Below are 144179 nucleotides of genomic sequence, written 5' to 3'. Positions count from 1 at the left end.
TCTCAAGGACTGCTCGGACGTGCTTCACATGGTCAGATTCTGAAGAGGAGTATACTAGAATATCATCGATATATACGACAACACAAACGTCAATGAGTTCACGAAAGACATTGTTCATGAAGTATTGGAAGGCTGCAGGTGCATTGCACAACCAGAAAGGCATCACCTGGTATTCGAATAACCCATACTTAGTGCGGAAAGCAGTCTTCCATTCGTCGCCCTCTTTTACACGTACCAGATGGTATGCCCTCCAGAGATCTAATTTAGTGTATATGCAAGCGTCCTTCACTTGGTCTAGTAGTTCAGGGATCAGAGGCAATGGGTATCGGTTCTTAACAGTTATCTGGTTCAATGCGCGGTAGTCTGTGCATGTTCTGAGGTCACCTTCCTTTTTGGGCACGAAGAACAAAGCTGAAGATGCAGGGGACTTAGATGGGCGAATAAAGCCATTGGCAAGGTACTGGTCTAAGTATTGTCGTAGGTGAAGGTTCTCAGGTTCCGTAAGGGCATAGATCCTGCTACAAGGGGGTTGTGCACCGGGTATGAGATCGATTTGGCAATCGTACGATCTGTGAGGAGGTAAGGTGTTTGCCTGGTCTTTTTGGAAGACATCCTGGAATTCTTGGTATTCAGGAGGTAGTTGCATGACTGCTGTGGTTACTGTGACCAGGCCTGCGCTCAGATTTTTCTTTGGGTAACATGTTTGCACACAATCCGGGAAGGTTATTCTCTTCTCTCGCCAATCAATACAAGGATTATGCGTTTCCAATCAAGGTATCCCCAGTATTATTTGGAACTGTGGGGCCTTGATTAGATCAAACACAATAGCCTCTCGATGCCCATCCAGACCCAATAAAGTCATCTCTGCGATGGAATGAGTTACAGGCCCAGAGGCAATTTCAGTTCCATCAACTGTGGTGATGACATCTGAGGTGGTTTTTCGGCAGAGAGGCAGATTCATCCTGGAAGCCAATTTGTAGTCCACATAGTTTCCTATGGCCCCGCTATCAATGTATGCCCTTACTGCGTGCATACACGATGGCTGCCCTGGATCTACGAGGACCATTGGTATGATGAAATGCGAGGTCTGAGTATCCTTCTTCAAGCTGGGCAACCGGACCTCTACGCTTGTCGGGCGTGGTCGTTTCCCGAGTCTGACTCCATATGGCTTTTATCAGCAGATCCTACCACCTTCTTGGGTGGTTTTACAGGGCAATCCCGTAGAAAATGCCCAGAAGTTCCACAATATAGACACAATTGCATTTGCCGTCTCCTTTCTCTTTCCTTCTGGGTTAAGGGTCCTTTAACCCCTCCGATTTGCATGGGTTCTGAAGCCTCTGCTCCTTTGGGGTTAGTGTGGGTTTTGACCAACACCCTGCTCTCAAACTTGGCTCGATCAGCCTTTCTGTTCTGAAGTCTGTGATCTAACTGGACCACTAAGTCTATATATTCAGCACAGTCTTGAGATGGGTTCACGACTTGAGCCAAGACATCCTTGAGTTCTCCTCGAAGCCCTCGACGAAATAACGTGATTCGTTTTACCTCAGGCCATCCAGTTTCCACTATCAACCCATTAAAGGTTGCGATGTAAGATAGAAGGTCCTGGTTACCCTGTCGTAGGGAAAAAAGTTCGTTATCGAGGGCCTGTCCTTGGGAGTGCCGGGCAAATAGTCTTTCCATGCTCGTTTGAAAGCCCTGAAAATCCCGAAGAATTGGGTCATCCTGAGTAACTAGTGGAATTGACCAATCAGCTGCACTGCGGATGAGATATGACAATACAAAGGCTACCTTGGCTTGATCGTTTGGGAAGGCTCCAGGTCTGCATAAAAAGTGCAAGCGGCATTGGTTTATAAACACGCCGAACCTTTTGGGATCTCCAGCAAAGCGTTCGGGTGGAGCTAATGGAATATTTCCAGGTAGGTTTATTTGTACAGGGTTACTCAATAACACAGGAGCTGGATTTCCCCCGGAACCAGGTAGGGGTGCTTGTCCAGCCTGGCTTTGCAATAGTTGCCTAGCAAGGTCATCAGTTCGCTCCTTTGACAAAATCAGTTCCCTCCTAAGGGCATTGGTTTCTTGACGGGCGGAATGCACTTCGACCCTCAGTTCCCCTAGTAATTGGGCCAATTGGTCAGTCTCTGAGGTATCCATAACGCCCGGGTGGGAATTTGTAGGTAGGCTTCGCGTTCTTTTACGCTCACCTGGCTCTCACAGAGGCGTCAATCTGGACTGGACTGCTGCGGCCTCCACCAATGTGACGCGTAGGGCCGAGATGACGGATTGGTCTGGCCCACCTAGCTTTGTTTGCTTGGCCCATAGGCATATTCTTCTGCAAATGGAGAAAGGGAATTAACCACCCGTGGAGTTGAGCGTAAATCCCCCCACCCCGCTGTTCTCCCCACTGATCACATTGGATGTCCCCTCTTATAGTCTCACCTGATGATTTGAAAAGATGAGCTCTCCATCCTGCATTGAGCGCAGGGGCGCGTGGATAACCAGTTGCTTCTCTGGCTCGAAGGAATTGGTGAGTTCCAGGACAATATTGACTCTGATATTCCCGGTAAGACACCGTAAGTATGTAGTTCGTAAGAGTTCAAATGCCTGACTTTCACACTTGTCCGATGCAGGTTGCAGCTTGACCCTACTGAAGAGTTCCTCGTGGCAACCGGTAATGTACTGGTAAGGATTTGTATTATCCAACACAGTTCAAAGAAATAATATCCACATGTAACCTGTTGCTTTCTCCCTTATTCAGGCGCTGAGAGAAAGTATGAAGTGTCGGGGAATAATGCCTCCGGCGGTAAAATCAGGTAAGTCTTTTGTGGTGAAGAGGGTTCCCCTTGTTAGTCCCTTGTTTCACCTTGCTGTCCTTTTGTTTCCTCTTAGGGGCCGGGGTTCGGCTAGGATGCAGTGGAAGCTGCGCCGACCCGTGAAGAAGAATCGTACCCCCGGTGGTAAAATCAGGTAAGTCTATGGGGGGTATTCCTCTGTGTATTCCCTTGGCTCACCTTGCTGTTCTTGTCTTCTCCTTAGGTGCCAGAGTGCGGCGGGAACACGCAGGAGAATGCGGTGAAATGTGAAGATGCGGCGAAGGCCGGGGAGTTCAGCGCGGTGCTGCAGCAGGCGAGGCGACGCGCATAAAATAACTTCTTTCTTCCAGCTCGAAGGCGCGATGGATCGGGAATTCACGTAAGGATCAAAGGTATTGCTCTTGTTCTAACCTTTTCTCCTTCTTTCTCCCTTTTTCTAGGAGCTGCAAACTCGAGGTGGGCGTGGCAGAAGACTGGATGCAGACTTGCAGGCACGGTGAGCGTTACGCTGCTGGATGCAGAATAACGTGAAGCGTGTGCTGCTCTTCGGGCGTGGTTTAAATAGCCTCCAAAGTAGTCCCAGGTAAGTATTCCTCCCCAGCCCCACCCGAGTAAAAATAGTCCCTAGGTAAAATAGTCTCTTCCAAGCCTCGTTTGGCTTGCATCTCTTGCAGCATGGTCTGCATCAGGTAAGTGTGCAGCATGGTCTGCATCAGGTAAGTTTTAATCTATGAGCCTGGCGCCTATGGTGCCAGGACTGACTCTCCATATGATCCTGGCGCCATAGGCGCCAGGACTGCCCCCAAATAGCCCCTAGCAGGGGTTGTTGGGCTTTCTTGGGCAAACTTGATGCCTGCTTCCGGGGTTGCTGGACTTGGTCTGGGTCCCCGGGGTAGGCATCATGACAGCCAACTGGGACTACGGTGTTGTGAGAAAAGCATGCCAACCTCGGCTATGATGATGGTGACAATGGGCCGACCGACAACGGTAGCTACCATGATGGATGCACAAATGCAAACAGGAGAGTACACCACAGTACAGAATGACAGCAATTTACAGGCAATATGGGGACATAGTGGATAATTTGCATTACACGACAATATAGGAGCCAAGAGAGTTGCAATGGTACCAAGAAGTATGGGTAGATCTAGATGGGGATGGAGGTATTTACTTACTGTGTACCCCAGATGAATATGCCAGAAGAGGGAACAGCCTAAGAAGAGTCTGCAGAGTTTGGATGACAATAAATGTATTTATTTATTTATTGTGATATAGTTTAGTTTATAAACTTTACACAAGACGGAAATAATAAAATAAATAACACATAAGTACATCATAATACAAATATATATACAAAGAAAGTCATATCAAAAAATAAATAAAACATATAATTTAAAAAATCATCTTCGTAGATCAGATATATCACACACATATCTATACAATATTAGGATGCAGTTACTTAGTCAATTCAAATGCTTCGAATGCTTAAAGTGTTATGCCCAAGTTAACTTCCACCTTCAGCCAGATGGTATATAAGGCTGTCAGCAGACGCATGCTACTATAATTGATACAGTGGTGCCAGAAAAGGTTGTCCTTGATATACTCTTTATCATGGGCATAACTATCAAGCAGGGGTTTGGTTCTGCTAGCCATTTTAAGACATTCAGTCAAAAGATGCTTTGCAGTTTCCAACTGATCTTGAACTTTGCACAAGGGGCATATTCGCAATGTGACATCAACCTTGGCTTTTCTTCCTGTGACCATCAACGTGGGGAGTTGTTCCAATCTAAGTAACAAGATAAACCATCTAAGTCTGGCTGATGGACAGATGCTCAAATATCTCTGTGGTTTCTTAAACTCATACAGTCTTAGTTGCATGAGTTTGTAGCTGTTTAGGCTCCTCAAATGTTCAGTACTCAATCCAATCCCAGAGCTCAATATGTCTGCACAGAGCCCTTTGAGCTTTTTCTGAATATCCCCCCTCCCTAGATTGCCATCCTATTTCATGGTACAATTTTGATATCTGGTCAGTAATTGTACAGACCGAATTGTCCCTGGCCATTTCCTGATGCACTGCTGTTAATAGTCCATTGCTAGTACCACGAGTCATTTTTAAATATAGAGAAGCTTGCTTCTTCAATACTAGTGCCTTTAGCGAGATCAGGCCCAATTTTAGTCTGATTATAGCCATAGGAATGCAGGGAGGTAGGCCAAGGATACTGCGCCAGAATCTACCTTCAATCAGCTGCAACCACCCTAAATCGATCTCCAGTAGGGCCTCCAGCCCATATATTATAGCCGGAGAAAAAGCTTGGATATACAGCTGCCGAATACCCCACAATGTAAATCCGCACTGATTGACAGTGAACTTGTAAAACAAGGCAGTCAGTTGCGTCTCTCTAATAGCGTGCACTTGCTTACAGGCCACATAGTCCCCAGTGACCTCGAAATCTATGTCCAGATAACGATAATTGGGGACATAGGAAATATTCACCAGGCCTACCATGAGTAGTACACGAGATGCTCTCTTGTTAGTGTATCTCATCACCTTGGTTTTCCCTAGATTGATGCTGAGGCCATTCACCTCAGCATATTCCCAGAGTACAGCCGCTGATCTACGTATCCCACTAATGGTATAGTCAAAAATCAACAGATCGTCGGCATACGCTAATACAGGGCAGGGGGCTTCACCAATTTTATGGGGGCAGTTGCATACAGCAGATATTGCTTCAGGGATGTCATGCACGTAAAGGTTATAAATTAAAGGTGCTGTGACACAGCCTTGCTTTACTGCCCTATTTTGTATGACATTGGCAGTAGTATGGCCTTCTTGATCTAATTTCAGTTTCACTGAATTATTTTGATGTAGGAGTCTTAAATAATATATTAGACCTTTCGGACAGCCCATTCGCTCAATTTCCACCACAAGGGGTTTCTGGGAATAGAATCAAAGGCCGCCGAAAAGTCTACATATATAGCATATAGTGGCGCAGCCCCTCCTCTGAGTGCTCTACCTCATAGGATATCAATAATCATAATGTTGTGGGAGGTGGAATATCCCTTTCTAAACCCACTTTGAAATTTGGACAGTACTCCCGAGCCCTCTGCCCATAATTGTAGCTCTTTTAACAAGAGTGAGGCAAATATCTTCCCCGTGCATCTAGCATTGAGAGCAACCTGTAGTTGCTAGGGTCAAGTCTGTTTCCCTTTTTAAACACAGGGATTAATATTACCGTTTGCCATGAGCGAGGTATTTTGCCAGATTCAAAGATTTTCTCAAATAGTATTCTAAGTAGGCTGGCCCAAAACTCGGGATACGATTTGATAACAATATTGGACAGTCCATTAGGTCCAGGCGCTCGTGACGATTTTATCTCTTTAATTTTATTCAGGATGACTTTGTAAGATATATCGAACGGAGCTACTAAAGGAGGACTGTCCAATTATGTAGGTTTATCGTCTTCCTCATTCCGAGTTTCCAGAAACTTTGTCCAGACTCTGGTTTCGATGAGGTTAATTAATGCCCCATTTTGCGGACCCCTCGCCTCGCCCAGGAGGGACCAGATGTGTTGTGTTTCCCCTTCACATATGGTCTTCACCATTCTTTGCCAGGCCAGTAATTTGTCAGCTCTTCTTATTGCTTTAATGGCCGCTGTATATCTGTTTTTGATCCCTCTCACTTTTGCATAATATCTCTCCCCAAGGGCCTTATCTTTCTTAGCCTTACGGAGCTCAGCTCTGAGGGTCCTTTTCATATCTCTGATCCTTTTATCATAGGGCAATTTTTTCCCCTCCGAGCTTAACATTGACCCCACTGGTAACGCGGCGTGCTTATCTGCAAACGCCTGGACCCAGTCCTCTATGCAGTCAATTGACAGCTCGTTAAAGTTAGGTCGCTTGCTATACTCTGCCACCCCCAAGACCGCAGTTGCAAGGGATATATTTTTATCCGACCAAGAAATCCTATTACCCATTTTATTGGTTTTTACCATACCTATGTTGTTGGGGACGTGCTGCTCTCTGGGAATATTGATCTCACATTTCAAGGCGGCATGATCGCTCCATTCATTGGAGATCACTGTCATATCCATCACCTGTAGCTGGATCCTGGGGCATACACATACATAGTCCAATGTACTATATGATTTCCCATTAGACCAAGTATGGCGCCCAGGGTAATCACTAATTGTTCTGCCATTAAGCATTTCCATGTCCCATGTCTCAAACAAATACACCCATGCTCCACCCTCAGGATTTTTTTTATTATGCGCCATAACTCCCATGTCTTTTAATCTAGGGTTCTGTGTTTTGCTCTCATACCCTGACATTCTCATACCCTGACATAGGGCAATTAAAGTCACCAACAATGATTATTCCTGTGTCGCTAGATATGAACAGCCACCTGGCCAATAGCTCCTGGAGAGAGTGCTGCAATTTTTCGCTTAACTTCGCCCCAGGTGGGTTATATAAGCTCACCAGCAAAAAAGAGCCCTTAGGGTTCTTACAGCCAGGGATAACTTCAACTGCTATCATATTACTTTCAAAGTTGCAGTCGATCTGTCTCGAGCCCAATGCGTTGGCCACTCCTATGGTAAGTCAACCATAGGGCCTGCCTTTTCCTCCCCTTTTCGCTGCCGAGTGATATAGCACATAGCCATCCAGTATTAAGGGATCAATGGCCCAAGTCTCTTGTAAGCATAAACAGCTATATTTATCCAGTAACTTTGTTGAGCCCTCCTGAGATAAGAGATGGGCAAAGCCTCGGCAGTTCCAAGATAGTATGGTTAGCTCTCATTGGTTAGATAAAATCTTGGGAAGTGCATCTACTAACCATTTTAGCACTTGTTGGACTTCTGATGCAACAGCCTTCTTTCCCTTAGGCAGACTTGGGTAATCTGCTGTTACTGAAGCACTCACTGCTTCTTCCATTGGACAGATCAGATCAATTTCATTAAAATCGGCGTCCACTTCAACGTCTACTGCTTTTAATTCCTCTTTGTAGTTCCTTAACAGTTCAGCTGTAGCTAGGAACTTACAGTGTAGTGCAGATACTTTGGAGTTTGGACCTGTCAGGGGCTCAAAGAATACAAAGACATCAGATTTGAGAACCCGCAGTTGCGGCACACAATCCAGCCTTATCAGGAATTCTGAACGCGATAGCCATTTACTGTCCTTGCTATGATAAAGGTTCTTGATCAGACATACGTTGTTTCTTCTTGTCTCCCCTTTATTTTCCATGATGGCAACAACTGTGGTTCCTGAGTTTTCTGACTCCATTGGAGGTTTTGATGTTTCATCCATATTGGTGGCTTCGCTATTGTGCACCTCTTCCAACTCCACACTCTGTATCTCCTCTTCCGGGTCGTTTTCTGCCACTTTTTCCGGAAGCAGCCAACTAGTAAGGTAGCCCTCTCTGGCAGCCTTCCTTTTCTTAGCTCTTGCCACTCTTTTCCTGCTCTTTTTAGTGGGCAAACCTATCTCGCCCTGCTCTGGCATCGGGCGTTTCGAAATGCTAGCTCTTTTGCCCTTTCTGCCCTTTCTTGCTAGTCTCTGTTGCTTTCTTGAGAAGAAAGGGTCAGGGCTACCCACATCCTGTTCGATCTCCAAGTTTTCTTGCTCTTCGATTACATTAGCAATATGGATAGCTTCTCGCAGATTTGCTTCTGCATCTTCTGCTAATCTCAATTTTTCTTGATTTCCCGTGGAAAGTGCCTCAGTATTAGCCAATATTTGCACAGACAATTTGAGCAGTATCTTGAGCGCAAATTGTAATGAAGCTATTGATGCCTGGATTTCCGCTATTTCTGATGCCCCTGTGTAGGGCTTATCCAGGGACTCTGTTTCAGCTTCAGGCAGATCTTCTGTTGAGACCATTGCTAGGTTTGGTGAAATTGACAGCCTGTCTAAACCCGCTCACACCGTTGTTGGTGCAGGGGGTGTGGTCATCAGTCTGTCTACCTGTATACTGCTAGTATTACTTTGCCTTATGTCCGATGTGGTGTCATACTTCTTTGGATACTTAGACATAAGTCTAGTAACGAGTTGTTATCAATATCTTCAAAGTTTAGCGAAGTTATAGCCTCATTATCATAATGGATTGGTATATCTTCTTCAATAGCGGTAGAATTTATTTCACAGGCTGCATTCAGAGGGAAGAATTCAGTGATCACACCTTGGTTTGCGGGAGACGTTTTCTTTGCTTTCTTTTTAGTCCTAGTTTTGTCCATTTCGCCCTCCTTGTTAGTAAGCGTCCGGTTAGTAGTTATCACCTTGGTATTTCTTAAATTATATTTAGTTTGGTTCCGTGCTTTTCCTACTTGCATTAGCCCAACAAATTGTTGATCCCTTTACGTTGGACCAGTTCGATTTCACAGGTACTTCTCCTTCAGCACGCTGTCCGTCTCAATAGGCAGGATACTGGCAGAATACTGTTCACAATGCTTATTTTACCAGTGATCGTTTTCAGCGCCCGTTTCCAATCTACGTCAGGATCAAAGGCACAAGGCCCGCAGTCTCCTAGTTAGGATGCGGCAACTGTTGATTCCGTACCTATATGGGTTTAGTAGATTTAGTCCTTCCGTGTATTGCGAACCCTCTGCCTGCGATCTTGGATAGCACAAAAAACCTTCTCAAAGAAGACTCAAGTTCTCCCCAGCTATCATCAAGGTCTCAGAGAGTTTCAGTTAGTAGTATCCCCGTGGCCAACAATGAAATGAGGTGAGGCAGATATGTGTGAGCCCGTCCTAGAAGTTTGTTTAAAGTACTCACTTACACCTCCCACCGCATATGCGTTCCACTACCGTACCCACCTCCTGTCACTAAGTGTCCAACGAGAGGAGGGAAGGTAGGGGCTGGCACCCAGAGGGGTGCGGGGGGAATAGGGCAGAATTATAGTTATCAGATAAGAGGGAAGGGCAGAAGGGCAGCAGGGGAGGAGGGGAAGAGAACAGAGTGGGAGGTAATTAGTACTCAGGATCTAGCTCCTCTCAGCTTCAATGTCTCTCCCTTGTTCCCAGGTTATAACTCAATTGCCGCGGCTCTGCTCTTAAGCCCCAGTAGCAGACCTCGGGAGAGTGGGAATATACCCTTACCTCCCCCTTTCACATCAGCAGCTAGCTGCTTCCTGCAGAACCCCTTCCCTCGTAGGTCTACAGCTTCACAGCGCTCTCGGGACCTTCACCCCCCGTGGTTTCCGACGCGGCCCTAAGTACCCTAATAGCTGCCTGCTAAGACGGCAGGCAGCAGGCAAGCGACAGGCAAAAACAAGCAGGGGAACACTTACTGCTCCGCTACCATACCGCAGCTTCGGCAACCCTCTTCTTCCGCAGCACTCCCTGCTGCAGCTGTGGGGCTTCTTTCACGCAGATGGTGAATAGCCGTATTGCACTCGGTTTGGTCCGTAGGCACAAGCACAAGACACAAGAACACACAACCCCACGGTTGGTCCTCGCACTCAGACACGGTCACAATCACAATCACAATCGCGGTCTCAGCTTCCTATCGTCTCTCTCGTCTCTCTGCGGGTTAGAGGAAAGAACCCTCACTCAGTCTTGGAGTCAAGCCGCACCTCCGAACGTACGTAACAGAAACAAACGAGGCCGCTTCCGACTCACAATCCTGCGCTTAGCCCATAAAAGGTACCCCCGCGTGAGACGAGGCGGTGGCAGAGGTTGAATACTACCGAAGGGAAAATGAAAAGAATAAAAAATAGAGGAATTTGTTACTTTAGATGTAACAAAAGGGGGGCATGTGTGGGAGCGAGGGGCCAATGGGCCCCTCTCTACCATCACTTCTCAGTACAAAACTTGGACCACGTGCCTCTAGTGGTGGGTACGCCCCTTGCCCTTATGCAATACTAACTTTTGGTTATATTCGTGTAGATGGGACCACCGAGCAGGACACAGGGCATACATTTTCTGTACCCCCTTTCAACTCCATCTTGGTAACTAGGCCTCACTGCGATAGTACAAAATGCATCACTCCCCTTTGCCCGCCGCCGCAGCTCGGAACACATGGCCCCCACCCTCGTCCCTACACCAACTGGAAAACGCTGCGGCTCCATTCTCACGCTGAGGCCTGAGCTGCTTGCAACACATAATGAATGTAACACATCCCTTTTCCTGTGAGATCACTGTCCTGCATGTGAACCGACATGAGCCAATCACAGAGCTCGTCCATCTCCACAAAAGTGTCCTTGCCCTCTTACCCTCGCCAGTCGAAACGTATTGCCATTCTAACCATGTGTCCTTGCAAGGCATCCCTTTCATGTGCCAGACTGCCAACCTCGCTATGAAGCCCACCCAACAGACCCCCAGCTTACATTAGACCCCTGTGCAGTATATCGTGCCCAATACTAACAAGTGCCACATACCTGAGATTCTTGTGAGACTAACCCTATAGTTCAATGACAGTATTATAGTGGTCAAGGCCCTTAAACCTGTGACCTGTGTAACCAAAATGTGTAGATGGTGTAAACCCTTGAGTGATTTGTATAACGACATGATACACTACTGAGAGTCTGTTTATCAACTGTTATTTAGTGCATGCATTATTCAGAATGTATTTTCTTAGCTTAGATAGTGACCACCGTGTTTCACAGCGACCTGACCTTCACCCATCTAGAGCATAAATGTCTGACGTCAATCCTCCCGCCAACCAAGCAACCAACCCGGAGGAAGAGATGATGCCCACACCTAAGTCACCACCACGGCTGACCAATCCTGGTCCAACGTAGCATCATATGTTAAAAATGTAGATGTACTATATAAATGTGTTGTAACCTTGATGAGATCAGAGTGCTCTCAGAGATCTAGATAAAGCTTCCTTGAAACTCTCGCAGCCTGCGCTTTTGTGCCTTATTCCCTGCCCAGGGAGTGTCTGTTTTATTCATTTTCTACACGTGTTAGTCAGGGTGGGCACAAACAATGGCAGGCGTTTCCAAAAATTTGACGCACTTCACGCTCTTCACCATCCAATCGGCGAACACATTGCATGTCCGCGGACATGACGCAAGCCGATTAACCAATCGGTGTCCTGTCCACGGAGCAAACAGGGAAGTGTGTCCGCGGAGCGGAGATAGATATCACACATTTGTTGTGACCTACTTTTTGGTTGTTTTAAAAAAAACTACTGGATGGATTTTCACCAAATTTACAAAGGCACGCTTTCGGGACCAAGCCACTGCTCCTGCCGCAAATTTGGTGAAAATCCGTCCAGCAGTTTGGGCTGCAGGCGTGAGCAAATTTTTTCCCCATTCAGTCTATGGGAAAAAAATACATTTTGGGACGCCCCTATAAGTTTGCCCCCTCCCGGACCAAACCTCACCAAATTTTGCAAAAAAATTCAGAGTGGGCTATATACTGGTGTGGATTCGTCCAGGAGGAGCGAAGTTATAAGCCATCCAAAAAGTGCTCTTCCTATGGGTTTAGCAACTTAACCATAACTACACGGCCACTACTGTGGGCCGTGTAATAGATTTCCTTTTAATATCTCAAGAAAGCATTGCCTTATGTAAATATTATTTTGTTCCATTTCATCAACAAAATCTCACCAACGCGTTTTTCAACCTCTCATTAGCTGGTCTTCATTAAGGCCTAAACCATCACAAGTCAATTGCACATATTGTATATAGAAACAAATCAAAACGAATCATATACAGAGCAGTAAACAGTGCAACGATGTGTCACAACGTAGGGGAGCAATGTATGAATATTACATGGAAAAAATAAAAGAAAATTCTAATATTAGTTTCTACATAAACAGCCAGTTATACTGTAAATGCAATTTATAATTATTGAAACTTGCCAGTGCTAAGGAACATTGTCACCCATTAACTCGTTTGAGATATTATCAAACCAATCCACCACCAACACTCAATAGGTTATTTTGAGAAAATATGTTGTTGAGATTATATAATCCCCTAAGTGGTAAAACCTTATTCATTCGAAACACCCTCACCTAACCCAGATGCTGCCACAATCGGTGCTTGAGGTGTTAGAAATTGAACAGTATTTACCGTTGAAATTTTTTCACGTTAACACCTTCCAAATGGTCCCTAGTTCACACCAATTCATAAGTACAGCTCAGATCTAGGTCATAAATGAAAAAAGATCCTCTATCGTTTACATCATTAACCCCAGAGCTTCTATTGAATTTAGTAATTCTTATCTTTTATTTCCTAGTGTGAATCACGATTTATACCAATTAGTTGACTTCCACATTGGATCCCAATTCTTAAGACCTAATCACAAAAACAATTAGTTTTGACTCAAAGTCACTTTTCACATGATTGTTTTCAAATTGCCTAAATGCAATTCTTTTTTTATTGTTTATCGGTTCAACAAGTCAACCGTTAACAAAAATGAAGACGCTCTATTAGTAGAACATCTTTAAAACATCAAACAGCAATAACATGTCAATTCATCATCACTCAACAGAGAAGAATGGCAACTTAAAAATAAAATAATGGCAAGGCAAGGGGATATTTTAGGAGGATCCTACTAAATTCTCAATGCTTTTAAAAATGTAAAAAATGCATTTACTGTTGAGGTAGAGAGGCCAGATAAACAGGTAGCCCATGAGGCCTCCGTATTACCGGTGTTCCCGTCACGCAAACATTTTCATAGATATTTTGACCTCAATTCTTAGACCGCTGGGCATGCCTCAAATATGTGTTTCAAAGTTTCACAAATAGACACATTCTCACAGTAACAAAAACCCATCAGGTCCCCGCCTACCAGACCCCTTTGGGACATAATTTGCTTAGTGGTGATCAAGTTCCAGTGGAATTCACGCCCATTTTGCAGGATATAGAGCTAGAAATGGAGCCAAACATCCCGGTTCATTGTGATCATTCCTCAGATGATCAAGAGAGGGGAAGGGGTGCATTTTCTCCATACTTGAGATCCATTACAAGCATGTTTTTAAATGCCATTCACCCACATGCTCTTTTTTCCCTGAAGTAGGGTCTTCAGATCTAAGAACAGAGAGCCCCACACTGGGCAGAAACTTTTTCTTACCCAGGTCGTACCTAATTGTGCCCATTGGGATCGCATAAGGCACCCCTAACACCTGCCGCCAAACCAAGGCTACTAGACAGGGCAGAACGTCCATGAGTGTTAACAAATACATCTCCATGCCATATAGGATTTTTTGCACCAGCTTTCCTTCATAATATTAAAGTGCTGATTTCAGGGTGTATTCCCCTTACTCCCATCAACTTTGACAAGTTGGTTCATAAGTAGCATGGTCCGATCTTCTACCCAGTCCATCAGCCCAGTTCGACTCAATGTTGCTTGGATATAGAACCCCAGTTATACCCATGACTTAACATTCATGATAGATTCCTTCCCAATGTGCCGTTTGGGATAGATCTTTCTTTCGCTCTTAGAGCAGCACAGCATCTTCATTTTGGATGCGTTAATCTGAAGTGAGTGCTTTCCCAAATAGGCTTCAAATTCTGTCAATAGACACTGCATTCCCACTGGTGTACAATCTAACAGGAAGAAGTCATCCACATAGGGTAGCCAATATGGTCTCAACTGATCTATCGCAGGACTGACCAGTACCACAGGAGTTAAGTATTCGGCCACATCCGACAGGTAGAGGGTTAAAAAAGCAGGGTGCCAAAGCGCAACTCTGCCTACACCGCCTAACCGGCGGAATGCTGCAGGAAAGTCCTCCTGTACTATTCAGCCATACCTGGATCTCTGAGTTCTCATGGAGGCCCACAAGGAGTTTTAGGAGACCCCCTGGGATCCTCCAGCTCTTGAGCCTGATCCACAGAAGTCAGCGATCCACAGCATGAAATGCCGAGCTCAGGTCCATTGATGCCATATAAACTGGCCTATATTTGCCATTACAGGCAAGATGCTGAATGATTCTGACAATAGAGCTATTCAAGGATGTGCCAAGAAATCTCCAAAAGCCAGTCTGCCACTTTGTCAATCTCCCAGCAGACACGGCCCACTCCTCCAGATGGGACAGCAAGATGGATGCAAATGCCTTGCAGTCCACATCTGGAAGAGATAGGTCAGTAATTCAGTGGGTTTGTTCTCACACCCCTCTTACATATTGGGACAATAAGGGACTTAGACCAAGACAGTTGAAATTGCTTAAGCGTCACCACCCTTTTAAACAGGTTGTTCAGCACCTTCACCCAAAGAGTAGGTTCTGCTTTAAAGAGGTAGTTGATAGCCTATTGGGACCAGGGGCCCTTGATGGGCTTAGCTTCTGTATAACCTCCATGAGGAGGTCTGAATCTAAGGCTGCAAGACCCATCTTTTCACCAATGATAGGAAGGAGGCAAGGAGTAGCTCCATTAGGTGGTGCATGCAGGGCGGAGAAGTGGAGGAACCAGTCATTTTCAGACACTGCATTTATCTGTTTTTCCACCTGACAAGAATTTAAAGAATTCATAAATTGCCAAAACACCCTAGAGTTCTTATTCCGCCAAGACCACAGAAGCACCTTTGTGTCTTCCTGGTATCTCCTAACCCTATTGCTCTGCAGCTAAGTTATGATAAGTTTGGCGTAAACACCAGCTCAACTCACTGGCTATCTTTGGAGCCAAATCATGTCTATGGGCCTCATTACACGTTAGGCGGCCGGACCAGGATGCTAACAACGGGCCCATCATTAACGGGCCCATTGTTAGCATCCTCCCCATTCCCATTGAGCCCTATGGGGGCTCAAATGGGAATGGGGATGTACCGGGTCAAGGATCCCGAGAATTTCAAATACCGGGCCCACCAAAGTTGGCATGGCCCAGTAATTCCCTATTCCTGGAACCCAGACCCGGTACCTAAAAGCGGCATGGCTATCTCCATACTCTTAATGAGGCCCAATGTCTTTGTGAACTTAGCTCTTTTCTGAGTTGCTTTTCTTACTTGAAACTACTTTATCATAGACATGTATGTGATTACTCTGTTTCTAAGGGACCCTGCCTCTTTCCTGGGTCAACTGAGAGTGAATCAAGTTTAAACTCCTTCAAGTTTGCCAGGCATAGTCACTATAACGTCCATTCCGGTGTTGAGCTCTCAAACACCTCCTCCAAGGAACAATTAACCCTCTTTGCAAGTAATTCATTCCAAGATAAACTGATTCCAGAGAGGTTGGCAGTCAGATTGGTCAAGCTCAGATTGGCCACACGAGGATGGAAATGGCTAAAAAAAAATCCAGCCACCAACCTAGAGTGAAGTTTGTGAGATCAAGAATATGTTACACTTATCAAAGAGCCAGTCGGTCACATACACATAGTCAATGATTGAATATGATGAACCATTAGAATATGTAGGATGATACGGAATGTCTTCATGCACCTCACCATTAAGGCGTTGCAAGCCCATCCCCCCAAGCATTTCAACCATTGGGCCCCATTAAATGTTTCAGGGTCAGCTCTATATTGCCCCATAGTGCTCATGACATCCCCTGGTATCATGCAATTGGAGTTCAGGTCCCCTGCCAATATTACTTGGCTGCCCATATTCAAAGTACACCAATCATGGACTAGGCCTCATAAGTACTGTATAAAGATGGGTAGGTCCACCACTTTCTCATGCCAATAAACATTGAGAATTAATAGGTGAAAAGAAATCTCTTCAACCAACTCGACATGGGTCTGCAGGATGCCACAGAAGTCCTTGTGCATGCCGACCACCCTGATCCTATCATCTGATCGAACTATAGTTAAAAGGACTCCATACGGTCTACCACGGTCCCCTCTCTTGGTAGACTAGACACTGATAACACATCCATCCATAATAGGGGGGGTCATTAACCAGGTTTCTTATAAATATGCAAACCATTGTGCCCTAAATTCCCGCCCAACCTCTTGGTTATGTAATATTCCTGAGTGACCCTGGGTATTCCATGATAGAGCAGAGAATGAATCTGGAATTCCTAAGCAGGATGGAGAGCATGATGGTTGTTAATGCTGTATATTTCTTAACAGCCATGACCAATCATTCAACGCTTCAGAGGCCTTCATTTTTGTTACCAGAACATTGATGGTCATTGTTAGTTGCTCATCTGGCCCAGCATATTTATGGGTTCTCTCAACTAAACAATCATCCACAAGCTCATTCACATCAAAGCCAAATATTCTAATGGCTTCTCTATCACACCAGATCCGAGATCAACTTCCAATTGAAGTAGACCACAGATCGGTCAATGCACTGTCTCACTGGGAAATTGACTCTTTTGATGTCAGATCTAGAAATTCCTTTCAAATTGGCGACCTCTGAAAGCAAATTTAAAACATTAGAACAATTTAGACTTATGGCCATATTTTCCGGGCTGACACTTTCAAACAAAATACCAGTGCCCGTATTCACTTCAATGGTTGAGTACTTTTCAGTCCAATATCTCTGTGATTGCTAGTTGTTAGGCAGAAACCTGTGCAGTTCCCTCTGGGACCACTGCAAAAGATTTAAGAATACAGGTGTTTGGCAGTAAACCCACTTGGTAGCAGTCTGTACCACACAGATTCACTTGGTAGCTGTGGCTGAGCAGTCAGACTTCCCTCAAGAAGAGTTAGGCAGTATACAGAGTATTCACAATAGGTCAAAAGAACACAGTAGAACAAGCAAACACTGACCAGAGCTTGGTGTAAAAGAGATATAATTATTTATTTAAAACCACATCTAATAAAACACACAGGCACTAATATTAAGCAGCCAAAAACACGGTCACTAAAAGATAGACACTTCCTTAAAAGAATATTAGACAAGTCTTAAGTAAAGCCCCACTTATTTTCAGACAGCGGTGAGCGCTTAACGCAGATGGCACTCTAATAATTCGGTTTAAAAGGTAGAGAAAGGCAGAGTATAAATTGAAACAGATCCCAACACTTTTACAAGAACACAGCAAGAGAGGAAGGTAGAATAAAACCGTGAAGTTAGAGTTCAGAAAGCCGGATCCACTTTAACAGGATCAGAACGAAATGTGTCCAAGGTCACACGGTTGAAAAGTGCACAAAAATCTTGAAAAGGTTCAGAAAGAGTTGGACCAAAAGAGAGGGACCAGTTACATGGTCAAGGCGGCTAAGCCCAGTCCAGAAGGTTAAGGGATTATTATTACCTTGTAGCAATCTTTAGAAAGGGAGGCCTGGCGGACACGGTACCTTAAAGTGGTGAGAATACTCCAGCGGGGGCAGTTGTTCCTGGCAGCGGATGCAAGTCGGTGCTTCGTCCGGGGGAAGAGAGGATCTCGTTGGGCAGGAAGACAGGAGTCCGCTGCACTGCCAGGGAAGAAACCAGCCGCGGAGTTCTCAGTTAAAAGGAGCGGTCCTTTTGTTCGCGGTCCAGTGGTAAGTGGCTATCCGGTTGCCGGGGTGCTTGGCACGGGCAATTCGACCACAAGACGTCCTGGGATGTGAGGAAAGGAAGGTAAACTGGTTGTGCCCACCAGTCAGGGGAAGAAGACTCTCCAGCCGGGAGATCTTCTCTGTCGTCGGGAAGTGGTGAGTCGGTTCCGCAGGGCTCCACCGGTGGTGTCGTCGTAGCAGGTTGGCTCAGCTTCTCCCTCGTCGGATTCTCAGGTCCTGTGGTGACTTCTGAAGTTCCAGTCCCCAAAGCCCTGCTTTTATGCAGCACACTCCCATTCACTCAGCCTAGCTGTCAATCAAACATGCTAAGTGGTGAGCCAGCCGGCTCACCACTTGGGCCAATCATACAAGAGTGCGACTTGAGTTACCAAGGTAACTCAGTCCAGGGTGCCTAAACCCCCTCCCACACCCCCTGTGGTACCCAGACAGAGTGGCACCACTTTTGGAGGCTTCTGTGGAGAAGCCCGCCAAAAGTGGAACAAAGGGCTCGACTTGGGTTGGAGTCACAGAAGAGAACACAAACGCCATTTTAAAATCGAATCCTGACAAAAAATACCAACCGGCGAATTAATATTAAATAAATAACCCAGTGGTATGTTCGAGGCTATGAGAATTAAATAATTAAAGTCGGTAGCCTCGAACAATGGGAAAATCCCATAGGGATATATTTGCGGTCGAATATAAAAAGTAGTATCCACTGCCACCAGCCAAAACTCGATCAGGGGGGATGGAGACGTGCCCCCTCGTCTAACAGACCCCGGGGCAATCGAATTGCCCCGACCAGTACGTCCACAATATGATGGTTTGTACTGGTTTCTGTTCATAATTTGGGACTAGTAAAGCCAATGGTGACTTTACATGCCCTGGGAGACAGTAGTCAGTCCCAGGGTATGGAGTCTATGGTGGGGTGTCACTATGACACCTCTGTGTCACTGCACACAGGGTGCTGTGTGACACACATAGTAAAAACACATGAGACCCTATGGAGTAAAGGACCCCATAGCCCATAAAACACATTAACAGTCAAAGGAACACCATAAATCATGCCCAAGAGTGGGAGAAAATGAGTCTCACTCTTGGCAGAAATCCAGCAAAGCTGCTGGGGGACTCACTAGGTTAGGAAATTCAGCCTAAACAGAGAATTCTCCCTAACACTAGTTAAACTCACACCAGTCGGAGCGCACTCAGCCACCCTCCACCCATTACACCTCCCACTTGCACATTTCCAAGCTGTTGAATACTTCCATACCAGAGCCACCACCAAATCTCCAACCTGGGGAGGACTAGTGACCTGGGGAGTTCCGAGATTTGCAGGACAAGCCTGCTGCTTAATAGGAACTTCGACTGATTCCCCCACTCTACATAAAAGTTCACTGGAAACCAGAGGAGGAGAGGCATTTGCATCATCAGGCGGTGGAACTGGTGCTGATTCGGCACCCACTTTACGCAGCTCGAGTGCCCACATTCAATTGGGGGAACAGGGACCTCAAGAAGAATCGCGAAGCCTGAGAATTCAAGTTGACTGCTGATCGCTTTTTAGATTTCATCTTTGTGCCTCCTCTCCTTTTCCATGCTTTCCTTCCAAAGGGTTTAGGCACATCCTTATTTTTAGTTGTAAGGTATGTGGTGGAGTCTGAAGGCACAATAATAACATGGGAGTCACTTATTTTTTAAGTGAAGTATGTTTCCTTCTGAGAGTCGATAGGCAATTGTGTCTCCATGGACAACAGCTTCCCTTTGTCTTCTCAGGATTATGTGATCTTGTTAATAACAATGTTTACAGGATCACATAATATGATGCTGTCCATTATTCTTACCTCAATGGGCGACTGGATCTGCTTCTGATTTATCGGCCCCATCCCTCTGGTGATCAATTCAGTTCCTCTAACGTTTGATCTGTTTGCCCCATTCAAATTCTGTTTCTCGACCATGCCCTCAGGACCTTTAAGATGTTGGTTTAAGTCAGTCAAGCCATGAGTGAACAAAATCTCCTTAGAAGTGGCATGCAGTTTTATGTTATTGAATTTGAAGAGAAGTGATTCCCAAAGCACCCCATTAGATTTTGTTTCCAGTTTCAAGCTCTCATATACAGAGACCAGTACACAAAGAACCTGATTAATTTCCACTAGGGAGTTCGCCCAGAGGGGCGCCTGATTATTTTGCATCAAAAAAGGCACATCAGACTCGTCATTGACCACAAACGGTGGAGGGAGCTGATTGAGGAGAGGGTGGAGCCAACGTCTGGTGCATACCTCCCCCCCAAATCCAGCAGTGATCCCAAATAACTGCAACTACTGTTCCTTCAGAATAAAATGGATTGCAATGGAAATGTAGCTCTTGGTACGGGTGGGCGTTTTGGTATTAGAGCAAGAGTGCTAGGCTTGGGATATACAGCGGTTATTGTGACTTCCTTTGGCTTAAAAAATGCAGTAATCAAACCTTGGGAATTTGCATATGCATCCTTCAATTCTCGCACGTCTTCGGCCACCAAGACGTAACTTGAGTCTGTGCGTGCTGAGAAATCCCTGTAGGCATTGTGCATGCAACCTCCAAGGGGAGGGCGGCAACAGTATGTTTGTCACAGACAAGATCTCCTCATCTGACAGGTGCATGTACTTCTTGTTTGGAGGCATCATCAGTTTTTGACTCCTCAATCCGTACATAAGGGGGGAGGTACACTCTTTCTACTTTAACCGCAAGCTCGTTAGAAGCTGATAATCGTATTTAATGTAAAATATTCCAATATCAGGTATTCTAAAGTGGCGACTTGTACACGAAATGAAGAGAGACTGGTCACACAAAAAGTTGAAAAGCCCGGACCCGGACTGACTGCACAGGCTGCCACCGCTCGTCAGTCCGCGCCACTCTGCGGTATCTGTTTTTTTTTAAAAAACTCAGCTCCACTCTGCGGTAGCTGTGGGTTTTTAAATCTCAGCTCCTCCTCCACAATGAAAGACACAGTCAAACATACTTCCAGGCAGACCCACAGGAAGTACTCTGAAGGGACTGCCATTCACTCACCACTCCCACATTAACTTTAACTACCACATTATCTTTTTTAAAATCAGTAGCTAAAAACCTTCCACCACAAGTTATACCAATTTTATGATTATCCAATTATAATAATATCTGGGTTTCTTACCTAATAGCTGTGCGCCTTTCCCCAAGTTCCACAAAATTCCAAGTTATTCACCAAGTTTACTCATGTGGGTCCAATCCCAACACCTCTCATTCCTAAGAAATCCATAACATAGACCTCACTTAAGTCACACTAACCAACAAGATTCTTCAAACAAATGCTCAAATCACTAGCCATTCAATCTACACCAAAACATATCCCAATTATATCTAAGCACTTGCAAAGAAAATTTCTGCTTCCCAAAAAGCAACACAGTCTCTCATTCCTTCCTTTCAGGCTCCCAATAGGCCCTGCTCCGCTCCACTTCTAAAAAATACGGCAATCCGGAAGGTACGAGGGCACCATTTTGTTTTTCCTGTTATTTATAGTCTGACAAGCGCTGCATTGGGACGTAAGACGTCCCTTATTACCATGTGTCAACAAAGACCAATTTTGCCGCCATTGTAGATTCTGTACCAAGAAGGTACAATACTTTGACAAAACTAGAAAGACAAGCGTTAGATGGATTAAAAGAAGACACATAGATTGTAATCAAGCAAGCAGACAAAGGTGGCAAGATTGTGATAATGAATAGGGAGGATTATATAACAAAGGCTAATGTGCATTTAAATCTACCAGGTTGTTATGAAACATTGGGTACCACTTCAATCAAAGGAATTACTAAAGAAGTTAAAGATCTTGTTTCCAAATGGGTGAGGACAGGCTTACTTACAGATGAGGATACAAGTTATCTATTAATTGTGAATCCCAAAAATCCAACAATATACTTTTTACCAAAAGCACATAAAGATTTTAAACTTATTCCGGAAGGAAGACCAATCGTAAGTGGGATAGGGTAGGTAACTGAGATGTTTTCAAAATACATTGATGCTATAATTGCTAAAGAGGTTCCCAAACTACCCGCTTACCTGAGGGGTACTATGCATCTATTACAAATTTTGGAAAACTTTGAATGGATCTATGACTACTATCTTGTGTATAAGCTGGAATTTTGAGGAACTTGGTGCAAGGCGCAGAACCATTAGGTAAGAAACCCAGACATTATTATAATTGGATAACCATAAAATTGGTATAACTTGTGGGGAGAAGGTTTTTTGGCTACTGATTTCTAAAAAGTTAATGTGCGTTTGGGTTGACTTGTTGAACCGATACACAATAAAAAAAAAAGATAAAAATCTGCATTTGTGCAATTTGAAAACAATCACGTGAATAGTGACTATGAGTCCAAACAAATTGTTTTGGTATTTTGGTCTTTAGAGTTGGGATCCAATGTGGAAGTCAACTAATTGGTATAAACAGTGATTCACACTAGGTAATTGAAGGTAAGAATTAGTAAACTCAATTGAAGCTTTGGGGTTAATGGTGTAAACGATTGAGGATCTTTTTCATTTTTGCCTTAGGTTGGAGCTGTACTTATGAATTGATGAGAACTAGGAACCATTTGGAAGGTGTTATCGTGAAGACATTTCAATGGAAATTACTCTTTAGTTTCTAACGCCTCACGTACCGACTGTGGAGACATCTGGGTTAGGTGAGGATGTTTGTAATGGGTAAGATTATAAGAAAATAACCAATCATAAGGCTAGACCGTTTAGGGGATTATATAATCTCAACAACATATTTTTCAAAAATAACCTCTTGAGTGTTGGTAGTGGACACTGGATTGGTGTGATATTATCTCAAGAAGAGTTAATGGGTGACAATGTTCCGTAGCACTGGCATGTTTTGGTGATTATGAATTGCATTTGCAGTATAACTGGCTGTTTATGTAGAGGCTAATAGTAGAATTTATATTATTTTTTCATGTAATATTCATTGATTGCTCCCTTACGTGGTGACACATCGCTGGCCTGTTAACTGGTCTGTGTATGATTCTTCTTGACTCTTTTCTATACAAAATGGCCCTCATTACGAGTTCGGCCGGTAGCCATGGCGCTATTGGCGGCATGGCTGCCGCCGAAATCGCATCCGTGTCCGGGTCCTCGGAATGAGGATTTACCGGGCCATTCCGAGTTCGGATGGCCCGGTAATTCCTCCCTCAAGGACCCGGACACAGTCCTTCCCCATTCCCATTTCAGCCCCCATAGGGCTGAATGGGAATGGGAGAGGGAGCAAACAACGGGCCATAACGAGATGGCCCGTTGTTTGCTCCCTCTTCCCCTCGTGGGACCCGGTAAGCACGCCTGGTTTTCCCAGGCGTGCTTAACGTGTCCCGCGAGGGGACCTCATAATGTGGCGGAACGGGTTGAACGGCGACATCACCTTTTACGGCGCCGTTTAACCCATTCCGCCAGGGTCGTAATGAGGCACAATATGTGTAATTGACTTGTAATGTTTTAAGCCCTGAGGAAGACCAGCCAATTAGAGGATGAAGCATGTGTTGGCGAGAGTTTGTTGAAGAGAGAATAAAAGAATATTTACATATGGAAATACTTTCTTGATGAACATCTATTAAAAGGACATCTATATATATATATATATATATATATATATATATATATATATATATATATATATATATATATTGAATGGACTAATAGACGTGTGGTGCATAGGGCAGATAAAGTTTATTTCAATACTTGAGTACTGGTACTCCTTTTCAGCTCTGAGAAGTCCTGGTACTCAATATTGGCAAAAATGAGAAATGCAGCTACTGATGAGGGACAGTTTCGATTTGGCCACTGCTCAGAAGAGTGAGTGTTAGGGAGAATTTTAATTTCTGTGCTACAATCCTTCCACCTTAGAGACCCCAAGCTATTTTGATGGACTTAGGACTTTTTAATTTTAACTCCTGAGTGAGTGGGTCAAAATTGCCCTTGTCTTCTTCTTTCTCCATTTTCTGTATGTGAGGTCTTTCTTGGCGTTGAGACATGTTTGAGCCCTTTGTGTGTTTTGCCTTTGGCAGGCTTCAGCTCTGAAGCCTGCCCCTGGGGCCAGTGTGTCTGTAAGGATGTAAGGACGGGATGTGAGGGAGGGCCCCGAAAATCCCCTGTCCTTTGTCTCTAGGTGTGCCTGAATGAAACCAGTCCTGATTGGCTGGTTGGCTGGCTGTCCGGGAAGGACAGCCAATCTGCTATGTGATTGACAGCCTAGGCTGTGCATGAATTAGAAAACTTGCTTAAAAGTCGAGGGTTTTGGGACTAACGTCAGAGTCAACCACTGGAAGAAACTTCCAAAGCAGAAATCATGAAGAGAAGCCTGCTGCAACCTCTTGGACCTGCTTCTGTGCTGACATCCTTTTTCGTATTGACAAACAAGCTCCAGAAAGGACAGCCTCTTCCCTTGGGTTAGTGGGACCAACTAATCCCAAGACAAACTCCACTTTGGAACAACCCCCAACTTGCTGTGCCTCTCCATTGCTGCAGAAGCCAAATGCCAGGGGTAGAGTGTTCATAACTGAGTGCATATCTGCCACAGAACAAATACTGCTAAGACCTCCAGGAGCCTCCACAGGATACTCCAGAAGCAGGAAATCCCAATCCAAAGTCCCCTTACCAGAGTGAAAGAGCGAGGGAGCAAGGTAAGTCCAACCAGAGTTATCCTTTCTACATCAGTGCTGTTTGCAAAGCGCTGAAACCGCAAAGTGCTGCTGAATCGAAGAGAGCCTGTAGCTGCCGACGACTCTTCTGAGTACCACCACAGGAGCCCTCCAGACATCCTCCCTTTTTTCCCCACGAATTAGGCTCAGGAACCAGGGTCTGCTTGGCTGTAGCAAGTCGTAATCTAGCTGGACCACTTTTCTTCTAGCCAGAGGTATTGTTTGGGCTTTGGGGTACTTACCTTCTTGCCTTAAATTGTGCTGCCTCACTTGAGATTTGCACTTGCCTAACTTCCTGAGTTGATTTCAACTCCCCTTTGCACAGGCCTAACACCTTCTGTGTCTTCAGTGATTTCCTTTGAACTATCTGACTTTGTGTAAGATTTTATCCAAGTAGTACATCAGAACTATAGACTTTCTCCAAATTACTTTGACTGTCCTGGCACCTTTCTGAATCCATTGACTTTGGCATTGCTTGTCCCTCCATAGGTTGTAGCTTGTTGAATACTGGTATTGCTGGGAAATGTTTACCTAGATTTCATTGGAGGATTCAGTTGTCCTCACATTATAAGAAACTGTTCTAACATTTCTATTTTTCATTAACCCTTCCTTCCTGAAGCTCAGAATCTAAAAAGTATATTGGTGTGATATATTAGTGCAATGTTATCCTTGTTATTGAAGTCACTTCAGGGTGTAGGAGAAATGTATTAGCATCTCCAAAGTGTATTCACCAGTTTCATTGATTTTGAAAAGTAATTCCAAAGTTAGCTTGAACCCTTACAAACAATTGCCCTTTTAAAGAATGCTTTATTAAAAAGGATGTTAAATAAATAAATAATTATTTATAACTGAAACTTTGAGTGTAAGTGTTACTTGGTTACTTGTTTTGAATGATTACATCTGTACAGTTCTACCGCTCACATTAGATAGGTCTGCTGCTCAATCACACTACCAAGTTACCTATACCAAAAGGTGGGTTACCTAATACTGAGAAAATACGTCTTGTGTATTTTCACACAGTGTGACTGCACCATTTCTTACCTAAAAGTGACAACCCCAAAACCATGTTGCCCCTGCTGATCACACCCGCCCCCATGGCAAATTCACCCACAATAGAGATTATGGAACACACCCGAACCTTGTGTAGAGCGGAGCACAATGAGCTTGAGCGTTTTTTTCTTTTTAGAAAGCTTGAGAAGTAACTAATGATGCTCAGAAATGTTGAGGAAGGACTGTGGAGGCCCACTGAAAGTATGCCTATCTCGAACAGCAAAACGACCCCTCCACCAGCCTTAAAGTAATCAACCCTGTCTGTCATGCCCACGAACACCAAGAGAAATGTGAAAAATGCCTCCATGAGAAACAAACTTTAATTCCTCATGTTTGACCACTTCTTTAAATTGTAGCATGTGGGTTATCAGACCTGCTGCTGAAAACCCTGATAAATAAGGTGTGGCCGGGACCTAAGCATAGGTGTAATATAAGGGGGACAAAACGTGTCTCCCTCAACTTTGGCAGCAATGCACATTGTCCCGTCCCTCCAATTATTCAGAGCTTAGCATGTGTAAAATATGTATACAAGTTGCAAATGAGATCATCACACTTCATTCACTTACACTGTTACAGCTGATAACAGCACAGGCTGTATGCACTTCGCTTCATGAGGAAAAGGCCTAGAGGGATTAAATATACAAAGCCACGGCCACTTCTCAAAGTGTTGAGATCGTGAGGTTAAGGTTGCCATCCTCACTTCCTGGTTTACTCAGTGCCATCAATAAAAAGGGGCAAGAGGAAGCTATACAATACAAATTATTCATTTGTTACAACAGAGGGCAATGTGCTGATGTGGAGACTTCTGGAAGCTGCACATGTAAACAGGCCCGAAACCGGAAAGAGGGCTACAACCAGGGGCAGCAGGGAAGAGAATGACTGCCCCAGATGAAGTGAAGCCTGGTGTGAGACAGTCAAAGCCGAGCCGGGGAGCGTGGTGCACAGCTGCTCATGGACCCCTTTCCTCATGCTAGTTAGGTGTGCTATTCTCAGCATTGCTGCAATATTGGTGCAAAAGGGCCCAAGAACTTAAGGGGGGCTATGACCAGGGGCAGCAGGGAAGAGAATGACTGCCCCAGGTTGACTGATCATGGAAAAATCATGCCTCCATCTTTGCCTCGGTTCTTATATTTGGATGAAACGAGAGGGCCTGGAAACACAGGTGTTAGACATATCTGGAGGTCGTGTGTAATCACTTCCTGTCATGTCACTTGGGGGCAGATGACATAACTTCATGTGACTTCATCAGAGGTCAAGGGTCGTGTGGTGTCACTTCCGCTACCCCTGGAATCTTGGTGAAAAGACGTCCCTGATGTGAGATCACAGATGGGAAGATGGTGAGGAATACAGCAGTCAATGTTTGTAACTTGGGAACAATACAAGGATTACAAACCCTTTCAAGAAGGAGCCTAATTTTATTATAGTTCCTATATTTTTATTATGCTTGTTAATTAAAAATATTTGTAATATGACACTGTGGCTTTGAAAGCTAAGTGGTAGTACTGTCTAGGTGTGCAGGAAGTTGTCCTGCAATTGGTCACAATGAGGGCCGAAGTTTGATCCCTACTATATGACAAATTCTCACATTTCCTTTTGAAATTTTCCTCTTTTCTTTTTGTTGTTTTCAAATGTGACTTTTTGTTGTTTTAAAAATCATTTATACTGAAAAGTCAAACTCCTTCCTCAACATGTTGGCATTTCCGTGGGGGCGAGGCAAAGGAGCAGTATGTGAATTAGTAAAAACTTTTAGAGTGAGGGCCATTGAAAAAACAACAGATTGATCCCAGTATTGTTAATTGGTGGTCTTGCGTAATTATTACCACATGGTAGGTTGTCAGTTTGCATTAAAAAATATATATAAGAAGGGCAACAAGTGAAGTACTGCTGGAGCGGTTCAAACGGAGGTGCCATGGCTGCTCCCCTTCAGTCCTCCCTTATATATCTTTTGGGGATTTTCGTACCTCGTGAATCTGTTTAAAACAATATCACACATTTCAACCAAACAGTGCGGTTCAGTTATAGTCCATTTTAGGTAATAAAAGTATGCGCCTGTTTTTCTCAGGATGTGCGCCAAATACACGGGTGGTGTGTACGGGTGCACACGTCAATGTGACATACCGAACGCCGTGCGCAGCGTGCACAGCAAAAGCGCTCAACGTGTAGCGCACACCTCAAAAAGGGGGCGGAACACGTGGAATAGGGAACAACGCGTGAAAATGCGGGCGTAACTGGGGAAGTACTGCTGGGAATTACACGGAACGCCCACACACGCGCGAACAACACGTATTCCTGGAATCGAATAGGGGAAACCCACGCACGCCAAAAGACACGCACAGGCGTAAACACGTCCGCCTCACGAAGGCAGACGGAAGCGTCCCCGCGCAGTATAAGAGTGCGCGCAAACAACAAACACGTATATACAGCTACGATGAATGTCCCATTTCTCGCAGGAGGAGGAGAATAGCCAGGCCCCGCATTTTTCTGCCCAGGACCAGACTTTTTGGGATGCCTGATGATGAGGTCTATGGCAGGTATGGGTTCCCACCTTATATCATCCTAGACCTAGACCTGTTCACTGAGTAGGAGGATGACCTCACATCACCCACCTTGTGCTTCCAATTACTGAGCCCCTTGGAAAAGGTGCTCAATGTCCTGCATTTGTTGGCCACTGGGTCATTTCAGCGGAAACCTGCCATAGTCGGGGGCGTCTCACAGCCCACGTAGTCACGCTGCCTACACCAGGTGTTGGCAATCATGACTGCGCCTCCCTCAGTCCGCAGGCACATATACATGCCCAGAACACCCGCAGAAAGGCAGGCGGTGGTCCAGGACTTTTACAGGGTGGCACACTTCCCCAAAGTACTTGGTGCCATAGATTGCACCCATGTGGCCCTACGTCCACCTTGGGCCGCTGAGAACATCTACCGCAACCGCAGGCACTGGCATTCCATCAACATACAGGTTGTATGCGATGCCCATGGAATCATCACCTCTGTCTATGCAAACTATCCTGGGTCTACCCATGACCGTTTCATAGACAGAATGTCCGCCCTGAGCCGGGACCTGGAAGCTGGGATGCATGGTGACACATGGCTCATTGGTGAGTACAAATGTCTGTGCACATGCATGCATGTCACACACAGACAAATACACAAACCCAATTAATGACAACCATCCTCACCTCCCCAGGGGACAGTGCCTACCCTCTGAGCAACCACATAATGACACCACTACGGAACCCCACCACACCACCCCAGGTAAGTTACAAGGCAGCCCATATTGCAACCAGGGGCATACTGGAGAGTAGATTTGGAGTGTTCAAGTCACGCTTCTGCTCCCTTGACCGCTCTGGCGGGCAGCTACTATATGCACTCCCAGCCGTGTGCAGGATCATTGTGGCAGCATGAGTCCTGCACAATGTTGCAACACCGCAGTGCGTACCGGTGGACATGGTGGTACCCCCACATCCCCAACGACAGGCAAAGGCGCTGCTCATGGGAGGGGAAAGGGCACGTGGTGAGGCAGCCCAGACCGAGCTTGTGGCCACATTTTTCACCTAAACTCCCACCCTTGCGGAGTGCACACAGGCCTGACACATACCAGGTTACAATCGATGATGACAAAGAGACAGTCACCTGTAACAACCTTACCACCCCGAGAATGTTTCCACGGAAGTGCTACATTGTGTGCATCCCTAGCTACTTAAACATAACCAATCCGGTGTGACCAGGAGGAACACATGAAAGGTGCATATCACAGCACCCCCCTGAAAAACAGGCCATGAAAATCACTGGTATTTCACCCAAACCCTCCAAACCCTCATCACCCTCGTCGGCCACACTATGAAATGGCATGCAACAGCAAAAGAGCAAACCAAATGCACAAGACATGACAAATTAGTTATGAACTGCCAAGTGATAAATGGAAACAGGCCTGAGACAATCACATCTGACATGGAATCAGATGAAATGACTGACAACCTCCCACACATACAAGGTCATACACAAATGCATGCCACCAGCGGTACCATCAACAAAAGACAGAATGCCTGTTGCCATGCACATTGGCCAATCGAAATCGGTAAATCCCAAAACCTTGTGCTGTGTGTGTCCCCTGCAACACACCGCTCAGCACACAGCACAGTGAGCAGCCATTGTGTTGGGTATACATCTTCAGCATCATATAAAAAAGGACAAGAAACTAAAATTACCCAGTGACGCATGTACACAATCCGTAAATGGTAAGTGATCAAGCACTGCAGGGACACAGCATGGCAGAGAAGGCAATCTGTGTGCGTGTGTGGGCATGGATGGGTGGTTGTATGTGTTGTGGTACATTGTGTAAGTGTGTGTGTGTCAGTAGGGACATGCACTCAATACATGCATGTGAAATGAAGTGACCCTCAGTGTCCTTTGAACATCACATTTGAACATTGCCCATGTGGACACTCCAGTGTGTCAAACCACACCAATCCCCTGACACCTGAAAAGTAAACCCAACACAGGAACATCCATTGACCAGCAGAACACATCATGTACATAGTACCCTACATTGTCAATGTCAGACAGTGACCAATCACTGTAGCCCAAGCGTACTGTCCGACAACAAAAGCACCTCCCTCATTTTCACCTTGATCTTCAGAAGAACTGTCTCTGGGGTCCGTCGGCTTCTTCCTTCTAGTCTACCTGGCTTCAGGATCCCCCTTCCCCTTGGTTTCCTTGTTCTTCCTTTAGTGTAAATAGGATCAAGCCCCCTCAGAGGCCACCTTGACCGTTGAAAATACCAAATTGCAGAGAACTCCAAGGAGCCAAACCCCCAAACCAGGGAAAAAGCCTCTAGGAACCAAAAAAACCTGGAAGAGTCTCCAGTAGATGACTTGAAGTTGTAGAATATGTCCAAGTACATGTCCAAGCTGAATGTTAGAATAACTTCCAAGGTTGCACAGTTGCACAATGGTTCAACAGGATGGGTAGGAATTTGAGTAGACAATAATCAATGAGAATGCGACAACTGATGGGTAGAGCTGAAACTTGAGTAGAAAATAACCATGGAGGCTGCCACAACTGGATGGTTGAGCTGAAACCCAATCAATCCTTGATAGAATGAAAAGAGAAAGGCAGAGACAGCACATGTCTGGAAAGGCAGAGTGAATGCGAGATTGCCGGAAACAGCTGACAGCAAGTTAAGAGCCAGAACAGTTGAATAGCTTTGGTAAAAGGCCAAAGTCAACATAAAGGTATGGGTGGAATAGATGAAAGATAGGAGGAGCGAGAGAGAGAGATGCTTCGGTACAGAAGTGTACCGAGGCAAACCGAGGCAGTGTACGGGTACGTGAAAATAACTGCCTGAGAGAGGGGCGGACAGATCTGCAACAAGGACAGTAGCAGGAAGAAAAACAGGGACTAAAGGCACCAGAGTGTGAAAAACAAGTAAAAGAGCTGTAGTCCAGTAGGAAAACTGCACCGTCACGTAGCAGCAAAGTTCAAGAGGGAAGACAGATCTAACGTGCCGTCGAAATGGAATGGAGTGCAGAAGTAGTCTAGACGGACATATCAGGTAAGGACTGGACCGTGAGTTGTGGTTCATGGTTCCCATTCCAAATGCTTCCACCTTTGCCACAATTCCCAGGGGCTGAACCTAACATGTACCAACTTCACATTGTCACCACCCAGCCCCCTTCCACCATCAATAGCTAAAGGGTCCAGCTAAAGAGTCCAGCTACCGTCTACAGCATGAAGTGCATAAAGCACGTATACAGGCAAGAAATGAAAAAAACATCATACTCAACTTCAATAAATGCACAGTTCAAAAATGTACTCACCAAAATTGATTGCAGACATGCCATGGAGAAAACATCCATAATCCCCACTAGGGGTGTAAACACAAGTAGTACACCAGCAGACTGGCCACAGATATAAAAGTCCAATGCCATTGTGTGAATTGCTGTCACACCGAACCATCCTTGCAAGCCCATGGAAAGGGGAAGCAGGATTGGCATATGTGTCTGGACCCCATGCCACAAACACATACATGAGACAAGCTGTATGGGCCCGGCTGAAACAGACAGTGGTTGCTTTCAAATGCCACAAAGCACCACGCTGTCACATGAATGCATAATAGACAAACAATATTAATTTAAAAGAAAATGGCCAAATACGACCCGGGGTGGGCGGCACCCAGGAGGGGGGAGGTATAGGGTATACCTCAACACCCACATGCAATGATGTTGAGATAAAAAAAACTCCATGGGCTCAAAGCCTACATGGCCCGACCGGTGTGGAAGATAAGTCATCGTCTGAGTCACCCCCTGGATGGAAATCAGAAGGTGGACGTGGCACAGTTGCCTGACCATGCTTATACGCAGCTTGCCCCTCGACGGCAGCAAGCCTGTGGGTCTGGTAACCCTGGTCCTGTGTGGCGATGGCACGTAGGTCAGCATGAAGCACCTCATGTGATACGCGTGCTTCCTCTTGCAAGGTAGCACGTGTAAGATGGAGTTCTGCATGCATGGCCTCACATGACATCTGGAGCATATCCCGGCATGCATGTAGCTCAGCTGAGATGGTGTTCTCAAGTTGCTCCAACCTCTCCTCTCACCGCTGCCTCTGGGACATGTTGAGCACACCCAGAGTAGATCAGAGGGATTGATGGTCATCCTTCAGGGACTCCATGTGTGCCTCTGCGTGAGCAGCAAGTGCTTGGCACAGAGACACCATTTCAGCCCAGCGTGCCCTGTCTGAGGCCGCCACGCCCAGCCTGAGTGAGCGGCCCGTGGACTGCACTGCCTCTTGCTGGATGGAACTCCACCTGACTAGCAGTGGGGAGCACAGATTGGGCCCTACGTTCCATGCCTTGAGCGATCTTATCCATAGCTGCCCCCTGTTGCTGTGAACTGGCATACATGGATTGCTTCCACTCAGTATTCCCCGGTGGTGCACAGCCACCGCGTTGCCGGACATGACACCTACGGGACCAAGGAGCCGTGGTCCTTGCTGGATTGGCACCGCCCACGGCTGCAGGACTACATCCCTCCATTGACATGATGCCCCAGGCATATCAGCAACTGCTGTGCAGTGTGACCGTGCATCCAGAACCACCACAGGCGGACATTCCAACACTGTCTGACCCCTCAGTACAGGTGTCGCGGACAGAAGATCGTCCACATCAGGATCACTCACCGGTGACGAATGGACATGACGTGCATCCAACTCAACATTGTGCTCAGAGTGATCATCAGAGCTTGACTGATTGCCAGCGCTGGACACGATGGTCTGGAGCTGCTGGTCCATGAAGCCTCCAGAACACCTCTCACTGCCTGATTCAGCACTTTGTGTATTGAATGTGCCAAAAAACATTATTCAGTGTGTCAAATCTCCACGCCCAGGCTCCACCAGATTTGCTAAGTGGGCCTGAGCATACCAGTACTGCACGACAGTGCACCTTCAGGATTGTGCCAGTTGAACATAACGGGTGCAATGCTGAAATCTCAGCAGCATTTACGTAAAATAACAACATATTAGTCATTCAACAAAAAAGCTGCGGAGAACACATGTGTAAATAAACACTTTCACACACACCTAATTAAGTAGCTGCAATGTTGCATTAAACAACGTTGAAGCTGCTTGCATATGTATATGTGAAAGTGTTCAACTACACCCATGCTCATATACACTGTACTATGGTGTATGTGAACAGCATCCTATACAGCAAAGCAAGCAGCTGTATAATGACACCCTAAACACGTGCGTGATGCAGGTCTGAGCCAGAGTGAGCATGCAATGGATGACCAAATGCCATGATACGTATGTAGTCCTCGACACGTACTACAATGATCATCCTGCCAAGGACACATAGGGCACGCATGAAATGCACATGGAGCATGAATGGGCACTCATGTCCGCAGGAAGCATCTGTCATCTGTACAGTCCGAGTGAGACACCCTGCATCAAGGATAAAGGATGTACCTCACAGTATGTGTCTGGCAGGTTTGCAGGGGGAAGTGTGCATGTACACAGCAGCGTGGAACAGAACATTGAAGTAGTTCAACATGTTACCCACCATTGCCATGGTGAAATTGAGGTGCAGGGGGGCGGAGGGGCAAGGAAGCCTGCCCGCGTGGAGTACCTGCATGCAGGCTGAACACACATGCACGTCAGTCATGCAATGACATAGTCCGAGTGGAAAGACACCCCAGGCTACATGCAGACAGGTCAGTGAGCTGGAACATGGACAGGAGGGGCATCTGGGTGACTAGCATCTGAGTAGGGTGCATGTTTGGTGATGAGGATAATCCCCCTCTGCTTGACATGTCCAGCATGCATCACAACAGGCACGCATTAGTGAAGCATTGCATGACTCGCACGTGAGAACCATGTACACATAGCATGTAGTGGCAGTCAAGCACAACACATCACACAAGCAGACCACACATGGGCTGCACAAACACGCAACAACACTCACTGGACGGGGCATCATAATCCAGCATCTCTCCCACTCCTTCAACCAATTCTGCTGGGATGAACTCTGCAGCGATCACCTTGTGCGGAGTGAGTTCTTCCTCCTCAGGTGCTGGCCCACTGCCAGTCACCCGAGTCATGGCATAATTGGAGGCACGTTTTTGCTTAGCACAGCGTCAGTGGTCATCCCAACGCTTTTTGCAGTCCTGAGCTGTGCGCACCTCATATCCAAATGCACTAACACCATCCGCAACATGCTTCCAGTGTTCCCAATGCTGGGCAGGGCTAGTATGGCAATTTGGGCCCACTAGCATATTGCGTTCGTGTTCCGACACGTAGCCCACAAAGAAGTCCAGTTCCTGCTTGCCAAAAGGCTTCTTTCTCGACATGCCGGAGGTCAGAGCCGTGTCTGGGGTCCCAGCCTCTTGCGCAGGTGCAACCTTTCTCTTCTTGGGCTGTGGTACGGACCCTGACTGGCAAATGCCGCCCTGATCAGTAGGGGCTGTGGCGCTAGTGGACTGAACCAAGGGAGTGGCAGATGGAACTAGGACGGAAGCCCTGACTTGCATCAGTGGCTTCTGGGTGCTCTTGACAGGACCCAGCGCAGCAACAGCCGCTGTGCCAAGGTCTGTGACAGAGACTGTCCTGGCTGGCAGACTCACAGCCGGGGTGGTGTTGGCTGCATCTGCCTATGCAGTTGCCAACACCTGGCTGCTGGGGGCAGCAGATGACAACACTGCCCCAGGGACATGTGCTACGGTCAGAGCATCCCTGCGCGCACATTGCTTGTGCCTCCTGACCACCTGGAATTCAGCATGGGAGTCCTCAGGTACCAACGCATCATGCACGGGCTGACCCTGAGCCTGGGTGGTGATGGCCACAGCTGCACCTGCAGCTACCCCTACCGTTGGGCCCGTGACAGTAGATGAAACTGACTGCCGGGTCACATGGATGCCCGTGTCAGATCCAAGAGCTTCATCTCCCAGAGCTCCAGGGGGTGGTGGCATGACTGCACCAACACGTGGCCAACCATCCTGCTGAAGTGGCGCACCCCTGCCTCTTCCACCTTTGCAGCCACCCTGGCCACCCTGGACTCCCCCTAGGCCCTAGTCACCCCGGCCACATCCCTGACCAAGCCCACCATGTGGAGGACGCCCAACTGAGACGCCCTCACCTTTCGTGGCCTCCCAAACATGGCACGGATGCACTAGTGCCAATGGGAGGTGTACATGACAACTGTCCTGGGAAAATCGGGTGAAGGGGTGGGGTACTAGATGTAAAAAGCAACCATGTGCACCTGCAAGGCTGTATGTGAACCCGGTGAGAAAATGATGGGTCACGCAACACTCAGGTACCCCAAATCGGCAATAAAACCATGCATGCAACCCCTGGTAGCCCACGTGTGTGGAATTAACCTCCTGCAGTATGCGGTGGCACTCAGGGTCACAGAAAACGCGTATGCGTGGGACACACAGGCTACTATGACCTCGAAAATGGGTATGTGATACAGAGGGGGACCCACCGTTGGCAAAATAGCATGCACGAATCACCGTCTGAGTAGCGTGGGAAAGAAAAACACACGTAGGCAAGACCCCCCGGCAAAAGAAGAGGTACATCCTCGATCCGCTGTGAAGTGACGGTGCATGAAACCACAAGAAGTAGCAACACACGCGTCGGTCTCCATGAAAAGCACATACATCGAACTGCTGGGCCGCGCTCACCTTTAACCATTCCCGAGGGAAACGCCCGCGTCATGTCACTTACACTTTTAGGCCCTTTCCTTGAATTACACGCATTCACACTCGAACATGCTGTTTTTGCTCATGCACCCGTGCCGAGGGAAATGCCAGCGCACATCACGTCACTTACGTGCTTATGCGCCAAGGCCCTTTCCTTGAATTACACGCTGGTGTGCTGTTTTTTCATGTGCGGATTCACTCTGCATCAAGCTGGCCACGTGACAACACACGGAAGACCACACTCCTGACCAGAAGGGCATTTTCCTGCCCCCAAGAGCCCCGAGCAGCCTCCCACGAGCCATCTGCTGCTGCCTGCCTGCTGGCCACGTGACCTGCTATTTGGTGCCTGCACATCAACCATCAGCAGGGGTCCAGTTGCTGCTGTTAGGAAAGATTTCATATGTGTATGTCATTTTCTCTCCATGTGTCAACCCCCAAACTTTTTGCTGCTGTTTAGACCTCCCTGACTGACTTTGCCAGAGAAGCACAGCCTTCAGCTGTACTCCACTGGGCTTTTGCTCACTTTTTATGGGGAAACTGACATGCCCTTAAGACAGTCAGTACTGGGAGACTTTGGGCCTCATTCCGAGTATGGTGGTAAGGGATAGCGGCCACCGGTAACGAGACCGGTGGCGGTAATCCCTTACCGCCAAACTCTGAGTTCCCTTTGCGCCCTCGCCCTTAACGCCTGCTTTGAGCAGGTGTTAAAGTCGAGGGCGCAAAGGGGCCTCCAAGCCAATAACGGTGACCGTAATGAACGGTCACCGTTATTTGCATCTTCCCCATTCCCATTTAGCCCTAGGGGAGCTCATTTGGGAATGGGGAAGAGCCTTGGTGAATGGGGAATTACCGCCCCGCCAACCTTGGAATGGGGCGGTAATTCCGCCATCCACCAAGGCGTTGCCGGTCCGGGTACGGCGTCAACCAAGGCGTTAATAGCGCCATTGGTTAGCGCCGTACTCGGAATGAGGCCCTTTGTTTCCCTTAGTCCTTTTCCTCATGTTGCAACCTTTGTGCAACATGTAACAAGTGTGCACTGTATGTCTCTAGTCATTTCCAAAGGCCCTAGATACTCTCGCTGGACTTTTTATGAACTGTGCAGATGTGTCATGGACAGGACTGGTGGCAGCTATAGTTTTGCATTATTTTTAACCCTTTCCTGCCATGTTAACCGTGTTAACTGCGTTTGGCACGAATAGGTGGCCTGGCTCCAAAATCTTCTTTGTCCTGTCCTTTAGCCATCTTGCCGCTTTACCTTCCCCAGGTTGAGTCGACCCGGGCCAGTCCTTATTTGATCATGCATTTTCCCACAAATACCACAGATTTTGTGGGCTTCTGCATGCCTGGTGTGTGTGCCTCCAGGATGTGGGCTGGGATGTCTGGTCCCAATACACATCCTGGGTGCCAGAGAGTCTGGAGTGCCCTGAATGCCTGAGACCACCGTGGTCTGTGATTGGTCCACGTATGCAGTGAGTGTTTGTGAGCAGATCTCCCATTGGGTCCTCTCCGTTTTGGCGCAAACGGCAAATTCGGGTAAAAGGAGGCTGGCAATACCACTACCAGGTCGATCGTCTGAGTTCTCACTGAACGAAGGATAGGATCCAAGTATCCTGCAACTATGAAGCCGAGTCAAGGTACCGCTGATGACCCGCTGGAAGGTTTGGCACCCTGCACCCGTTGTCATCTCGTGGGACCCCACTGCATCTGGTCATCCTAGAAGGTCTGCAAAGACGCTTCGACCCATTGGAATAGTGGAACCAACTATTCTCGGCACCTTCACCAAAACCTGCAATTAAGCTTTCACGGAAGTGTCCCTGGCCCAACCAGTGGGCTGACCAGCTTACGCAGGACCTTTGCTCTGTCTCTGCCGTCATTTTGAGGAGGCCCTCGAAACTTGGTATACTTCTAGCTCTGTGTCCATGGCTCCCTCACACCAAATTTCGTACACTTGGCCTTCCCAGGTCTGAAGTGAGATGAGTGCGCCTGGACCGGAGTAAACATGGTTACCGTGTTGCCCTGCTAAGGCAATGTCCTTTGAAAGTCTGCTGCATTTGTGACCCTCTTTCCCTTGCTGCAGTGAAACTGGGGCGATTCATCCACCCAGAGCGGAGAAATCCCCACTGTCCCATTTGGGAATCCTCGCTGGAACTCAGGAACAAAAAGGAGCCGAGACGCCCTTTTTGCTGCCGTCGAACCTGCAACCAAGTTGGACTAACCTACCAAAGTTTGGGTCTCCTTGCCTCAGGGACTGGTGAGTAATCGTTACCCCAACCAGGAGCCCCTATCACCAGAGCCCAACTTTACACACAAGTGGTCCCTGGGGGCCCCTCTCCTGTCCACTGCTATTGCGAAATAGCGACTCCATTCCGAACTCGGGAACTGCCTCCGCCTTGAATAGTGGGAACTTATTCTTCATCACCTTATCCACCTTCCCGAGCTGTTAGAGACCCCTAAAGAGACCCTGCTGTGTGCATAGGAACAACCGCGTGCATTGGCACACATATACTATTGAGCACAAGGCTCCATGCTTCTTAGGGCTTGGACTGCCTCTTAGTTAGGTGAATAACGATGTTGAACTGGGTCTAAAGATAACTGCACTGCCTGTTTTCGTCCTCTCTAGGTTGTCAACATATTTCGTGCAGTAATCCCTGTTGACCCTCCTGGTCTTGTATAAATATTGTATTGAGTGTGAGGTATTGGTTTACTTAGTGTTACTGTGATTCTTTGCTATAGTCTGTGTTACAAAGGCCTTGTAATAAATGTGTCTATATTTTTAACATAACACCTGTTTGGAGTAATTAGTAAGTGTCCTTGCTCTGTGTGGTCATTGAGGTCCTTCAGTCACTCACCCCTCCTGAGACTTAGGGCCTCATTACACGGAAGGCGGTGATCCAGGGTGCTATTAGCACCCTGGACCATGCCGGTAAATTACCGGCACCGCCTTGGCGGTAAGGGGATTTACCGCCCCATTCCAAGGTCGGTGGGGCGGTAAATCCCCCTTCCGCCATTGCCCTTCCCCATTCCCATTTCTGCCCCATAGGGCTCTATGGGAATGGGGAAGGCGCTAATTACGGCACCGCAATTTTGCGGTGCCGTAATTAGCTCCGAGGTCCCTTAGCGGGTTGGTTTTTAACGCCTGCAAAAAGCAGGCGTTAAAGCACCAACCCGCTAAGGGACCTCGTAGTACGGCGGTAAGGGTTAACGGTCACCGTTGCCATTAACGGTGACCGTTAACCCTTACTGCCGTCCGTGTAATGAGGCCCTTAGTCTTGACTGACTGCCATAGCTACCCTGATTGGTCTAGGTTTGCCTTCTGAACCTCTGCCCCTCCTGGACAGAGTTCAGAAAACCTTCTTAACAGCTGCGACCACCCCTGCTAGAACAGAAGACTCCCGACTGCTGTTCCATCAGTCCACCGCCCAGCCCCAGGACCCAGTTGCCCACCCACACCTGCCTCAGGGGTTGCCATGTCGGGCCAAACACCATCTGAGACCACTGGCAACTCCCAGCCCTAGAGGCAGAGGGCTGTCATCTTCTCAGCCACAGAAGTTGGCATCCTGGTGGAGCAAGTCCTGGGGCATTATGATGCCCTCTTCATACAACCGTGCGCCGACAAGGATAGACAGAATAGGACCTGGTTGGACATCGTGGTTGTCATCAACGCGGAGGGGGTGGAAACATGCGACTTCAAACACATCCAGAAGCGCTCGGAGGACTTCAGATCCAGGACCCTCACGAAGGCCCGGCACCTCTTACGTGCAGCGGATGCAGGGGGGGCGCCAGGTCCAACTTTCTATCGACCAGATGAGGGTCCTGGAACGCATCGACCCAGTGCTTCACCACCAGGTCCTGGAGAGGCAGACCCGTCTGGAGTCAAGCGGTGAGTGTCTGGGCTGTCCCATTACACACAGTGCATGTTGAGGTGTGGCAGGAGTGTGCAGCTTGGACATTTGTCTGACATGGCCCATGTATGGATGTGTGTGTGTGCAGGGACATGCCCGTGCTGCATGTAAATGCAGTCATGTGTGATGCACATCAATGGTGTATGTGTTCCAATGCATGATGCTCAAGTGCATGTGGAGATGCACACATGTTTGCATTTCTGTGTATGTACTATGCCATGGTTGGGGTGTGACACATGGATGCTGATTTCACCTGCATGTACGTGCATGGTGTACATGTGCGTGTGTGTGTTTGACATATGTGCAACTGTGATAAGCCATGGATGCATGTTACCTGGACATGTGGGTACCTGATTGGCGGATGTGACTTAGTTGACAATGACTGCACTGTGACAGGTGGTGGAGATGTACAGATGCATGTCTGTCTGGTGGCATGTGTGCATGTGATGAGCACTCCCCATGTTGCTTGTGACGTCATGCCAAACTTTGGTTGTTCATCCAGTTATGTGAGTATGGATGCTGATGCTTGTTGCACGATACCAGTTTATTTGTGCATATGTGTGGGTTAAAATGATATGAGAGTTGGGGCGTGTGATGCCATCTGTGAAGTTTGACACTGCCACTCATGTGCAACTGTCATGTGTGTATCAGACCATTGTACAGAGCCCTGATGCTTGTGTTATATCTCTCCATGTCTGCAGCCTCGACTGATGAAGCGGGCGGAGACAGTGCTGTAGAGCACAGCGGCAAGGAAGCCACCACCAGCCGGAGACGCAAGGCCCAGCTCCCCTCCCAGGTAGTGATATCTTCCGGGAGTGAGGAGTCTGGTGCCGCGTCCATGGCCGCAGCTGCTGAGGGAAGGTCCAAGAGGCGGATGTTGGAGGTGGACTCCTCGGCAGCATAAGGGGCAGCTGAGCGCCCACAGGGGCATATGAGGAAGACGGCACGGAGTCATCCAGGTTGGTGGGGGGGTTTGGTTGAGGAGGAGGCTGTGGAAAGCCCACGAACGGGGCCTGGAGGGGGGATTCCACTGGTGCTAGTGCTGTAGTCCAGAGGCAGGGACAGGAGGCAGCACAGGCCGCCGCGGGGGTGCCTGTGTGTAATCCTGTCCCCGATCTTGTGACTGCATCATCCGGCACCAGCAGGGATGCCTTCGTCCAGACCTGTTTTCAGGGAGGGGATGCACAAACAACAACTGGCCTTCCTCTCCCTGTGGACGTGGCAATCCGGATTGAGCCTGTCCTAGCTGGTTTGGCGTTGCACGCACGTGGTATTCGGGATGACATGCAGGGTTCTCCTCAGGACAATGCACGTCATTTCGATTACCTGTTCAGGAGCTTTGAACTACTAGGACATGTCATCGGCACTGGGTTCCTCCGTGTGCTGGATCTTCTTGAAACCCCATCCTCAACTGAACACCCTATGCGCCAGTCATCCTCTGTGCCATCTTCCCGCCCAGGTATTACCTAGTCCCCCTGTGGAGCTGCCCCTGAGCCAGCGGCCAGGCTGGTAGAGGACACATCCCTGCCATAGTCGGGAGTCGGAGGTCCAGCAGGGGTGGCCACCCCACCAACTGGACCCCAGCAAATGGAGGACATTCAGGCATCAACAAGAAGGGCACGTGCCCAGCAGCACCAGAGGATTCCATCAGCCTGGATGCCGTTGTTGTGCCAGAGGCAGTTGCATTGGAGGCAGCAGCAGGCTCAGCGTGGAAGCCATCATGGCTCGGGGCCATCAACATCCCCGGGGCAGGCATCGGCCGGCGGGCAGGAGGACCCAGGATTGGGAGTGTCTTCCATGTGGCAGCGGTTGGACCAGCAAACAGATGCAGAGCGGCAGTGGGCGGAGAGGGCATGGATCACAGTGGTCAAGGTGGAGAACTTCATGCACCAGGCTTTGAGGCGGGCTGAGTGCCTCAAGGCAACTCGCAGAGAGTTGGAGGATACCATGGCTGTATCCCTGCGACACCTCGAGGCCAGGGAACAGACCCGCCTCCAGAACATCGACATGGAGTTCGATGATGCCCTGGCCCGGGTCATCAAAAAGTAAAAGTGAGCCGTCGGACTTGCCCGCCGCCTTTGTATATAGTTATTTAGGTTAAGGTTTCATTTTGTTTTTTCATTATTTGTAGTACACAGACTTTGCTCCACTTTTTGTATATAGTTGTATTTTACATAGGGTTTTTTTGTAGGTTTCATTTTGTTTTGGGATCATGGACCCTTCAGACTTTCATTGTAAATAGTTCCGGACATTTTACGTCATCCCATGGAGTAATGGTTTTTTATGCTTTTCAATTTTGGATTTATTTCTGTGGACTTTGGTGATGGACCACTTTTAATTTTTCATGTCTTGCATTTAAATTTTTCCTTGGATTTTACTTTCTTTTCCACATTGCATTCATTATAGCGTGTGAGGTACAAATAATCTCTACTCAATGTGTAGATAATCAGGTTTTTTCTTTTCATTGTGTTATTGGATGCTCATACTCAACCTTGCACATTTAAACAAAGGAAAATTAAATAAAAATGAAAATCATTTCACATTAAAACCACATTATACATTCATACAAAATTACATGTTATACTCAATCGCAAGGTGTCACATTCCAGAAAACTTCTCCGTAGTTTTAAAAATCATATTTCCTACATGCACAATTAAGTATGCATAGAATAAAAATATAATCAAAGGCCAAATATATAGTCCAAGCTACCATCGCAACCTAAACAAACCTGCTTGATATAATATCATTATGACAACTATTTTGACAGCAGTTTCATCCCCACTTGAGATACGAATGAAGAGGTTCACCTCGTCCAACATTGTGAAATTATGTACAAACCTACGCAACCAGAGTGATCTATACTTTTTCCGTACCGAACATTCCAGTAGGAGGTGCTCTCTATTTTGTGACACACTTTCATTATTACATAAGTCACAACCCATTTTCAATCCATTCTCCAACAAGCTAATCTGGCAGATTTTGCCAGTGGGTAGCATGTTCAGTCTATATCTCAGCAATTGAGATGCCCAGTTACCATTTGGGAATTATTTTAGATATTTATGAATAGTTCCCAGAGGCTTGTCCTGGGGCAAGAGGTTCTTCTATCATCTATACTCTCTCATCCTGGACCTTGTCCTCATGTAATCATGCCTGAACAAGATTTTTCTGACCTTTAGGTTGATGAATGAGGTCTATTGGCGACATCTCAATTTTGGATAGAACCAGGAGCACTCTTTCCTTAAACTTAGCCACTGAGTCTGAAGTAGTTGACTTCAACAATACAGCTAGATCTTGATATAATGAGCCCATTTTAGGGACCAGCATTCTTCTATATAAAGACAGAATTCTCCTGTCAACTTTACAACTTAGTGAGGATAGGCCCAATTTTAATCTTAGGCCATAAATTGGAACACAATCTGGCAGGGCAAGTGCTTCCTTACATATCCTGGACTTTACTTTACGTAGGGTAAGGCTCTCAAACCGGCTGTTGTCGATGTACCGTATAGTAATTTTGGTTCCACTTTCATTGTATACAGTGTTAAAAGAGGAGAAAATGAAAACCTACAAAAGCGAGCATTCATTTTTTTCACCTGGCAGCAGCCTGCTTTGCCTCTGACATTATGCGAGTCATGAGTAATTTCCTATTATCTACCTCGTCTAAAGGGAAGCCAGGTATGTGATGGGCTTACTTTGTATCAATACATTTTTCCCACTCTCCAGGCGTAGCCCATTCTCCTTCTTGGATTGCTGATAAACCTTATAATATTGGTTTTCTTTTCATTAATACACAGCTCATTCAGCAGTGAATATTCTAATGTTCCATTGAGTTTTCTCTGCAGACCAACCTGGGTCCTGTCTAGACGGACAACGTCATCAGCATACATAAGCTATGGGATGGATAATAACGATATCCTTGGAGCGGTTAATTCCGAGCGTTTCGAAAAGTCCCCACAGATGGGAAAGGTACAGAGTGAAGAGACAAGGAGCCAAGAAGCAGCCATGGCGTAGGCCCCCTCTCTACCTGAAAGATCTCCGTCAGGGCTCCCTGCCCGTCCAATCTGAACTGTAATAATGTGTGTTCATGCAGGCAAACACAATGGCTAGCAAATTTCCAGGGATCTGCCAGTCTCTAAACTTACACCAGAGAAAAATTCTATTGATGCAGTCAAAGGCCTGCATATAATCCATTGCTACCATAAACAGAGGTAGTCACCTAGGATTCTGTCATTCTTCTTTCAGCCAGCCCACAACTATTCCATTAAGTTCAGTGCCCAATCCCTTTCAGAAGCTGGTCTGATATTTTTTAATCAACCACTACCAGTGGCCCAGTTAACCACCTCCTCAGGAACAAGGTCTGCAAAGATCTTGCTTTAGCTGTCTAGAAGGGAGATGGGTTTAATTATCCGATCTAACTCTATCTCCCTTCTTATAGCTATGCACCACTATGTCTCTTGACCAGGCGATAGGAATGTTGCACGCATCCAAGACGGCAGTAAACAAGATGAATAATATCAATGAGCACCTCTCAGGCTGGAAATGGGCTTTCTTTCCACTCTCCATCAGGAATGGGGTTACTCTGTTGGCAACCTTGTGATGTACTCATGCCATTTATCAGGTCACAGGCATTTCTAGAATCATACTGTTGCAGAATTTCCAGCATTCTGGATCCTTCGTTCTGGGACTGGGTGAATTTATAATCCCGAATCCAATTTGTATAGGTCTATTTTAGTTGTTTCAGTTTGGCTAAGTAGGGTCATAGCCACACTTGCTAAGAGCCCACAAATCCCTTTCCTGATCTTTTTTGTTTCGGAATTGGGGATCAAAGGAAAGGATTTTCTTACCTATATTTGTTTTTGTTCTTCCACTTGGCTTGCAGTTAAATCTGTTGAGAAAAGCTTGGAATATAGCCATTTGATGGTATCTTTCTTTTGCTCCAACCTTGTTATGCAGAGGTATTCATGTATTGCCTTATTATATTCAGGAGCATTACCTATGTATCTTGAAATTGACAAGAAGATTAGCTAGCCAGGGCAGTTTAGTTTTGACACCATATACCTCATTCTCAGTGAGATCGTGTGCTGATCACTCAACTGGAAACCCCTTAATAATTGTCTCTGACTGTGGTTGACCCCGAGCTTGTGAGGTACAAAGAAGCTCTACTCAATGTGTAGATATTCAGTAGGGTCCTGTCTTTACCCTGGGTACGCTTGTGTTCAATGTTGCAGGTGTCCCATCTTTCAGATAACCCCCAAGTTATTAACAGCAATTCGAATACTATGGCAAAACTAGCTTGTGGATATTGTTAACCTTCGACTATCATTGAAAACAGTAAGAGCAGTAGCTCACTGGGTACTTACCTAACCACAAATACAATAGGTCACAATGAAGGATACTTCAATTGGCTCACTCTGCAGCTAGGAATACCTGTGATGAATACCTGTAATGTTACTTTATTTTCTGTGATACAAAGAGACTGTACAATTTCTTTTGTTTTTATGTCCTTTATATTTGAATTTCAGACGTATCAAGTTGTTAGGAACGTACATTCTGCAGAAAAGCTTTGTTAATCAACAATGATGTTATTTTTGCTGTGGCTCATTATTTCAGAAAAGCTTGGATCAAAACATCAACATTTCTAAGTAGTGTAGCTTGAGATCATTTTGTAATGAATAAGGTTTATGGCCGATACAATGCCTTTCTTTGATATTTGTTACTCATCAGAATGAACTGGTGTGACGATGATGATGTTTAATTACAGGATGAGTATCCACCATGTTGTTTCTTGTATTATGTTTTGAACTTGCTTTCATATGTTCAGCTTCAGGTATCTTTTTGTACATATTACTTGAATTAGAATGTATAATTTCTGAATTGTGATTTTAATTGAATTGGAAGATGAATTGTATTATATTGTTGTATAATAATGTTCCGCTTATGGAAATAATTGTCAAAATAAAGCAGAAATGAATAATTTCAAGCACCAGTGTGGCTAAAAACAAACCATCAACCCCTGGTTAAATCCATGAGCTCGATTTTATTGAATTGCAAATCAACGCCCTAGAGAAATGGTGCCGCAAAAATCTTCAGCTCTCACCAACCTCAAATCTCTCTGCACCAACCATAGGATTCTGATTACCAAAGACAAAGCTGGACACTATTCCTCCCCCATATCATCAGCCTATAACAGGAGCAAAGCCCTTTGTGAAGTAGTAAAGCATTGTACCAAAACCCTCACCTCACCCTGAGGTCAGCAAATCAGAATAATGTGACAGAATCAATAACCTTTTAATTGAAAAAAAGATTTAAAAACCAGCAGATCATCGAATCAACCACTCACAGACTTAGTCCCCCTGCACTCCAACACACACAATGCCCCTCTGGACTGAATGTTCTCCTGTCTCTTTCCCAGACCTCCTAAAAATAATTGCCTCCATCAAACCTACTTTCTACTTTGACAATATCATCCCGGCCTCCATTATTAACCAATTGATGGGCCATCGCATTACGCAATTCTCAGCATCTTTAATGTCTCCCTCACAGATGGGATATTCACTGACACCCTCAAAACTGGACTCAGATGACCTCTATTGAAAAAAACAACCTTAGACACAGATTACCTGGCCATCTAAATGCCCATTATGATACTTCAGTTTATTGGCAAAACCTTAGCAGTACAGAACAACTGCTCAACAGAATCAAAAAATGACACCTCCTAAATACCTATCAGTTGGGGAACTGGCAAAAAAGTAAAGCACAGAGATAGACACCATTATCTTTGTCTTTGGTTGTCAAGGTTGTCGGAAGTGGCTGACTCTTGACTAGCTTGCCTAGCCTACCAGAGATTCAGTGCGTCTTGATGACTGTTTGCTACGTTCTACGAGGAAGTGGACGAAGTTGTTAGGTCCTTTCTTTGAACTCCTCAAATTCAAACGTCTGATGTAAGAGACAGGACGCCGTCCGGGGCCAAGACCACGGTATGGAAGATTTTGGGGCTCAACCTCATTGGCGAGCCAGAGGTTATGGCAGTAGCTGCTGTGACGGCGTGTTGCCAGCGTGTTGCTTGAGTGAGACGCCAACTCTCTGTGACAATCGGAGGAAAGGCTGACCAGTTGCGTGGTTAGTAACAAAGAAACACAGTAATTACGTTGAATCCAGCAGTGTGTAGTGTGCACTAGCTGCATGCATCTATACTGCATCCCTACTACTGGTTTGCAGCATAGGGGGGTTAAGCAATCACCTAGTGGCGGTTAAGGCCGCCGAAATATACAACCCCTCGCCTGTTTGTAAAGCAGCCTGCTTGATCATCGCCTTTGATTAAGGTTCTTAAACTGGCTGATCCCGTGGCTGGCCTATAAATAAGGTATAAATCAGAGTTGGAGAATCTAAAGTTCCAACGGCAGTCAATGCTATTCCAGTTGGGGATATAATAAAGCAGCTGCCTGCAGAAAAGTGCAGGGTTCCTGTAAGGTGTTGCAGAGACTGTGGGGCTAAGGTCCTTTGATCTGTGTACACAAGTAAGCTTAAGCACTGTGTGACTATGCTAGCTGCTATTCTTTTAATCCACAAGACTATTAGTAGTGTGTTGTTGTAAAGCACTACCATACAGTGAGGAAGTTGTGCTCCTATTGCGGGCAACGGAACAAGTGCAGATCAGCTAATCTCTACAACTATTTAAAACAGACATTAGCTGTATAGAGAAAAACTGCAATAGGAAAGACACCGCCTGTAAGAAGGGTGAGGCATCTAATTATAACCTACAAAGAAAGAATGGGAAAGAACGTGCAGTGAAATCAGGAAAAAAGGCTGAAGAAAGTAAAATTGAGAAATCTGCCCATGTAAATGCAGGGTCCATTACTTCTTTCTTTCATCCGAACCGGGAAACCCGGGAAAAGAAAAGAATCTCCCTCCACCAGGGATGGGCGATACAACCAGCATGAGCAGCAATGATTTACAGGAGAAACAGAATGAAGACATTATTGACAACAATTCACTGTTAGAATTATGTTTGACCATGCAAAGATCAATGGTTCCCCCTATTGTTATGGTGGGGGACTCACTGGGCTTGCCGACTAAAGATAAGCATGAACCAACTATTCACATGGAGCAGTTGTCTGTATCACCAATTTGGTGGCCCTTGCTGATCACACTGTAATGGAAGTCACTGGTGATTCCTTTTCTTGTCCCAAAGCACTGATGAAACTACAGTCATCGGTGGCCTCACTCCAATTTGCTCTAAAGATCTTATTGAAGATATGTGGACGAATATTGGAGAATACCATTAATCCTGCTCCCACCATCAACACTAACCAAACCTTGATTGAAGAGGTAGAGAGCAACTTATCTGAGGCAGTAAAGATGGCTGCGGAACCTAATATGATACCAATTCCAGACACAAATGGAGATAATAACTCTGAGATCTATTTCTCTCGTAAACAGCGAAGACTAGCTAAAAGGGCTGTGATGAGAAAACGGCCCTGTATGGTTGCTTCCCCTCTACCGCCTACGCTTCCGGTGGAAAAGCAGACAAAAAAATGAAGAAAAGCTCAGCAAGGGCAAAGAAACACAGTCAGAGGGGTGAAGGTTGCCTTACGAGTTGGTTAATTCCTGATTGGGACGAGGCACCAGTGATAGTTGAAGAAATGGCAGACCTTTCCCGGTCCTCTATGGAAGAAGAGTCTGATGAGATCTCATCAACACCACACACAGCAAATCGAGGCACCAAGAGATAAAACAAACTTCATAGCGGCAGCCAACGGGTCAGGATCAGAGGAGAGTAAGAAGAATATTCTTGTAATTAAGAATTTGTATCAAAGTAGTGATCACGATTGGCTCACTCGAACTGACTTCTTGACTAGAATTCATTCAATTCCCCAACTGAGAATACTGCAATCCCCTGACTTTGAATTTGTTGAGCCTCTCAATTGCCGGAACGCTAATGTATCGGCTATACATTGTAAATTTCAGTCTACGGCCCAAATGATCCAGACATACAAAGACAACTTCTGTACGCAGACGAGGTAGTGGATGCTGATCCTGATAAAGAGGATTTGACTTGCCCAAGGGAAATGATGGTGATTCCCGAGATCAAGCACACTGTTCCCCCGATTTCAGCGGGGAAACCAGTACAAGTTGAAGACATTCAAAATATCCTCAAGTGGTTAGCTGAATCCCTTCCTGTGGCCCTGAATAAAGAATGAGATTATATGATTCTATAGTTCAATTGTAGAGGGTTCAGCCACTTATTTTCGGCAGGTGGCTCTCTCTCGTTTATCAATAAGTTCTTGCTGATTTGCCTTCAAGAGACATGGCTTACCGCGCAAATTGTGCTGAATGGGTACACTTTGTATCAGTCCTGTGCAAAAAAGGGTCAGCGTGGCAGACCTTGTGGGGGTTTAATTGTTGAAATACCTCATAGGGTCAAGTTCCGTCGTATTTCTACGAAGTTGGACGATTTTCTTATAGATGTGGAATCTGAAATGTTAATTGAGGGATTGATAGAGAAAGTCATGTTGTTGAATCTGTACTGTCCTCCGGGAGCTGGTCAGAATGAAGCAAGGCAGGAAACATTGCATGGGGTCATGATTAATTGGTCACTAATGCAGGAAAATAAATGCATTATTAATTTGGGGGATTTTAACTGTCATATGACGGGTGGGTACTGGCTTTCAAATAATTCTAATTTAAGATCAGTATGTAAAATGTTACACTCAATTTATGACTATGTGGGCCTCCAATGGCTGAGTTTCTTTAAACAGTGGGGCATGGAAATGATCAATGGATGGACGATAAATGATTACCCTGGTAAATCAATATGGGAAAGTGGTAAAGCTAAAAGCACTCTGGACTAAATTTTTGTCACCCCTGAAATTGCGGTATATGTTAGGGATTTTGAAATTAACATTAATAGCTGGAGTGAACAAGTGTCACTCTCTATGATGCTCAAGATAAAAGAATTGGTAACTAATCTGAGACCGCTGGGAAATATGAGGACTTATCATGCTGCTATGCGCATTTGTTGGTCTGAGAAAAATATAATAAAAGCAGCAAACGCGATAGCAGCTGAGCAACATCCTGATATAATAATTTTTCAAGATATGTCTGTAGATCGCATTGAAAAGTGGATTTCCCTCTCTCTTCTTAGGCGTATGCCGCATTGGGGACAGGGATGGATGTTGGCGGCCAGTTAAGATAAACAGATTTGATTATGAGGTCAGAGACGCCTAGAGAATTTTGAGAGCAGCAATTCGAAGGGCCAAGAAGACAAGTCCCACATATACTTCCTTTTGCTCTATTAGTAAGACGCTTAAGAATAAACATAGAGCATGGATAAAACAAAAAAGATACTTGAGGACATTAGTGCAATAGCAGGAGACGGTACAATTACTTTGCACTAAGAATACCCGCAATATATGGGCCCTGCTGGGTGATGCAAGGGGTAACAGGCAAACCCCTATGATTAATCCCATAGGAGCACACATCTGGGAAAGGTTTTTGACGGAGCGGAATATCCCTTCAGATGAAGCTGGTAGTAGCCCACCGAATATTTGTCCGCCAAGTCATCCATTTAAAATCACGGTAGACCAACTTGTACTCAAAATAAAAAGGTTAAAATCATCTTGTGCGCCAGGCCCTAATGGCTTGGCAAAAATTGCTATGAAAACGAACCCGTTTTTTTGGGCAGAGGTATTGAAGATCCTATTTCATAGGGTTGTAGCTGAGGGGAGGATTCTGAGTTCCTGGCAGAAATCAATTCTCATTCCAATTCATAAAAAAGATGGTAAGTATGATCCAGGAAACTATAGATTATTATCCATGCTGGATTGTTCTGGTAAATTGTTGGCTGGCTTACTGTTAAAAGAACTCCAGGATTGGGCAGATAAGAGAAGGTTATTTAACCGCTTTCAGAGCCGTTTTAGGAAAGGTACTCTACATATCATAACTTGGTGATTTTAGGCACTTTATGTACTAATGCCAGGAAGAAGGGTAATTCTCCTCTCTATGCCTTATTTATAGATTTTAAAGCAGCTTTCGAGAGAGTTATTAGAGAGCTGCTGTGGTCAAAATTAGAATTTTTAGGCTGTCCTCATGGCCTATTATATTACTTGAGGCTTCTCCATGTAAATAATACTACCTCGTTAAAGTTAGATTCTCAAGGGCATATAACGGCAGAAGTAGAGCAGAATCGAGGCGTCAAACAGGGGTGTGTTACAGCACCAACATTATACAACCTGTTTGTCTACGACTTGCCGGATGCATTTTGTGCTGTGCATAATTCTCCTCCACAGGTAGGACAGGTGCAATGCCCTGTACTCACGTACGTAGATGATTTGGTCATTCTTGATTATACTATCAGTGGATTTCGGAGATCGGTGGAGGCTTTGTGGCAGTATGCTAAAAGTAACGGTCTCATAATTAATATGGAATAAACTCAAGTAATGATGTTTACCAGTAAAAAAATGTGCCCGTACCAGAGTAAATATACAAGAATTGGACATACTGTACACACCTAGTTATAAGTATCTGATTTTGAAAAGGGTAATGACTACCGACTATGCATACAAGCGAGAAAGGTTAGAGCTACACAAATTACGGCCCTCGTCTATAGATTCACATAGACACATGGGGGCTTCACAATTTGGGCTGCCAGGTTATTGTATTTACAAGTACTTGCTCCAATGATGGTTTAGGGCCTAGAAGCCCTGCAGACAATCGATCTTAACTGGTTGCAGGTAGTTGGGGGCAAGTTTTGGAAATAGATCATGGGCCTTCCTACCTGTATACCTATGGCTGTTCTTAGGTTGGAATTAGGGCTCTCTTCATTGAAATCTTTGGTATTAAAGAGAAGGACAGAACTATGCTTGAAGTTAATGACTACCTCTAGTAACCAGTTGTTGGTATCTATGCGACAGGAACTCAGCAAGGAGTCTAAGAAGTCCCTTTTCAAGGAAAATATTGAGAAGTATTTAGATTAGATAAATTGGACTATGAGAGTGGGGGAATATTGTCCTGCAGTAAAATCTGCTTTATCAAGGAAAGACGATTTGGTGGACTGGATAGAAAATTACGCCCGATTAGAAGGTCTAAAAAATACCAGTTTGTGCAGTATATGTTATATACTTACAAAATACCACAGCAATATTTGAACTTAGACCCAGCGCTAAGTCTAAGACGATTTATACTTTTAGTTAGGATTAATCAGCTCCCAGTCTTAGCTATTACTGGCGCAATCAGTAAGATCCCCATTGTGGATCGCTACTGTCGGCTGTGTAAGGTAAATAAAATAATCGATACTGGAAAACATCTACTGACTAGCTGCCCTAAGATGTTGATCATGTACAAAAGATACTACGATAAATATGTGCATGACATCAAACATCTAGGGGAAGAGATTTTCTGGTGGTAAATTGTCAATGCTTCCAACTTGAAGATATTTTTTGTGATGTATAACGTTTGGCTTGTGATCGAGAATCTGCTTGGGATTTTGATTTAAGTGGATTTGGTGTGATAGGTATTTGCTGTTGTCCTTATGATGTTTCCCCTGAGTAAGCAAGAAATTAAGTAGGGGAAACATAAAATATCGAGCCTAGAACTATACTTTTCGAATGTATTTTTTTACCTTTGTTTTTAATTATTCTAAGTGCATGATTTTGGTAGATAGGATGAATTAAGTTAGAAAATATTTTAAATATCTGTATTTGATTATGTATATGGATAATAAATGTATTTATTATGTTTATGTTTTATATTCTATGTGAAAAGTTTACTTATAAACTAAAACACATTAATAAAATAATAATTATGGTGGTGGATGATGCCCACTAAATCATGCTTCCCCTCCTTGACCTCTCAGCTGCATTCGATACTTCTTACCACCCCATCCTCATCTCTGTCCTGACAGGAAGTCACTATTAGCACACCAGCAAACCTGGAGGCTAAGCGCATAATATCTGGTGGCACAGGCTCCTCGCTCAGCAAATTGACCAACCAGCTCGAATCACCAATCTTGTCATGCACCCACCCTCTGGAACTCGATCCCTGTAGCGGCTTCAGACCATCAAATTCTCGACTTTTGAAAATCTCTCAAAACGTGGCTTTTTCAACAACTTCAAGGACTAATCTTAATGGTGTTGCGTCCTCTTTCTATGCACCTGTTTTGTTAGTCGTGGTTTTACGTTCCGTTCTCTCTGTTAATGAACGTGGTGACGTTGGTACACACGGAATGAGGAGGCGGGGTTACCGCCTCCGCAGTTAGTTTTGGCGCCGACAATAAAGAAAGTAGTTTCTCCCGGCCCCGGCTCCCGCGTCTTATTTACTTGGCATTAATTGAAACCCTACGATCACATTACGCGCAGCGCAGATCACCGCCGCTCCTGCCTGATTGAACTACGGGTTCGTGAGAACCCAACACTGGCGACGAGGACGACCCACCCGCTGGCAGCCCCAGCGTCGCGTGCGGGCCGTAGTAATACGCTGTAGCAGCTGACACGGCCGCACATTATCTGGATTAACGACGCTGCATCCAACATCAAAGGTGGGGGAAAGAAAGCTCCCATTTCACCACACGCTGCAGGAGAAAGCCCCGCAGTGCAACAGCTAAAGGCCACCTACCATCCATTGAAGCTCCATGCAGGCCAGGTCACCGTTGGCCCCTAATTTCAGCCGGCGAGGTCGCATTGGTGAAGGAAGTGGAGGCGGACCCTCAGCACACGACACTCCAGTGAGTAGAGACCCACAGCAGCGCAGCGCCTCCGCACGCACTCACGAACAGCGCAGCCCAGCCGCTTCACCAAACATGTCGGCAGACAACACAGATAGTGGCCTACAGAGCCCCCAAGCCAGCTCCACACCGAGAGCAGCCAACAATGCAGAAGATAACTCCTCTGAATCTTTGCAGCTACAAGCAGTCCCGCACTTTGACATGACTGACACCAACAGCCTGGCACCCCGGTGGGCTCGCTGGTTACAAGAACTCCACATCTATATCGATGCCTCTGGCGTGAGAGAAGAACGCCGCTTGAGAGCCATCCTCCTACACTCCCTGGGTCCCATGGTGCGGGACATCGTATTCGAAATGCCTGAGGCCAACACCAACTCATTTCAAGGCATAATTGACTCATTGAATGCGTACTTCGCACCCCTACGGAACGTTCACTACGAGAGACACGTCTTCCACACAACTACACAAGACAAAGACGAAAGCATGGATAATTTTGTCATGAGGCTAAGGAAAAGAGCCAAATATTGCGACTTTGACAAATACTCCACTGAAGAAGCACTAAAATCGCAGGCCATTGCTGGGTGCGGCTCCCCGGATTTTCGCAGAAAATTGCTACAAAAGAGCAGGACATTAGAAGTGATCCTTCAAATTGCAAGAGCAGACGCCGCCCTAAACCTACAAACTGAGTCATTGGGCAACATCTCCATCACGCAAAATGCCAAGTCAGCGTCCCTCTGCCCCATCCGCACGCCCGCTGGCCCGTCTGAACAGAAGAAATGCTACCGTTGCGGGTTCCGTTTTCCCCATGTAGGCCCATGCCCTGCGATTGGACATCAGTGTGACAAATGCGGAGGGGAAAACCACTTCCAGTCTGTATGCCGGAACATCAAATTCCTCCAAGGCTCAGGAAGCACAAGAGAAGCTGGAAGACAAGAAGGTGGACGCTCCAGGCGAGAAAGCCCGCGCAAATACTCACGTCGAGTCTCCACGCACGAGAGGAGGCGCTCTCCCAGCCCAGCCAAGGAACACGCGCCATCCTCAAGGAGGCGAGAAGAGAGGAGAGAGAGAGAAACGTCTGGCCACCGAGAAAGCAGGCGCCACTCCCCGCACCGCAAAACAAGACAAAGGATCAGATACGTGGATGTCTCGCCTCACAACAGACAGACAACCAGGTCATCCTCCTCCAGCGGAGACAGAAAACGGGCATACGTACATGCCATTGGGAACGCCACAGCGGCGGAATACAGTCCGACCCTGCTACTCCAATTAAACGGCCAGAATCTAGAATTCCTGATTGACACAGGTGCCACAGTGAATGTTATCAATGACATAATATACAAGTCGCTGGAAATCAAGAAAGATTTGAAGAAAGCTGACACGCTGATATACCCTTACGGGTCCAACAGACCGTTAGACTGTATAGGAATGTTCAACGCTCGCTGCCAATACAGAGAGAAGAGCCAGAAAGTAAAGATATATGTAATCAAAGGGGAAGTCCCAGGTGGGAGCATCCTAAGCTTCCGCACGGCAATACAAATGGGTCTCATTAGTATCATGTATCAGATCATGTCTGCATATACCTCCAGCGCCAAAGATATGATACAGAAGATATTTCCCTCACTCTTCAAAGGATTAGGGTGCCTAAAGGACAAGCAAATCAAATTACATATCAACCAACAAATAAAACCCATCGCACAGCATTACTGGGGCATTCCCCTCAACATACAACGGCAAGTAGAAGATGAGATTCACTCACTACTACAACAAGACATAATCGAACCAGCGTCAGGCCCGACTCCATGGGTCTCACCAATAGTCCCAGTACCCAAGAAAGATGGCATCTCCAAAATACGCATCTGCGTAGACATGCGTGCCCCGAATGTAGCCATTGAAAGAGAGCGACATCTAGCCCCACGCATGACGGATATGATACACCTTCTACATGGTGCCACCATCTTCTCGAAACTTGACCTGAATAAAGGCTATCATCAGCTCGAACTTCACCCGTCTTCACGCTACATTACCACATTCTCGACCCACCTAGGACTCTTCAGATACAAGAGACTAAGTTTCGGAGTATCGTCTGCGGCCGAGATTTTTCAAAATGAGATACATCAGATAATCAAACACATTCCACACTGTTTAAATTACAGCGATGACATTCTCATTTTCGGCACATCCCAAGAAAGCCATGATGACACATTAAGAAGGGTCTGCATGGCGCTAGAAAATGCAAACCTCACGCTCAATCCGGACAAATGCGAGATCAACAAGTCCACACTCAAATTCTTTGGACATATATTTTCCAACAAGGGCATGCGTCCAGATCCAGAGAAGGTACAGGCCCTGGTGGATGCACCCACTCCCACCTCATCATCGGGCATACGATCATTTCTGGGCATGGCGAGCTACTGCACGAGATATATTCAAGACTTTGCGTCAGTGAGCACCCCACTAAGAGTCCTCACCGGCAAAAATCAAGAATTTGAATGGACAACAGAATGCGAAACAGCATTCCAGGAAATCAAAAGACGCATATCATCAGCTTCATCCATGGCATACTATGACCCCGATTACGATACGGAACTCACAGTGGACGCCAGTCCCGTAGGCCTGGGTGCCATTTTAGCTCAATCCAGACCAGGAGCACCACCCAACTCACCCAAGCGTATCGTAGCATATGCCAGTCGGAGCTTATCAAAGGCAGAATGCGCGTACTCACAACCTGAAAAGGAAAGCCTCGCAGTGGTATGGGCGTGTGAGCACTACCACCTCTTCCTATATGGCCGCCCTTTCACAGTCGTAACTGATCACCAAGCCCTGACCACAATATACGGCAAACCTACTGCCAAAATGCCACCCCGAATCGCCAGATGGGGCCTACGTCTACAAGAATATTCTTTCAAGATCATACACCGCCCCGGGAAGGAAAACAACCCTGCTGACTTCCTCTCCAGATATCCACTACCAGCTCAAATAGAAAGACAGTCCACAAAAGCAAACCAATATGTAAACTTCTTAGTCAACAATGCACTTCCAAAGCATGTCTCCCTCGCTCAACTTGTGGACGCCACAGCTGCGGACATGCTGATACCCATAGTAAAGGAGTGCCTGCGAACAGGCCGGTGGCATGCCAAAGAACTAACAGAAGCAGAAAAAGCTCATTTTCATACTTTCAATTTAATACGTCACTCCTTATCTATATCCCCAGAAGGATTGCTCCTCAAAGAGAACAGGATCGTAATCCCCTCCAGCTTGCAAAAACAAATACTGGACATAGCCCACGCAGGACACCGTGGAATAGTGTCCACCAAGAGGCAGCTGAGAACAAAGGTCTGGTTCCCTAGACTGGATGAACAAGTGGAACAGATGTTAGGCAAATGCCTCACCTGCCAAGCGGTGGGGCCCCGAACATTCCCAGCACCCCTTCAACCATCGGAGATGCCTCCGCAAGTGTGGGACCGAGTGGCCGTGGACATGTTTGGACCCCTTGCAAACGGGAAATACGTGCTGGTAATCGTGGACGAAATGTCTCGGTTCCCGGAGGTACATCTCATTCACTCAACAAGTGCCCAAGCTGTGATACCCGCCTTGGACAAGACCTTCTCTGATTATGGCATACCTTCAATAGTAAAGTCAGACAATGGCCCACCATTCAGTGGTCATGACTTCGCAATGTTCGCGGAACACCTCGGCTTCCAGCACAGAACAATCACACCACTGTGGCCACAAGCCAACGGAATGGCCGAGAAGTTTATGAGCTCCCTCAAGAGAACGCTCCAAGTATGTGCCATCACAAATCGCTCGTTCATGCAAGCCATCTGCATCCTCCTGCGTGAATACCGGAACACTCCACACAGCACCACAGGGGTGTGCCCGTCCACACTAATGTTGGGGCGCGTCATACGAACGCAACTGCCCCACAATCCCCTGGCCCAATCATCGTCAACAGCCGTTGGTGATGCCATCCAAAGAGACAAGCGGAGCAAAGAAATGACAAAAGCATACACTGATCAAAAGAGACAGGCCAAGCCGTGTCACATTCAAGTGGGCGATGTGGTGTTAGTAAGGCAAGAACAAACCACCAAGGACACCCCGGCGTTCAGACCCGAACCCTTAGAGGTGACACATGTCAACGGCTCCATGATAACAGCAGCCAGCCCCAAGGGGACCATCACAAGAAATTCGTCGTTCTTTAAGAACTTTGAGGGACACTCCGAACAGATCACTGATCATTCGAGGACTGACTATGAATCTTCAGACGTGGAGTCAGAGTACCAGGTGGAAGCACGAGATGCAGACGACAGCGACAGTGACACCCCCGTGCATGGGGAGAAGATAACTCGGAGGAGCCTCTCCAAAAGGACCACTCGCCAACCCACTCGATGGATAGAAGAAATGTAGTAAGGCTCACTCCTCTTTTAAGTGGGGGGGAGATGTTGCGTCCTCTTTCTATGCACCTGTTTTGTTAGTCGTGGTTTTACGTTCCGTTCTCTCTGTTAATGAACGTGGTGACGTTGGTACACACGGAATGAGGAGGCGGGGTTACCGCCTCCGCAGTTAGTTTTGGCGCCGACAATAAAGAAAGTAGTTTCTCCCGGCCCCGGCTCCCGCGTCTTATTTACTTGGCATTAATTGAAACACTACGATCACATTACGCGCAGCGCGGATCACCGCCGCTCCTGCCTGATTGAACTACGGGTTCGTGAGAAAATGGGTGGACAGATCATCGCACAGACCGCAACTGGCAGTGCTGCCCTAATGTTAAAAGTTCTCAGTCCAATTGCTGGCTATCCACATGCTTTGTTGCGCTGGAGCTGGATCTGGGTTTTTAACAAATATAAAAAAATATATGACATATGCTCTTCCAGCATTTATAACCATGAGACATGGCATAGGACTATATCTATCAGCATTTCAGAGTGTCATCGGCCTGACTCTGCCTCCAGCAATACTGGACATTATCATTTCACATTACAGAGGTTTTATTCAGTGCTTCCTGCTTCCAAAGCCACATTCACAGTATAGAGGCATTAACACATCACTCAACTAAGAGGACGTGTTACTCATGCAAGTGCTATGAATAATAGTAATATTAGCTTGTATTACCTTGAAGGTGGGGGAAGAAGGGTAAATACAGTCTACTGTGAAAACTATGCAACATGGGAATTCCGCAAGGACGTTTCTATGTGAAAAGTATCATGCAGCATTAATAAAACATCTGCATTACTTAACGGGGAACCTCAGCGCTATCAATTTACCAGCACATGCTGCCAATTAGTTACGGTTGAGATAAGGTTTGTAATGTAGGTTGTGTGCACGTGTTCTGTGATCACCATGGAAAAATCAGTGTTTGGCGATCAGAGAGCTTTGTGTTGAATTTACTGTCATAAAAAGAGCGGATTTTACATGCTCCCTCAGCTTTTGCAGGGTTTAAGAATTCCCTCTTTCTTTTTTGTAGCAATCTGCAAACATGATCTGTCGACGGCAATGCCACTGTCTCGACTTGATAAGCACACCTTGTGCAGCGGTGACAAGAATTGATCGCCAGCACGCCAGACACAGAGCAGATTTTAATTAACTGCACCCAATAATTCTATAAATCCTTACTGAGGCAGCGGGGCTGATAGTTTCTGCTGTTTTGACTTGCCTCCACTCCCCCGGTGCTGGTCTTTCATTTTTCACCTCGGTCCTGTCTGCGCTCTTCCGCCGCCGCCGCCATCTTGCTCTACTGACCAGGAGATTACTTTAAGGCATTTCAGCTGTTTTAGTCCATTGAACATGTTGCCTTGCTTTCCAGTCTCTGGCTTCATATCCGTGGGCTATTATGCCAGACACATTGCACTCCTGCACTGCCAATGCCTCAAACGTTCACGCGCTCCTTCTTTTTATTGAAAGTAAATTAATCAAATGCTAATATGTCCTGAAAGAGGCACCTGGGAGGTCTATTTGCCTCTGTCCAGTGGACATGTGTTGAGTGCTCAGCAAATACTCACACACCTTGCCAGGCTTGCGCTTGCATATGTATGCCATCATCATATTCTACCGTGCTCTGCACAGCATGAGAGCAATGTTCCAGTAGGGAGGGCAAGTGGTGGCTAAACTGGTAGTCTTGGCAACCCCAGTCCTTTGTTGTAATATCGGGTTCAACACATGACCACAAAATGTGTAATCGAAGAAATACCTTTGCAAACGCCTTCCCATTATGGAAAGGGTTTCATAAGGTTTTGCTACGCCGCGTATGCCCATTACAAACTGTTGTTTCATTCTGACCAGCAAGGTGTACTGCTCATGGACTGTTGTGAGAGGTCGATTTTGGTTTGCATACTCGCACAATTCTGCCACCCCTCAGACCGCACACGATAAACATTGCGTGTTCCTCTCACATCCTGCTTTGTGAGAAAGTAATCTCAGCTAGACCATACATACAACAGTGCTGCTCCATGTACAACTCCTCTTGTTGCTACAGAAAAAAATCGCTGTTATGTGCCCTGTGGTTCTCGTGTGTGCTTTACCATGTGCAAAAAAACCTTGCAGAATTTACGTATTTTCTTGGTACCGTGCTGCTTCTTTCAGACCTTTGAAAGGGAAAGTTAAACACATTTTTAGCCCAGAACGTCTTTTTGAACCAGTTAAGGTTATGCTTATGATGAGGTCAACTTTGAATGTTATTATGAATACTAAAGGAAAGTCATCATGCTACTAATTGAACATTAACGCACACTACACCAGTCCATCCCAAGGCTCACTTTACCCATTGTGTTGACATAGAATACCTACACTAATATGTAAGTGAGTGTTGTAAATGGAGGTGTACTGTGAGTACAGATTTAATTTTTCACTGTGATTGATTTTAACATGCAATGTGGCATTTCGAACATTTATTTATTTATTGTTCATGTATAACGCGCTTAATACCAGCGAGTCGTTTCTAAATACGTGATTGGGATTCAAACCTGTGTTGCACCGCATTCCTCCCTTTGTAGACTGTACTTTGCTTAAGCAGTAGTTTATAGTGGGGGTTCGATCACCACAGAAGACACAAAACCCAGGCCTCACTGTAAGTAGCTTTGATGTTCGTTGGAGTACAAGAAGGTAAGTTATGTTACAGGTAAGTTGGTACATGGACATAAACCCATAGTCAGACACACTGGCCATCCACACCCAGCCAGCTCCCAGATGTAACTGCCCGTCTGAGAACCCTCCTGCAGTCACACACACTACATTCCATGCTGACCTCACAACATTGTAATGCCTCAGCGTTGTAAACCCCAACATGAACAGCCTACGTCAACACACTCTCCATACCTAGATTTTAACTGCAGTCTGCTGGGGGATCAAGTTTTCTAGCCCTCGCAGCTAAACTTTGGAACACCATTCCTTCCACACTCAGATCAGAACCTACGTTCCACTCCTTCAAAAACAAAAACAAACTCTGGCTTCACAAGCTTGACGCCCAGCCTTAGCATTCTTATTTGTTATCTGAGTAATATTTCGAACTTTACACCGATTATGTAACCTGCTTAAGTTTTCTGTATCATCTTTGTTAAGATTATTCCCTCGGAGGAACATGCTTTTCTGCCTGCTTGTAACCACCTTCTTGTAAATTATGTTCTTTTGCCTGCTTGTAACAACTTTCTTGTAAATTATGCGCCCAGATGCCTCAGGGCAAGCGCTTTACAAATAAATAAATACAAACACAAATGAGATCATTATAACTCTCCATCCGTTATACAATCAACTGATCTGTTCCAAAACATCTGAAACTACACACAATATGACTTCTTTCCACAGCTAACATGTGGCCATCACGTAAACCAAATAATGGAAACCAAAACACAAGGAAATAACACAAGGTGCAGCCCACAATGAATGCAGTCAGAATCCTGCTCATATAAAGATAGCACCGAAATGAAAACCGACGGCACAACCTCAGAGCGAGAAAGAACAAAACAGACTAAAACTATCTTGCAATATGTGGGACATAACCACATCACTATAGATTCCAACAAAACCACAATGTAGGTAGATACAACACAACAAAGCAGATCATGGCTTCACTGGGGATCAAACAAAGCTATTGCGCAATACGTGGAACATACCCACTGCACTGGAGATGCCAAACAACAAACAAATGTCAGTAGATAGCAGACACAGTGGCACTTCATCACTTCACTCCTCTCTCTCACATAGGAAATACATGAAGACAAGCTGTCAACATGCCCCCTCCTGCAGCACATGACTGCATCCCATTTCCTGCAGCAATTTACTGCACCCCATGACTGCAACAACGACAGTAACATTTCCTGCAGACACTCACTGCGTCCATAAAACCAATAAAATCCAATAAGCCTTCAGAACAAAACAGGCCTTCCTAAAACCCTAACAACGTACCAACAACAGAAACATACTGTTGCAACTTCTAGGACTGGAAGACAGAACTACACACCCACATGTCAAAATGTCCCAAAGACAAATGAACACATTTCCTGTGCATAGCCCTCATGCCCAATTCCCTGCCCCTGAAAATGAACAGAAATGTCCAAAAACATGTACCATGCATACCCCGCACCCCCATGTCCAAGGTTCCCCACAAAAAACGGGATCTAAAATGCCCACAAATAAACCCTGTGTGTACCATGCACCCTCAAGTTCAAACAACAGTGAATTGCATTTGAAATCCTGTGCATCTCAGACCCCACATTATAATACCAGAATAGCAAATCTGCACCCCCAATACTCCAGAAACTGGAAATAATTGAAATGACTTAACATCACTAAGAGCCACAATGCAAAAACAAACATGGTAATGCTAAACAGGCCTCCCACAAAACACATCATCCCCCTCCGCCCTCTAAGGAGATAAGATATAGCACACTACAATGTGGGGCCGCCACATGAATACAACAAAAACAGTCCCCAAACCACAAACCTGGCCCCCTTGGCCCCATAATGTTGTCCCTCCATACTTTGCCACCTTTCCAGACTCATATATTTATAATCCGAATTTTTTCCCTTTTTCTGCAGCAACACATATTGCCAATGCTGGAGCCTTCAAATTCCTGTACGACCCATCCTTTAACCCTCACACATTGTTTGTCTTATCATTGGATGCTCAATCCGTCAGCACGGTCAGCACCTGCTCTGTATTCGCATGCTGTCCTGAGTTGGCAACCATACACTTGCCATGACTCTCCACTAAGATATGTTACCTGTGCCAGTCCTCCACCAAAATTCATTCCCGGTCTCCCGGGCCAGTTATCAAAATGTCCTGCCCCAACCTGGTGCGATGCTCAGGCATGTTATCTGCGGTACGACATCATTTAATCGGCGGATGTTTTTTCACTGGGTTTTTTCATCGGCAGATGTTTTTTCGCAGGGTTTTTTACCGAGGATTTTTTTTAAAAAAAATCATCGCATTTTTCGGGGGGGGGGGGTTAAAAAAATTATATAAATTGGGTGTGGGTTTACGAGGATATACATTTTTTTTAAGGGGATGGGGATTTGGGGGGTAACCCCCCAAAAATAAAAAAATAAAAAAATACAATCAGTTTTTCCGAAAAAAATCTGTGGTAAAAAACCAGGCGAAAAAACATCCCGCGATGAAATGACATGGAACCATTATCTGCATGGCGATGCATGCCACTCTGCCTCCATCCTCGCATTCTATGCGATGATGCAAACTCGTCAAGCCCATTCTACATCATCATTCCAATGAAGCTTTCATTTGAGATAGTTCTCCCCTGCCTAACACCTGATAGCGCTGGCATAATGGCTGCCTAAACATCCGCTAACTGCTCATCCGGCCTCTTCTTGGCCCCCACACTGGTTGGCTCTACCCATTGACACCGCTCCCGGCTGCCTTATGAGCCTCACTTAAGGCTATGAAACCGGGGCCTGCAGCTAGCGCCTTTGGCTCCCTGAAACCTGAAACTTCACTGCTGTCACTCCCTGGCGTGAATTTAACATCCCCAGCAACTTATCTCACCGGAGTACGGCTGGTGCTCCTTCAACCATCCATTATGGATTCCTCATCACCCTTTATTGCTGTGTCAAACCTGCCAGCTCCTTCATTGCCCGTAACTCACACCACCCAGCCTGCAAGCCCTGGGAATACGGTACCATCCTACCTGTTCCCCCCTCCTTCCTGCTGGCCTGACTTGGGGTGTGGATGAGTCCTTGGAGGGCAGTGGTTGTCACCTCACTGCTCCCCCAACCACAGCACTCCTGGTACATGTACCCTGTACTCCTGCAATCCAAAGAAGACCACCTCATCACCAAAATGTAGTGAGTTCATCCGCCACAGAACACACCAAACTCAGGCCCCACTATAAGTAGCTTCACTGTCCGTTGGAGTACAAGAATGTAAGTTACATACAGGTTATACATGGGCATAAACCCATAGACGGACTCACTGGCAGTCCACACCCAGCCAGCTCCCAGATGTAACTGCCACTCTGAGAACACTCCTGCAGTCACACATACACTACATTCCACGCTGGCTGACCTCATGACATTGCAATGCCTCAGCATTGCAAACCCCAGCATGAGATCATAAGACTGTGGTAACTCATTTTCAATGTTGGCACATATGGTGATGTTATTCTTATCACCTCTATCTCAAGAGACTTTCCTCCACCCCCAGGGTAGTGTCCTAAACCCCTCCAGCAGGGGCTGTGGTAGTAATAGAGTTTACCTGTCACTGTGCATCAGTAAAGAGAGTAGGCAATCAATTTCCTGCAGTGGGTGGCTGTTTCTCATTCATCTGCATAGGAGTGACTCACTAATATCACATATATTTTGATTGATAGTCCACTCCTCAAACCTTTCGGTAACCCTTTGTATCTGTACATGCTCCATTAATAACATATCAATTCACAGCACTTCAAATTAATGTTCATGTTAAAATGCGTCTTGACAAAACGATCAGTAATGAATGCTCAATGAATGCTGCTTACACTTTCATGTATAATGTAAATCTTTTAATTATGAAAAACAAGTAATACATTTATTTATTTTTATTTATTCTTTAATGTGATATAGGTTGAAAATAAATTCAAACTTTACACATGTTAAAAAGAAGAAACAACATATGTTATATACATTAATACATTAGGACCAAACCAGGCAAAAACAAGCCCTAAAAGAAAATTATGCATAAAAAGAAGTAAAAAAAAACGAATGTTTAAATAAACCGTTAGCAATAGATCCCATATTACATCAAAAATGTGTGTATATTACTAATTGTCCCAGAATTCTGTACACACGTGAGGGCCTACACTAATAAAATAAAGATTAAGAAGAAAAAGGAAAATGCACAACTCTCCACAGAGTTACTTAAATCAAGTTCTTAAGGAGCCAGAAGTTAGCGAAGGGCCTACACCAAGTCCATATTAACATATCTTTTCTGGGCTCTGCCGTTCTCACTTTATTCAGATCAGAGACCCCAGTCTTACTTCAATCTGTTGCCAGACGTTATAAAGTGCAATGAGAAGATGCATATTGTAAGAATTTGTGCAATAGAGCCAAAATGGGGTTTCACATATAGTTAAAGGATTATGTGTAAATTCGGCAAGATAGTATTATGCAATTTAATGAGTGGCATTCCATCAGGAGATGTTTGGCTATTTCCAGGCATTTTGTTACTTCACATAGGCGACAAACTCGCTCTAGGGCCGGGATATTTTCCCTAACTCCCAAATTGCTCCAAGTGGGGAGCTGTTCAAATCTAAGCAGAATGATAAAACGTCTTAGCCGTTTTGTGGGACAGAGATTAAGGTAAACTTGGGGTTTCATAAAAGTATATAATCTATATTTTATGAAATGATAGGACTTTAGAGTGCTCAAATGTGCAAAATTCTCGAGCCAGTCCCACAGGTCTACCCTTTTCCCAAGAGCATTTTGAACTTCCTTGGAAAAGGCTATCCCTCTGTGCACCCAGCCTATATCTGCCAGAAGATTTTCCATATCTTTGATTAAAGGTGAAGTGGTATACTTTTTGGCCATTTCCTGGTGGATCACCATCAATAAGGGATTGGATTGGAAGGCCTGCTGATCATCTTAAGATATATACCTGCCCTCCTTTTAAGTACCGTGTCTCTCAGTGATGGAAGGCCCAATTCGAGTCTTATTAGGGCCATAGGAACTCCTGGGCACAATCCCAATAACCGGCGCCAACATTTTCCCTCCATCACCTGGAGCCATGTTAGATCAAATGAAAGGAGGGACTTGAGTCCATAGATGATCATGGGGGTAAATACTTGAAGGTATAGATGATGTGTCCCCCAAAGTGTGAAACCCCCCTGTTTATTAGTAAATGTGGCTATAAATGCTGTGACTTGCATCGCCCTAATTTTGCATCCTTGTCTACATTGATGATAATCACCATTGGGCTCAATTTCCACTCCCAGATAACGATAGGAAAGAGCATATGGTATATGATTTAATTGCACCATCAGATTTACTCCAGACGCTCTTTTCCTGGTGAATCTAAGCACCTTGGTCTTATCTAAATTAATAGTGAGTTCATTAGTCCTGGCATATTCCCACAAAATATTCGCAGAACGTTGAAACCCACTTATGGTATTATCGAATACAACCAAGTCGTCTCCATATGCTAAGACTACACAAGGTGCCTCACCTATTTTAGGAGGGCAGCTCTCTGCACCAGCCAAAGCTGCCGGAATGTCATGCACATACAGATTGTAAATAAGGGTAGCACATCCCTGTTTTACCCCCCTATTTTGAATTACTTTTCTGGTCATCGCACCTTCCTGATTGAGTCTGAGGCGGACAGTGGTATCTTGATGGAGGAGTCGCAGATAGTAAAGGAGACCAGAGGGACAACCCATTGCTTCAAGCTTCACCCAGAGTCTAGCTCTGGGGATAGAATCAAAGGCAGCCTTAAAGTCTATGTATAGAGCATATAATGGAGGTTGTCCCTTGTGGAGTGCCCGTGTGCGAAGTATATCCATCACCAGTAGATTGTGCGAGGTGGAGAAATTCCACAGGAATCCACACTGAAATCTACTGAGTATGTTTGCCTCCTCTGCCCATTTCTGCAGTTCACTTAATAATAAAGAGGCAAAAAGTTTGCCTGAAATATCTAACATGGAAAGAAGCCTGTAATTATTCGGATCAGCACAGTTGCCCTTTTTAAACACCGAAATGAGAATAGCTGTTTGCCAAGATTGGGGAATACCCCCCTGTGCTAAGATCTTTACGAATAGTAGGGAGAATAGGTCGGCCCAGAGTTCAGGGAAGTTCTTAATAACTGCATTTGCCAGCCCATTAGGGCCAGGTGCTCTGGAAGACTTAAGACCTGTTATCTTATTCAGAATGGCCTCAGGGGAAACATCAAAGGGAGGATAACAGGGCATCCTATTAAGAGATGTAATAAAGGACTCCGTCTCCCCTGTGTTATGACCATTTAAGAATTTTACCCAATTCTCCTCACTAATGGGGTTAACTAACGGGCCTTTAACCTTCTCCCTAGTCTCATTTAGGAGTGACCAGATACTGCGAGAGTTCCTAGAGCATGTAGTCTGCGTTAGCCTTTGATAGGCAATATTTCTTTCTGCTTTTTTTATGTTCTTAACGCTAGTTCTATATCTCTTTTTAGCTTTTATTACACTCTCGCAATAGAGGATAACCAGCAAATTCAAGGTCTTAATACCCTATATTTCTGCTCTCATCCCTCTCTTGGCATCCCTAATTCCTTTTTTATAAGGAGGGTTGCTACCCTCAGTTCAGCATATATCCCATTTTCACTGTGGCATGCTTGGCCGAGAATGCCAGTATCCAATCCTCAATGGCATTGACGGTCATAGAGTTGAAATCAGGGAGACCACCAGGAGAAGTTGGTTTAAGGGCTTCGGTAGCCGATCTAATGTTCTGTTCAGACCAGGCTATTCTAGACCCTGCATGAATAAGGTTGATACTACCAATATTCGATAATAAGACAGGAGGGCTAGGTAGACAGATTGTACAGAGAAGCAACGCATGGTCACTCCAGTTATTGTTGATCACCCTCATATCAACAACTTTTGACTGCATCGTGGGGCACATAAATATGTAGTCCAGCGTGCTAGAGGAAATGCCATTGGACCAAGTGTGTTTCCAGGTCTATCTCCGGGAGTACGTCCATTGATCATACCTAGGTCCCAAGAATCAAACAGCTTAAGCCATCCTAAGCCTTCAATCTCCCTTTTGCCATGTGTCATTAAGCATGTTGCATGTAGTTTAGGGTTAGAAGATGCAAGTATGTTGCCTGTCATATGGCAATTAAAATCCCCCAGAACAACCACTGCATCATTACCAGGCGTCATTGACCAAGAAGACATTAGATCCTGTAAAGCTTCTTGTAAGGGTTCTCTGACTACCGCCCCAGGTGGATTATACAAATTTATAAGAAGGAACCTACAGAGACCACTTTCTTCACTGTATTCCACCTCTACTGCCAATAGATTCTCCTCAGATTTACACTGAATCCTACTGAATCCTACTAGATATAACTGTGTTAACCACCCCCGTAAGTAAGCCCCCATATGGGCGGCCCTTGATACCTCGTTTTGCAAAAGATTGATGCATAACAAAACCATCCAATAATAAAGGGTCCAGTGCCCAGGTCTCCTGAAGACAGATACAACTGTACTTAGACAATAAGTCTACAGAACCATCAGGCCTTAGTAAATGGGCAAAGCCTCTGCAGTTCCAAGAAAGTAGAGAGAAGGATCAGAGGTTCTGAAGGGTTCCCGGGAGGGATTCCAGAAGTGTTTTTAGGACTTGTTGTATTTTGGCCAGTGCTGAATTGTTCCCTGCCACTGGCTTGGGATCATTCGTTGAGGGGCTCAGAGTGGTAGTGTCTCCAAGGTCAATACCCTGCTCACTCTCATTAGGATCCACATCAATGTCAATGTCCACTGCCCTCAATTCCTCTTTATATTTCCTAATCAGTCGAGCTGTCGATAAAAAAGTACAGTGTAGAGCAGAGACATAGGAGTTGGGACCATTCAAAGGCTCGACAAACAGGAAATCGTCAGATTTCAAGACACGAAGTTGTGGAATAAAATAGAGTCTACGTAATAATTCTGAGCATGCCAGCCAGGTGTTTTTGCTGCTCAAATATAAATTCTTAATGAAACAAATACAGTTCTCATTGGTGTCCTTGGGTTCGCTCTGTGGGTCAGGCAATACAGAAACTAATGTGTCTTCCTCCTCAACCGACCCTGCGTATGGCACAGTTCTTGTAGGCGAGCAGAGTTCGATCCCTGGTTCCGCGGCAACTATAAGGGGTTCCTCTGAGTCCATACTGATAGATTTCTCTCCCGGCACCAGCCAGTCAGTAAGAAGACCTTTAGTCGTAGCCGCCCGTCCTAGCTTTTTTTGAGCGCGTCTCCAGCACTATCTGTGGCACCTCAATGGAGGGAGCTACATTTAATTTGGCTTTCTTGTTTTTAAGTGCCTTTTTCGCCAATTCATGTTGTTTTCGTGAAGGGAACGCATATGCACTTATTTCTAACTCTGGATCATCTTCACTCTCGAGGGGTACATCGTGGGCTGCCACACTGGGAATAGATTCAGGTGTACCAGCGATAGCCCCTACTGTATTTCTCAGGTCCTCCGTCCCCTCCACTAGATGTATGGCGGTAGATAAATTGACTTCCGCCTCTTCACGGGGATGTTCCTTTGGTTCTATTGCCTGGGTGAGGATGTTGGTATTTGTCAGAATACGCCCAGCCATTTGCAACAGAATCTTAAGCGTAAATTGAGGAGCAGCCACAGATGAGTGCAGCTCTGCTATCTCAGTAATGCCGGGATGTGGTCTAATATTCCCGTCACCCTCATTGTCCGGAATATCCTCCATAGATGCCATGGCTAGATTGGGCAAAGCAGATAATCGACCACTACTCCCCACTGAATTGTGCAAGCCGGGGGGAGTGCTCATGTTATTTCCAGTGGGGGGTATTATGCCACTAGTTGCCAATTGTGGTGTTTGTGCCGACATCCCTCTCTGTATATTCAAACAGAGATCAAGGAGGGCGTTGTTGTCAATGTCGTCAAAATTTGTTGTGTTCAGAGAAATTGTTATGATCGTGAAGACGAATCATCCCGTTTTTACCTACTTCAAGATGGCCGCACGGGGGTGTGACAGAAGACCCAGCAACAGTCTAGTTGTTCCTCCTCTTCGAGCAACGCAGGATCCGGAAGTCACTTCCTCTTCGGTATATCAGCCGGGAGATCCTGAGGATCAGTGCGTTGCTACTCTCATAGGAGTACCCAAACGCTTAGTGAGTTTAGCGATCCTGCCTTACGATCTATCCTTGTTTTCCATTCCTTTTTATTCATTTATCCATCCTTACCTCCGTTTTTTTGTTCTTCCATCTGCCTACCTACAGCCTTCAGCAAATAATCAGATCGAGACATCTGAAACCGAAACCTCCAAGACACGCCCTCCTTGTGCGCGACTTTTCACGGTTTCGTTTTACGTTCCCTTGGCAGGTAGACATTCCATCTAGTTCCATTCTCTTGCCAGCATCCATTATATTCTGCACGGTTTAAGTATCGTACTTGTTATTACAGCTCAGTCCTCTACATTCGAAAAGCCGGTTCTTTGCCTCAGACAGTTGAATGCCTACACGTAAGGGACATATACTCTTTTTCTGTCTTATTCTCCTTCAACCTGTATCCCTTCTAATCTTGTGTTTACCTCTACAGTATTGAGAACATACAGACTTTTCATTCCCTGATACTAGACGTTTCTGTCTAGACATTCTTATGGTAATTTTCGATCTTTTCAGTACACTAGTACTCCTGGCTGTGTCCTGTTACTCTTTCCACCCAGAAGCTGATTCCTGTGTCTTTATTTTCAATACCTCTTCAGCATCAAAACAGCAAGAAGGAAACATCAGAAATTCGAGACGGATCTCCAGTCCCTTCCTGTCCATCTCGGTTAAACAACGCTCCCCAGCAGCTCTTCCCAGGGTTTTTTCCCCCGTGAGAGTTTCCCTGTTATTCCTCCGGTGGCCAAGTGTTTAAACTGGGCTCCGGAGGGGTTTCCAGGGGGATTTCTATAATCTGCTGGGAAACCGATTGATATTCCACACTTCATTCTGAAAACCTCCTATACCCGATTGGAAAGGATCCAACCATTCATCCAGGTTCAGGTAGGAGATTCTACGTTCCATTTTGTTGCAATATATAAAGGCTGAATCATTTCCGAAAACAAGGTTGTCTTGATTATAACAGTTAACAGTAATGCAGTCACTGGGGACGGGGGCTGCAATTTCCTCAATGGCGGTGGAATTAATTTCAGGGGGAGGATTCACCTGGAAAAATTCGGTGATAGCACCTTGCACCACCGGCTTGATGTATTTAGCATTCTTCTTTGGTTTGGGACCATTCTTATGGGTCTCCCTGTTCTCCTTTGTGGGTTGGGTCTTAGTTTTCCGCAAATTGTAGATCGAATGAGCCGACCGTTTCCCCCGCTGCATGTTAGTGCTATGGACGAGTGGCCACTAAGAATTCACTAGTCAGAGATAAAGGAATACTCTGATCAGGATTGCGGAGAGGTTACTAAAACCAAGGCGAGGAATAATTGTTCCTCAAAGTCCCAAGGAGGAAGAAAACGGTATGTCAGCATCCTCCCAAACTGGCCAAGAAGTTCCTCTCCCTCGGCGGCCAAAGTTAATGGTGAATAACAATGGTCAATTGCCCCGGATCAAAGGCAACAGCCTGCAGTCTCCAGGGCTTAAACACCAAGCCCAATGTTCCTCCCTGCCAGACCACAAGCCAATAGAGCTTGCTAAGGGCCGATTGAACAAGTCAGTAACCAAATGTGGCTAAGAATGGTGAGTAGCCGAAAAACTGTATATAAGAACAAGTAATAAAGAAACATTGCTACCAGTATGATCACTACACACAACACACTTAAAATGCAAAAAGTAATTAATGAATAAGCGGCCATTGCCTCTACATCTACTCAAGAACAAGAGTAATCAACCTTCTCCGAGATATCATAGCCACCTTAGAAATAACTTCCTGCCTCACCAGATCTTACTAGGCAACCTCAAAAAACTTGCTAGGCAACGTTCATAAAAGCACCTGCCCTTTCAATACCTCAATACCTTTTTCAATGTGATATCAATGGTGGGTAAAACCTTTCATAATCACTAACTGTTGAAAGTAGGGCGATGAGGGCTGGAGAAGACTGGATGTCTACAGTGGTTTGCACAATCCCAGATAAAATACCTCAAAATATCAAAAACCAACTATGAAATCATCATGGTCTTTTCACAAAAAAGCAGGAAAATAGGAAAACATGCTTTAAAAAGAGTCAATGCCAATTGGTATAAACCATGGTGCCAGCACCAGCCAATTAAGAATAAGATCTGTTCATAGTTGATTATCTGATTTGCATAAAACTCAGTCAAAATTATTAGTTCATACAAAAGCAAATAGCCTGAGTCCTTTTGGGACTCAAATGCCTAACAAAAGCCAAAAATCCAATTTAGTGGTTTTAAAATCAAGCACAGAAGAAAGGACAGACTTTTACCCCTCCCTTCTCCATCGAGGATAATGGCCACAGTACTTCTCCCTCTGGATGGTCCTTCCAGCCTTCCATCTGCCTCCTGTTCTTTGTCTGCCAACTCCTGGGTGGGACGAGCACAGTTAATCTCCTGCCCTCCGAAGTCAGCCCTTTTATTCTTTTCTTAGCATAAGTAGTCCACTCCCCTTATTAGCATAATATCTAAGAGAAGCAAAAAGCTGTTTAGACCTTTGGCCCGAAAAAGCTGTTCAGCTTACTAGCCTAGTATCAGTGTTGAACATCTTTTCAGGGAAGCGAAAGGCTTCTTTCTGTTAAAAGCGAGGCTGATTCAGTTTACCAAAACCTTTCCCCTAATTATACAAGCTGCTGTCATTTTGCACAGCAACTAAAAGCTTTGCAGAAAGGGCTGTCATTTGGAATTAGCCAAATTGTTCCAAAATGTTGGTTTGAATGAAACGTTTGCTTGTTTTTTACATGTGTGATTTGACGTTGTGTGCCCTTTGCTGACACACTTTTCAGAATACCGAACACAGAGCTCAGGGGTTGCAGAGGTGTCCACCGCTCTCCATGTTTGGTATTTTTGGGCTTTCGGAGTGTGGGGGTGTCCCCCGCTTCCTTAACATTGGAGGCGAGGGACTGAAAAAAAAAAAAAATTACATTTCAAATATGTGCCTAAGCAGTTATATTGTGGTCAGTTTACCACAACCAAAATGAAAACGAACTAACAACCCAAATCCCTGTAATTCCTGATCTTTCAATTATTAATTTTTCTCTTTCATTTACTATTACTGAGGCACTTGGAACACTCGTTATGAGTCCGGCAGTAGCTATACTGGTAAATGAATGGTGCCGGGGCATCCGTCGATGTTTTCTCGCATGTGCCAGTACGCCCGACATGTCAGACCTGGCAGTGGTAAGGCACCTGCAAGCAGAACCCGTAGTTTGCTAGTCTGGTAACAATGGTACCGGCAGGCTTACTGATACCATTGTTAACAGACCGGCAACCTTATAATAAGGCCCAGTGACTTGGTTTACACAATGTATCCTCAAAAACCATAACAAGAAAAGGTCTGGTGGGGAGCCCGGGAATCCAAACCCATTATTATCCTCTGCATTTAACTGTGAATCCTACTATTTGCCTGAATGTATCAAATGCATTGCAATGCTTCAGCCCGACCATTTGTGCCCCCACTGCCCATTTCTTCCAATCTTACAATAAGTGCCCATGTTAATAACTACATGGCTGGGAGTTACACTCAGACAGTATACAGCAAGCATTGTTAAAACTAAGAATACATAACAATGGTATTCAAAATGATTTGAATGAACAGAATATTTGGCTGGCATGGTAGCTGGCAGTGGTATTGGCTTGCATTGGCTGCCCAAAAGATTGGTATTTTTTGTGTCCTTGTACAGATCTTTCTAGTCTTTCACCATGGTCCTTCACCTTAATGATGGCCCTTTTATTCATCGTAACTAATGCTTCCTGTTTCACTGTATTAATTTTTTCAACATTTTCATCTGTATTTATCTATATACATGTTTTCATCATTTATCCACATTTATATTTGCTCTATAAAAGAAGTTGCAACTCATGCTTTTCTGCATTTATTCAAATTAAAAATAGGGTGCGTTGATGCCTGTAACTCAGTGGTCTTCAAACCTTTTTGGCTGGGGCCCCCCTGAGCAAAATCTGGGCAGGTCGGGACCCCCCAGAAATGCCAAATGGACAGTATATATTGTGCGCTGTCACCTGCTCCCATCACAGTCGCTGGGCTCCCTCAACCCACTCGTACCCAGTACCTGGTCTCTTCCCACTCCATCACACACCCTGGGCTCTCCCCACTCTGCTCCCACCACTATCCCATGGTTCCCGCCCATTGTGCTCCCACCATAGTCCCTGGGTACCCCCCATCCCGTTCCCAACACAGTCTGAGGGCCAGTGGCGGCTGGTGATTTTTTTAAGTGGAGGGGCATAACTATTACCCCCAAAAATGCCATAGCTACCGAGCATAATGAGGGAGCCCGAACCAATAAACGGAGGTTCGGGGGGGGGGGGATTCCCCCTGTGTTTTTTTTTTTAAATAATGGGTCAAAATTTTGCATTGTTGAGCATAGTTTTAACAAAAAGATGGGTAAATAGCTAGTTTGCAATTGGTGCTGGGGGGCTCAGGGGGCAGGCATGACATTTTTTACTGGACATCTACTATAGATGTCCAGTAAAAAGATACTATAGATGTCCAGTAAAAAGATACCATCCCTGTCCCCTGGGCCCCACTGGGCCTAACACAATTAACATGATTATGTGTGTATGCAAGGCGCTGCACATTCATACAGCAATCACTCTATCATTCACACGAGCATCCATCACCATACATCCATACACATGTTTAAATAAAAACAATGAACATAAACGTACCTTCTGCATTGGCCTGCGTGTGGGTGCTAAAAAGCCCTGCTCCAGGCTGCTCTGTCCGTATGTGTGAGGAGGCACAGGAGATCCCCCTCGGACATACAGACATGCAGTACCCAAGCCAGCATTTCCAATGAGCTATGCAATGCTGACTAAGCAAAACGCCCCAGCACTTGCATGGTTCAGTGAGCATGTGCGGCTGGGGAACTAAACTGAACTGTCAAAGGGTCAAAGGGAAACAGTGCTGGGCTGGCTCCTTAGCTCCTCCATAATGGGTGAGGGGCCACTGGGTGGGCGCACCCTCGCTATTATGGATGAGCCGTCAGGCTCGTACTGGCCTATAGGGCAATGCCTGTACCAAAAATGTAAAATGCTAGTGTGGGCCAGTCAAAATGGGCCACCATTTTGGCCAATGTGGACCAGTTTGATGAGTTACTTAACTATGCAGTTAGTAATTTTGACCATTGTTGCTGAATATATCACAATTTACCTACATTTTAATACAAAGCACCCCCTTAGGTACTATTGAAACAGTGGGCCTCATTACAACCCTGGCGGTAGCTGTGCCGGTAAAACTGGCACAGCTGCCGCCGGAGTTGCATCCGGGTCCACCACCCACGAATGGGCAATTACCGGGTCCTGCCTAGTTAGGCGGACCTGATAATTGCCCTTTCGCGGGTGGTGGAGCCGGATGCAACTCCATTAATAACAGTGCCGGTGTATCTGACGAGCTGTGATCGCGGGTGCCGCACTGCCTGCCAGGTCAGACCTGGCAGGCTTTCGGGCACCCGCAAGCACAACTCTTACTATGGCGGTACGGTAACAACGGTGCCGGTAGCTTACCGGCACTGTTGTTACCGTACCGCCATAGTTGTAATGAGGCCCAGTCTGTGACTAAGGAATGAATATCCATTTACAAATGCGGGCCACTTTTTCATTGTTACCTGAGATAGTTTCATGCTTCAGCCCGACCATTTGAGCATCCACTGCCCATTTCTTCCAATCTAAAAACATTTTTTTTTTAATATTTCATGCTGAGCTCTCAGGGCCCCTCAGGGATGCACCCGCGGACCCCATGGGGGTCGTGCCCCACAGTTTGAATACCGCTGCTGTAACTGGAATCCCATCCACTTGGGTTCTTGCACTTCAATCCAAGATCTATTTTAATCTTAAAAATAAACAGCTGCGCCCTCTGCTGATGTGTGAAACAGAAGTGTAGCACTTTAAAGGACTTAAAATACAAATATATCTCTTTTATTATCCTTTCCATTGTGTTACTTTGTATAGCCATTATTGACCTGCAAGGCATAATTCACAATCTAAACAGCTCATTAAGATAGACACATTTCCAGTCAGTCAGTACTTATTCAGATACAAACTTACATAACACCATTATAAATACTACAAACCCAATGCAGCATATAAATAATATATGAAAACATCCAATCTAGGAAATAACTTCCAGAGAAACGAATTTTATTGAAAACGTGCTAATAGATTTAATTCTGCATTTCACAGTGCGCTTGACATAAGTAAACATAGTGCATCCGACCAGTGGAGTGTCCACCATTAATGGTTAAAACCCTGTTTTGAACAAACCCCTTTTTTTCAGTAGGGGAACAAGTGTGACCACTCTGGTATGTTCATATATTGGACAAATACTACAAAGTGTAAAAGATCCTCTTTTGTGGCCCTACAGAGTAAACAGAAATGATCTTCCAAACCACCAGACCAAACAGCTGAATCTAGGAGCCTCATTATGAGTGTGACGGTCCGGAAATAAGGGTGCCGCTAGCAACGTACGGGCACCCTTTCCCGGACTGCCACACTCTGACTCTGCGAGCGGGGGCAGTTACGCCGGGCAGGTCTGACCTGCCGGGCACAACAGCACTCGCCCGCAGAGTTGTCACGGAAGAACCGGCACCGTTAACAATGGTGCCGGTGCTTCTGTGAACCCATTCCTGAGGAGTCCTATTTGACTTCACAAGAATGGGGACTTACCAAATCTGCCATCTGACTTACTACATTTCACCGGGACTTGTAATGTCCCAATGGCACCGACAGTCAGGCATCGGATTCAGTGTTACGAGGACAGTGGCAACCCACCGGTAGCACCGTCGAGTTACTGCCGTCCTCATAAATGAGGCATTCAGTCTAGTTATTAGAGAGGGATCATATAACTAATTAGATCAAATGAAATATTGCTTTATAGTGTTGAAGGAATGGAAGAATACCTCAGGTTAAAAGGTTTAATCAATTCTCTTGACTCACACGTGTCCTTCGAGTTGGACACTAGCTGATTTCTTAAATGGGATGGCACACTTTTGTTGAGAAGATTTGGGGGCCTGAAGTGCTACTGTACATTAATATTAGTATCAGCACTTTTAACATGTTCGGTCCAGGGAATAGACAATGCACTGCTATAATCTTGCATTGCCTTGGTGATGTACTGGGTAACACTTGCTTTAGAGTTATTCCAAATTCTCAGCCAGTGAAATACAGGTTGTAGGGATAGATCATCTTCAATGAAGTTCAGCTCTAATTCTTTATGTATCTCATAATTTGATGCAGCATCTGGGAGGCCAAGCATTTTTTGGTTTAGAAAATGATTTTCCATTGTCTGTATAGATGTTACAGCCCCAAATCTCCAGAGCAAGGCCCCATAATTGAAAACCAGCAAACCTTTCTTTTTAATTTACCCCTGACATCATGTTCAGCGATTGCAACCTGCATGTTTTTTGTGAACATGATTCCCCAGTATGTGGCACACTACTATTGCAGATTTTGAGGCGTTAACCTTCAGATCTAAATTTCTCACAAAACTAGTGCGCTCAATGATGTGTTTCTGAAGTCCAATGGGGGTGCGGGCAATTAACAAAGTGTTGTCTGCATAGGGTAGCATAGGAAACTGTTTGGTACCCAAATGGGGGACATCCGATCCTAATTGAGTTAGGGCCTTCTATAAATAATGAATGCAAATAGAAAAGAGCAGGAGTGCCAAAACACACCCCTCTCTGACCCCAGTGCAACTGTGGAAATTTGGTGTACAGTGTCGCTCAAGACCACTCCTTAACCAGGCCACCACGTGAAGGCTGTTGGCTGGAGGTAAATCAGGCCACCCCTCTGGCAAACGTGTACTGTGGTGGTCTGGAACCAGGCCGGTACACAGAATTGCTGGTACAAAAATTCCGGACCGGCAGAGTTATAATGAGCCAATTGTTCAATTTTGTTTAACAGGTCTCTCCCAAAAATCCAATAATGAAATGGCTCTGTAGGCAGCGGGGCTAGCTCTATATCCCTTACTAAAAATAGGCCAGACAAGTGTGAACTTCCAGCTAGATGAACTGGGACGTTTTTCTGCTTTTTACAAAGAAATACTGCAATGAAACAGGGTGATTTCTGTCTCTATTTGTAAAAACTGAAAAAACATAATCCTTCTATATTGTACGTTTTTCTTAGCCTTTCTCCTTCCTCATAGTCCTTCATCATTACCCTCCTCCTTTGTCATAGTTCTTCATTATATACCTTAATCATAGTCCTTTTCCTTTCCTTTGCTCCTTCTTTGTAATGTTATTTTACCATAGTATTTCCTCATCATAGTCCTCCATCTTAATTCTTCTTTTTAATTGCAGTCCTTCGCTTTTATTCAAAGTCCTTCATCATAATGATTTATCATAACCTTTTTCTTTGTCATGTTTATTCTCCTTCTTTATAGTCTTTTTCCTTCATGATAGTCCTTCACAACCCATCATAATCCTTCTTGTGCATCTTAGTCCTTGATCCTATTACTTCTGATTGACCTTATTCTGCCATTCTAGCCTTTCTCCTGCATCACAGATGAAAGAGAAGGTTTAAGATCAGGGACTATGGGTCTCATGATAAGTTTGGCAGTGTGTCCAAAAACTGTGCTAGTGCAGTGGTACCTAAGTTACCACTGATTTAGCACCACATTTACTGTACCACCAAACTATGGGTTTGGAGGTAAGGTGGAGGAAAAACCTCCAGCAAAATTCCTGGAATGAGCAGACCATTTGGGACCCAAGAAGATAAGAAATCTTCCCCACTACTTAGCCGCGGAGAGAGATAATACAAACCCCTTGGAGAGTAACTACTTTGGATGGTCAGAAAGCCAACAGGCTTTCCGGGAGGCTGCAAAGAAAACCGATAATGAAAGCAGGGTAAGAGATAAGCACACTTGATACTGTCGGGGGGAAAATTCTGCCGGGGTCGGCCGGGCCGTCCGCAGACCTCCGGGCAGGGAGGCCCCAACTCCTCCCGTATATCCCAGAAGAGATAGAGTATGAGACACACACAAGAAGCAAGGTGACTCTGCTGTTTATTATACAAAAACGGCAGGGATGGGTCAAGGATCGTACGCGTCCGTCCTGACACACACACAATCGTGGGCTCGCAGGCCCTTTTTACCTTAGTATGACGCGCTTCTTGCGTCACCTTAGAAAGTTAGCAAAAAACCTATCGCCACTCTTAATTGGTTGCTCGAGTGGTAGGGTTAGTATAGCATACGTATAGAGAACAATATCAGTGGACAAGGGTTAGTCAGGTGATATATCTGGGTTGTCCCTACAATTAGATACATGAGAATTGTTACATGAAGACTCCTGATGATTGGTTAATGTTAATGGCGTCAGTGATAAGAGCCCCATGTTCTGATTGGTGCGCCCGCGAGCTTCCCAGCCTGGGACCATCGCTGTTCCCAGCTCTCGATGTACCTGTCATTTGCAACAATGTTTCACTATGAGTACGTGCAGACAATGTGAGGACTTATTCATGAGCTGGAAAGCCGACTACTCCCACTGTCGCAGATGTCCATTGACCCTTTTAAGTGTATCTGCCTGTGTCTTGTAACGAGGTATCCAGACGTCTTCTTTCTCCTGGGCTTGGCATCCTGTCAGGTTCGGCTTGGTCACGTGAGGTGGGACCGTGTTTGAGGCAGAATTCTGCACAATTAATATTGTTTTTCCACTGTGTGCCTGGTTTAATTTGCAGGTGCGACTTTAACGTTGGTGCGCGGCGTGCGAGGTTGCAACATCGTGCCCTTGATGGTTCGCTTTTGGAATGTGGGTTTGCAACATTACGACCTTGGCTGTCTGCTTTCGCCAGGCTCATTCTTCAGGATCAGCAACCTGACTTTTGTTCTTTTAACGTCCATGGGAGCTCTTGCTTGCGGCCTACTTAGGCCTGGTGTATAGGTGGAACCGTTTGGTGCACAGGCGCTTTAGGTTATAGTTTCATATTGTCTTATGACCAGTATCGTGTCTTCGTTATATTTCTCATTATGGCACCTGGGTTTGGGAGAAGCATAAGCAAGCTCTTTAGATGAGTTCATGATGCGTCTTGCGTTTCTGCATTTTGAGAACCTATGTGGAAAATAATAAAGATGCACATCCGTGAGTATGTCTGTCGCCTACGTCATAGCACTGGGCATATTCTTCGTGTAGATTGGTGCGGGAGTGTCCAGTGTGTATATTGGCACAGGTGTGCTGACCGTTGGCTAGGTCGTCATGGCATCTCTAACGACGTGTAGGTTTTAGTCTAGTTGATCCGTGCCGCAGGTATCGGCATGGGCAGGGCGGGCTGCTGGGCAGGCAGATGAACACATCCGTATGTTCCTGTACCAGGGTATTCGGTCGTCTGGTAGATGGGCAAACTCTTCTCGTGGCGGGTGTCTGGGCCGTGATCCTTTAGGCCAGGCGCGAGAGGGGAAGGACGGGAGCCTGTTTTTCCATTCTCCCACTTCAATACTCTATCCCACCCTATGACTTAGCTTACCTGATCATGGGTAAACTATGAACAAGATGTCCCAAAAGATAAGCGTAAGTAGAAAAGGTCCAAAGTGCTACAAACCAAGGCAGTCTAATAAGAGTATACAGGTAAAGAGGGTTCCTTTAAAGTTCAAAAACTAAGGGGTGTTCTAAATGTAATACAAGAGATGAAACCAAGGTCCAACATCCAAGCGGTCCACAATCCAAAGACTATTCTCCATCATCTAAATTCTCCTCGTACAGTGTTGCCCCCTTCTATTATCTAGTTTTTTTCCTTTGTCAATGTCATCCTGTTCTATCATAGTCATTCTACCATCTTCCTAGACGTTCTCTTTCATCTGGAACCTTTTTCCCGTTTCTAGTCCCTCTCCTTCATTCTGGTTCTTCACATTAATCCTAGTCATTTTATACTAGTCCCTTGCCTTCATACTAGTCTTTGTTTTTTACCTTTGTCCTAGTCCTTCCTCTCCATCCTTCTTCCTAGACTTCCCCTCCTTCATCTTAGTCCGTCATACTTTTTGCTGGTCATTTTCCTATCCCTTCTGCATTGTTGATTGTTCACTAGGTGAATTGACGAAGGGGCTGAACTACTCAACACATGTCATGACACAGCAGTGGTTGTTCGTTGTGGATCTACAAAGAATAACTATTAAACATGTTGGAATTAATTTAATAATAATTTCACAGATAAGGACAGTTTTTTTTTAAAACGTCATCCAGTTAAAATAGTGTAGGTAATGGAAAATAACATATTGTCCTGAAATCGCTCCTGACGTAATGCAGGGCCAAACTCTTTAGCATTTACCCTGCACAAATCTGAATCACTGAGTACCATTACAGCAATAATTCCATACACAGCCTCTCAGTCAGCTTCATTCTGTCTTCATCGCCCCCCATTTCACTTCATCTATTTTCCCTTCATTTCTCACTCCATTTGTCGCTCTGTGTGTCCCTCACCCTCTCTTTCTCTCACTCTTTCTCTCGATCTGTCTCTCGCTCTCTCTGTCTCTCTCGGTCGGTCTGTCTGTCTCTCTCTTTCTCTTTATTGTTCTCTCTTATTCTCTCTTTCCTTCCTTTCACTGTGCTGTGCAGAGTGGACATGGTGCAGGACAAGGCAAATGAAAAATCAAACCATTCATTGGATTTGCAAAGGGTGTGTAATGCATTTTATGAGAAGTGTGCTGTCTTATACTGAAGCAAACACTCCCTAACCCTATGGAACCACATGTGATATTTCTACATTTTGGAACTGAGGTCCTCGCTTGGCTGTATGATTCGGGTATGCACAGAAGTCAAGCTCTGTTTTTAAGCTTGACACTTGCAGTAGAACATCTGCGTAATTGTCCCATAGGTAAATGATAAACCATGAATGTTGCTCATATGTTTTTATGCCAGAAATGGGCAAATGACCTTTTTATTTTCAGATCGTTATTACATCACTTATGACAAGCACACTTTCATAGTGGTGATGCCCTATTTGCTTGGGGATGGCTGATAAACCTGTGTTGGGATTTGGGACAGCACAACATTCTCCACTTTCTTCAAATTATTGTTATTGAGTAGACTCTGACCTCCTTTGGATAACCTCATATATATTATATGTCTGTATTCCATTTTGGAGTTGTACAGTGTTACCTTTTAGCCTTGCGGTTAAGGAATAGTTAAGAAGTTGAACTGTTCTGTTGGACATCATCAATGGCTTGGGTTATTGGGTTTTGAAGGTATGTTTTTACATTATAGATAATGCCATGTTGGATGGAAATTTTTCCACTGAGCCCTCTTACTTGCTTCATAACCTTAGCCTGCAGGCTGAATGAAGTTTTCTGCTGCAAGCACACTACCCCCTGAGCTATTTTACTCAGTGTTTGGAATGTCCTGGATCTCCACAGCATTTATATCAATCCACTTAATTATATTAGTTGGATGGGAATTGGTGGGTTGTAACTTGTAACTTTCAGATTACTCACACAGGCCATCAGCCAATCAATAAGCCCCCAAAGAAAATATAATTTTCCAATAGAGACTTTGTAAACTATTGTGCCAGCTCAATGGTTTTCAACTGCAAAATACAGGGAGACCAGGGACATCTCATTGCACATTAAAAGTATTGCAAGTTTTGGTTCAGCTCACCCTTCCACAGCAGACCGCTAGATTAAAGTCTGTCTGTCCAGCACATGAAGGGTTGAGACATTGCACTTTCACACCCCTGCTCTATCTGTAGTCAATCAAATATAGTAACTGTATTGTTTGTTTAATGATTCTTTTAAAGGATTAACATGACGTGCTGAAATGTATTTTGTAGGAGAAACTATTTGGCTTTGAGTGAAAATGTTTAGATGGAATTCAGCTGAACACTTACTCAAATATGAACATTTGGTACACCCTTAATTTCTACATGCACCCTAGTGTATTATTGGCAATTTCTGATTCTGGCCGATATTTGACCATATGAGTTTGCTCACTTATGCATTGCCTATGCCTGTGGACATATCAGAATATATCTGATTAGTGGCTGTACGTGTGTGTGTGTGGGTGTGTGTCTATGTATTTACATGCATTTCCTGTTTCCGTTGGCATATCTGAATACATCCAGCTAGTGGCCGTAGATGTGTATGCATGTTCACATGTATTTTCCATTTCATGGCCAGAGCTAAATAAATACGGTTAGTGTTCTTACGTGAGTGTTGCAGTTTTTTATGCATTAACTGTATCGAGGGGTATTTGTGAATAATTCTGATTGTTCTACATGTTCCTGTTTGTGTGCACACATGCTTTCTGTGTACCAGCTATACTGTTCCTTCCAGAAATATAGAGACATGTTGCAAAGTTACAAAAGTTACTCCAATCTCGCTCATCCAATTTCTCATTTTAGTTTGTGTACCTGATGTATCTATGTCATAGGTGACAACCACGAAGACCTCAAGGCCGTGGTGCTGGACAATCATAACTTTGTCATTTCTAATGTCCCTAAATTAACTAAGACCGAACCCAGAGATGCACTCCGCAACAAAGTCCTTGCCTGGTTACGGGCAAGAACCGGGCCAGACGTTGTGCTTTCCTCTGACTTGAAACTCTTGCACAGAATTGATTTGGCTAAATGGTGTTCTCAAGTGAATAGCGACTGTATTTTGGTGGGATGTGGAACTAGCACTTTGCCCATGTATCTGAAATATGTTAAATATCTACCTATGGGCTCTACGAATCTTGAGCTTATTGTTTGATACTGCCTTTTATATAGTGGTTACTTGCTGTATTTTGCTATTAATGGTTCACTCGTATTTTTCCCTTTCAAGATACACTTGGGTTACTCAATGCCTCTATAATGCCTATGTACTTATGTATCTCCCTGTCTTTGTTCTTACTTCTGGGTTGTCACTATGTACTTATTTTGTTATTTATTCTATTTATGCTGTCTTGTAAGTTCTTGTTTTATGTAGCGCTCTGAGGCCTATGGGCTAGTAGCGCTTTATAAGAATTAATTAAAAAAAAAAACAATGAGCCTCTAAAATGGAAGCCAAACATTTTCAGTTTTTGTGTCTATTGAAAACCCCATGCAAAAACAAAGTTTTGAACATTACCCGTTTTATCAAATGAAGTAAATATGGCACATGTGTTCATCAAACCAGAACGAATGTATTAAGATACATTCTGAATCAACTACCTTTCACCTATATTTCAAGGCAGAACTTTCTCAAACTTCTATCGAGATCTAAGTAGGGTGGTTCATACGAGTGCCACTTCACAGGTAATATAAGGCATGGATGTTGGAGATTGTGATCAATTGTTTGGGCTGAGTCAGATAACATTGAAATATGATTTGATCAAAGGAAAAGAAGAAAACTGAACTAGAACAGGTGATTTGTTTTGGGAAAACACAAAAGGCCTGATTCATGGAAGTGTATTATAATGGTGCAATCCCATAGGAAAACGTTCCATGAATCAGGCCCAGAGTTTCTTGGAGGCAGATATGCGATTCTCACTGAGTCACTGTAAGTCAGTGGGGGTAATTCATAGAATTTAGCGCACAGGTGGCGCACAGAGTGTGCCAAAACCCATTTCGGAGCACAGCGTATTCATGGATGTATACATCCATAAGCAGCCGTGGCGCAGAGTGGTGCAGCGACCCTGCAGCAGTGCCAGTTACGCCCCCAACCACACCCTGTGCGCCAAAAACATCACACACATCCAGTACATGGCGCAAAGGGCAGTAGACCAGCATACAGCCCCCCCAACCACGAAATGATTACACGCGATTTCGCTGGCACGAGCGGGTTACATGTATTCTGAGGGGTGCGTGTGGATTTTACACGCGATTTCACTGGCGCAAGCGGGGTATGTGTATTCTGAGGGGTGCGTGTGGATTTATACATGCGATTTGGCAGTGTGTGCCATCCGGGTGTGCCCCCTCTCCCCATGCCCCGCAGGCAGCCCACACCACAGGGGACCACCCCACACCCCTGGGCATGCCCCGCAGGCAGCCCATCAGCCCTGGGCATGCCCCGCAGACAGGCCACATGGCACCATGCACCTGGAGGTCCCGACCCATGTCCCCCCACCCCCACCCACCCCCATTGACGGGCACCTGCCAGCAGGCCCAGACTCATGTCCTCCCACCCCCCACCGACCCCCATTGACGGGCACCTGCCAGCAGGCATCGACTCATGTCCCCCACCCAACACTTCATCTGAATGCAGATCCATGACCCTTATGGCCACCCGAATCCCACCCCACGCCACCCCAGTCCAAACACCCAACCAAGCATTCCATCCACTCCACATTGAAAACCCCATGTCATGACAGATCCCAAACAACCAGTATGGTCATGAATACATGTCCGTCAGACCCACACAATGGCAACACATGACTGAGAAAACCCACATTGTGACATGCACGAAACCAATGAGAGAAGACCACTCAAATGAATTACAAAAATAAAACGGTATTCTATACAAAACGGAACAATGAAATGAAATCACACAAGTAAAAAATAAATAAACAAAAGCCTGGATGTCCAAAATAAAGGCAAAAAATGAATGCAGAAATCAATGAAATCCAAAGTAAAATGGCTGCAAAGCATCCGTCCATAAACCAAAATCCAAAGTTCGAAAAAATAGAAAACCATTCCTCCATGGAAAAAATAATACAGTAAAATCAGGTCCATAACTATGTACAAATATAAAATCAAGGGTCCATAAGCCCGACAATCCAAATAAAACCTAACAAAAAACCTACCTAACAAACAACTATTTACAAAAAGGCGGGGCATAGTCCATGTGGCCCAAAGAAAAATAAGTAAGAAAGGAAACCTACACCTACCAAACTATTTACAAAGGTTGTGGGCCAGTCCCACGGCTCATTTAGTGATGTTTCGGGCCAGGGCATCAACGAACTCCACGTCGATGTTCCGTAGGCGGGCCTGTTCCCTGGCCTCAAGGTCTCGCAGGGATGCAGTCATGGAATCCCTCAACTCCCTGCGAGTTTCGTCGAGTCCCTCTGCCCGCCTCAAAGCCCGGTGCATGGAGTTCTCCGCCCTGACCATCCTGAGCCGTGCCCTCTCCACCCGCACGCCTCTCCGCATCTATTTGCCGGCCCAACCGCTGCCACACGGTAGACACTCCCACTCCAGGGTCCTCCTGCTCCTCGGCCGATGCCTGCCCCCGGGGTGTTGATGGCCCCGAGCCATGATGCTTCCCACGCTGAGCCTGCCGCTGCCTCCAACGCAACTGCCTCTGCCACTATGACGGCATCCGAGCTGTTGGAATCCACCGGCGCCATCGTGCATGTGCCCTGCCCGATGATGCTGGCACATCCTCCATCTGCTGGGGTCCAGTTGGTGGAGTGACCATCCTTGCTGAACCTCAGACTCCCGACTGTGGCAGGGATGGGATCTCCACCAGGCTGGCTGCATTGGTTGGGGCAGATCCACAGGGGGCCCTGGTGGCATCTGGGCCGGAAGATGGCACGGAGAACGACTGGCATATAGTGTGCACAGAGGAGGAGAGGGCCGCAATACTGGCCGACACATGGAGGAAACCCCCGACCATGGTCCCTCCCAACTGAGCCACATTGGCACACAGCTCTTCGTGATGACGTGCGTGGTCCCCCCAGGAAGCACGCACGTCATCACGAATGTCACGTGTGCACAACGTGACACCAATCAGGACAGACTCAATCTGGCCACGGGTCCCCTCGTACGCAGGTAGAGTGCCAGATGACATGGACCTCCCCCCTACATGTGGACGGGCCTGAGACGGGGCATCTCTGCTGGTGCATGGTGATGCAGTCACAGTGTCAGGGACAGAGACATGCACAGGCACCTCCGTGGTGACCTGTGCTGCCTCCTGCCCCTGCCCCTGGACTGCACCACTTGCACCAGTGGTACCACACTCACCAGGCCCCATGTGCGGCTCATCCGCCCCTTCCGCTGCAGCCGTAGTGGCAGACGCGGCTCCAGTCCTCTCGCTCCCGGATGATGGAATTTCCTGGGAGGGTGACTGGGCCTTGCGTCGCCGGCCGGTGGAGGCATCCCTGCCACTTTCCTCCACTGCGCCGTCTCCGCCCTCTTCTTCATTCACTGTTGTGTAAAGGGAGACATTGAACACAAGCATCAGGGTACTAAACTATAGTCCCCTAGACACAAAGCAATAGCACATGAGTGGCACTGTCAAATGTCACTTCCATCATGTCCCTCCACAACATATGGGTCAGTGCAGGCAACACACATGCAAGAACAGGCATGGCACATGCAATTTACATTGGCATCCATGTCCAAGACTCTGTAGATTCATCCAATGGTGGGCTGAAACTCACATGCATCATGGGACATGCTGGTCACATGCACACACATCACCGCATGGTCATGCATCTGGCCCAGTATACCCCCAGACACAGTGGATACAAGGATGACTAGGCTGTATCAGTGAATCAACACATCGTCACGGACATGTGTAATGCATCCATGGCACACACACTACTCAGACACATGGACATGTACATCCTGCATGTCCATGACAGCAGCACACATCTAGGAAAGAGGGCATGTATTGCTACATGCCAACCCTTAGTTCACTCCAAGGGGAATTCAATCCCAAAAACATTAATGTTGCCGGCATGTGGTGTCTAATACAGGTCCCACTGCTTGCTGTTCAAAGTTTAGCGTATTATTATAAAGGCTTATATTAGGATTTCAAAATACAAATGTTCAATGAAGTTAAGATAGGTGTATAACCTCTAGTTAACTTATAGTTTGACAACTAATTGTTTGTCATACACTTAATTCAGTTCACAAAATGTAACAAACAATTTCTTCATACAATAATTTACACCATAGAGAGTCAGAAAACCCTAAGTGGGTTATTTTAATCAACCAAAGTGTATAATTTTACAAAACCTCTTTTTAGTGAACATAATCAAAGTCCCGCACACATCTCTCACACCCCAAACATGTCAAAGTACAGACACAGGCATGCACACATGTGTGCGTTCCACATGCTGCTCCGCATGATGCATTGTAACACATACACCATCCATGTGGGTCACACCTGACTGGACTCACATGCAGCACTATCATGTCCCTGCACCCCCACATCCAAACATGACCCATGTCACACATGCAGCCAAGTAGCTAACTACCAGCACACTGCAACATGCCCTTTTTTAAACGTGAATGCATGGCCACTTAACGCTCGACTCCAGACGGGCCTGCATCCCGAGGATCTGGTGGTGAAGCACTGGGCGAATGCTCTCCTGGACCCTCATCTGATGGGTGGTAACCTGGACCTGGCGCCCCACTGCATCTGCTGCTTCCAAGAGGCACCGGGCCTTCTTGAGGGTCCTGGCCTTGTAGTCCTCCCAGCGCCTCTGGACGTGTTTGATGTCATGGGGTGCCACCCCCTCTGTGTTGATGGCACCCACTATGTCTATCCAGATCCTCTTTTGTCCTTCCTTGTTGGCGCGCGATGGTGTGAAGAGGGCATCATAAAGCCCCAGAACTTGCTCCACCAGGGTATCAACTTCCTTTTCACTGAAGCTGGTAGACCTCTGCCTCTCTGCTGGGGGGTTGTCACTGGTGCCGGATGGTGTTGCATCAGACATGGCAACCCCCGAGCAGTTGTGGGTGGGCAACTGGGTCCTGGGGCTGGGCTGTGGAGTGATGGGACACCAGTCGGGAGTCTTCTGTTCCAGCAGTGGTGGTCACAGCAACTGGACCCCTGCAGATGGCAGATGTGCAGGCACCAAATGGCAGGGTATGGTGGCAGCAGGCAGGCAGGCAGCAGCAGAAGGCTCATGGGAGGCTGCTCGGGGCTCTCGGGGGCGGTAATTCGGCCTTCTGGGAAGGAGCGTGGTCTTCCGTGTGTTGTCAAGTGGCCAGCTTGATACAGAGTGATTTGGCATGTGAAAAACAGCACATTTGCGTGAATTCCGAGGAAAGGCCCTTAGCGCGTGAGCGCGTAGGTGATGTAACATGCGCGCGGGTGTTTGCCTCGGCACGGGTTCAAGATCCCATGTGGGTTTCCATCGCTCTGTACATGATTTTCGCGGAAAGCGGTGCGTGTGTTTTCCAGACGTTGGGGTTCACCGGTGATGACTTCACAGTGGCTACAGTGAGTACTTCTTCTTTTGCCATGGGTGATGGCTATGCGTTCTTCTTCTACACGCAAGGCAGACGGTGAGTCGCACATGCTATTTTTCCTACTGCTGGTGTCTCTGTTAGTAGCTTACCCCTTTTCTTTGGGCATACTAGGCTGCGTGTTGATCACATACTCATTTATTTGTTCCTGGCTGCCACAGCGTACTGCGTGTGTTTTTTTACGTGTACGTGGCCTACAAGCGTCACATATCTTTTTTTCTTGCCTTTTTGGGATGCCTGAGTGTTGCGTGATATGTCATTCCTCCTAAGGGCCACAGAATGGGACATTCATCGTAGCTGTATATACGTGCTTTGTTGTTTGTGTGCCCTTTTATATTGCGCGGGGACGCTTAGGCCTGCATTTGTGTGGCGGACGTGTTTAGGCCTGTGCGTGTCTTTTGGCGTGCGCGTGTTTCCCCTATTCGATTCCATGAATACGTGTAGTTTGTGTGCATGTGGGTATTCTGTGTATTTCACAGCAGTACTTCCCCAGTTACGCCCTTATTTTCACGCATTGATCCCCATTCCACATATTCGGCTCCGTGTTCTGCCCCCTTTTTGGTGTGTGCGCTAATGTTGTGCGCTTTCACTGTGGATGTTGCGCACGGCGTTCGGGATGTTGCAGTGACATGTGTGCCCGTGTGTGCCATGCGCAGATTTGGCGCACATCCCGGGGAAAACACACGCAGGGCCTTCCATGAATCGCACGCCTGCGCTTGCTTTTTCACGCTTGCGTCAGCTTGCGTAATGGATTTCGGCGCACATTTGTTCCATGAATCGGCGCCAGTGTGTTTATTTTATTAGTACTACTAAGGTAAAGGTGAATCCCAGAAATTACCTTGCAAGACATATCCACAAGTGTCATTTGGTGTAATTGACTTATAGGGAGAAGAACAATCCCAGAGTTGGTTGGAGGTAGGAAATAACCATTCAGTTACCATTCAGTGGCGTTAACTGAGTGTACAGAATTCATGCCATTTTAGTGACTAGTACAAGGGCAGAGAGAATCCACGTGCCCCCTTGCATTACATGCATGCATGGGACATGTATTGTCAGTGACTATGAGGGAGGAGATAAGTGCCACAATTGTTGGAGGCATGCGATTACAATTAAATGGCTGTACCTGAGAATGACAGCATTTTGTGGGCATATTGTGTAGGGAGGAGAAAATCACAGATTTTGCTGGATGAATGAGATGTACAATTATTGGCTATAATTGAGTGTGTAAATAGTGAATCACAAGGCACAGACAAACAATAAATGGTCTGGTAATTCTATATGGCCATAATCCTCTCTGGAGATTTCAGGGCTCTGATTGTTCCACCCAATCCTGATGAGAGGTTTGTCGGTTCTGATTGACTAACCAAACTCATGATTGCCCTCCAAAGCTGCATGAAAGTTCTTCGTAAATTTAGAAGCATGAGCAAATCTTGCAAATCTTTACAAATCCACTGATTTGCAAATATTGAATTCTGTTCCACTGGCAACTACAATGATAATTAAGTTTTCCCAGACTCATTATTTGGATCTAGCTGAACATTGTATTTGCCAAATGTGGTGAATTTTCATGGAGAAGGTTAAATGTTAAACTATGGTGCCACATATGTGCCCAATTGTAATAGCCCTTCTACTGAGAACAAATGCAGGTACAATGTCCTGGTCTGTGGGTCTACAATCACACTATAGCCAATTTTGCCTTACAAAGAAGAAAACAAACAATTGAACACAAATAAAATTGTCAAACATGAATCTATATATAATCCTCCCATCTATGTATAATGAATTTCTCCAAATATTAACATAATTGTTTAGTTGATGAAGTACCAAACTTCACACTAACTAGTTTATGCTCTACTTTGACATACATTACGAGACCTTATTTAATCAAAATCCATTAAGAAAGTTAAGAATATGTAAACAACAAATGGAATGATTATGAACGTAGTGATTGCAAAGGCATGTTACTCAAAATGATAAAGTCTAATTACAACAAAGTCTGAATAGAAATGAATTTGTTGAGAGTTGAGTATAACGCTGTGATATAGAAAAAGGTCAAAATATTATGCTCAGACCGATGGAAGAAACTTATGCCAGCATGTACCAAAAATGTTCCTAATATGTTCGGTCAAATTGTTCTATATGTACTATTTCTGATGCTCGATGCTTATAATCTCATATTACAGTTAATATATGACCTATTCAAGTCACATTTTGGCTGTAATATGAGAATTTGTTTTCAACATTTCTCCACCTTTAGACGTAATACTTAAAGAGGCTTGTATAGCTCTAGATTCTCAATGAACAACTGTATAGTATCCCATAGATCTATACAAAGCAAACCCGCAAATCTTTTATAGAGTAACCTCTAGCATAGCGTCTTCAACCTTTGGCTCGCCAGATGCTTTTGACTGCAACTCCCATCACCACTAGTCAGCCTAGTGAATGGTAAGAGATCATGGGAGTTGTGGTCCAAAACATCTTGTCAGCCACAGGTTGCAGACCCCTGCTCTAGCAAGATGATTCCCAGCAGTTGGTGGAGGGTTTATATCATACTGCTATATAAAGAGGTGAAATACAATAACATTGCAAATAATCACCCTATTTCCTTATTGGATGCTATGGCAAAGATTCATGGAAAGGTGTTATTGTTGAAAGATGGGTTACTGAGCTTGCAGATTTTGTAGACCTGCAAGCCTGTTTTAGATTATACATATGTACAATGGATCACATTTGTCATACTCAGTTACTGTGTCTGAACTATGAGTTATTATGAAAACAACCCTTTCATTTGCTGTTTGTTGATATAATAATTGATTCTTTCAAATCCACCTTATCACAATTAGCACAAAGATGAAAGAATCCTCTTTCAATATTACACCCCTAAGATAGCTTTCCTTATGGAAAGGCTAAACTAACCCTATGAGTAAATATATATCCCTAGAGTGGAGGTGAGTTGCTGTCTGTCTAAAAATGTGGACAGAAAGGAGAATTGTCCCTTGCTTTATACCAAAACCAGGGAGGGGAGAAACAAGTATACAAAATGTATACCCATCTACTATTCCAAAACCAAAACAGAATCTAAAAATTCCTGTCTACTGGGGTAGGTTAGGAACATTACTTTATTTGGATCTACGTGATCACTGATTGTCCCGTAATTACACGTCCGAAAATGTCAAATACGAAAATGGAGGCACACAGTCATCACTTATCTCACTCTTTCCTGGAACCCCTCTATCAGCTAACCGCTTACACCTAAATATGTGTTCGTGGTGCACTTAATCTTCTTTCGCTTCCCTTATCTCGGCCCTCTCCTTGCAAAGATAGTTCTCTCTCCCAATAGTGGATGAGAATTGCAGCTGAAGGATGCTCTTTTTTCTTTGTTTTAACTTTATTGTTCTGTGCTTTCCATCTAATGGAAGTGTGGGACACATCTGCAAACCCTGCTCCCCTTCTTTGGCTTAATGAGTTTGGGGAATTTCTGTTACTGACGAATGTGCAGTAAAAGTGCATTCAGCATTTTCTTTCTGATATTTTCGTGCAATACCCTTTATTCTTCCTTCCTATTTGCCCAAGGCACAGGAATAATTAAAATGAAATTGAATGCAACATTCATTATTTTATGTTCTATTCCAAAGAGTCATTGAAATTGGGCATCCCCAAACTAAGTTGACCAGTTTCAGCTATATACTTTAGTTGAACCGCCTTCCTCAGGACCAAAGACACCCCCTAAGGGGTGTACTACAGAATATCTTCGTGGTTACTTTAATGTTACCGCTTTTCAATAAAAAATTACTTAGTATGTATCTTTATTTTATTTTATTTTTTTTACTGTGCACATAGCTATAAAAACTTAAGCACACAAATACATACAACATTATTATTAGACACAGATTCTATTTCATACACACAGGCACAAATAAATACTACCATCAATAATACAATAAAAACATTTTCCCAGAGATCAGATATGTATCTTCATTTGAATTTGCGTTATGTTCTTTTTCCTTTTTCAGAGCCCACTTCAGCCTATCAGTACTTCTCAGTGTTTACTGTAGAAAGATGGCGCTACTCCTTCCAGGGTCTGTAATCTCCACATTGGGGCGCTGCGGTTATAAAGCACACAGAGTGAATGCAAAGGAATCCACTGAGCAATCCTGTGTTGTCACATTACATTTTGGCTCTTTAACTTAAACCTGGGTGACTTGCGGAACTCTCATGGCGCTACGTCCATACCTTGACGTGGCACTGTCATTCATTATTTTAACCAGTGGTCCATATCATGCTCTTTTTCAAATTGCAAAATTAATAGGTGGGGAGTGCAGTGAGCGAGTGCAGTCTGTGGCCCAGTTGTGTTTCTGGCTTTGATCGGATATGAGGAGGATGAGTCACTGTTGTACTGGGGACGCCTTAGACTGCCACACTGCTTCAAAATGAATAGTTTATTTTTCCAGAATCTAGAATTAAAGTTTAGATTGGACCTTGAACCTTACCTGGATATAATGTAACGTTTTTGTATATAAGGTTATGTGTCAAAATTTGGTTTAGGTATTTTACTGCAAGCAAATGTAGAGCAAGGTGGCTGGAGACAGATGATTCTTCATTCTGGAATTGCAAAAAATAAGCGAAGGATATCCAACACTTTTTATTTTTCTGTTTTCATTATAGTGCAATAAGAACATTGTGTCTCCTCTAGTTATTCAGGAGGTTTAAAATGTGCACTTTGAATAATGTGTGCCAATTGTGTTACTGAGCATCACTTAAACAGTTAAGATATGAAAAGAAAAGGGGCGATGATCACCATGCCAAGTAATTGCACACTTCGACAGAATTTGTCAACATCGTTTGACTACAAGCAGAGAAGGCCAGTGGCAATATAAACTTCTAAATATGTGCGTGGCCAGTAAGGTGCCTTCATTTGTCTTTTTTTCATCTTGTATATAATTTGTGGTTTGTTGAGATTTGCAGTGAATATGTTTTAGCCAAGAATGAAGAATTTTAATATGAGCCATATGAGTTGTTACGATAATTCTTTTATCCCTTAGTAATCATTGTCTACAAACAAAATTCAAAATATTATTAACACATTGACAAATTAACAACAATCCAAATAAAATGGGTGCATTACTGTGCCAACAATGTAATTGTTATTTGTTGTGTTTTGTGTGTATTATTAGGGGACTTGCAACATGGCTGAAGCCCAGGCCCCAAGCTTTGTGGTCTTCTTTTATGGCCGCAAGCCCACTATGGGGTATAGTGGTCATTGGACCAGGCAACAGGTCATGGACATGTTTACTGTGGGTTGATTTATTGGGCAGGCAACATGGCCGATTCTCATGGCCCAGGAATTGTGGTCAGTGGCCATAGCCACATGCCATGGACATTGGGCCACAGTCCCACAATTCTGGTATAGTGGCCACCTGGCTAGGCTGCAGGCCAGGCCCAATCTCTACTGTGGGTTGCTTTGTGTCACTGGCAACATCTTGAGAGCCCATGCCCGAGCGTTTGTGTCCATGGACAATGGACAGTGGCCCACAGTCCCATTATGGTGCAATGAGGCCTGCACCAGGCTGCATGGTAATTGCAATAGCTATTGTGGGTGGGTTGGTGGGGCCTGGCTGATCATCATGCATCAGGCACTTCACCCATAACTTTTATGCCCAGCATGTGTTGCTCAAACTTACAAACATGAATGTGCTCTGCAAATAGACATTACAATAGGCATCACAGTTACTAGTATATAGCGCTTGAACAGAATGATACACCTTCTGTTAAAAAGTGTTGAAATTCACTGAAAAAACATTGTAAGGTGCATTATAGTTAGGTTGTCATCTCCAATTTCTACTGCAGATTGGTTGGTGGGAGGTTGTGATATGGCTGACGCCAATGCCCTAGGGATTGCAGCCATTGGCCCCAGCCACAAACCATGGACAGCCGCCCTGATGACATTATGGGGGCATAGGGGACACTTGATCAGGCTGAAGGCTCATTCCATTGGGTACTGAGGTTGGTTTGGTGGGGCTGGGTCATTGGTGAGTCTCTTGACCTAGGCAATTGAATCATGACTTGCATCCCCAACATGTACTGCTCAAAGAAACACACCAGTATGTGCTGCAAAAAGGATGTTTGTTAAAAGAGTATTATACCTCTTTCATATATGTGAAAATTAGAATTATCGCTAACTTACATACAGCGAGGAACATCATGAAACTTCTTCAATAAATAAACCAGTGAAATTCAGTAAAATAAGTTGGTAAAGGGAAGATATGGTGAAGATTCTCCAATAAAAATAATAAATAATAAAATCCTTTCAAATTCAGTGAAAAACTTTGATGAAGGAACGTTATAGTTCCTGCGCAAAATCAAAAAAAATAAAGACTAACTGCATTGCAAGACTAACACCCATTATATCAAAGATGACATCACAAATGGCATCACTTGCGATAGTTATTCTTGTTTGGTGACAGTAAGTAGTTTAAGCAGATGACTTGACTAGGCTGTCTTTCATTGAAAACATGACAAACATATAGTGGGAATGGTCCCAAATGCATGTTTTTGCAAATTTAAGGTTAATCCGTCCAGCCCATTTTTAAAAAAATGCCCAAAATGTAGGTCTGCGAACTCACTTTCTGATTCATTGTCCGCGGATACTTACGGACCAATCAGAGGGGGCACATAACATTTACAGACATTGCATAAAGGTTCAGTTTGGCAAAGTGAGAAACATGACGCTGGTGAATAATTTGGAAATGGACACCATGTTGGATTTATGAACTGCACGTGTAGTCCATGGATAGCGCAGTGAGAAATATTCAAAAACACAACATTGCACTTGTCTTACAAATTAAGCAGCCTCTGGGTAAGTGAGGAGTGGGAGGATGAGGTGCAAAATATGGGTGTTGCTCCATTTCCCATGTTTGCAAACATCTCAGATGTTCGGGGACATTGCTGTGATGTTCGTGAACGTGGCAAATGTTTGAGGACATTCATGCATAAGTATACCTAGAATTTACAGGGTTGGCGATAGGAGATATTAGGCTTTCAATAGAACTTGCCAGTTCAGCTGTTTACTGAAGTTCCCCAACAGAATATTTTGTGTGAGATCAAGGATATTCCCAGAGTGATTGTTCTGATTAACACCTTCATAGCATTGGTGGTATAGTGCAAGTCTTAAAGAACTGCAATTTTATCTCCTGATTATAATTGAGTTATGAAAAAGGTTCACCTTTTTTTCAATGGACTGCTTCTATCCTATCCTGCGGTCTGGATAAAAACGATTTTGGGGTTATGTGGTTTGTTGGAAAAGATGACTGGGTTTTCTACCCCACAATTATTAATTGGAAATTATCGATGTCTTTTAGAGTTAAGGGGGAAAAAAAGGGGTTATATAATTTGTTATTGGTGAAGAATTGGTTTATTGAACTTTTTAATTGTATGGAGGAGACATCTTGTTTTTTTTTGTTGTTGCTGTCTTAGTTTTCTGAAATTTAAGGTGACATTTTATCTTTTGTCTTAACTTTGTGATACATTTGTAAAGGTATTTAAACCAAACACAAAAAAAAAAAAAAGATTAACACATTCTTTGACCTTTTCAAGGAACAGGATTTTCTCTCCCTGTATGTTGCATCGGACATAAAGATTAAACAGATAAATAGAGAGCCCTGTAAGTAAATGCAATTTAAAGTACAATAAATCATTAGACCCTGCCTTACTTTTTCGATAGAAACGTTTAGACTAACATCTATCCATGCCATTTATAAGGGCATTGAACTGCCCAGGTCTCCTGGAAGTAAATAATCTGAAATTGTTTTAAAAAGTGTTGCCAGTCCTGGCCTGCAGTTTTACTTCGAATGTCAGCAATTTTACAAGTAACAATTCTAACTGAATCACATCCATAAGAGTTCTGTTGAAAAGTACTATGCACTTGTTGGTGGTATAGGGATGTAACACCATGCTGCAATTCCAAACTGTTAAAGTAGGCTATCATTTCAGTTCAAACAATCTGAGGCACAGTGAACCTCATTATGAGGTGAAGTGCTTTGGAAGTGCCTGTCGGCTAGTGTAACTGGTGGAATCGAGGACTTATTAAATCTATGCCAATGCAAGCGCCAAGCCCTCAAAACATGGCAGGCCAATTCCTGTGATGCCACCAAAGCAGACTTTCTTTGTATTTCTAAAAAATACAAAAGTGCCATATTTAAGGCAAAGTCAGAAACCTACAACAAACGTATCCTAGAAGCCAACTCCCACTGTAAAGAGCTTTTCACCATCTTTAAAGAGCTCACCGTCCCCCAATCTGTACAGATGAGATTGTTAAGGACGAAGCCTGGTGCAATAGCATCCAAACAGCGATGTTAAATAAAATAGACCTTCTTCAAAATAAAATAGCAGAACACTTCAAGGCTCTGCACCCCCAACATCCCCTCTCCACCAATACCGCTAAAGACAAGCACACCCCCCAATTCAATTTTTCTCAAATCACTGAATCAGATACTCTATAATCTTTTTACCAAACCTCTATTTGATAAACTGGACGCACTTGGGATCACATACACCAATTACGCTGACGATACCCAAGTACTCCTCCCGCTCACAGGACTCTACCATCAGGACGCTGCCACCCTCCATAATATATACGCCACCATCCAAGCATGGATGGCCACGAACGGCCTATGTCTCAACAGAGATAAGACCGAAATTCTCATCCTTGGTCAAAAATCCACTCTCACTAACCTCGACCCACTGTACACCAACTTCTGCATAGACAACTGTGTCATCCCAGTTCTACCTTCTGTTAAAACTCTTGGAGTCCACATTGACGCCTCACTCTCTATGGACAAACAAGTCAACTCCATTGTTTCTGCCTCCGCCCTGAGCACCAAGCTCATTAATGCCATCAAACCATTCTTAACCAAAGATAATTGCCTTTCTATTGCCAGAGCCACCATTGGAGCCAAACTAGATTATTGTAATGCGCTACTAGCTGGCACCTCCAACTCCAATCTCAATAAACTCCAGACTACTCAGAATAATGCACTAAGAGCAGCCCTCAATATACCAAAAAGGGACCACATCGCGCAAGCCAGAAAGGCAGCACACTGGCTACCTGTCAAAGAGCGCATTACGTTCAAAACACTTACCACCGCACACAAATGTATCAACCTGTCTGCACCCTCATACCTGTCTGATACGCTAGAAAGATCTCACTCCACCAGACCAACTAGGCAATGCCACACCAACCAACTTAGGGTCCCACGCATCAAATGAACTAGAGCAGGTGGAATAAGTTTCCCTTACATTGCCCCTAAGCTATGGAACGCACTACCAAGCACACTCAGGGCAGAAACATCTCTCACTGCCTTCCGAAAAAAGCTGAAAACCACCTTGTTTAACTAACTCCTCTTCCCTCATCTCATTTACTCTCTCCTCCTCCTCTCCTCTCTCGCCTCCTCTCCTGTAGTTACTACTCTTCTCCTGCAACTAAGTAAGGACTTCACTGTATGTACAACAAGTCTTTTTCATATCTGTAACAAGGGCCACGATGCCCAATGGGCTGCCTGTGTGCCAAACAAATGCGAATAAATAAATAAATACTTTGCAACACGTGTTTTCTAACTACTATGGTACGGAACAAACGTTCTACATTCCAGTGAAAAGGACTTCAGCTTAAATTGTGGACACATACCAGAAGTAATATTTACTCATATTAACCCCTTTATTCCCCTTTTTTAGTGCTTTGGACATTAAGCCCCTCCCACTTTCCCAGAATTCTTCTTAAGGCACGGGCCGCGTGCATTGGCGCATGCGCATTGGTGAAGTGCTTTGGAAGTGCCTGTCGACTCGCAGCGTGTGGTGGAGTGGGTAAGTCATTGACATTTTTCTTTATTGATTCATTTACATTATAGAAAAACCTAACTCGTCACTAAGTTTAAAAATCATTTCTGTCACGGTGAAATGGTGTTAACTCTAAAATCGGGCATGCCTACTCGGGCAGACATTTCATTGTGTGCGAAAGAGGCGGTTCATACACCTAAATCGTCTTCATGAACTATTCAATTAACAAGAACATCCAAATCAGCAGATAACAACCGTGGTTGTTCAGTGATGGCCGATATTAGGACATTTTGTGCTGTTGGGGGGAAAGGAGCAATGGGAGTAGAGCGGCTGTTGCTACCCCTGCCGTCGTTGTGTTCTTCTATCAGACGTATGGCGGCTGAGCCGGGCAAAGATGTCTATAATAACTTAATTGCCATTTTGAATACTCCTCCGGATTCTCTTGTAGCTGCTGGTGCACTTGACATAATTGCACCACAGCCGGCCCTTGTAGGCGGGGGAGTTTTAGGCTCTTGCAATGATACAGAAGAAGGGTTGTTAGCTAGCGCAAGAAATGGCAACCAAAACAAGCAAACTATGCAAAATGTCTTACCATCTGACACCCAAGAGAGTGACGTGATAGATCTAAATAATGTAGAGAACGCTTTTGAAAGCAATGTCACGTGCTCTCTTAAAAGTGGTGGTATCAATATCGAAAACCAGGAAGTGAATCCTCGTATGCAAGAGCTATCACAATCCCCGATGATGTTCTCCCCCACAGCAAATAACTCCTCTGCGTTATCTTGCTCATTCATTCAACCGACCCCGCGACGAAATTATTCAGCTCCTATAGAGAGAGCACAACCAGTACCGGGGCACTTCGTAATAGGGCGTGAAACGTTGCTTCAAACAATGAATGCCACACTGTTCTCATTAACTCGATTATATGACACTCTTGATTCCAAAATGAATGTCCAACATGTGACCTTAGTGCAACTAATGCAAGAGATAAACTCTAAACAGGTGCAGTGTCAATGTGGCGAGAAGCAGTACAAAGTAAAGAATAGTACTGATTCAGTTGATGACCCTAACTAAATTGAAGTAGTAATAGAACATGATGAGGTCTTGCTAATAGATTGTACGCAAAATCAACAGGCAACCCTACAACATAATACTAAGAACAAGACCACTCCCTTAATTGGTATCACAAGTAACTCTATAATTGAACAAAGTGTTAAAGCAAAAGCTGTGCAATTGTCATCTGCTAATATAACGAATGAACCAATTGAACAATGCAAATTGGGTAAAAGGTGTATACTAAAAAAAGGCAAAGTCTAAAAACCTTAAGAATCCAAAGGCAAGCGCGCAGTGAGAAAAGCAATAGGCGATGGTGGACCAAGCCGATGATGAAGTGTCTGAGGGGAGTAATACCCCCACGTACAACATCTTTGAGATGAAAAATAAAAATTAGTCAGCCCGACCATCAAACACTAACATTAAAAAAACAAAAAATTTTAAGAGTACAGCAAATTCGAAAATTAAAGGAACACGCCATTTTCTTCAAACTTTATCTATGTCAAAATCTGCAGCTGCAGCAGCTCGTACTGCCATTGCCAATAAATACAGAAATGTACACTTATTAAAAGCAGTACAAGCTCGTGTGTCTATAAGGAAACCAATGGCGTATGAGCTTTGGATAGGTTAATTTTGATGAGTGAGGAGCAAAAGGAGATGATACCTCAAAACATATCCGCACAGCAAGATACTCCTGAGTGGAGTTAGGGGGACTGACTTAATACAGAATGTTCAATCTGACATTAGAATGCAAGGTGAGGGGGTGAGGATGGACGCTGCTGAGCCCAATGGAGAAATCCGTTTATCGATGAATGATTGGAGAGGTGAAATTGAACAATCACTTAGGAGACTAATTTCTCAAGCAAATAAACAAGACCCATCCTTACAAGCAAATAAAAGTCAAATTTGTCGAACTCCCCTGATAAGTAATCCTAAACAATTTCAACCCCAAAAACAAACTAAGGAAATCTCTGCATCAACTTGGGGTCAAAAACTACTGCTGAAAAATCAAGGACTTAACCATTTGACATTGCAGTGCCGTCCGCACCCCTTTCACAGTTTTGACTTAAACAGACAATCTGTGATGAATATACTTGCTGATGTACCTACTTTGGAGGGAATATGCTCAGAAGATATAGACCAGATAGAATTTGCTCAGGAACACAACCTATCAGTGGTCAAACTGTGGATGAAATCAGGATTTGTGAAAAATGTGTTGTGGCAGGCCAGAGCAGACTTGTATGAGCTTGGTTTTGAGCTATTGAATCATTCCTCCCTGGACCACCAATATGTGCCAATGTTAGAAAATCAATAGTTATTGACATCTGGTGGTAATATCAAAAATCTTGCCGTAAACCAGCAAATGTGTGTATCAGTCAAGGGTGACCAAATGGGTGATAGAATGGAATCTAGACGGAATCATTATTAACTAAGCCATCCTGTAACTTCTTACTCCTTAGCCTCATGGAATACTAGAGGATTTAAACATTTAAAATCTTCTAAAGACAGTCTGCTAGGGAAATATGACATACAAGCTTTCAGGAAATATGGTTGTCAGCTCCGCCTACATGGGACAAACATATTGTGTTATTGACTCCTGCCATTGTACCGGTAAGAGGGAGCCCAATGGCTGGTCTCATGGTGGCTGTAAAAATATCCCCTTTCATCCAATCGGAACCATGGCTGTCTCTGAATAGTTTTCTACAAATGGTGAAAATAAAAATGAACTCAAAGAATATTGGTTTAATAAATATTTACTGGAACAATGCAGCAATTACTGACAACCATTTATTTGAGGCGTTAGAGGAGTTGTTGAACTTAACACTTCTTGATTCAAGTTGTGAACATCTAATAATTACAGGTGATTTTAATGTAAATTGCTATGAGCAAACGGGAAAGGATCTTACCCCGGCTGCCAAAATATGGAATTCATTTATGAATGAACGGTAATTATTGAGATTAAATGGTGCCAAAAAAGGTGATACGCCGCCTCATCCTACGTGGCATAGAGGAGTCCAATCTGCTTTCATTGATTACACTTTTGTAGATAATGGATTCTTTCTCCTCATATCCCAGTTCCAAATGATCCATCAAGACAAAAGTGACCATGACATTCAAACCTTTCAATGGCTAATGTGTTCTAATGGGAAAAGTTTGATATTTCTCTAGCCTGTAACATGACCTTGCATTGTGCGCAAAACAGATTTCTTTGGACGCCAATAATGTTAAAAACTATGAATTATAATCTAATTGAGACATATGCACATCTTAACTCAGCCTGTCCGGAAAATAGATCCTCATATGTTGAAGAGATGCACATTTTTGCAAGTCGAAAGAATCTAACAAATAGAACAGGGCCGAAAATGCTCCATGTTTACAACAATGAGGTTGCTTTGCATAAATCCCGATATAGAAATGATAAAAGACAGCTGCTAAAACTGGACTTGGATGAACGAGTGTCTCAATCTAAAATGCTTAAATGCAAATATAAAAATTGGCTGAAAGCGAGACATGCCCAAATGTACCAACAAGATGCTGAAAAAATGCTAGCTAGAGTGGTTATATTCCAAGAGCTCGGCTAAAATATGAACACTTTTGAAAGATTCCCATTGCAAAGTGCAATTGGTGTATCAAATGAACCCAATTCCTCAGGAGGTATGGGTGGCATATTATAAAAAGCCTATATGCTGATACAGACGTGAAGATGTCTAACATTATTAATGATGACAGACACAAGGGGGACCTCGAATTTGATGTTGATGACATCTTGTTTTATATATCTAAACTATCAACTTCCAGGGCTCCTGGTACTGACGGCCTGTCTAATTACATGATCAATAAACATCCCTCTGCATGGGTCCAGATTTTTGTTACAGTATTTAAACAAATACTGAGATCAAGCTGTATTCCTCCCTCTTGGAGGAAGTCAATTACCATACCGATCTACAAAAATGGTCTGAATTCTGATCCATCTAACTATAGACCCATCTCTTTGTTGGATATACCCAGCAAATTATTTGCAAGATTGTTGCTTAGAGACTTAAATAATTGGCTTAACACTACCAAAATGAGAGACCCTAATCAAACTGTTTTTTTGCCTGGAATGGGGACTTCCATTAATCTACATATCCTAGAGATCATTAAGCAACAAGAGCAATTGAAGGGACAGCCGGTATTTCTGACGTTTATTGATTTCCAGGCTGAATTCGATTCAGTCTGTCAAAAATTACTTATTAAGAAACTGCTAATGGCAAATTGTCCCACTTATCTGGTCTTTTTGATAAATGAACTACACACTAACACAACAGTTCAAATTAGATTGGCATTGGATGGTACATTGTCGAACCTAATTGAAACATTTCTAGGCTTAAAGCAAGGATGCATACTGGCTAGTACATTGTTTAATTTTTTTATCTCTGATGTATGGCATATATTTAAGTTGATCATCTCAAATGCTCCGCGCATTGGGACTCAAGCAATCCCCTGGTTGTTCTATGCCGATGACTTGGTTCTACTGGCTAAGACTTCCAGGGGATTGCTGGCTTCGTTATCAGCTTTGACCCAATTCGCGGATGCTAATTTGCTAAAAATAAATCAAGAAAAATGCAAAATAATGATTATGGGCCGAAAAAAGAACCTCATAAAAACTTGGACAGTACAAAATGTTGTTATTGAGGTTGTCTCTGAGTACAAATAACTAGGCTTACAAATCAGTAATGATGCAAACGACAAACCGTATCATAGAGAAGTGAAGCAAAGGAACAGAACTGGCATTGCTCAAACAAAAATCATATTAGCCAAATATGGAAAATTCTCAATGTCACCGGCCATAATATTTTATAAACAAAAGGTGACTCCAATTTTGACATATGGAGCTGAATCTAGAGACATCATACCTGAGTAAACATGGTTAAAATTGGAAGGTCGATATTGGAAAACAATATGTGGTGTACAAATAACAGTGTCTATGTGTCTGATTCGTCATGAGTTAGCCACGATATCTTTGTATGCCATTTACTGTTGGAAAGTTTTTTCATTGTACCGTATGTATTTGATGGCGACTGACACAAATAGTGTAATGTTTATAATGGGCAAATACATGCTGGAATCCGACAACAAGAGAGTTTGTAAATGGCGTAACTGGATAAAACAAATGATGGAGGAATCAAGTATTCGTTAATAATCCTGAAAGAGCCAATAAAAAACTATGGCTTAATGATTGGATCAACACTAGGAATTCTTACTTCTTAATGTTGACTCATATAAATATGTTTGAATGATGTACAGACTTTGACTGTTTAATTTTAGTTATGGTTGATTGAATTGAGGTTGTTAAGATTTTAAATGAGTTATGTTTTTTTTTGCTCTGTTTACATTTTAAATTATAAAGTGATCAAGTGTAGTATTATTTGATGGGCGGAAAATGTCATAATGCCCTTTCTATATTTTTTTGTTTTGTATTCATTGTTGTATTTATTATTTCCGTTTTTTACTGTTTTTTACTAATGTTTTTATTTTTATTTCTTTTCATCTTTGCATGATTTGTATGGTGATATTATCTTTGTACATTTGATTTACTAATTCTTGAAAGGCTGTTTTTACAGCTATATCAAAGAAAATAAAAAAAAATTAAAAATAAGTTTAGAAGTTTGCTGGTCCGGAAACAAGGGTGCTGGTAAGCTCACTGGCACCCTTGTTTCCGGACTGGCAAATGACAAGTCTGCCTGCTGGAGCAGCTGTGCCCAACAGGTCTGGCTCTGCCGAACACAGCGGCCACGGTAGGCAGACTTGTCACGGGAGCCCTGGCACCGTTATTAACAGCACCAGTGCTCCTGTGTCCCCACTGCAATAGAGTACCTTAGGACTCTATGGGAATGGGGATTAACAAAATTACTGGCGCCTGACTTCCCGACCGCCAGACTCGGAATGAGCCGATGGCACCGGGAGGTGCCGGAATGAGGCTCATTATCTGTTATGATTTTCTTCAGCTCTCCCTTACTGTAAAAAGGTGACTCCAAGTACTGCTCTACCTCTTTTGTGGATGTGGTCCAAACCACAACAACGTCCAAATGTATCCTCCAGCACTATCAAGTGTGCATCTCGCACACCCCTGTGACAAAACCTTCCTAGAAGATCCTCTGCCACTTGCTCCCACGGCATTGTCAGAATCTTGGTTGCCGTTCATTGGTGGTGCACGGGCGACCAAAACCTTGTTACTACTGGCATATTTCACACATCCTCCAGCACTTTTTTAATTTGCTGGTCCATGCCTGACCACCACCAATCCTCTCTAAACATAGTGTCTCTTACAAGTATGGCGGTCTGGAAATAAGGGTGCTGGTAGCAACATACCGGCATCCTTTTCAAATAACCATACTTTGAGAATGCCAGCAGTGGCCACGGATCCCCCGACAGGTACAACAGGGTGGCATGAGTCATCCATCCAGAGTAAAAATACCACAAATGAGTCACCACAATATATTACCAAGGAAATACCACCAAATAACACCATAAATACCATAAAGTATTAGATATAACCCCAAAATATATTCGACAGTGTGATGATCTTGTCAATGGGAGGTGCTCTTGAGTGACAGGGGGTTTTACGAAAAGGGTTTGAGGCAGAGTTGCTGAGCATTCTTGCACTCACTGATGGAGGGAGCAGGCGGTTATCTGCTGGGCTGCCTCTCTCCTGGGTTGGCAATCATTAGAAGAGCTGCAAAGACTCAAGCGTCCTTATCTGTGAATGACCCTGAATTACTGCCAAGCTGGGTCAAGGAATATTGCCAGATTACCGTAAGTAATTATGCTGTGCTGTTAATTGAGGGGTGTGTGAAGTGAGTGATAATATGTAGCACAGATTAGATAATTCAGTTTATTTGTAGGCACTGCATTAACGATGAGAAGTCAAACACGTATACGTTTTGCTACAAATCAAAATATATTTATCCTGCCAATTTTTATTGCGAAGTCAAGGTTGATTTGGCAGAGCTTTTCACATGATCACAGATAGAGCGTTGAAAGCCATTGCAGGAAAAACTTTGCTTACATTGTGAATTACAACGTGGGTGTACGTGTCACTTTGTGTAACTTGCAGTAGTTTATGATAAAAAATATAAATTTGAAAAGGTAATTTAGTCTCATTGTATTTTTCTGCATTTCAGTCTCATTGGTTTGGTGTGCATAGGTAGTTAGAGCATGTGCTAAGAAATCTCAAAGCAAAGTGGGTCACAGTAAATAAGAGAGACTGAATAAATGTTTTGCATTTCATTTGCATGCTTTACATTTGTTGAAACACAGCCAAAATGTCATGAGTGAGAGCACAAGCCATTTATTCGGAGTGTATTAAGTCCAGTATTTGTTTGTTAGTGACCCTGGTGAAGTAATTTTTAGGCAGTATTCTGAAATTAGTCTCCCCACTATAAAAATACCACCATAGCAAAGTACCACAAAATACTAGATATAACCCCAAAAGTCCCCTACAGGTTTGGTGCATTGGCCGGGAATCTATAAAATAATTACTGCCCGTGGCCTTGCATCCTAAAGCATAACCATATGGTGCAGTCATTAATTGAATTAGTGCTGTGAGGTAGTGCAGTACTCTGTGCTCATTTGACTCTCATTATAGTGTCACTGGCAATAGTGTCGTCATGTCCAGGATTCAGGCTGTTTTCTGAATTGTCAATTTACCTCGAGGCAAAGCTTTATGCCCATGCAGTTTGGTCCTCGGATAATGTAACAGTATGGAAAAACAGCATTACCACAGAGGTAAAATATTTTTGATGAAGGATGCATTGTGCAGGTGTGCCTCCTTAGGCTATTCTGAATGACAGAATGCACGGAGGAGAAAAACTGCATCATCTTACTCTGCGCAAATCTTTGGTTCCTGCTACATAGACTGGTGTAGCAATTAAAAGTGGAATGAAAGCAGAGGGAGCTAGACACGGAATTGCAAGCCACCAGCAGTGATTTTGCTACTCAATTGGCTCAGAGAGAGAAACAATTTACTGAGAACATGATATAAGACATAATAAAGATGCTGCTATTTATGAAATACAAGCACTTAGAGAAGATGGCAGGGAGAATGAGAAAGAACTCCATGCTATGGAACAGGATATACTGAAATTACTGGAGGAAAATGACAAAAATGCCAAAGTGCTTAATCATTCTCAGACACAAATCAATGACTTGCAAGCAATTCACCGCATTCACCAGTCTATTTACAGTAGCATTAAAATACAGGAAGAGACAACAGATAAAATGTTATGATGCATTTGTATGCCTAAATTAATCCATAAGGCAATCATGGTAAGAATGCGAATATACCCCACTGATAGAGATTGGAGATGGACCCATCCAAATCCTGGTGGACAATAAAAGGTGTCAAGACATTCATTTGGAAGAGAATTCAGCATTAGGAATGGCAATACAGAAATCTTACTACACTACCAATATCAGTAACCCAGTGAGCAGGAACATTCCTGAAAGCTATGTTACTGCACAGGGTGAGTTACCAGAATCATTGGAGTTTAAGCCTAAAGGAATCTTTAAAGTTTAGTCTGTATACTCTTGTGAGCCAAGTGGAATAATGTGTTGTCATCAAAATGATTTTATCCTATTCAAATTAAGTGAATCTATGTTATGAAAGTAGTCCCGGTCTTAAACTATGGCTCTGAGGCCTTCGTTGGTCTACCAGCAAAATGATGGGCCTCTCTGGAAGGGTCCTTTTGGAAGAAAGTGCATGGGCTCCCACAATCACTCCCTATCCAGATGGTGCAGAAAGAATTAGGTTTGCGCTCTCTCAAAATGCAGCAAATTGGAAATGACTAAGCCGGTTCCAAAAGTGTAATGGCCTTAATCCCCCACGCATGATAAAAGTGATCAGCAATGAACGCTTGAAGGGCGCTAACAAATATCTAAATGAATGGAGTAACAAGTGCTCCAAGCCCCTTAATGAGACAAACTGTTAGATGGAAGATCTCTTGAAAAATCCAGATAGGGTGGAAAAAACAAACTGTTTAAACATGATCGGATACAGACTATGGATGATGTTTCTAAACTAAAAATAGACAGACAATTAGGGATAAAACCAAGGAAACAAGGTGTCCTGAAATCTTGCCTTCGGAAATGTCCAAATCCATAAAAACGGTCAGCCTTCATGAGGTTCTGTAAAAGAGCGGAACTCAAAGAAACTCTTTGCCATCTTTTTATCACCTGTTTGGCCTTTACTTCAAAGCGTACAGAGTATGTTGGTTGCTTCGTGGAGAAGTTTAGATCCCTCTCGGCAGAAGATTGGTGGCATCTACTCATAGGAGGAACGCAAAGGTCAATGTTAATTGTGATGGTTCAATTTTATTGGAACATTCTAATACTGGTGTTATAAATGTTTTTGAAGTTTTAATTCAACGATTCCATTAATGTAAAGGCCTAAAGTGTTCATTTTAATAAAATGTTTAATCTAAACATAATTATGCAAATAAATAAATACAAAATGGGTGAATCTAAAAGAGAAAACCAGCACATTGAAATGGAGGTCAATATTGCAAAATATTTGAGCGTAGCGATTCTCTCCCAAGAGTCACTGCCACACGATTAGATTCCTTCTATTCCTTTGGAGGAATTCTATTCCTTTGGAGGATTTCCCAGAATTTTCTCAAATGGTAGAGAAGCAGAATCAAGCTGAAGATGCTTGCACAAGTGAAGAAGAAAAAGATCAATTGAGAAAAATATTTATGGAGTTCAAGCAGGTTTTTGCTAACAATGTCTATGACTGCGGGCTGACCATTTTATATGTTGCCACACTATCAGAAGGACATGGTAGGTACCAGTATTTGTGCGACAATGAAGGTTTGGAATCACTAGCTGAAATAATCAAACATTTAGGAACTGGAGGAATCATTAGGCCTATTCACAGTACATCAAATACCCCTATATTAGGTGTGATAAAACCCAATGGCCAATGGAGCTTGTGTGCAGATCAACAAGAATTAAACAAAAATGTACCTGTTTCAAGGTGACCTCTTCCATTTATTGATCAGGGTCTTGCACAAGTTAATGGTTCAAACGTGTTTACTACATTAGACCTTACAGCTGGATACTGGTGTGTGCCACTAGCTGAAGATATTCAAAATGTGCTTGAATTTTCATTTGACAAATCCCAATATTCATGGTCCTGGCCCTTTTGTGTATGTCAATAGTGGAAGTGAGTTTGAGAGTGTGAGTTTCAGCTGCATCCTGAGCAAGGCACTCCGGATGCAGCTGAAAGAGGGACAATAGTCTATGTGGATGATGTGCTACTCAAAAATGAAGACCTGAAAAGCCATTTCAATGTGATTAGGCATGTACTCAGGCAGCTACTGAAGGCTGGGGCAAAAGTATATTTTCAGAAAGCACAGTGGTGCAGAAAAAGAGTAAAGTTCCTAGGTCAAGAAGTGAGGGAGCATGGGTTAAATCCACAAAAGAATAAAGTGAAGGTGATTCATAAACTAAAAAATCCCAATAATTTGAAAGGTTTAAATAATTTGTTGGAAATGACATGTTACAACAGAAAATGTATTGAAAATGATGAAGAGATTACACAACCTTTAACAAGATTACTGAAGCAGGGTGTATCATGGAAATGGGAAAAGGAACAAAGTGAGGCAATGGCCATGCTAAATGAGTTCTAATGAAAGCACCATGTTTGGCATATCCAATGAAAAAACAAGATTTCTTTGTAGAAATAGGATTCACAGATCAATGCATGTCAGCAGTATTACATCAAAAACATGACGCACATAATAAAACCATTGCATATGCTAGCAAAGCATTGTCACAGGTAGAGGCCAAATTTAGTGAATGTGAAATAGCGCTTCTGACCACTTCCTGGGCATTACAACATTTCCGTCCCATAATTCAAGGGGAGCGGGTGATTGTTGAAACAAATCACCAGCCTCTGAAATTTTTGCAAGAGGCTGGTGATTCAGATCAGGGAATTTGGCCCAGTAAAGAATTACTTCCTGGACATTAGCACTTCAGGGATTTCCTGTAGAAGTGAGATATGGACAAAATAAAAAGAGCCCAATTGCTCAAGGACTAGCAGAGTTGCATGATTTTCAGCTGTCTAGAGACTAGAGACAAGTATGAATGAATTTGAGAAATCCTCACACAAGTGTAAGAGGATTCAATTCAACACTACAGCTAAGTCGATGCCTAGTCTGGGATACTGAATGGAAACCCTTATTAATATATCTTTATGTCCAGTTCATGCGTTCTGGATGACTACCCCTATATAACACCCCTCTCTTGGAATCCCCCTGACCCCACTGAGCCAAAAAGTAGTTCTGTTTTGCAAGTTTAAAGGTTTATTTGATAATTTAAACAATATATATATATATATCACGCTTTATAATAAATTAATAATTGAATATCACACTGAATCTGAGCAGTAATCAATAATGGATAGTCTGGCACTAGCACACTTGTGAATAGGAACAGAAGAATAAGGTGGTAGAGAATACTTTATATAAGTTCAGATGGATGTAATGTTGAATGAAAATGCAATACAGAAAATACTCAATATGATTTCAACAAAACAATGTAATCACTTTTCTCTGGCAATTCACCCCCCCTTTTATGCAATGCAAGGAAATGGAAGGAAAGCACACAGTTCTCAGAAATGCAATCAAATGTAATTCAGTTCACCCCAGCAAGCTTAGACTACAGAAGTTTGAAACACAGGCCCAAAATGCTTTGATATGTGCTGGCAATGAAGTGAAAAATATGCTAAAATGCTTTGAATTCCCTCTAGAGGTTCAGGGTGAGTGCTATCTAGTTAATATTAGTCCCGGCTCACTCTAGCAATGATTCAGGGATGGTTCTTAAGAGGCAAACGAATTTTTAGCAAGGAAAGCGAGGAAACTGTTGTTTTCACACGTGGAGAAATTTGCAAATCGCGGCAAAATTCGCGAGTGCGTTTTTCGCGATTGCGGCAATATTGTATGGAATAGGAATGCGGTTTTAAGTTCGTTGAAAAGCCAAGATTCCCAGCTTTCAGAGGAAAGTTACTGCAAGTCTCTAAGACAAACGGTCACGGAGATATGAGCGATATGGTAAAGGTCGTTTTTCAGATTTGAAATTTTAAAAGTTCAAAGTGACAAGTGACAGCTATCAACTAGAAATGACAGGTGACAGCTTTGCAAATGACAGGTGACAGTTAGGAGGTAGTTCTACTTAGATTAAAATAGATTGAATTATATTATTTTAACTAAGAGATTGGTTCTGCACAGTTCTGCTAGGTACTCACAATATATTTAGAAATAGAATGGGCCTCGCCACGGATCTGGTCAGGTTTTAGACTGGACTCTGGTCTGGTCTCGGCACTTCACAGTGATCTGGGTCAGCTCTCTGGTTCTGCTAACAGTGGTCTGGGTCAGCTCTGCTCTCTCTGGGTACAGCACTGCTTCTGGATCTTTCTGCACAGCTTTCTCTGGAGATTGATGGATTTGAAGTCTGGATCTCTGGATGTGGTATGGTCCGGCAGCATGCTCCGCAGCAAATGGAATTGCATGTGCCTATCTGTCCTGACTGTCTGCTTTTATGTGTTTTGAAAATGGGTGGAAAGGCTAGCTTCCTAGGCCCTACTTCTCTCCACTTGTCATTGGCCACTTCATCCTCTTCCCCTTGATTGGGGGAATGAAATGAAGTGTCATCATGATGAGGTCTGTTTATGGTACAGAGAACCCACCCCTGTCAAATTACACACAATCTATATTTTGACCCAAAACACATATTTGCACAGGTACACATTTGTTTAAAATTACATGCACCCATCACATATCACAGGAGGTATACCCTGTCCAAATCTGCTCTTCCTGAGAGCTTGCATTCAGAAATGGCAACATTTGCACTTTTTAATCAGGTTACCAATATCAGATTCTTACTCAAATTTACCCAAATGTGTGCAAGGCATGCAGGCATTAATTGTTGAAGTATCAGACTTTTCACATGCAGACATTTTAAGTAATACCCTCTCAACTGCTAGTTTGCCCCCAGATCATACCACCCGTTCTAAAAACCTCTTAAAATGTGGGCAGAAAAATCACAAGAATTATGGTATCATTTAAATAATTATGACAAGTCCGTACTATGAGTTATTCATCTTTTTCTAAAACCATATTCTGGCTACAGGGGTGTGTCTTTTCAGGTCACATGGTACAGAAACCAGTCTTTCCACTTTCTTCAAGCTCAGCCTCTGTCTCCAGTTTCTCCCCCTCCCAGTTTCTGCCAAGCCAGCTTGCTCTCACATGCAGTGCTCCTCCCCTTTCCTTCCAGGAGGAAGCCATTTTTACGGCCCCCATAATAAAACATTTGCCTGAGTCAGGACAGGGCTTTATTCAATTTCCTGCAGAGCCCAGGTAATTCAATCAGAGAAGTGTCATATCCCTTTTGGTGGGAGCAGCAAAAGGCAGGTCGGCCTGGGAACACAGCTGTTGTGCAAGTCTCAACTCCTGTCGGGGGTAGCTGGTGGGCAGAATTCAGTTCCTTAAGCCAGGCCCCCGCTAATGTCACTTTTAGTTACCCAGTTTTCTGCATTCAAATAAAACTACGAATTTTTACATATGCAGCTAAAATGCTGATTCTAAGTTTAAACTATGACATTTAAACAATTGCAACCTATGTGACACTCAAAAGTAGGTCACTCATTTCTTTTAAACATTTAGATTTTTAGTGTCTTTCAGTCCAAATTTACTTTAACTGCTGAAATCCACAGCTCAGCCAGTCTTGTTATAAACCTTCAAGTCACTTCAGAATATAACTTTACATTGGATCCACCTCTCAGTAAGTCTTTCTTTGGCCTGCTTTGGGTTCATTTATTCAGTTTTACACAAAAAGAGAAAAGTCTGGTGTTGTTTTAAAACGCCGGCTTTCTGATAGTGGTGAGTACTGGTAATGCACCCATTTTTGGGATTTAAGAAAATGAATTCCCCACAATTCTAGGTTGCTTTTGGCAATCAGCATTGCCATTCCCAATGGTTTCAGACTACTGTGTGGGTAGTCCAATGGTGGTTTTAGGCAGTGCCCTTCTGTGCCCATAACATCGGCAAAAATGAGTGGCAGCCTATTCTTCATGCATTTCCCTGTGCATTTCCCTGCACTGGCCATCATGATGTTTTCCATGTCAGTACTGCACAGTTTTTGAGGTAGGGCTCGGATGTATGGGTAAAAACATCCCACAAGCCCCCCTCTTGCGATGGCCATTCTGTTTCACTGATGGGACTCGCAAGACCTGGGATGTTTCCTCATCTTCTTCCAATAGATGGCACAGTTCAGCATCTTTTTCTCCATCCGGTCGGATCGATCGGTTCTCCTCGCCGGTCCTGATGGGAAGATTGGGCGGTACCCCGGGCCCCTTGCGTCTCTGCTCCCGGTCTCCGGATCGTCCTCCTTGGCCAGTCTCGAGGTTTTCTTTCTCCTAGGACGACAAAGGAAGAGCGGCAATACCTATTCATAGACATTTTCCCCCTACCATTGATATAGTGGGGTGGCATATAAATTTATAGTCAAAACATATGGACATGCACATCTCTTTTTGCATTCAAAAACCAAAACACCCACATTGAGAAACTCAGAATTTGATAGGCGATATGTAGGATATTTTAAGTTAGAACTGAATTAATCTGAGACAGTACCCTCTAGGATTCCAGAGGATTCCTCCAGTTGTTGCAGAGTGTGCCTGGGATGGCAACACTTCAACTGGTTAATGTGGACCCACTTGTCTTCCCCCTCTGCCAAACCGCCTTCGGGGATGCGGATCTTGTAGGCCACAGGGGAGATTTTGTCTATAATCTCAAAGGGTCCCTTCCATGTAGGCAAACATTTTCGCTGTTTGGCCTGGTTCCTTTGGAAATTGTATAGATAGACCCGGTCCCCCACCTGATATTCCTTCCTGGAAGTCTTCAGGTCATAGTGGGTCTTCATGCTATCAGCTGATCTTTCTAGATTCAGCTGAGCATAAGCAAAAGCATGTTGAAGGTGTTTCCTTAAATTCTCCACATACTCATGAGTTGTGGAGGCATTTATCAGTGTCTGCTCTTGGGTCCTGTAGAGCAAATGCTGAGGAAGCACCATCTTGCGCCCAGTCATCAACTCAAATGGTGACATTTTGGTTGGAGATGAAGGGGTAGATCTGATGGCCATTAGGACCTGAGGTAATCGGATATCCCAACTTGGCCCAGAATCTGCCACAAACTTCTTTAATATGCTCACAATAGTTCGGTTATATCTCTCTACTGCCCCAGAAGAAGCTGGCCGGTAAGCAATATGCAACTTCCTTTTGACCCCCAGTATCTCCCACATCTTTGTCATTACTTCACTGGTGAAGTGGCTACCCCTGTCTGACTCAATCCTTTGAGGTAGACCGAAACGGGAAAAGATGTGGTTAATCATCAGGGCAGCTGCAGTTTCTGCCTTGCAATTTGGGGCTGGGAGACATTCCACCCACTTGGTAAACAAGCATGTCACAGTCAACATGTACTTATGCCCCCTAGCAGAGCGAATCACAGGGCCTACAAAGTCGATTTGCAAATCTGACCATGGCAGTGTCATCCCCCGCTTTTGGAGAGGCGCGCGGTGTGTGAGGGACGTCGGCTGAAAGACACCCCTTCAAGTATTGGTCGAGGTCCTGCCCCATGTGTGGCCAGTATGCAACCTCTCTTAAGATTTCCAGTGTTGTGTGAAACCCCCTATGACCGGCGGTGGCCGCATCATGGGCGTGACTTAACATCAGGCTTCGGAATGAGGTAGGAACCACCCACTGATCGTGGCCAGCTTTGGATTTCCTTACCAACAAACCGTCTTGGATCCGGAACATTTTTGGACATTTCATCAACACTCTTAGGTCCTCTTTCCCCGTGTAATCGGTATCCGTCAGGGGAAAGTTCTCAGGGTCCTCAAGGTGCTGGTAAAATTTACCAATTATTGGATCCCCCTTCTGAGCGGTAATCAAATCAGCATCAGGGGTCTCCTTACTCCAATGTGCAATTGAAAGGTCGTTGTGAGCATTTGTCTGGGACCTAGTGATAGCAGTGACCTGGATTTCCCCCAACAGGGACTCAATCTCAATTAGATCCCCTTGGATGGCCCGGGTTTTGGCCAGCTGATCAGCTAAGTTATTTCCAGTTTTGTCTGGTCCCTCTACTTTGGAATGACCCTTGATCTTTTTCCAATAGATGGTCATCTCATTCGAGGTGACCAGATCATCAATGTTTTGGATCAACTTCCCATGTTTCAAGGGTTTGTTGTTAGCACATAACTAGCCTCTGGTTTTCCAATTAACCAGGTGCTCCATGAACCCGTTCCGTACATAATCCGAATCTGTGATTATGACCAGTTTGTGGAGTTGATGCTGGACAGCAGTGAGGATGGCCTGATGCACAGCCATCAATTCTGCCACCTGACTACTTCAGGGACCAATTTTGTATCCAACGGAGGGTTCTGGGAACTCCTTCACCCATGCATTCCCTACGCCGGCCACCAGTTGTTTCTCCCCGTCGTTGTCAACATGGTAAGAGCATCCATCCACATATACAGTGGGCATTCCCTCACACTTGTCTTCTTCAAAGACTTTGTGGGGGGAATTAAGGTATGCCTCCGTGTTGTCCTTGATTTTTAGACTTTCGTCCTCGAGACAGTTTTCTCTGGCACAATCATGCAAGTCAGCCAGACCTTGCGCGAGGGGACTCTTCTTGTTTTGGCCATATCTGACCTCCACAGGAAAGCCTTGCATTGACAGAATCCAGGAAGTAATTCGGGAATTACTCACATTTCCGGCCCGGATTCTATCACTTTGGAGATATTGCAGAGGCTGGTGTGGAGTCTCCACTATGATGTGTTCCCCCTGGATAAACGGGCGGTAATTCTTCAATGCCCACACCGTTGCCAGGAGTGCCTTCTCACAATCGTTGAATTTTTCCTCCACAGAGGATAAAGTTTTGCTCGCATAGGAGATTACTTTATTGACCTTGTCATGCTTTTGGTATAATACTGCTGTCAAGCACGTATTAGAGAACCCCGTCTCCAGGAAGAACTCCTTGTTTCTGACAGGGTAAGCTAGGCAAGGCGCTTTTGAGAGGCTTCTTTTGAGTTGTTTTACTGCCTCGGCTTGTTCTGGACCCCATTCCCACTTGACCCCCCCCTTCAAGAGATGAATCAGGGGTCTGGTGATCTCTGCGTAGCCCTCAATTAACTTTCTGCTGTAATTAGTCAGACCAAGGAGGCTCCTTAGTTCCCGCAGAGTTGTGGGGTCTTTCAGTTTCTGAAGTGCTTCCACTTTCTTTTCCTGGGGACAGAGACCCTGAGGAGTAATCTCATGCCCTAAGAAATTAACACGGGTTCTACACCACTGTGCTTTCTGAAAGGAAAGTTTTGCTCCGGCGGCCCTCAACTGCGTCAGAACATAACGGATCTCCGCTATGTGTTCCTCCACAGATGAACTTTTGATGAGGACATCATCTACATAAGCCAGGTTACCCCTTGCACCCAGGTCGGGCATGGCCTTATGTAGGAAAATATTGAACTCATTACCGGAGTTAAGGTATCCGAAGGGAGTCCGGGTCCATGTGTACTGCTGGCCCCCAAAGGTAAAAGCCAGTTTGTATTGGTCCTCCCTGCTGACAGGCACGGTCCAGTATCCATTGGTCAGGTCTATTGCAGTGAATACCTGTGACCCCTGAATCTGGGCCAGCCCTTGGTCAATGTAGGGAAGAGGCCTTTGGGAAGTATGGACCCGTTTGTTGAGCTCCCTGAGGTCGGCGCAGAGTCTCCACTGGCCGTTTGGCTTTAATATTCCCAGCACCGGATTATTGAAGGTGCTGTGGATGGGACGGATTATTCCCCTGGACTCAAGGTTCTTAATTATTTCAGTAAGGGACTCCATTGATGCGAGAGGCAAGCGATATTGCTTCACAAACACTGGAGTCATGCCAGGGTCCGTGGGGATTGTTGTTGTGTGGATGTCGGTGCGGCCACAGTCATATGAGTCTACCGCAAAGAGATCTTGGAAATCCAAGAAAACTTGTTTCAACTTTTGCTTTTGTTACAGAGTCACACAGGCATCAGCTAGGTTGACTCTCTCTTCCTCCATCTGCCTGAAGCCTGGAAAGACTTCTGGTTTGGCTATCTCCGCGGCCTCCTCCAGCTGGGTGGAGAAGTCCCTGGTCAGAGTGCTGATTTGGACTGGAGGCTTCAGGTGGGAAAGGCAGCCCTCATGGACCTGGAAAATCACCTCATCCCTCCTGAAGTCACAAGTCACATCTTCCTTACCATAAGGGCAAGAAGTGTACACCAGGAAGTTCCCCCCATGCCGGGTAAAAATCCTGTCTGGTGTTGTATTGTCCTCACTGTCACTGTCAAAACAGTCCTTGGGGATTGGTCCTAACAGTTCATTACCTAAATCTATGGAAAAATGTCGGTCATCAACCGCCATTCCAATAATGGTGCCTGCGGCTAGAGTAATACTCTTTAAGTCGCTGTTATCCACCTCTATTGGAATGGTGTCATGTTCTATGTTGACTAATGGTGTTGGGTTTACCCCCAACCCTTGCTGTTGGAGAGAAGCGTTTAGATGTATGTAAGCATCAGGGTTTTGCAGATATTGTCCTCTTTTAACTTTCACTTCCAGGGAGAATTGTCGGGTCCTTTCTGGGATGGTGACTTCCTCTTTGATCTGAATTTCAACTGCATAAGGTAGCAATTGAGCTGACCTAAATGCTTTTTCTGGATCATCAAAGCCCATGGGATTATCCGCTAATCGGGACCAAGCTTTGAAGTTTATTAGGTCCAAACTAATGGCAAAGCGATTGAGAATGTCACTGCCTAAGTAAAAGGCGGCATGGACGTCTCGCACGACCCAACAATTGTGGACTATGCTCTTGTTGCCAATGGAGATTTTGAGCATACACCTGCTTGGCAGGAGATGTTTGGAATTAGGTGCTTCCAGGTCCATTCCCCATTTGTCTATCAGTTTGAAGGTGGGAATGGCTGGATCTTTTGGGAGTTGGCGGAACATGGCTTCGCTGATGAAGCTCTTACCGTTGTTCACACACACTCGAGCGAGAACAGAGTCCTTCCCATCATTTAACTGAACAGGGATGAACAACTGCTCTCCAATTTGCTGAATATCAGCCAGGCTCTGAGCTGATTTCACATCTTTCTGGACTATAGGAGTGGGAGTTTCTGATTGTGGATTGGTAAAGAATTTCAGGGTGTTTCCTTCCAGTGTGGAATACCACCTTAAACTGGAAGGAAGGTTGATTTTCAGAAATAGAGAGGACCCCCCATCACCAGTCTGTTGTCCTACTGCTATTACTGTCACGTCTGGAATTTGGCTATTCTGGAAGTGAAATTCTACTTGGTCAGATTTTTGTTCAACCATGTGGCAGGTGCCGTTTAAACTAACATGGTTGACACTCTGTTTTAATTTTATTGGGCGGCTAGTCTGGGTCCAGAGGACCTTGTTTACACAATCTATTAAGGGTGACAACCTCCTCAGGAGGTCATTCCCCAGTAAGCAAGGGGTGCCCTCTGGAGTCACAACTATGACCGGGTGTTTCAACTTGTGTCGCCCAATTTTAATGTCCAAATCTGCCGTCCCCTCGACAGGAATTTCCTTCCCGTCAAAGTTCTGGAGTTGTCCAGGGAGTGAGGTGAGAGGAATTTGGTAATTCCATCCCCTTCCTGCATTCAGTTCATCAAAGGCCCTTCTGGACAGAAGGGTAGCTTGAGATCCAGTGTCCACCAGTGCCAAAATTGTACCCTGCCCCTGTTCTTGTACCGGGGCATAATATCTTCCCTCCTTCTCCTCAAGGGGGCACAGATAATGCGCATTTTTGGACAACTGGTGGGCTAACTTTCTGGTTTTGGACATCGCTAGCGAAGAGATTTGGGCAGGATTCTGTGGAGAGCCTTGGGAATCTAATAGAAAAAATTGGCAACTGGAGATCAGAGCCATTGTGGATTCCCCTGGCTCCGGTTCCGGGCCGCCCCCCCCCCTTTTTGGAGGCAGTCACCAGGATGGGCTTGAACCAGGGGATTTTCTTGCTGTTGGTTCTGGGATGAGATGGTGGGCGGCGGTAGCTCAGTCTCCACATCTCCCCAGTCTGGATTTGCATCCCTAGGGACCCATTTTTCTTTGGGAGGAGTTCCCCCCTCTCTGAAGGAGAAGATCCTTTTCCCAGGATCCTCTGAGGATCCCTCTGCCTCAAATTGGAAGATCTGTACCTCCTCCTCAAACTGTGTCTGTTTGGGTCTTTTGTTTCTCCTACCCCCCCTCTGCTCCTTAGGAGGCAGACTTTCAGGGGCAAGAGATTTTGTTTCTGGTTCCTGGGTTTCCAGGGGCTGTTTACAAGTGAGGAAGGAAGCTTCCTCCCAGGCTTTACACCCCCCTTCCCTTTGTGCCTCCTCCCTGGGAACCGGTGAGTTATCGGGGTGCTGCCCCCGTCATTGTTCTGGAGCACCAGGTCCAGAGTTGGGTGCGTTCTGCGCTGGCATGCCGATCTGAGGGTTCTGCTGAGCCCTCAGTATGTGACCCAGATCCCGCGCCATGTTTTGAACCTGGCGCTCTAACTGGGAAACCCACTCAGGCTGATACGGGGCCCTGTTTTCTCCCCTGGGCTGATCCCGGGAAGGGTAGCTATCCCTTCTCTGGTAGTACCCCTGGTTGGGAAGATTTTGGTACCCCTCCACCCTTGGCCTCCCCTCTCCCGGATTAGGTTGTCTGGGCTCAGGGAATTGGTGGAGGATTTTGGGGCTGGAAATTGGGTGGATACCTGGGGAAAAAGTTCTGCCCAGGATTCGGAGAATTTCTGCCCTCCGGTGGGAAGTTAGGAGGAAAGTTCCCTGGGTTAGGTTCTTGCCTGGATCTCCCCCCTTGGGCTGGAGGAGTCCACACATAACCCAGGATGGGTCGATTTCCCTTGTAACGGGGACTTACATAATCAGGAGAGCGAGGGACCCCATTTGTGGGGCTGCCTCCCTGGCTCCCTGTCTGTGACTGGCCCGAGGACCTTCTGGGCCTAGCATTATTAGGTGCAGGTAGGTTTTTAGGCCCCCCCATCTCCAACTCTAAAACGGGGTGACCTTTACCTCTGCCACCTTGGCAGCAGCAGGGGTGTTGTTGGCTTTGGGGTTTTTGGGCGCATTATTTTTATTTTCTATTGGCTTCTGCACCTCATAGATCCGGGTCGCCTGTTCAATGACCCAGTCTAAAGATCTTTTCTCGTGAAAATCCCTCACAAGCTGGGTCATTATGTATTTGGGCAAGGCATGGAAAAACGTATTAATAAATTCTCTGCTATCCGTGCGCACCCTTCTTGTGGTCTGTGCAAAAGCATGCTTTAACTCCTGCACAAATTCTTGTGGGGCCTGATCCTCCCCACATTGTAAATTGTAGGCTGCCTTGCGAGCCTCTTGAGGATTTCTATGAGTAGAAAAATGTTTCAAGATGGCCGCCTTATAGGTGGACCATCTTAAATGATTTTGGTCCTCCAGCCCCGCAAAGAAACTGGAGTATTCCGGGGAGAAGGTCCACTTTACATATTGAATACAGCTTTGGCTGTCCTTCAAATGGAAAGTCTCCATCATTTGCTCAAACAACTCTAAGTGCTCCCAAACAGAATACTTGGCGTTCTTATGATAAGGGGTGATGACGCTCCTGATTGCCTTAATCTGCTTTAAGGGGTCCTTAAGCAAGGCCCTTTTTGTCTTATTGGCCCTTTTGGTCCGGGTAACCCTGGTCCATTCATCTTCTGACTCAGAGGCACTGCTCCCAGAGGTTCCCGTCTGTTCTTCCAGGTTTTCCTGGATTCTGCGAGCCTGGGAATGGCTGGCAGAATGTGGGGACCTGGTCTCCTGTGTCCCGTACCGCTCAGAGGAGTCTTCAGATCCCTCCTTGCTGCCAGGATTTGATGGGTACCCCCCCACTGACCTAACTGGGCAGAGGTTTTCAGGATGCCCTTAATGGGCCTACTCTCCTGGGGTTCCCCATCAAAGTGCACTGTGCTCGGGTGCCCATACCCGGATGCCCGCCCCTCCATTCCTGGGTGGTACTGGCCTATGAGCCCCATGCTTCTGGCTGGATAGTAATCTGCCATCCCTGTGGCCCTGTGCTCATGTGCGCCAGGGGACATGGGGGTGGCAGAGTCCAGGGACTGAGAGAGATAAAGGCCTCTGGTACTAGGGCTCCTGGGGTTATTCTCAGGAGTTTCTCTTTCCCAGCGAACCTCCTCTCTATCCGCCCCTGCTCCCTGTTGCAATGCAAGAGCCTGCGCCTTCAGTTCCTCAGTTAAGGCCTTACTAGACTCTATCAGTCTCTCCTGCATCGCTACCTGTTGTTGGAGTCTATCATTGTGCTGGCACAGAGCCTCATTCTCTCTCTGTGCCTCCTGATTGGTCCTGGAGCACTGGGCCAGTTTTTGCTGCAGGAGGGTTACCTCCTGAGCTGTGTCTCTTTTGGCCTGCTCCTTTCTTGCCAGAGCATCCTCCACCCTCCTGGTGTGTTCTAACAAGTTCTGGTGTTCTTTTTGGAGGTCACCCAGCCCCTGGAGGGCCAAGTGATTTTCTTCTGTTTTTCTTTTGAAATTGCAGACTTCCTGGCCTCAGGCGTCTCTTTTCTGACTAAGAGCCTGCATTTGTGCCACCAGGTCGTCCCTCTGCCTTTGAAAGGCACCAGCTTTCTGGCGTTCTTCATCAAACTCTGCCTGGGTATCCAGGTCTTTCAAAATCAGCTTGTTGCTCTCTGCCTTCACTCTATCTAGATGACTTTGCAGGGTGGCTACCTGCTCCGTGCATGCCCTGTTAAAGTCCAATTGTTGCTCCAGCTTTTTCTGGCTCTGCAGTAGGGAGTCCAAACCTTCTTGGTACTCCTTCTGCAAGGCCAGAAATCTGGTATCCTGGTCAGCCTTTTCCTGTTGCAGGATGTCCATATCCCTCTTTATTTTAATGATGTGCTGTCTACTCTCATTTTCTGACTCCTGGCTCCCCTGCAGCCTCTGCTCAGAAGAGACCAGGTCAGATTGGACCTTCTCTAACGCCATCTGTCGCTTATTCGCCAGATCTTGGCTTTCAGTACATTTATCCTGCATGTCTCCCATATATAGGTACAGGTATGCGGCTATCCTAACCATCTTGTCTTGTTCATCCTTAGCTTTAGGAGCCATGTATAGTTCACTCAGGGCCACATGTAGGGGACCCTGATCTCCCCATATATCTGACCCTGTTTCAGTGACCTGTTGCGTGATGGCCTGCAACCAGACCATGCGGTCCTGGTGAGTCCACTCACCTCTCACAAATAACTTATGTAAGAAGTGCTCTCTGGCTACTTTCATGTCTACTAAAATCGTCATTCTAGAGATTGGTCTCTGTCCTGACTTACAGAAGTTTGTATTTTATTTTTGCAAAACAGACCTTTTCCTTAGAGCGTTCCTTTGAGGAGTGCTTTACAGCGTAACACAGCGTGTGATCCGACCGGATATGTGTATCTGGTCAGCTGGCACGCTGTATTAATCTGCACAAGTGATAGATCTAATCCAAACGTCCGGCACGAGCCCCCAATTTGTAAGAGGATTCAATTCAACACTACAGCTAAGTCGATGCCTAGTCTGGGATACTGAATGGAAACCCTTATTAATATATCTTTATGTCCAGTTCATGCGTTCTGGATGACTACCCCTATATAACACCCCTCTCTTGGAATCCCCCTGACCCCACTGAGCCAAGAAGTAGTTCTGTTTTGCAAGTTTAAAGGTTTATTTGATAATTTAAACAATATATATATATATATATCACGCTTTATAATAAATTAATAATTGAATATCACACTGAATCTGAGCAGTAATCAATAATGGATAGTCTGGCACTAGCACACTTGTGAATAGGAACAGAAGAATAAGGTGGTAGAGAATACTTTATATAAGTTCAGATGGATGTAATGTTGAATGAAAATGCAATACAGAAAATACTCAATATGATTTCAACAAAACAATGTAATCACTTTTCTCTGGCAATTCAACCCCCCTTTTATGCAATGCAAGGAAATGGAAGGAAAGCACTCAGTTCTCAGAAATGCAATCAAATGTAATTCAGTTCACCCCAGCAAGCTTAGACTACAGAAGTTTGAAACACAGGCCCAAAATGCTTTGATATGTGCTGGCAATGAAGTGAAAAATATGCTAAAATGCTTTGAATTCCCTCTAGAGGTTCAGGGTGAGTGCTATCTAGTTAATATTAGTCCCGGCTCACTCTAGCAATGATTCAGGGATGGTTCTTAAGAGGCAAACGAATTTTTAGCAAGGAAAGCGAGGAAACTGTTGTTTTCACACGTGGAGAAATTTGCAAATCGCGGCAAAATTCGCGAGTGCGTTTTTCGCGATTGCGGCAATAGTGTATGGAATGTATGGAATAGGTTTGTTGAAAAGCCAAGATTCCCAGCTTTCAGAGGAAAGTTACTGCAAGTCTCTAAGACAAACGGTCACAGAGATATGAGCGATATGGTAAAGGTCGTTTTTCAGATTTGAAATTTTAAAGTTCAAAGTGACAAGTGACAGCTAGCAACTAGAAATGACAGGTGACAGCTTTGCAAATGACAGGTGACAGTTAGGAGGCAGTTCTACTTAGATTAAAATATATTGAATTATATTATTTTAACTAAGAGATTGGTTCTGCACAGTTCTGCTAGGTACTCACAATATATTTAGAAATAGAATGGGCCTCGCCACGGATCTGGTCAGGTTTTAGACTGAACTCTGGTCTGGTCTCGGCACTTCACAGTGATCTGGGTCAGCTCTCTGGTTCTGCTAACAGTGGTCTGGGTCAGCTCTGCTCTCTCTGGGTAAAGCACTGCTTCTGGATCTTTCTGCACAGCTTTCTCTGGAGATTGATGGATTTGAAGCCTGGATCTCTGGATGTGGTATGGTCCGGCAGCATGCTCCGCAGCAAATGGAATTGCATGTCCCTATCTGTCCTGACTGTCTGCTTTTATGTGTTTTGAAAATGGGTGGAAAGGCTAGCTTCCTAGGCCCTACCCCTCTCCACTTGTCATTGGCCACTTCATCCTCTTCCCCTTGATTGGGGGAATGAAATGAAGTGTCATCATGATGTGGTCTGTTTATGGTACAGAGAACCCGCCCCTGTCAAATTACACCCAATCTATATTTTGACCCAAAAGACATATTTGCACAGGTACACATTTGTTTAAAATTACATGCACCCATCACATATCACAGGAGGTATACCCTGTCCAAATCTGCTCTTCCTGAGAGCTTGCATTCAGAAATGGCAACATTTGCACTTTTTAATCAGGTTACCAATATCAGATTCTTACTCAAATTTACCCAAATGTGTGCAAGGCATGCAGGCATTAATTGATGAAGTATCAGACTTTTCACATGCAGACATTTTAAGTAATACCCTCTCAACTGCTAGTTTGCCCCCAGATCATACCACCGGTTCTAAAAACCTCTTAAAATGTGGGCAGAAAAATCACAAGAATTATGGTATCATTTAAATAATTATGACAAGTCCGTACTATGAGTTATTCATCTTTTTCTAAAACCATATTCTGGCTACAGGGGTGTGTCTTTTCAGGTCACATGGTACAGAAACCAGTCTTTCCACTTTCTTCAAGCTCAGCCTCTGTCTCCAGTTTCTCCCCCTCCCAGTTTCTGCCAAGCCAGCTTGCTCTCACATGCAGTGCTCCTCCCCTTTCCTTCCAGGAGGAAGCCATTTTTATGGCCCCCATAATAAAACATTTGCCTGAGTCAGGACAGGGCTTTGTTCAATTTCCTGCAGAGCCCAGGTAATTCAATCAGAGAAGTGTCATATCCCTTTTGGTGGGAGCAGCAAAAGGCAGGTCGGCCTGGGAACACAGCTGTTGTGCAAGTCTCAACTCCTGTCGGGGGTAGCTGGTGGACAGAATTCAGTTCCTTATGCCAGGCCCCCGCTAATGTCACTTTTAGTTACCCAGTTTTCTGCATTCAAATAAAACTACCAATTTTTACATATGCAGCTAAAATGCTGATTCTAAGTTTAAACTATGACATTTAAACAATTGCAACCTATGTGACACTCAAAAGTAGGTCACTCATTTCTTTTAAACATTTAGATTTTTAGTGTCTTTCAGTCCAAATTTACTTAAACTGCTGAAATCCACAGCTCAGCCAGTCTTGTTATAAACCTTCAAGTCACTTCAGAATATAACTTTACATTGGATCCACCTCTCAGTAAGTCTTTCTTTGGCCTGCTTTGGGTTCATTTATTCAGTTTTACACAAAAAGAGAAAAGTCTGGTGTTGTTTTAAAACGCCGGCTTTCTGATAGTGGTGAGTACTGGTAATGCACCCATTTTTGGGATTTAAGAAAATGAATTCCCCACAATTCTAGGTTGCTTTTGGCAATCAGCATTGCCATTCCCAATGGTTTCAGACTACTGTGTGGGTAGTCCAATGGTGGTTTTAGGCAGTGCCCTTCTGTGCCCATAACATCGGCAAAAATGAGTGGCAGCCTATTCTTCATGCATTTCCCTGTGCATTTTCTGGGAAGCTCTGGCCATCATGATGTTTTCCATGTCAGTACTGCACAGTTTTTGAGGTAGGGCTCGGATGTATGGGTAAAAACATCCCACACAAGGCATTCAACGAAGAAACATTTAAGGATTTATCAACTCTGTATGTAGATGGATGTGCATACCATGTAGAAAATGATATGGAAAAAAAGAGCTTGAAGCAGGAATAGGAACCATATGGTTTAAATGTGACAATATTCCAAGAGTAAGCATGACGATAGGCCCCAAAAGCAGTCAAGTGGCAGAATTGGCCACTATTTATAAGGCAATATGTACAGCAGTAGACAATGAACTCAAAGAAATAGTTCTAATCACTGATTCTGATTATGCGCAAAATAGTTTTGTGAAGTATTTACCTGACTGGAAGGTGAAAGTCATGCTCACTTATAACAAGAAGCCACTTAAACATGGCAAGATGATTCAGGCTATAGACAAACCTGCGTCAGAAAATGACCTGATAATCCATTGGAGGAAAATACATGGTCATTTGAAAACACCAGGTGACGAAAAGGAAGGAAATGATAAGGCAGATCAATTAGCCAAAATGGGAGCTGTAATGGGGGAGTTATTTCCTATTAAACACCTGCTTGGTGAAATACTGGTAGATGTGCTAACACGTTTCAAAACTCCAAAAACAGTTCAACAGCCTGTGGCTCAATGGAATTTTGATACTCCAGATCAAAGCGCAAAAGGGGAATCTTATTCTAGGCCCATTCTACAGCCATTTGCAAGATGCAGAATAAAATCCTCTGACTGAAGAGGACTGCAAAGGGCAAGAGGAATTGAGGGTGCTTTTAAAAAAACAAAAAGAGAATTAGGTTACAAGACAGACTGATGATTAGAGAATCCGTGACAGACTAAATCCCATGGGTAGTGCCTTTATCATTTCAGGGATTAATGTTGCATCATGCCCACGATAGCATAACTGCAGGACACAGATGTTCACAGAAAACATTGGACATTTTAAAATATTACGCCTATTGGCCACACATGTCTCAAGAAGTTGAGCGCTACACCACAGGGTGTTTAGTGTGTGCACAGTTTCACCCTGTGTCACCAGCTCATAGAGCACCATTAATGAAAAGGGGCTTGACACACCCGTGGTCTGATTATGTCAGGCCCGTGAGGAGATCAGCAAGGTGAAACAGGTACATGCTGAAAGTAGTTTTTCTAATGTCTAAATGGGTGGAGTGCATTCCAGATCCAGACTGCAGTGCGCAAACGGCTGCCACTTTACTTATAAATCATATTTTTTCAAGGTTTGGTTTACCTCAAATAATAGAGTCAGACCGTGGAAGTCATTTCTGTAGTGCATTAATAACAACAATATGGCAAATCTTGGATGCAAAGAGGAAGCTACACATTTCCTACCTTCCTTACTCTTCAGGGGGAGTAGAACGATGTAATAGATCGATAGTTGATATGTTGGAAAAGTTTGTAGCTGAAGGGGGATCTAGTTGGAATTTGCAACTTCCACTAATGGCTGCCAGGTCAACGTCCTCTAAATCAACAAATCTCAGCCCCCATGAAATCTTGACAGTAAGAAAAATGGTTTTGCCACAACACTTACTTTTACAAAACATTTTAACAGGTGCTTTTAAATGCATCCACAATTCATGAATATGTGGAAGAATTGCATTTGCAATATGCGTTTGCATTTGTGCAGCGAAATTTGGAAAAGACCGCTGACAGTGCAAAGACATATTATGATAGCAAGACATCTGTGAGAGAATATGAAATAGGAGACCAGGTATATAAGTTTAAGTTCGGAAAGAATAAACACAAAAAAACGAAAATTACTTTCAGCATGGCAAGGGCCATATAGAATTGTAGATAAGGTTTCACATGTGTCTACAGAATTGCTAAAAAGGAGCGAGAATTAACAGTGGAACACTTTGTCCATGTTAATCAAATTGAGACCTTTCACTCGAAACATGAAGTGAAAAGATTAGAGCATGATTGAGAGTAGCAGGGAGTGAAAAAGTAAAGCACTTACCTATTAAATAGAATTACCATAGCAGGTGGATAAGTATAAATAGTGCAAAAATGTCAAAACAAGATTTAACAAGGGAAAAAAAGGAAAAACACATCAAGTTACTGAACACAAATGTAAGTAATTAACTAAGAGAAAGTAGTGTTGTGTTTGAGACTGTTACCTGAAAAATAACATGTGATATTATAATGTTAATTCATCTTATTTTCAGTTGGTTATAAGGAAATGTCTTGGATGTATTATATGGTATTTGGTATAATCTGCATTATTGTGCATAACTGATTTTAATTTCAGATATCCTAGTGAGAAAGGAAAAGTAAAGGGTTTGATGTGCTTGATTCTTAAGTTGTCTTTTCTTCTAGAAAAATAATTGTTTTCCCCAGAAGCGCCGGATCGTTGGAGTGCCGGATCCCTGGAGGATATCACCGGAAAGCCCATGGACCAAAGAAGGGGGTGAAGATGACGACCCCGAAAGAAGTCCCATGAAGTCCCAGGGTGGAGGTTCATTTCACAAAGAACGGTTTCCTGTGTGATTTTTAAATTATTTACAAATACTATATATTTTTTATTATTTTTACAAACAGATGTTTATCTCAAATGGATGTTTACTAGTATTTACATCAGACTGAGACGAAATGGCACAGTTTTATGGACATATGTTTTCTGAAAGTGGCAATGTTTTTCTTTAATATTTTATTTAAAAAGAGATACAAAAAATTCAAAGAAAAAAAGAAGAAAAAAACAAAAAAAGAAAACATATTTTTTCTTCAAATAATCTCTTATACATAGTGTTATCGTGTATGAATATTACGAGTTGTATGATATTTGTTTTTGGCTAATAAGATTAGGATAACATTGTGGTCAAGATCACACTCTGAAAATGTTGTGAAGCTGGGAGAGGCACATGTGTTTTAGAGCATATATGTTTGTTTTTCCTGCAGTGATTTCGGGTTATTATTATTATTATTTTTTATTTGTTTAGTTTTGTAAGAAACTTTACAAAATATCCATAAAAATATATCAAATACATCAAATTTTCAAATTTCTAAAACACCAAGGGGGTAATTCATAGATTTCAGCGCAGAGGCAGAGAGGGATCAGCGTGCGCCAGCCGTGTGCGCTAAACAGCATTCTGGCGCACCGCGTATTCATGGAATTTCCAAGGCAAAAAGAGCCCTGGTGCAGAAAACATCCCGCAGTGCCAGTTACGCCCCCAAGAACGCCCCTCACACAAGGACAAGCCATCAAAATCCTCAATCTAGCGCAAAGGGCTGCGCTCACCCTGGATCAGTTTACAGGGCCGCTACACAGCAAACGGCGAGCGGGGAACGTGTATTCCTGGGGTGTGCTGGAATTATCACACGCGGTAGGGCCTGTGCGAGCGGGGTACGTGTATTACTGTGGTTCCCGGGGAATTTCACACGTGGTAGGGCCTGTGCGAGCGGGGTACGTGTATAACTGGGGTTCGTGGGGAGTTTCACATGCGGTAGGCCCTGTGCGAGCGTGGTACATGGATTTTGGGGGTGCGCAGGAAGTTTCACACGCGATTGGCCCTGTGCGAGCGGGGTACGTGTATTACTGGGGTTCGCGGGGAGTTTCACACGGGGTAGGGCCTGTGCGAGCGGGGTACGTTTATTACTGGGGTTCGCAGGGAGTTTCTCACGCGATTGGGCCTGTGCCTGCAGGCTATGTGTATTTGGGGGGTACGCAGGGAGTTTCACATGCGGTAGGACCTGTGCGAGCGGGGTACATGTATTACTGGGGTTCACAGGGAGTTTCACACGCGATTGGGCCTGTGCGAGCATGCTACGTGTATTTGGGGGGGTACGTGGGGAGTTTCACACACGGTAGGCCCTGTGCGAGTGGGGTACGTGTATTTCGGGGGTGCGCAGGGAGTTTCACACACGATTGGCCCTATGCGAGTGGGGTACGTGTATTTCGGGAGTACGTGGGAAGTTTCACACGCGATTGGCCCTGTGCGAGTGGGGTACATGTATTTCAGGGGTCTGCGGGGAGTTTCACACGCGATTGGGCCTGTGCGAGCAGGCTACGTGTATTTGGGGAGTATGCAGGGAGTTTCACACACGGTAGGCCCTGTGCGAGTGTGGTACGTGGATTTCGGGGGTGCGCGGGAAGTTTCACATGTGATTGGCCCTTTGCGAGCGGGGTACGTGTATTTTGGGGGTGCACGAAAAGTTTCACATGCGATTGGCCATGTGCGAGCGGGGTACGTGTATTTCGGGGGTGCGCGGGAAGTTTCACACACGATTGGCCCTGTGCGAGTTGCGTACATGTATTTCGGGGTTGCGCAGGAAGTTTCACACGCGATTGGCGCTGTGCGAGCAGGGTACGTGTATTTCGGGGGTGCGCGGGAAGTTTCACATGCGATTGGCCCTGTGCGAGTTGCGTACGTGTATTTCGGGGTTGCGCAGGAAGTTTCACATGCAATTGGCCCTGTGCGAGCAGGGTACGTGTATTTCGGGGGTGCACGGGAAGTTTCACATGCGATTAGCCCTGTGCGGGCGGGGTATGTGTATTTCGGGGGTGTGCAGGAAGTTTCACACGCAATTTTGCTGTCAGAGCGGGGTACGTGTATCCAGTGGGGTGCGCGGGGAGTCCCACACATGAATTGGCAATGTGGGTCCTCCCAGGTGTGCCCTCTACCCCCTCCACGGGCCCTGAGGGCAGCCCACACCACAGGGGACTACTCTGCACCCCTGGTCATGTCCTGCAGGCAGCCCATCCACCATGGGCATGCCCCCCAGCTAGGCCACATGTCACCTCGCACTAGTGATCACCAACTCATGTCCCCCTGCACTCCCACCCCCAAGCAGTGAGGGACACCTGCCAGCAGTCCCCCACTCATGTCCCCCTGCACCCCCACCCCCAGCAGTAAGGGGCACCTGCCAGCAGGCCCCCAATCATGTCCCACTCATGTCCCCCTGCACCCCCACCCCACAGCAGTGAGGGGCACCTGCCAGCAGGCCCCCACTCATGTCCCCCTGCACCCCCACCCCCCAGCATTGAGGGGCACCTGCCAGCAGGCCCCCACTCATGTCCCACTCATGTCCCCCTGCACCCCCACCCCCCAGCAGTGAGGGACACCTGCCATAAGGCCTCCACTCATGTCCCCCTGCACCCTCACCCCCCAGCATTGAGGGGCACCTGCCAGCAGGCCCCAACTCATGTCCCACTCATGTCCCCCTGCACCCCCACCCCCTAGCAGTGAGGGACACCTGCCAGCAGGCCTCGACTCATGTCCCCCTGCACCCTCACCCCCAGCAGTGAGGGACACCTGCCAGCAGACCCCCACTCATGTCCCACTCATGTCCCCCTGCACCCCAACCCCCCAGCAGTGAGGGACACCTGCCAGCAGGCCTCCACTCATGTCCCCCTGCACCCCCACCCCCCAGCAGTGAGGGGCACCTGCCAGCAGGCCCCCACTCATGTCCCTCTGCACCCCCACCCCCCAGCAGTGAGGGGCACCTGCCAGCAGGCCCCCACTCATGTCCCACTCATGTCCCCCTGCACCCCCACCCCCAGCAGTGAGGGGCACCTGCCAGCAGGCCCCCATTAATGTCCCCCTGCACCCCCACCCCCCAGCAGTGAGAGGCACCTGCCAGCAGGCCCCCACTCATGTCCCACTCATGTCCCCCTGCACCCCCATCCCCCACAGTGAGGGACACCTGCCAGCAGGCCCCCACTCATGTCCCCCTGCACACCCCAGCAGGCCCCCACATGACATAAAGATGCACAATCATGGCCCACTTCTACACCAAAATACCACAGCACGCCACCCCAGTCTTGAGACACAATGATTTCCCAATCCACCCCACACTGACATGGCTATCTCAAGACACAAACCAAAAGTCAACTATGTACATCAACACATGTCCGTCACACACACACACTGGTTGGCATTGATTGTGTAAACCCACATTTTCACATGCATGAACCCAATGAGCGAATCACACACATGGAAGTAAAATATCAAAATGTATTATGGACAAAAATAAAGCAATGAAACGAAAGCATAAAAAATAGCAAACATGAAATGAAAAGCATGTCCAAAAGATGAGTAAATGAAAAGTATAACCAATCCAAAGAAATCCAAAAGAAAAATAGTCCAAACTCTCCCTCTACCAAAGCAAATCCAAAGGAAACGTAAAAATAAAAATCCATTAATCCATGGTGAAATCCAAAGAAACATTTCAAATTAATCCATTGTCCAACTATGTACAATCCATTGTCAAAAAGAAAAATCCATTAATCCATGTTCAAATCCAAATGAAAAGTTCAAATAAATCCATTGTCCAACTATGTACAATCCATTGTCAAGGGTCCATGAGCCCAACGAAAGAAATGAAAACTACCTAAGAAACTACCTAAGAAAAAAACTATATACAAATGTGTGGGGCATAGTCCAATCACCCCAATCAAAGGAAAACAAAAATGAAACCTAACACTAAAAACTATTTACAATAGCGGCGGGCTAGTCCGACGGCTCACTTTTCGATGTGCCGGGCCAGGGCATCATCGAACTCCCGCTCAATGTCCTGGAGGTGGTCCTCTTCCATGGCCCTGAGGGTTCGCAGGGACGATGACATGTTGACCTCCATCTCCCTGCGAGGCCCCTGTACATACACATCCATACATGGCCCTACAAAAAAACATGTGCAACCTGCACACTATTGGCAGACCACAACACGCACAGCGTCTAATCAGTATGCATGTACACTTACCGCTCGACTCCAGATGGGTCTGCCTCTCAAGGACCTGGACATGGAGCGCTGGGCGTGTGCGTTCCAGGACCCTCATTTGGTGGTCCGACAGGTGGCATCGGCGCCCCTTGGCATCCGCTGCCTTCAAGAGGCGCTGGGCCTTGTCGAGGGTCCTGGACCTGAAGTCCTCCCAGCACTTCTGGACATGTTTGATGTTGCCGACTGCCACCCCCTCCTCATTGATGGCAGTCACAATGTCCATCCATATCCTGGTCCGTCCTTCATTGTCGGCGCACGAACTTCCAAAGAGGGCATCATACTGCCCCGGGACTTGCTCCATCAGGACACCAACTTCCCAGCACTGAAGCTGGTGGCCCTCTGCCTCTCTGGCTGGGGTTGCCAGTGGTGTCAGATGGTGTTGTGCCTGACCTGGCAACCCCAGAGGCAGGTGTGGGTGGGCAACTGGGTCCTGGGGCTGGGCTGTGGAGCGATGGTATCCCAGTCGGGAGTCTTCAGTTCCAGCAGGGGTGGTCACAGCAACTGCTCCCCTGGCTGACGTGCAGGCAGCAAATAGCAGGGCACGTGGGCAGCAGGCAGTCAGGCAGCAGCAGATGGCAGGTGGGAGTGTGCTCGGGACTCTGGGGGGCAGGAAAATGGCCTTTTGGGCAGGAGCGTGGTCTTCCATGTGTATTCGCATGGTCAGCTTGATACAGAGTGATTTGGCACGTGAAAAAATTGCACATCAGCGTGTAATTCGAGGAAAGGCCCTTAGCGCGTAAGCGCGTCAGTGACGTTAGGCGCGCAGACGTTGCCCACAACACGGGTGCATAGTGAATCAGCACATGAGAATACTGCATGTCACCGTGCTATTGGAGAAAAGGGCCTTAGCGCGTAAGCGCGTAAGTTACGTTTCACGTGTGGGCTGGCTTAAAAGGTACGAGTATCACGCTATTTCCTTGTATGTGCTTTTTGTGGAGAGCGAGCGGGTGTATCTTGTACTTCTTGTCGGTTCACACACGATTACTTCACAACGTTTCCAGTTCGTACTCCATGTTTCCTCAGATTGCGCTCTTTTCTTCTTTTGGCGGGGGTGTTGTCTACGCACACACGCGCGTCTTTTTCAAGTTCTTTTTCAAGGCAGACGGTGCGTCGCGCACGTATTTTCCAACTGTGGTTGCCCCCGTTAGCGTACCCCTTCAGAGGTCATTGTAGGCTGCATGTAACACGCGTACGCTTATTTTCGTGTTTCTGGGTGCCACAGCATAGTGCGGGGTTATTTTTCCACGCACGTGGTCTACCAGGGGTTGCGTGCACGTGTGCCTTTGTTTTTGGGGTGCCTGTGCATTGCGTGACCCGTCATCTTCCCCCAGGGGTCACATACAGCCTTGCTAGAGCACTACGGTACGAATTCCATCTAGTACCCTACCCCATTCACCCCAATTGCCCTGGACAATTGTTTACTGCAACTCCCATACGCACAACAACATCAGTGCCATGGTTGGGAGGCGACCAAGCAGTAAGGGAGGCAAAGGTGGCCGACCTCCAAAAGGTGGGCATGGTGTGCGCGGTAGGGGACCTGGCCAGGATTTGCAGGGTGCCCTTAGACCCCCGTGTGTGGAGGACCAATCAGGGACACCCATGCTACCCCCCATGGTTGTGGGAAACGTAGCTGACACCATCCCAGCTCAGCCCTTGTTTTACCAGCCCATTTTGGCACCTGACCTGGACAGGATGACTCCGAGGCTGACTTCCAGGTCAGAAAGTCTAAGCCACGTGTGTCAGTGCAGGTTGCTGTCACCAGGCTACGTGGATCTGGGGCAGCAATGTCATCTGCTGCCCCAAGTAGGCAGGGTGGGGAGGCTGCAGGAGCAGCTGCAGCTCTATCCACTCCAGCTCTGAGTCTCCCAGCCGGGACAGTGTCAGACCAGGTCCATCAAACCGACAGCCCTGCCAACATCACGCTGCAGCCAATGCCTGCACCAAGACATATTGTCATTGTGCATTCGCACACTTCTAGTACCCAGTCCACCTGCGCTTCTGCCCCTACTGACAAGAGTGGCGTAAGCCACTCAGGATCCGCAACACCTTTGAAAATGAAGTAGAAGGGTGCTCTGGCACTACAGGCTGAGACCCAGACACGGCTAAACACTCCGGCACGTCAAGGAAGCCTAGCTTTAATGACGCTGAACTTGATGCACTTGTGGCCTATGTGTCGGCACATAGCTGTGAAATGGTGGTGACTGCAGGGTGCAAGACCACACCTGGTCAACGTAGGGCACACTGGCAGACCATCGCTTACCATATTAGTGCCCTTGGATTTGTGAGGCGCACAGCTGATGATTGCTACAAGTGGTGGAATGACCTGAAACGCAGAGCAAAGAACAAGCTGGCCTCACATCATGCCTCTACTCTGGTGACTGGCGGTGGGTCTCCACCAGAGGACAACCAACTCACTGAACATGAGTCTGTTGCTGGAACCTTCATCACAGTGGAACAGATTCAAGGCGTGGGAAACCTACCAGATTATGACGCATTGTCCGGTGAGTGTCCATGCATGTGTGTGTAATCCATGTGTATGTTGTTTGGGTGACGGGTTCTGATTGAGTGCCAGGTGAGGGTGTGTACTCATGAGTGGTATGGGTCACCCATGTGCTTCCTCCAAAACATTCACCGGCCTTGGATTTGGGTGTGATAGTATCCCTTCTGCCCACAGTAGCCAATTAGCGCCACATTACTGCAGTTGCCCTTGAACTGTCATCTTGCAACAACATTGTTCTGAATTTTTCAGTGTTCATTCAGGCTGATTGTTTCAATTCTCCAATTTTTGCAACACATTTTTCAGCCCTAATGCCACATATGTGACATGCTTCTGTCATTGATTACACCCCACATTGGCCCACATTTGTTGCCTTGTTATGTGAATGATTAGACCATTCAGGCTGATTGAGTATTGGCCTGCTCACATTAATATTTGGGGCCTGTTTGAATGTGGAACATGATAGTTGTTTCCTGTCATGTTGAAGTGACCAACCATTGATGTGTACATCTGCCTGCGATCACTGTATTATTGTAAACTGGATGCATTGCAGTGTGTGGCACATGCATATTTTGTCACACTATTTAGCATTTTTCATCTCATCATGTCCATCTCACATGGATGGGTGACAGTACTCATTCACTGATATATGGCTGTACTTGTCAAATGTACCATGGCTAGGCTACATGCCATCTGTGTGCTGGCATGTGTCATGTATGTGTATTGGACATGCCACTCACAGGCTAATGTGTGATGCCAGTGCTACCCATCATGCAGCAAATGTGTTGCTTTTCCATCTTTGTGTCCTCAGTGTCTGCTTTTTGCCTCCCCTTCCAACTCATTGACAGTGCATGCATGCCAGGGTTATTGTCATGTGGGACATGTGTAAATCATGTACTGAATCTCTGGCTTGTCAGGCCTATGTGTGTGCTATGGTGCTCATGCCTGTTTCCATTTGTTGTCTTTCATGTTTTTGCAGGTGATGACGCACTTGATGCTGTTGAGGTTGAGGAGATGGTGCAGACCTAGGAGGAATCTCAGGCATGACCGGATACCAGTGGAGGACGTGGTGTGGTGGTGGGTGAAAACCCAATCTTATTGCAGACCATACTGTCTAGGGGTGTCTCTGGTTGCACCTCCCCAGACCTCTGTGATTCAGGTGCTGAATCGGATGATGAGACTTATGGCTGTCGCAGGTGAGTGTTTCTGGCAGGGATTCTGTTCTGTCCAACCCACCTGCACCAGGGGTAGAACCCTCTATGGGGATGTCAGTGTTGGTAACTCTGCCTTTGGCGGTTACGGATGCAGGGTCACACTCCACAACATCTGATCCTGTTCCTGGGCCAGCAGATCAGAGGGGGAATGCAGTCCTGCAGCCTCAGGCAGTGTCGGCACAGCAAGGTGCAGATCGCCTTGCCCCAAACAGGTGTGGTGCCTGCCGACACAGTGGCCGTATGCCACCAGGCAATACTGTATAGGAAAACTCCATGTACGGTATAGCAGCACAACAGGGAGCATCAGTTGAAATGATGCTCAGGCAACGGAGAGGGTGGCCACTTCCATTCTCCGCCCTGAAAGGCAGATGGAGCAACAACAGCAGGCAACAGACTCCATTTGCCAATCACACAGGGAAGACATGTTGATGTCCAACAGGGACCGACGGGTGGCACTGGAGACTCTGCGGGAAGCCATTTCTGTAGAGTCACAGGGCCACAGGGAAGCCCTGAGGTTAGAACTCCAGTTCTTCAGGCAGACTCTAAGTGAACTTGAGGCTTCCTGAAATTTAAGGTCATAACAGCAGCTGGAGCAGCTCTCAGCTAAGCTGCAGGCAACTCGGGAGGAGATCCGGGCATCACGCGAGGCCATGCCTGCAGAAATGCAGGCAACCCGTGAGGTGCTGCATGAGGATCTCCGCACTATCATCCTCCAGAATCAGACCTTCAACACCTGCACGCTTGCTGCCATGGAGGACCATACCAGCGCTTTGCGTGGGCTGCCTCTCATAGCACCACCACCTCCTGATGCAGAAGCAGAGGGTGAAGAGAGTGACAGCAGCATTTCTCCCACAATAGCATAGCCGTGCAGGCCATGAGCCCATGGAGGTATTTTTTTTCACAACATCCACGCAGGTCGGTGTTGGTGTGCACCCTGTCCTCGAACCTCCTGGGTGGCCTCCCCCCCTGATCCCCACATGGCCATTTTTATTGTTATTTTATTAATTATTTTTTACAGTGTGTTGCCTTGTGTGGCTCCCGTGGGCATCCACTGTGTATTCCAGCTGGGCACATGCAGGATTGTCCTGTGTTTGGGTTAGATGCTTGGGTTCCCGACACACACACCCCTCCTGCTTCCCTTTCCATGAGCTTGCAAAGGGTGTGATCAAGTGACAGTGACTTACACAGTGACATTGGGCTCCCATGAGCTGTGTGGCAGTCTGTAGTCAAAACTGTGTGTACATCCCTAGTGGGGATTGTTGTTGTATTGAACACTGCATGGTGTATTGATATGTGCTTGTGCATCCATGTCTTCCTCCTTATTCACAGGTACCTTCTTCATGTCTTCACAAGGCCGTCTCCTTTGCGGATGCAGTTCATGTTGTATGCAGTACACTGACACATTTGCCTGACGTCAACACTCTGCAGTTGGAAGGGGTGGATGTGCTTGCTTATTCAGGTTGTAAAACATGCACTACTTTGATTTGGTACTGTCATATTTTGGCAATGTTTCATCCTGTGTTGCTGTATTGTGTTGCTGGTAAGTATTTGGTCATGTGTGCTGTTTGTTATTGATTACTAGGAGCATATTGTCTGTGGCCTGTTTCCATTTGGGACAGTGCACTTTGTGACACTTGTGTCATGTGTTGTGCATTCCTTTGTTTGCTTTCACATTGCATGACATGCCATGGTGTGTTGGGTAGCGGAGATAGGGAGGGGTTGGGTGACATGGCGCTGTTTTCATGTTCTATTTTGCAAGGGGGTAGTCATTCATGCAGCATAAATGTGTGTCTTTTTGTGACACAGCATTGGTTGTCTTTAGGTAGGTAGGGATGCACACAATGTAACACTTCCAGGTGACCAATCTCAGGCTGGTATGGTTGTGACAGTTGACTGTCCCTTATGTCATCATCATTGATTGTCAGCTGGTATGTGCCAGGGCTGTGTGCACTCCACAGGGGTGTGATTTTAGGTGAAGTAATTAGCCACCAGCTGCGTACGGGCTGCCTCACCACGTGCCCTTTCCCCTCCCATGCGCAGCGGCTGTGCATGTGGTTGTGGATGTGGGGGCACCACCATGTCCACCGGCAGGCCCCGGCGGGTTGCAACGTTGTGCAGGACACATGCTGCCACTATGATCCTGCAAACTACTGGGGGCGTGTATAGCAGCTGGCCACCAGAGCAGTCAAGGGAGCGAAAGCGTGATTTGAGCACTCCGAATGTGCGCTCCACTATGCCCTGGGTTTCAATATGGGCTGTGTTGTATCTTACCTCGGGTGGTGTGGTGGGGTTCCGAATTGGCGTCATCATGTGGTTGCTCAGAGGGTAGGCGATGATGGGTATCATTATTGGAGTTGTGACATTACTGCATGCATGTGCAGAGGCATTTATACTCACCAAGCAGTCATATATCGCCATGCCGCCCAGCTTCTAGGTCCCGGTTCAGGGTTGACATTCTGAAAATGAAACTGTCATGGGTGTACCCAGGATAGTTGGCATATACTGAGGTAATGATTCCCTTGGCATCACATACTACCTGCACGTTGATGGAATGCCAGTGCTTGCGGTTTCTATAGAAGTGCTCAGTTGCCCTGGGAGGACGTAGAGCCACATGGGTGCAATCAATGGCACCTAGCACTTTGGGGAAGTGTGCCACTCCGTAAAAATCCTGGACGGCAGCCTGCCTTTCTGCAGGTGTTCTGGGCAGCTATATGTGCCTGCGGACTCATGGGCGTGCAGTCATGATGGCCAAGACCTGGTGTAGGCAGCGTGACTGCGTGGCCTGTGACACCCCCCCCCACTATGGCACTTGTCTGCTGAAATGAACCAGTGGCCAAGAAGTGCAGTACATTGAGCACCTTTTCCAAGGGGCTCAGTGCTTGGGAGCACAGGGTGGGTGATGTGAGGTCCTCCTCCCACTCACTCACCAGGTCGAGTATTATGTGATGTGGAAACCTGTACCTCCCATACACCTGGTCATCAGGCATCCCAAAAAGGCTGGTCCTGGGTGTAAAAATTCTGGCCCTGACTATCCTCCTCCTCCTGCGGTGTCCCATGACCACTGCTGCGAGGAACGGTATATCCATTGTAGCGTCTGAGCTTGTTTGTTGTTTGCGTGCACTTTTATGCTGCGCGGGTCCGCTTATGCCTGCTTCCTGCTGGCGTACGTGTTTCCGCATTAGTATTTAAAAATGTAAGAAACTAGAAAACTTCAGTTCAAACTTTAACAGAATACTTCATCTATATATTTCCAACTTCGGTTTAGTACTAAAAAATTGGAATATATTTATAATTTCCTCTGGTAACCATCTCAAGTCTCTTTTTAGCAATTTCTCACACCTGATGGAGGGCAATGTGTACTTTTTGGTTATCTTTATTCAGACAATACATCCGAAAGTCGACACTCTTAATGTAATCGTAATGGAACACAAAAGGTCCTAATACTGTCAAACATACATTACCCATAGTTCCACATTCTGTCAGAATATGCCTTGCTGACTCTATATATTCAGGTACTTTACAGAGACAGCAATATCCATCACTTTGGGGGAGCCCCAGTTGTGGACTAATTTAAAGACAACTTGGGCATTGTCTGATGTACAATTGCAATTTAAGATAGCTATACAATACCCCCTCCATGCAGATGTGGCTTTTCAGGGTCTCCACATGTGAGATGTTGGCCACCCAATCCCATTGCTTAATTTTTCTTGTGAAAACACGTTGAAATTTTTCATATGAAGAACACCTGGAAAAATCTGGGTGCCATCCCATGTGATCAAAAAGATAATTGACCAAACATTCAAAATGGTCTTTTCCATGGCTATGGGCAGCTAATAAGCCAAGTATCTCACATTTAGGGCCTGCATGGGTTTTCATATATAATAAACCCTGTTTTCTCAAAAGCTCACCTCTAAGTAATGTCAAGCCCAGTTCTAGTATAATGTATTGTATTGAAGCCTCAACTTTAAATCTCAACATCCGTTTCCAGAAGCTACCTTCAGTCTTATCTAGACAAACTCGATCTCGCATAGCGAAGGCTTCCAACCCATAAAGCACCGAAGGGCAGAAGCATTGTTTGTGTAGGTTATTATACCCTCTAAGGAATAGCCAGCTGTATCTCTTGTACATTTCAATATCTGTTGGGCCAGCCTTGAGGCTTTTATCTTCTTAGCTTCTAGAATGTGCATATTTGATTTGATGCCACTTATATCCAATCCCAGGTTAATGTAGGGATCAACACATTCTAATCCTCCCAAAGTCGTATTACAGATGGGACGTGTTACTTTTTTTGTAGCCACGACCAAAACTTTGGCCTTCTTCATATTGATGGTTAATTTATTAAGTATTGTATATCTACACAGTGATTTCAGGTTATATCCCAGCAGAAAAAAGGAGGGAGTGTAGGAATCTAGGCTCTGCATTTCAACATCTAGACTCTACTTTTCAGCATTCACATTTTAGCAAGGGTTTGAATTATAACTAAGGCCAAGGGTGTGAGACTCATTCGCCTCTGGAGTCTTCCCATCCCCCCTCAAGCACTCCCTTGTGCACCCCCTCCTCAAGAAACCCTCTTCCGACCCCTCCTGCCCGGCCAACTATCGCCCAATCTCCATTACTCCCTTCCTGGGCAAGCTCCTGGAGAAACTGGCCATCTCCCAGCTTAACCTCCATGCTGAATATGTTGGTAATCTTCATGACCATCAATCCGGCTTCAGAGCGGCCAGAAGCACGGAAACTGCTCTCCTGAACATCCGTGAGGACCTGCTCCTGAACCTCGATTCCAACACTCCCTGTGTTCTCATTCTGCTCGATCTCTCCTCTGCCTTTGACACTGTCAACCATGCCATCCTGCTCAACCGTCTCCGTGATAACCTGGGTATCACTGGTCAGGCTCTGGCATGGCTGACCTCTTTCCTTTCCGGTCGACCCTCCCAGGTCCAAATGGGCTCCTTCCTCTCTGACATCTTTTTCTCCACCTGTGGTGTCCCCCAGGGATCCAACCTCTCTCCCTGGCTTTTCAATCAGTATCTGGCACTCCTTGCCCACCGCATCGCCGCTCTCTGCCCCCACTTTCAGTGCTATGCGGACGATACCCAGCTCATTTTCAGGCTACCCTCGGCCTCCTCCTCTCCTTCCCTCATCTCCGACTGTCTGTCTGCTATCCAGGATTGGTGTGCCGCCAATGACCTCTGCCTTAACGCCAGTAAGACTGAGATTCTACTCATCGGCACACCCACTCCCTCCTTTCCTGCAGCTCTCTGGCCGGCCTCCCTTGGCCCTCTTCCTGCCCCTACCTGCAAAGCTAAAAACCTCGGGGTCATCTTCGACTCCACACTCTCCTTCTCTCCTCATATTTCTGACGTCTCTAAGAAGTCACACTACCAGCTGCACCTCCTCAGAGGTATTCTTCCCTTCCTCTCCTTCCCCCAGAAGCTCACTGTCTCCCGAGCCCTGGTTCTCTCCAGGCTGGACTACTGTAACAGCCTCTATCTTAATCTGCCTGCCTCCACTCTCCGCCCTCTGCAACTTATCCAGAACAGAACTGCGAGACTTGTCCTTGGCCTCAAGCCCAGGGACCGTATCTCTCCAGGACTGAAATCTCTTCACTGGCTCCCAGTGGCTGCGAGGATTAAGTTCAAAACCCTCTGCATTGTCCACAAGGCCTTCTGGGGCCTGGGGCCACAATACCTTCAACTCTCTCTTCCTAAATATCTGCCTTCACGAGCCCTTCGCTCATCCGTCTCCAACTCCCTCATGGTCAGCCGCTTCTCGAAGCAACGAGCTGGGGGTAGATCTCTCTCCGCAGCAGGGGCCTCCCTCTGGAACAGCCTTCCTGCCTCCCTGAAACTTGAGGAGAACCATCTCCGGTTCCGGAAGCACCTCAAAACCTTCCTCTTCGCTTCTGCCTTCTCTCTCCCTCTCCCCTGCTAAACCTGCTAAACTCCCCACTGAAGTTTGCACTAAACCTGCATCTGGGCCACTCTGTGACCTCGGTCCAGGGCCCAGCCACTCTCCACTTGCACTGCCTCCCTGGCTCCCCCTGCACTGTGGGACTGTCACTGCATCCCTACAGCCCCCTTCCCAGCACTTGCTCTGCACTTACCTCGCACTTGCCACCAGCTGGCCCTTTTATTATTATTTATTATTTTATTACGCTACTTACCTTGTACTGCACTTTCCCCCCCACCTCCTCCCCCTGCACTTTCTCCTTTTCCCCTTACCTCTGCACTTGCGCGATCTGAATGACACCTGGCCTAGTAGGATCGTTTGTCTGTCTTCCCCTTGTTTCCCCCCTCCCTGCCTCGTTGCGCCTTGAAACACTTGTGTATAGGCGCGTTACAAATACCATATCATATCATATCATATCAATGATGAACTCACGAGTATGAGTCTCAGGCTGAATTTAAATAGATGCCTATGCACAGAGCACATGCTAGAAAATTATAATTTTGCTCCATGATACTATTTTGATGGGCTGAGTTGCACTGAAAAGTAATACTAACATGAAACTAAGATACTAATTAGCCCCAGCCATTTAACATGTAACTGATTCCCATAACAACATTTAGTGCAAATTAGTCCATGATATAAATTGGAGGCGGATTGAGTGAAATGCATGATGCTCTAAAAATGGAAAAGAAAAATGATTTCAATGTGGAGGCTGGATTTGTGTCGTAAGCTGAGGAATGTGAAGATCTGTTATACTAAAATCATGGCATTGTTTTGGCGCAGGAAGAAATGTAGCAAGTTATATTCAGCAATGCAGTGTGTGTTTCGACTAAAAGGCACAGAGGAAATCATTTGATGTTTTAGTGGGATGATATTGTCAAAGGGAGGTGCTCTTGAGTGACAGGGGGTTTTATGAAAAAGGTTTGAGGCAGAGTTGCTGGACATTTTTGCACTCACTGATGGAGGGAGCAGAAGGCTATCTGCTGGGCTGTCTCTCTCCTGGGTTGGCAATCATTAGAAGAGCTCCAAAGACTCGAGCGTCCTTATCTGTGAATCACCCTGGGTCACTCTCAAGCTGAGTCAGTGAATATCGCCAGCTTAACCTAGGTAATTATGCTGTTAATTGAGGGGTGTGTGAAGTGAGTGATACTATGTAGCACAGATTAGATCATTCAGTTCATTTGTAGGCACTGCATTAACGATGAGAAGTTAAACGTGCATGCACCTCTGAGTTTCTATTTCTCTAGGTTTTGCTGAAAATCAAAGTATATTTATCCTGACAACTTGTGTTCCGAAGTCAAGGTTGATTTGGCAGACCCGCGCACATTATCATAGATAGAGCGTTGAAAGCCATTGCAGGAAAAATGTTGCTTTTATTGTGAATTACAATGTGGGTGTACGTGTTACTCTGTGTAAATTGCATATTTCTAGTTCACGATAAAAAATACAAATTCAAAAAGGTAATTTAGTCTCAGTGTATTTTTCTGCATTTCAGTCTCATTGGTTTGGTGTGCATAGGTAGATAGAGCGTGCGCTAAGAAATCTCAAATCAAAGTGGGTAACTGTAAATAAGAGAGGCTGAATGAATGTTTTGTATTTCATTTGCATGCTTTACATTTGTTGAAACACAGCCAAAAGGGCACAAGTGTGATGTTGTAAATAAAACATCAAGGGAGAGCATGAGCCATTTATTCAGAGTGTATTAAATCCAGTATTTGTTTATTGTTAGTGACCCTGGTGAAGTAATTATTAGGCAGTATTCTGAAATGAGTCTCACCACTGTAAAAATACCACCATAGCAAACAGCCACAAAATACCACAAAATGCCAAATTTGACCCCAAAGAATCTCCTACAAATTCAAGGCTACCCTTCACAAATCTATCTAAATGTGACGCATGGACGATCTTCACAATTCTATGTAAATGTTACGCATGTCTAATCTATCTAATTATTATTATTAATACAAGTAAGACAATGGAATATGAACATTGGGTGAGTGTATGACCTATAAATCACCCACATAGTAAGAATGATCAAATTCTACTTGCCACACACATGCTCCATGTTTTATTACTGAATACCATGCTTCTGCACCCCTGAAAGTTCTTAATGCCAAGGCCACTGTGCTCTCTTGTACACCATGGCACATTCTACTTGTCACACACATGTTCCTCCTCAAAATCCAAGCCCGGTAGCCCTGTGATCCATCGAACAATCTTCCTTTGTCTTCCCCACAGAA

This window comes from Ambystoma mexicanum, chromosome 2q, assembly GCF_040938575.1.
Source record: "Ambystoma mexicanum isolate Mex_15411 chromosome 2q, UKY_AmexF1_1, whole genome shotgun sequence".
In the NCBI taxonomy this organism is placed as follows: Eukaryota; Metazoa; Chordata; class Amphibia; order Caudata; family Ambystomatidae; genus Ambystoma; species Ambystoma mexicanum.
This window is presented reverse-complemented; position numbering follows the sequence as displayed.